This window comes from Oratosquilla oratoria, chromosome 31, assembly GCF_046742065.1.
Source record: "Oratosquilla oratoria isolate Oo_2021 chromosome 31, ASM4674206v1, whole genome shotgun sequence".
NCBI classification, from domain to species: domain Eukaryota; kingdom Metazoa; phylum Arthropoda; class Malacostraca; order Stomatopoda; family Squillidae; genus Oratosquilla; species Oratosquilla oratoria.
Genome location: NC_134807.1, coordinates 19,658,951 through 19,773,950, shown reverse-complemented (window position 1 = coordinate 19,773,950; position 115,000 = coordinate 19,658,951). Strand labels below are relative to the sequence as shown.

At 39.2% G+C, this 115,000-nt stretch overlaps 3 protein-coding genes across 5 annotated transcripts; 1 reads left to right on the top strand and 2 right to left on the bottom strand.

Annotated features, from left to right (window-relative positions):
* Positions 1-13,514: 13,514 nt before the first annotated feature.
* On the top strand, positions 13,515-25,310 carry LOC143041562 (glandular kallikrein-3, submandibular-like). Its single transcript, XM_076213573.1, has 4 exons — positions 13,515-13,666; positions 20,479-20,666; positions 22,529-22,642; positions 23,495-25,310. The coding sequence occupies exons 1-4, from the start codon at positions 13,515-13,517 to the stop codon at positions 23,929-23,931; spliced, it is 891 nt and encodes a 296-aa protein (XP_076069688.1). The 3' UTR covers positions 23,932-25,310.
* Positions 25,311-30,624: 5,314 nt separating this feature from the next.
* On the bottom strand, positions 30,625-86,362 carry SPARC (secreted protein, acidic, cysteine-rich). 3 transcript variants are annotated; one of them, XM_076213389.1, is made up of 10 exons: positions 86,222-86,362; positions 85,941-86,026; positions 46,856-46,923; positions 45,909-46,004; positions 44,388-44,544; positions 43,693-43,808; positions 41,547-41,693; positions 38,072-38,274; positions 35,021-35,168; positions 30,625-32,469 (listed from the first exon to the last, which is right to left on the bottom strand). In XM_076213389.1, the coding sequence occupies exons 3-10, from the start codon at positions 46,919-46,921 to the stop codon at positions 32,419-32,421; spliced, it is 984 nt and encodes a 327-aa protein (XP_076069504.1). In that variant the 5' UTR covers positions 46,922-46,923; positions 85,941-86,026; positions 86,222-86,362; the 3' UTR covers positions 30,625-32,418. The 3 variants fall into 3 exon arrangements, with proteins under 3 accessions (XP_076069504.1, XP_076069503.1, XP_076069505.1); XM_076213388.1 differs by lacking the exon at positions 86,222-86,362 and having other exon boundaries at positions 85,945-86,026; XM_076213390.1 differs by lacking the exons at positions 85,941-86,026; positions 86,222-86,362 and adding an exon at positions 85,345-85,515.
* A 13,702-nt stretch (positions 86,363-100,064) lies between these two features.
* SmF (small ribonucleoprotein particle protein SmF) lies at positions 100,065-110,138 on the bottom strand. The gene is made up of 3 exons (XM_076213387.1): positions 110,046-110,138; positions 102,253-102,393; positions 100,065-100,510 (listed from the first exon to the last, which is right to left on the bottom strand). The coding sequence occupies exons 1-3, from the start codon at positions 110,046-110,048 to the stop codon at positions 100,376-100,378; spliced, it is 279 nt and encodes a 92-aa protein (XP_076069502.1). The 5' UTR covers positions 110,049-110,138; the 3' UTR covers positions 100,065-100,375.
* Positions 110,139-115,000: the final 4,862 nt, after the last annotated feature.

Sequence of the window (115,000 nt, the reverse complement as noted above, 5' to 3'; positions counted from 1 at the left end):
ATTTTGTATATTTTGTTCTATATATTTTGTATATTTTATTCTACATATTTTGTATATTTTGTTCTATATATTTTGTATATTTTGTTCTATATATTTTGTATATTTTGTTCTATATATTTTATATATTTTGTTCTATATATTTTGTATATTTGTTCTATGTATTTTGTATATTTTTTCTATATATTTTGTATATTTTTCTATATATTTTGTTCTATATATTTTGTATATTTTGTTCTATATATTTTGTATATTTTGTTCTAAATATTTTGTATATTTTGATCTATATATTTTGTATATTTTATTCTATATGTTTTGTATATCTTGTTCTGCGTATTTTGTATCTTTTCTATATCTTTTGTATATTTTTTTCTACATATATTTTTTCTTTATATTTTGTATATTTTGTTCTATATATTTTGTATATTTTGTTCTGGCAAGCGAAAGACTATTTCAGTGAGGGCAAGACCTCGTGCTGCAAGGTTGTCTCATTCAAATCACTTGCCACGAAGACCCGGCTCTGTCGTCAGGATTGGTTGATGGCTCGACGGCGCAGTGGTACCGTTCGCGAAAGATAACCCAGCGATCAGAGTTCGATTCCTATCCAGTGGTGAAATAAATTCTGTATCACTGCACTGCAAGCTGGCACTCCAACTCTCGTGACCAAGGAGTTGTGTGTGTGTGTGTGTTTATTCACCTTGGTCTTTGGATCACGTGTTGGACTCGTGATCGACAGCTATTTACAAAGGATTACAAAGGCGGAGCATGCCGACAGGAGACCTTTTGATCCATATCTCCCGGAAGAGAGCTCAGAGCTCGTATGACCGATCTATGGATAATGCTATGACCTTTCACACACACACACACCCAACTCCCCGCCCACGAGAGTCCTGGGCAGGATTCGAAATGGGTACTGAGAGCACTATCGTACTTCCCAGCCCAGCGCTCTACCAACTGCGCCACCAAGTCGTGTGTGTGTGTGTGTGTGTGTGTGTGTGTGTGTGTGTGTTTGTGTGCGTATGCGTGTGTGTGTGTTTGTGTGCGTATGCGTGCGTGTGTGTGTGTGTGTGTGTGTGTGCGTGTGTGTGTGTGTGTGTGTGTGTGTGTGTGTGTGTGTGTGTGTGTGTGTGTGTGTTTGAGATTCACCATGGTCTTGGATCACGTGCTGGACTCGTGATCGATAGCTATTTCCCTCCCGGAATAGAGCTCAGAGCTCATATATGACCGATCTATAGGTAATGGTGTGACCTTACACGCACACGAGAGTTGGAGTAACGACTCGCAGTGCAGCGATACTGAAATAATTTCAGCCATGGGCGGGATTCGAACCCGGACCTCCGTAGTGTGTGTGAAAGGTCACAATTTTACCTATAGATCGGCCTGTATATATGAGATCTGAACTCTCATCAGGAAGGGTAACAGCTGTCGATCACTAGTCCAACACGTGGCCCAAGACCATGGTCAATCATATGACTGAGGGGCACAACTGAGTGTTCTGTTGCACCTGGCAGACGCCGTTGATCAATTGATTTTCGATTTATGGCGTCGCAATATCTAGAATCTAGATCATATGCAGGCGCCATCGAGACCAAACCTCATAGAACAGTGTCGATCCCCAACTCTTCAGACACGGGTCTTCCCCCTCACCTACATAATAAAATCGCCTGGGGCCTGTCACACTGGTAGACCAGTGGATACCGTGTCCAACTCATAAGCAGGTGGTCCTGAGTTCGATTCCCAGGACCCGATGCGGGCTATGACGCGTTGGTTCCCGACATCGGCCTTAAAAAAAATATATATATATATATATATATATATATATATATATATATATATATATATATATATATATATATATATATTCTGCGACGGCCAGGGCTTTGCTCCTCCAGGGGTTTCTCACTTCCCACTACTAGATAGTGGGATTTTGAGCTTGTCATAATATAATCTATACTCTGAGCCACGGCACGAAGGAAATCAAGCACCCATGACGGAGAACCTCTTCTTCTGAACCTACCCTATCATTTCACAAACCCTCAAATCATTATAGACAACCTTTCGCCTCTTTGCCCTTCCTCCTGCCTTCCCATGTTTTGGCCCTTCTCGCTCCACTCCCCCACAGGTTTCCTCTCCCCCTCCTCTGTCCTCCCCTCCTCCCCTTCTCCCTCCGCCCTCGCTCCCATACCTTAAGTTCTTTGACCTCAGTCCGTACCCACACTTGTACATGAACTCTATTTCTCATCGCCCAACGTCGACCTGTATACGTATAGATATATATATATATGTATATATATATATATATATATATATATATATATATATATATATATATATATATATATATATATATGCTAATAAGAACACGGGTACGTGTGTTCACTTGATGTAAAGTAGACCACTTAAAAAAATTAACTAACGAAGCAGAGCGCTTTCTTATACTTTTGCACTGAAGATGTAATATACGAAAGCGCTCTGCTTCGTTAGTTTCTTTTTCCAAGTGGTCTACTTTGCATATATACATCTATATACATATATATATATATATATATATATATATATATATATATATATATATATATATATATATATATATATATATATATATATTGGAAGTAGGCCATTGGTAATGCATGCGTTTTAAAATCAACAGCTGAGATAGCATTATCCTGTTTATAGAATTTCTTTTCTATGTTACGCACCAACGTGCGGTCGTCTGGATGCAGATTTCTGAGTAGAGTACTGAAGCCCATGGTATTTTCCTCTAGACGTCTTTCGGCCTTAAGTGGCCATCTTCAGGTGTTGACTGGTCAAATTGTTGACAAAGAATTCTGGAATTCTGGAATTCAAGAAAAGACCACCTCGCTTGCGCGGGATCGGGTTTTGTGGGAGGGGAAGAACGTCTGTTAGAAAATGAAAAGATAGTAGTGTATAAAAGAGGGCTATTGCCACCGGGCGAATCGCGAGCAATTAGGGGCTAGATTGTTGTCATGGCATAGGAGGACTTGACCAGGAGCTTGGAGGGAAGCGCCTGACGCCGGAGGTTAGGAGGTTGGGATTACCAACGGGGTTACCAGCGGGGTTAGGATCACCAACGAAAGTTTAGAAAATGGTAGGAGGCGTAGTAGTAGAGAAAGGGGGAAAAACGGAAAAATCTTTAGTGGGAGGTAAACTGAAATGAGAAGATGTAGTATAAGAGAAAGTGAGAAAGGAAGCGAATTTTAGTCGAAGAAAAAGGAAGTGTATATGTTTGTGCGTGGGATGCGGCTATGTTCGTGAGAGGTGTATGTGTGTAATTTACGGTTAGTGAGTAGATTTCACTTCCCGCGTGTAGAGGGCGTTCCTGATTAGCCCCAGGTAAGGCATGAGGATTCCTGTTTTACCCCAGGTCGGGTTTGAGTAACGATATTATTATTATTATTATTATCATTATTATTACCATTACTATTATTATTATTACATTATTGCGGTTATCACCAGTCAAGCTGGTGAAGGGGTGTGTTACTTGTTGGTGCGGTTATACACGTTTTATCGTGTACACCGCACGTGGGACGGGCGCAGCTGACAGATAGTCTGTACGGTGTGGTCTAGGTGTAATATGTTGTATCAGATGTTTGTGTTTGGCGTGCAGTTTTTCTAGGTGTCTTGAGTGAAGTTTGTGTTTGTGTTGGTTGAGTGGACGGATGTTGGAAATTTGGTGTAGAGACTCAGTGGTTCTGAAGTCGCTCCAAGACAAAGAATGATGCGGTTTGGTCGTGTGATGGTATATATCGGCGGAGAGTGGACAGCTGATACGTCCACCCGCCAATCAGAGCGCGGGATGCATCACATAAGAACATAAGAATAAAGGAGACTGCAAGAGATCATAAGGCCTACACTAGGCAGCTCCGTATCCATCACCACCTGTCATCCCCATCCATAAAGTTGTCTAATCGTTTTTTAAAACAACTGATAGTTTCAGCGCTTACTACATGGTTACTAAGTTTATTCCATTCGTCGACCACCCTATTAGTAAACCAATTCTTACCTATTTCATTCTTAAATCTAAATTTGTCCAGTTTATACCCATTACTGCGAGTCCTGCCCTGTTGTTTTATTATGATGACCTTGTTTGCATCACCCTTGTTATAGCCTTTGATCCACTTGAACACTTCTATTAGATCACCCCGCACTCTGCGTCTTTCCAGAGAGTGTAAGTTTAGGTGCCCAAGCCTCTCTTCGTAAGGCAAATTTCCGAGTCCATGTATCATTTTGGTCATTCTTCTCTGTGCTGATTCTAGTGAATTGATGTCCATTCTGTAGGACGGAGACCAAAACTGTACCGCATAGTCAAGGATGGGTCTAACTATCGCTAGATAGAGTTTAATAATTACCTCTGCACTTCTATTCGTTACCGTCCTAGCAATGAAACCTAATGCGCTGTTAGCTTTATTTCTGGCGCTAATGCACTGCTTCCTGGTTTTAAGGTCCGGACTCACTAGAACTCCCAAGTCCCTCTCGCACTCAGATTTTTCTAAAAACGTGTTATCTAAGTTGTATCTATTTTCGGGGTTATGTAGCCCTACGTTTAACACGCTACACTTAGAAATATTGAAGTTCATTTGCCATTTCACCGACCATGTTAACAATTTATTAAGGTCATCCTGCAGAATCTCTGCTTCGTCTCCTGACCTAATTAGGCGTCCTATTCTAATGGTCGTCCGCAAACTTACTAACATCACTATTTATCCCATCGTCTAAGTCGTTTATGTACATAATGAACAACAAGGGACCCAAAACCGAGCCCTGGGGGACCCCGCTAGTAAATTGCCCCACCTAGATTTTATTCCATTTATGGTGACCCGCTGTTTTCTGTTACTAATCCAAGCTCTAATCCATTCTAACACTTTTCCTCCTATGCCATGGGCTTTGATTCTATGCAGTAGTCTCTGGTGTGGCACCTTGTCCAACGCTTTGCTAAAGTCAAGGTAAATAACATCGTAATTTTCATTGTTATCTGACGCCTTCTATACTTTAGTGTAAAAGGATAGAAGATTAATTACACATGACTTACCTTTGGAGAAACCATGCTGTGAATCACGAATTAAATTATGCCCTTCAATGTGTTCTCTGAGTCTATTTACTATTATTGATTCAAGCATTTTTCCTATAACCGATGTCAAACTGATTGGCCTGTAGTTGCATATAGACGATCTATCTCCCTTCTAAAAAACAGGAACAACGTTTGCCTGCCTCCAAGCAATTGGCACAAAACCAGTGTCTACCGATTTATTGAATATTTCAGTTAACTGGTCGCAGATTTCAAATTTACACTCTTTAAGCATTCTTGGAAAAATTTCGTCTGGACCCGGAGATTTTGTAGCTTTAAGTCTTTCAATCTGCTTGACTACTTCTTCTTTACTAATGCTGACATTAAATAGACTATCTCAGCTGTTGACTTTAATAACGCATATATATATATATATATATATATATATATATATATATATATATATATATATATATATATATATACATGATAAGTATTTTAGACAAATTATTTGGATGATGGAGAACATAAACACAGGGGAAGGGTTCCGAGCCTTCCCCTGTGTTTATGTTCTCCATCATCCAAATAATATATATACATATATATATATATATATATATATATATATATATATATATAAATATATGTACATGTGTACATATACGCATACATATGTTATCACCTCCACAATATATTTCACTCCAGTCTGCTCTCTCACCCAACTTACCCTCTTCCTGTCTTTCAGCATAACTGACGGCATTAATTTCTTTACTCATCTCTGTGCACTCTATCACATTCAGTTTTAAGTCTCACATCTGTACATCGTAGCTGGGATTATACACCGATTGTAAACTCTCGTGTTATTCTTATATCTAACAAAACATTTCCCGGCCAAATGTGACACGCATTTTTATTCCATTTCCCCTTATATGAGAGGTAGTCAGCTAAGGACTGCATCCACCCTTAATCCACCCCACACTCATCCAACATCCATTTGTTTTCCACTCGAATCATATCTCCTTATGGATGAAGGGCAACTTTTAGTCGTTATTTCAACCTGTGTTTATGTCTCTTCATAAACTTTAACACCTCAACTTAGAAACCACTTCATGTGTCTCAGTTTCTATTCTTATACATACCAAGGCTTCTTCCCCCTTATAAGGGAGGTAAGTTAGAAGCAAGCACCCACTCCCACGCATTCCACTCCCAGCCACCACACTATCCCCCCTCCTCATCTTAGCTCCACGTGGATGAAGGGTCATTGCTGTCTCCTGCCCACTGCTATGGTTAAATGATATGCAGCAAGACATAGTCTCATTTTACCGGTGACAAACCTGTAGAACAGTTTTGACTTACCTTTGCAATGAGTAACTTCTTTAGCAGAGTTCTTCTTTCCTTCTTGATTCTCGTGTAATAATTTCTGGTCCTTCTGTACTCTTCCATACTCTCCTCGTTGCCTCTCCTCTTCTATCTTTTCCATAACAATCCTTTGGCTTTCGTTACCGTTTTTCCTTTACCAAACCAGTCATTTAATCAATTTGCTGTCCATTAGTCTTTGACACATATTTGTCCACACACAAGTTGTAGGTGATTTTGAAAAGAAATCATTCCATCCTAGTTTTGTTAGCATTTGCAAATTGCTTCCATTTGGCCACTTAAAAAGGAAAACAATTCGTCGAACCGGAGGAATGTCCCCCTAAAATTGCATCTGCCTTGTCCGTATGATTCGTTTCTTGGCTCCAGTCAACCCAACTGCAATTCTCTTTAGACTTAACACAACCACATGGTGTGTGCGTGTGTGTGTGTGTGTGTGTGTGTGTGTGTGTGTGTGTGTGTGTGTGTGTTTGAAGAGGAGTTTAGCTGGAACAGAAGTCATCATCACCTTTTCCCTACCTACTTGGATGTGACAGAAGCAACAACCACAATCGCTGTCGGATGCAAACCAGAGTGACCGGAATAAGACAAATTATGCCAAATCTAATATGTTTGTCCCTCAAAATAATACTATATTAATAAAATAACAGAAATGGAACGCATTTAGAGGAACAAGATCTAGCATTAATTTGCCAACCTAACACAATTCCAACGGCTGTCTAGTATATTCCTAATTGAGAAATCTAGCAGTCGTACGAAGTCTACTTCAAGCTGGATTCCAGATCACCCTCTTCCAATGGCATGAAAATTACCTCCCACTCAACCAGACCAAAATCCTTGGATTACAGTTGGATTATAAAGTTCGCCGACGAGCTTGTCATATCTCTGTCCTTTCATTAATGAAGCCATAACCACATTTGATAAATCATCAGTATTGTATTGAGATATTGCGGAAATGAAAAATCATATCTCTTGCTGTCGTTCATCATTTCAGATAAATACACAATGTCGTCTGTGAACAGTGGAATTCGTTGTCATTGTATTGAAAGGAGAAAAAGGCGTGTCTAATGCGTGTGTCTCAATAAAATAAAAATAAAAATAAAAGAATCCAGTTGTTTCAAGCGCGATTGTCAATTCTTTGGATTCCGCAGAAACGCCTCGGGCGATCAACGGTTCCTTAATGGCTTCCATCTGACAGACGTCATCACGCTCGAAAAAAGAAAAAAAAATCTCTTTCTGCGGATTCCAACTTGTTGCCACGTTAGCGCCCAAGAAAAAAAAAAAAAATCTGAGGAACGCCTGCCTTGTTAAGTACCAAAAGAATATTCAATTTGTAATTTTGATTTGAAAAGCAGGACCTTTGGGCCGAATTTGAGACACGAAAGGATATCAGTTCCATACGATTTTATACAGTTTCGGTTAGTATTTGGTTAACCCAGCTATTTTTTCAACTTTTTATAAAAAGAAAGTCTATAATACAATACAACTCTCAAGCTGTGTGAGCAATTCAGTATGTGTGTGTGTGCACACCGCGTCAGTAAGGGCCAGGGGCCGTTGGCAAACAGAAAGTGTGCGTTCGAGTGTGTTCAAATGTCTCTTGTCACGCTCACCTGCGCACCAAAGAAGAAAGCTCTCCTTCCTTTGCGCATCCATTGGCCGGAAACATTTTCCTATTTATTTACGATCAAGTGTACATTTCAGACGCGAATGGTGGCTGGTGGACAATGCGGCGTGCGTCTCCTGCAGGACAAAATTGCTGGCGGAAGGGACGCCGGTCTTGGAAGCCAGCCTTGGACGGCCCTCCTGAATGGCCGGAGTGAGTTGCAATTTTCCTTCGTCGCCCGGGCGTTATATGCTTGGTCATTCCCCGAGTCCCCTTCTTCCTTGTTGCCAGGTCTTCTCTTCTGCTGTAGCATGGGCTCCCTTCCCCTTACGGTGGGGAGGGTTGTGCGTTCTGTCCTTGGACGCAAAGGGGAAGGCTAAGATTGCCATAGATCGACTCCCCTCCCACTTGTAAACAGAATTCACCACACATGCTCACGATCTATACAATCCCTTTTTTTATATTTTATCTTAGATAATATAATGATCTCTTGGCTGCAGTTTTCCTTTTTCTATTTGGTGCTTGTGGAACCCTTTTTTAGGGGATGTAGGGTATATGTGGATTTTATTTAATTTAATTCTATTCTAGCTTTATTTTTGTGGGAAGGAAGGTAACGGTGACACCCGACCCCCCACATTGATCTTTGTACGACTGCCCTTGAGCTGTATATCTGGAGAAAAGAGCGATCGACGTGGGCCTTGAATGCTCGAGTATTTGCAACCTCACGCTCAAACTTGACCCTTTTGCTCTTTCCGGCTGATAAACTGAAGTTCCAGACAAGCCCTCCACTGCTGAAGCCGTACATACAGCCCTGAAAGAGGACGATCAAGACATTTACCGCAATTCCCATTCTTTACATCAGTGATCCCCAAACTAGCTCGCGGGCGAAACTTGGAACTATCATGGCGTCCGCGAGGGCTCACCAGAGATTTTTATAATATAACTTGTGTTTATCTGAAAAAAAAATCCTTTGTGCATTAACGTATTTTATTTATTTATTCATTTATTTATCCTTATGATGATGATGATGATGGTGATTATTATTATTATTATTATTACATACATATACCAAGGCTTTTTTCCCCCTTCCAAGGGAGGTAGCCAAAAAGGGAAAGGCATAAAAACACTCCCACCCATTTCATCCCTAAATACACTCCACACCCCTCCCACCCTTCCTCTCATCTGAGCACCTCCTGGATGACGGGTCATCCCTGCACCCTGCCCACCGCCCAGGGTCAGAAGCAGTGTCGCAGGACACAGCACATCCACAGCAAGGCCGCGTCATTTAATCGGCGACCCCCCTTGCATATAAGGAGAGGACGGGGAGAAATCCCTTCGGGCTGCGTCAAAACTCACTCACACACACTACCCCCACCCCACCCCCCCCCCCCCGCCCATTTCTCCCCATGCAGTCACAACATCATCCATATACAACCTTTCTCCACTCACCTCTGTCTTCCGTCCTCTCCCTTCCTTCCTCAACAGACATTCCCCTCTTCCCCAAAGCCCCCTTCACCCCATCCATCCACCTCATCCTAGGACGTCCCCTCATGTTCACTCCCTCCACATCTGCCTTCCATACCTCTTTTACTAGTCTTTCTTCACTCATTCTTTCCATGTGTCCAAACCATCCTAATATTCTTTCATCAACCCTCTCTCCCAAATCCTTTTTCACCCCTGTTCTCCTCCTCACCTCCTCATTTCTCACTCTGTCTAGCCTAGTAACCCCCACCATACTTCTCAGACACCTCATCTCAAACACATTCAAACTCCTTCTCTCTTCTTCTCTTATGTTCCACGTTTCTGCCCCATACAGTTCTGTTGGCACAATCACTCCTTCATACAGTCTCCTCTTCGCATCCATTTACCAAATGTCTGTTTCTCATTACACTCTTTAAACCACCAAGGCATTTTACTCGCTTCTCTCAATCTACATTCTACCTCCACCTTCACTCCACCTTTTCCTGCTACACTTGCACCCAAGTATCTAAAACTATCCACTTCCTCCAGTCGCTCTCCCTTAATGTTCACTTCCAGTCTACTGCCACTTTCACCCCTTGTACATCTCATCACCTTACTTTTACCCACATTTATCTTTAGCTTTCTTCTATCACATACTCTCCCAAAACTCTGCCACCAGCTTCCTCAATCCCTCCTCTGACCCTGCCACAAGCGCAGTGTCGTCCGCAAACAACAGCTGGCTCACCTCCCACTTTTCTCCATTTTCTTTAACCATCTCCAATCCCTGACTCACTACCCAAGCATTCACCTCTCGCAACACCCCATCCATGTATAGTTTTAACAGCCAGTGCGACAAAACGCAACCTTAACGAAGTCCCACCTTTACTTCAAAACCACTCGCTCTCTCCATTTCCAATCCTAACACATGCTCTACTACTCACATAAAAACTCTTGACAGCTCCCAAAAGCTTTCCTCCTATCCCATAAATCTGCATAACCTCCCACAGTGCCTTTCTGTCTACCCTATCATAAGCCTTTTCCAGATCCATAAAAAGCCCAAAAAACATCCTTCCCCTTTCCTATAGCTTTCTCACATATCTGTCTTACCACAAAGATCTGATCTACACAACCTCTACCCGTCCTAAATCCACACTGTTCCTCACCAATTACTCCTTCTGTTCCTCTCCCTAATCCTCTCAATTAAGATTCTCCCCATAAGCCTTCCCTACTACACTCAACAGGCTAATCCCTCTGAAACTACTACATTCACACTTGTCCCCTTTTCCCTTGTAAAGAGGAACTATACAGGCACTACTCCAGTCCTCGGTACTCTACCCTCTCTCCAGCAAACATTAAATAATCTCAACCAACCAGTCCACCATCACTGAACCTCCCTTTTTCAGACATTCTGCATGACATCCATCCAGACCAGGTGCCTTACCTGCTTTCATCATCTTTTACAACTGCCTTCACCTCATCCTTCCTTATTTCTCCTCCATTCTCCTCACTCATCACTCTCATTTTCTTCGTATTTCCCACTGCAGCTATCTTTCCTTCCCTATCCTCCTTCACATTCAGCAACTCCCTAAAATATTCTGCCCATCTTCCCCTCACTGCCATCTCTTCCATTATCAACTCTCCATCTGTACCTTTTACCTTTTCTTCCCTACTTGATTCGCCTCCTCTTCCTCTCTTAATTTCTTTCCAAAAAATCTTTTTATTACTTTCAAAATTTTCTGTCATACTCCTACCCCATTTCACATCTGCTCTCCTCTTTGCCTCCTTTACCTTTTGCTTTACTTCTCTTTTTCCGTAGACTTTATGAACCAAGGGTGCTTAACCTCAACATGGTGACGTACTTTGTACACCTAGCTGCAATGGGCAGTCCTTGGGCTGAAAAGGGATGTCTGTCGACCGAGATCCCCTTAAGGACGGAGTTCGTCTCCTCAGCTGCTTAGAATCGCCTGCCCTTAGCAACAACAAAATCCATGAAGACAGTCACTGTACTAAAGAGGATTTACGCAGGTATCATACCACACCGGACCTGCCAAATTCCCTCTAGTGCTCTGCTTACTGAGTACCTGTGCTTGCTTTCCCTGCTCACAGTTCTCCACTTCAATCAGTGGCGTACTTTGTGTATTTTCTTCTCCTAAAGTTTAAAGGATTTTCTTTTTTTCCGTTAAAGAAGTGGAATAAGACGGAGGAGGGTGGGGTCTTTTTCGTTCGAGCTGCCTTTCGGAGCAGTATTTGTCCCCTAGACTGGATTAAACCGTCAGCACCTAGCTTGATTTATACCCTAATTTTCTTTTATTTGCTGATTCATTGCAGTCTTCAGATACACATGGCATGTCAAATGTCAACTTCTTTCTTCTCTAGTCTCTCCATAGTTAGTAAAGGTAGTCTTGCCAATTAAGAATTTCTAACTACTTGTCTGCTGTTTGTCATCTGGAAGAAGAAATGAATAAAACAATATCCAGTTTATTAGTGCTTTGCCTGGGTATAATCCAGGTGGAAAACTTGATCATGCACCCCTCAGCAATATAATATAACCACCAATAATATGGCGACATTCCATCTATACAATATATATGTATTCCTTCCCAGACTTGAGAATCGTTTTTTCTTTCTTTTTTATAATATGTGAAGTTATGCTTCTATATCTCTCTTAAAATTTCAGTTTTGTTACATTTTCTCGATATGAACGTTATCAAAACTTTCTTCTTTCTCAATATTATACATTCATTTTTAACTGTGAGCAGAAGTTGACAATCTTTGTGTTGCAGGTCAAAGCGGTAGCACCCATTGGTACTGCGGAGGAATACTTATCCATCCAAGCTTCGTCCTCACGGCTGCGCACTGCTTTGATCCGCGGACTGAAATCACGTTGTAAGTTACATCAAGTCATGTGATTTATTTGTGAAATTTTGTGTGAAACAGAGGGAAAGTAGATCGTAATCTGATAGTGATGATGTTTACAAATGTTTTCTTTGTGATTCTTATTCAATTGTACTTCATTGCAGTTGTTATGACTTTTGGTAGCATCAAACTCTTGTATACTACCCGTGTTCATTGAAATGGCATTTCATACTCCGTGTACTGTTACATGTACATAGTTGCACCAGTGTGATTGGATAGTTCTTTTATTCATACACGAGACTTCATTCGCTCTTCCTTTCCCAAAATTCGTTACAAGGTCCCCTCTAAAAAACCCTTCTCAATAAACAAATATATCTAAAATTATTCTCTCTCCTTGCACATAATGAATAAAAATATTAAAGTGTGGATTGTTAGATATACTGTACTAAGATAACATTTATTTCTTTGCATCATGAAAAAATTGTGCGTTTCAAACTCCTTGCCATATCGGAGACGGGTGATGAAGAAAAAAGTCGAGAAATCTCAGGGCTTCGATACCGCTAGGGTCAAGGGCAAAACAGCATACTGAATTAACAGAATATAGAGCAGAACAATCAATAGGTTTAAGATTGCGGTTAAGGTAAAGCCAATATGGAAATAAATGGAAGATATAATAGGAACAGCGGCATTATCTGAACTGGAACAGAAAGAAAGGCGAAGCATTAAACATGGAACTGCATAGAGGTTGCTGACAGAAAAAGATTGACAAACTTTGAAACAAAAACAAAGAAACGCTAAGTTGTTTGCTTCCGCATAAAGTCTGGCCAAGAATAAATGAGATATAGATACCAACAAAAAATCTTGTCACTACAAACAGTAAAGACAAACAAATCCAGGGTGTACATATAGAGTGTAGCACGAGCTAATAAAGTTGCTCCCGATCGACCAAATGAAATGCAAACTCACGGAACAAAAACACTTGTGCAGTTTCCATTGACTTCTCTCTTCATCCATACACGTTACACGGGACCAGTGTCCGTTATTGAGGTTATGTAAATTAACCCCAATAGCACAACACGACGTACATTGTCTCTCTATGTGACAAATGCAAGACAGTTTTATTCAAATGAGGGCCTGAACGTAGTTTCAGTCGGTCGTACTGTAGGTGAAAATTATGCAGGGAATTAGGTGAATATTATGTCTTCTGCTAAACTCAGCAGCCCAGGCCGGGCAATGATGAATCAAGAAAATGAGAGAAAGACAAGTGTGGATATGATGAATTCGTCGAGAGCAGCTGTGATTATTTATGGAAATTTAGATTATCAACTGAGGTTTACATTGAAGCGTTCGTATGCAAATAATATTTGGCGTGAAAATAAGTATTCAGCGTACGCGAAGGGATGAAAAAATAAACTTATCTCATCAGTTATAATATAATGATCATAAATCTATGATAATTTTATAATGTATAATGATCATGAGCTATGGGTAGAAGCGAGAATATTACTAAAATTGTATAATTTGTAGTCACATCCTTAAAAGGAACGCGCGGCAGTTCAGTGGATACCATGGGGATCTAGTGTGTTAGTAGTCGAATGTTCGACTCTCAGAATCCGATACGGGCTCTGTCGCTTTAGTTATCGACATACTTGGTCAGGCGGGGATGCGACCCGACCTCCACCCTAATATATATATATATATATATATATATATATATATATATATATATATATATATATATATATATATATATATATATATATATATATATATATATATATATATATTGTGTGTGTGTGTGTGTAAAGTGTAGAAGGCGATAAATAAACCAAAAAGGTCTTATCAACAACAGATATTTCTTGTTACCTTACGTTCCCTGTCAAGCCACTGGCGCTCTCTGTACATACAACTGAGCTGCATGTCCTTCGAAGAACCATATTCTAAACACATTCACTTTCCCATGAAACGCTTCGGTGACGTGACGTTATGTGTTTTGGTCTGGGTAAGGACAGACGGATTCATGTAACTGAGGGACCACACATCGGCCATTCTCATCTTCATAAAATTCGCCTGTTTATGTTTACTGCAAGAACGAAAATCATAAAACACGTCACCTTGGTGGCAGAGAGTAGGTGTTCATATGGTGGGATTCACGCTCCAGTGGACCTGCGATCGAAGCTCGCGACGGTCGGGTTTATATATATATATATATATACATACATATATATATATACAAATATATATATATATGTATATATATGTACATATATATGCTGAGACATTCTGACAGGTTGACGTCAGTGGAGTAGGAAACACAGGAGTCTTAGTCTGAGTTTATTCCTGGCTAGTTTTGCAGGTATGCTTTCCTTTGAAAAATCATACATGCGAAACTAGTCAGGAATAAACTCAAGACTAAGACTCCTGTTTCCTACTCCGCTTACGTCATATATATATATATATATATATATATATATATATATATATATATATATATATATATGTGTGTGTGTGTGTGTGTGTGTGTGTGTGTGTGTGTGTGTGTGTGTGTGTGTGTACCTACGGCTTCTTTCCCCTTACAAGGGAGCTAGCCAAAGTCAAAGGCATAAATCCACTCCCATCCACTCCACCCCCATTCACCAACCCCTCCTTCCTCAAATAAATGGAGGCTTGATTCCTTGTATCATTTTCTTTTGACCGTCCTTAATAGTGATACAACATAAGTTCAACAACCAAGTTCCTTATTCATACAAGATTTTGACTTGCCTCGTTTTTAACCTTTAATTCTCCTCTCTTAGGTGCATACGAAAGACAAGATTCCCTTGCATTCTCTCCCATTAAGTCTATATTATCAACATAATTAGATTATTCTAGGTTGAGTTTAGTGATAAAAACTTCTTTGTTGAGTAGTCTTCACAGGAAATCTTGGTTTGCGTGTATTTTGCCTGTTTTATTTGTGGATTTTGTGTGTGTGCGTGTATATATATGTTTAGCCTGTGCGCGTGTGTATTTACATAATTGTAATATACAGGAAAGGGACAACGCTCCTCGGGTCCCGTCTCCTACTCTCCAATTGATTATACCTGGCCTCATGCTCGTGGTCCCCCGTTTTTGTATCTCGCAAGATCAAGTTTGTTCTTAAATACTTGTATTGTGTTTCCTCACACCATTTCTTCGTCCAATTTGTTCCAGATATCTTTCACTCTGTGTGGGAAGCTGTTCTTTTTCAGGTCTCTTCTGTAGCTGACCTTGTCCTCTTGTGCGCGTGAGTGTGTACGTGTACGAGTGTGTGTTTGTGTACACCCAAGCATAATTATGTACTACAACTATTACTTCGGCAAAGAAGTTCTTAGATGTAAGGTGTATGGGTGTTGGTGGGGAGGAGAGGGGGAATGGCAGATAGATATTAGTTCACCTGCCACATCCCCCCCTCATCCTCCCCCTTCCCTCCTTCCCTCCCTCGATGTTCTGTTGAGTCAGGTAGAATGGGGATTCGCCCACCCTGTTCAAATAACTAATCGGGTTGCTTTTCTACCTGCGGGAGCCCCGGCCGACCTACATCCCTCCCAATCCAGTCCCAGGTAAAATGAAACCTAATACAATGTAGGCGACAGCGGAGCAGAAATACTCGACGGCGTAATGGTACCGTCCGCAACCGCAAATCCAGCGGTCAGAGTTCGATTTCCACCCAAAGTTGAATTGATGACAACTTCGTTACACTGCGAGCCGGCACTCCAATTCTCGTGAGCAAGGAGTTTCGTGTGTGTGTGTGTGTGTGTGTGTGTGATTCACCATGGTATTGGATCACGTGTTAGACTCGTGATCGACACCTATTTCCCGCCCGGAAAAGAGCTCAGAGCTCGTATATGATCGATCTATAGGTAATGCTGTGACTTTACACGCACACACACACCCAACTCCCCGCCCACGAGAGTTGGAGTAACAACTCGCAGCGCAGTGATACTGAAATAATTCTACTCCTGGGCGGGATTCGAACCCGGACCTCCGTAGTGGCAGCCGGGAACTCTACTAACTACGCCACGAGTTTTGTGCGTGTGTGTATGTGTGTGTGTGTGTGTGTGTGTGTGTGTGTGTGTGTGTGTAAGTGCGTAAGGTCCTATTACCCATAGATCGGGCCTTATATGAGCTCCAAGCTCTCATCCGGGAAGGTAACAACTGTCGATCACGTGATCCAAGACCAAGGTGAATCACAGGACAAGAGATTGAGCTATATCATAAAACCTTCCGACTGGACGCTATGAGAGTGTAAGCGCAGCAGTAACGGGAGGTTGAGAGACTAGAAAAGACTTAGAAAAGAAAAGAAAGCAACAGACAGATAAAGAAAAAATAGTAAAAAAATTTCATAAATCTCAAAACTGATCATCGAGTGAAGTTTATAGTCAGGAGAGGGTAGTAGTTCAGATAGATGATATTGCAACGTGACCCCAATTTTCAGGCCATTGGGTAAATCAGAAACGTAGCAACGGGTACTATAAAACAATACATAATGCACCGTTATGTTGCTCAACGCAACCAAAGGGAGAGGAAGCTTTTGTACTTTTAGTGTTGCTGGGAGGATACAGTGTTTAGGTCAGTGAATCCTCGGCTCCCTCATCCTTTTGTACACTAAACAATAGAACTGTAATCATCTCCGGTCTGCGACTTTTTTACATAATCAGTGAACGCCTCATCCTAGATACACAAAACTTTCCATGTCGAACGATTCGTCCTGAAGTATAGATAACCTGCAGTGCCTCTTTAGCAAATCAGCTGTGTATAGAGGAGAATGGAGAAATCGTTGGTGGGAATAACGCTGAAAGACAGAAATAGAGCAAGTTGATTGAGAGAGCATACTGGAGTGAAAGATATTGTGGAAGCGGTAAAAGAGAGGAAGTGGAATTGGGTAGGTAAGTAAGAGCGAACGAATAACAAGCGATGGAGCAAGTGTGTTACTGAATGGACGCCGCAAGATGGGAAACGTGTAAGAGGGAGACCAGACAGGTGGAGAGACGAGATAGAGAAGTTTGCAGGAGTGACGTGGTAGAGGTTGGCGCAGTCGTGCGAGTCATGGACTGGTATGAAAGAGGCCTTTGTTCAGCAGTGGACTAAGGATGGTTGATTGATTGATTGATTGAAATTAGCATAGGGCCCTGGGTAAAGTTATTTTCACCGTTCCATCAGCATCTTGCTGGAGTGTATTGTAACGAGTGCTCAGATGTGATAGAAAAAAAAATGCTATTTCTTTTAAAGATGGAAATCTTTCACGTTACCACATTAGAGATCATTTAAATGTGATTTGAATCTCGCAATTGTTTGCAGGTTTTGTTTTTGAAGTTTTGTAGCTTTGTAGATATGGACGGGAATTCCTCAAGTTAAAATCAAATTACATGACAGGAAATTAATTTGAAAATTACCACATTTTTTCAATCGCTGAACACTTCACAAACAGACCAAAAATTTCAGTTTTCTTCGTTATGCAATACTCTTTGCAAGGATGTAATAGTATCATATAACTTCCACTTCTTCAAATGTTATCCAAATATGGAACTGTCCAACCCCATAATTTGTAATGTCCATAACGTAATACTAAATAATTAAAACGGGTGATTGACGACCGGCATATTTTCACAAGATCTCAACAGTTTGATAAATGACTTTCTCAAATCATCTTTTTGTATCAAGGCACATGTATTATGGGCTAGAACAACCCCCCTAAGGTTACTTAAAAATTCGACCATTATTTATCATATAGTATATATATATATATATATATATGTATATATATATATATATATATATATATATATGTAATATGTTTGTGTCATTTTGACATTTGGAAATAAACTCTTCTGGCGAGGGTTCGAATCCCAGCAGAAGAGTTTATTTCCATATGTATATATATATATATATATATATATATATGTATATATACATACATATATATATGTATGTATATATATTATATATATATATATATATATATATATGAATATATATACACATATATTGATAAGTTTTTTAGACAAATTATTTGGATGATGGAGAACATATATACAGGGGAAGGCTCGGAACCCTATACACTCTAACGTTTCGTTCGCGTAGAACTTCTTCAGAGAGTGTATGTAGAAATGCAATTGGAGTTTATGTACTAAATCTAATTATCTTTTCGGACACTTGGGAAAGGTCGTTTTTCTGGCGTGTTTTAGAATTAAAATACTAGTTTCTTTAGCTAAATTGATAAACCCTCCTCGATGATTCGATGAATTATTAGTAGAAATATATGCTGATTCAACAATTCTTCTAGTGAATTTATCAAAGCCTTTATGTAGCACTTCAGCTTCTCTCCATTTTGGTAAATGATCGAATTTTTCCGCATGAACTACTAAAGAATTAGATGTCCTATGTGCTTTTATGTCGTTTTTATGTTCATAAATTCTTTTTTCTAATCCTCTTGACGATTCGCCATAATAAGCCATTGAGCAACTATTGCACGGGATTTTGTATACGACGCTGTTTTCGGAATTGGTTCTCTTTTCAGAAGTCTTTATTAAATCACCTATCCTCTTGTTAGTTATTTTAGCTAAGAGAGAAATGATAAAAATAAAAATAATACAAATTTTATATCAGTACCTGGCTCAGAAACGTCACCAATAATAGACAAATATTTAACAAAATCGGGTATAAACATAGCTAAAATAACTAACAAGAGGATAGGTGATTTAATAAAGACTTCTGAAAAGAGAACCAATTCCGAAAACAGCGTCGTATACAAAATCCCGTGCAATAGTTGCTCAATGGCTTATTATGGCGAATCGTCAAGAGGATTAGAAAAAAGAATTTATGAACATAAAAACGACATAAAAGCACATAGGACATCTAATTCTTTAGTAGTTCATGCGGAAAAATTCGATCATTTACCAAAATGGAGAGAAGCTGAAGTGCTACATAAAGGCTTTGATAAATTCACTAGAAGAATTGTTGAATCAGCATATATTTCTACTAATAATTCATCGAATCATCGAGGAGGGTTTATCAATTTAGCTAAAGAAACTAGTATTTTAATTCTAAAACACGCCAGAAAAACGACCTTTCCCAAGTGTCCGAAAAGATAATTAGATTTAGTACATAAACTCCAATTGCATTTCTACATACACTCTCTGAAGAAGTTCTACGCGAACGAAACGTTAGAGTGTATAGGGTTCCGAGCCTTCCCCTGTATATATGTTCTCCATCATCCATATATATATATATATTGTGTGTATGTGTGTGTGTGTGTGTGTGTGTGTGTGTGTGTGTGTGTGTGTGTGAGAGAGAGAGAGAGAGAGAGAGAGAGAGAGAGAGAGAGAGAGAATCTACCGTTTTCTTATTGGGAACTATTCCACCGTTTAAATTTTACTCTTTAGCGTCTATATTTGACTCTCATGTTTGTTCGTAATGCCGTCAGGCGATTTTATTCAGTTGAATGCAATCCCTGTGGACGTCAAAACATTCATCATCTGCCTGTGCCTTTGTACATTATATGATTTAGCCATTAAAAAACAGATTTTGAGACTGTTATACAATCAGCAAGCGATTCAGGTGGCAGCACACCAAGCATTTCTCACTAGCATGCTACTTGCTTTTGTTACTTCGTTTGAGTAGCAACGACTTCGATAACGACCTTTTGTTTTTTCAAATTTCCAAATGTCAAAGTCCTCCTGCATCATATAGTGAGAAACTGGATGACGAAATAAGAGAGGTTATACGAAGTTATACTATACGAATGTTAGACACATTGTTCTGGTGTTCTTACGTAAGCCTAGAATATTGCAACCGAAGTCGTTTCTACTCAAACGAAATATCAAAATCAAGTAGCATGTAACCCTAGTGTGTCGCCACCTTTATTTGTGCGACTGCCAAACCTGCTTGCCGGTGTTTATGTCTAGTTCATTTTCGTGCCACGATTTCATGATCGTGTCTGTGGGCACCAACCACTTTGTCAGTGCCGCTTGTCAGCCTTCGTTTTAGCTGAACTCTAACCGAACAGATTTGTCTTACGTTTAATCAAGGTGAAGCCTTCCATACATTCTCTTTGGCCTCACAGAGATCCCTCCCGATTGATATCAGTCCCTGGCTAATATAACCACAGATCTACAGACCATCTTATCCTTGGTAACCATTGCAGACAGTTCGTGCGATTGGGAGAACACACTTTGTCCTCGAATCCGGACTGCAATAGTTTACGGTGCGCGCCACAGCCGCAAGATTTAGATGCGGAGTCGGTCATCTCTCACGAAGCCTATAGGAACCCCTGTCGATATTGCAACGACATCGCTCTCATTAAACTGGCCCAACCAGCACAGCTACACACAAGTGAGTCGTTAATCATAGCACAAGATCTATTGAAACACCTGTCTCTTCCCTCACAGAATAAGTCCAAATTAACATTTTTTTTATATATAATCAACCGGCACAGCTTCGCACAAATAAATAGGTAATCATGACCCTTATAAACACCTGCCTCTTCCCTTACTGATTTTTTTTATTTTTTATTTATCGCTTACGTCTTTCAGATATAATCATGAGCAGGTGTGTATGTATTTACCTAATTATAGTATATAGAAAAGGAGCTACACAGGTAGGGCCCTAATATTCTATTCTATAATCATCATACCTTGTTTTGAATTTATAGAAATGTTATATACAGTACAGATGTATATATATAAATCACATTACCCAGCAGATTTGTCTTACAAAACCGCGTGCTTAGCATAGACTCGGCAAATCCAGCATATGTTTTATTGCATCAGTACGTTCTGTCTATATACCAAAAAGGCTTCTTCCTTAGACTGTCAGTACGGCGATGTCGGCGGTACCTGGTTCGAATCTTGGCCAGGGCTGAAGTTATTTCAGTATCTCTGCGCTTCGAGTCGTTACTCCAACTCTCGTGGGCGGGGAGTTGGGTACGTGTGTGTGCGTGTAAGGTCATAGCATTACCCATAGATCGGTCATACGAGCTCTGAGCTCTCTTCCGGGAGGGAAATAGCTGTCGATCACGAGTCCAACACGTGATCCAAAGACCAAGGTGAATCACACAGACCCATTCTACTCCTATCCGTCACTCACTTGTATCCTTTTGATCAGCTTCTTGTGCATGAAGGGTGCCTACTCGGGACAGGAGGAATGCAGTAAGACCAAGCACATCTACAGCTTCATTTACATGTCAACCCTTCCTCCTCGTTCCCTCATGCGAAAATAGAGAAGACGAGGAGAAATCACTTCGGGTTGCGTACATTCCGACCATCCGTCTGTAAGGTTTCTTGGTTCGTACAGGATGTTTCCGTTCTTATCGTCGTCCAACGTTGCTGCGTTTCTTTGTATCTCTGCTGTTCTCCACATCCTTTCGTAAGGCAATCCGCACGTCATCTCTCGCCTATCTCTTCACATTCTCTCATTTTTCTCCTTCATCCACATAGGTTTCTCTGCCCTCCGGATGTCTAGTCTCCATCCACTTTCCCGTGATTGATAATTCGTTGGTTTAATGTCGCCAACTCCCCCTATCAGGAGGCTAGGACGGTGCCCCTTACAGAGGACTTTGTAGCGTGGGGTTTAAGGAACCATGCCCTTGGTCCAACTCGCTGGCGGCAGGATTCGAACTGCCGTCACTTCGACCTCCGGCGAAAGTGCCATCGGTGGGAACTACCAGGTTTTGTTTTAGGTCTACTCCGCTTGTATGGTCAAACGTGGATTGATGGTATCGTCCTTGCTATGGAATAAACAGTCGCTCATGCAAGGGTTCAAGTCCCATTGGCGGAGCTTATTGATCCATGTGTAATAATGACACAAAACTTATTGGATGGCTCGCCTGAATAAAGACTCATTGAAACAGAATTCATATTGCGCCACGCAAGTGGCATCGGTGAAAGTAGCAAGTCGTGTTTTCAGTCACATTGTACGGTCAGACGTGGCGTAATGTTATCGTCCTGGCTTTGTCATAAGCAGTCACACATGCATATATATATATATATACATATATATATATATACATATATATATATATATATATATATATATATATATATATATATATACATATATATATTGGAGAACTTAAGAACATGTTTTCTTGAATATATATTTCATTGAATAACACAGCAACACAATTCCTCTTATCGTCCCGAAAAGCCACACAATAGGTGAATTGTTGTTAAATGTGTATCTTTGGTCCACACTAGTATCTGTGATGCCCGCGTGTCTGCCCCTCAACCCCGAACAAGACATGGGGTTCTCCGTCGAAGAGTTCGAAGGCAAGGTGGCGGTGGCAGCTGGCTGGGGATCGACGTCACGAGGTAGGTATCGACCGTGAAAAAAATCTTAAGAATCCAAACATTATGTATATAATATATACACATAAACCATAAGAATGGAGGAAACTGCAAGAGACCATAAGGTCTACACTAGGCAGTTCCATGTCCCTTACCACCTGTCATCCCTCTCCATAAAGTTAGTTAGTCTTCTCTTAGAATAACCAATTATTTCAGCGTTCACTATATAGTTATAAACTATTCCATTCGTTTACCGCTCTGTTGGTAAGTCAGGTTTAGCCTATTTCCTTCCAGTGAAACCACATCAGTTGGTAAATCAGTTCTTGCTTATTTCCTTCCAGTGAAACCAACAAGGGTGATGCAAGCAAGGCCATCATATTAAAACAACAGGGCAGGACTCGCAGTAATGGATTTAAACATAAATCCATTACTGCGAGTCCTGCCCAGGTTGTCTGAATATGATGACCTTGCTTGCATCACCCTTGTTAACAATAATCAAGTCCTTCTTCCAGATCCGTTGACGTTTGACCTCCAGTGAAACCAACAAGGGTGATGCAAGCAAGGTCATCATATTAAAACAACAGGTCAGGATTCGCAGTAATGGATTTAAACTGGACAAATTTATATTTAAGAAGGAAATAGACAAGAATTGGTTTACTAATAGGGTGGTCAACGAATGGAATAAACTTAGTAACCATGTAGTGAGCGCTGAAACTATCAATTGTTTTAAGAAACGGTTAGACAACTTTATGGATGGGGATGACAGATGGTGATGGATATGGAGCTGCCGAGTGTAGGCCTTATGGTCTCTTGCAGTCTCCTTCATTCTTATGTTCTTGTGTTCTTATGTTAACAATAATTAAGTCCTTCTTCCAGATCCGCTGACGTTTGACCTCCCCGACACACTCCAGGAAGTGAACCTCCCGATCCAGAAACTCCCCTATTGTTCCAACCTCCTGGTGAAGTACGCCGAGCCCACCATGATCGTATGCGCGGGAGGTTCCGGACACCGCGACACCTGCAAGGGCGACTCCGGGGGTCCTCTCACCCTCACCAACGTCTTCGGTACGGTCACCTTCGCCGTCGGGATCACCAGCGTGGGACCTTTGGCCTGTGGGTCGAACAACACCCAGGGGCTCTACACCAGTGTTCACCACTACATACCGTGGATACTTCAGACCATGCACGGGAGGAAGAAGGACCAGGTGTCCGGGTCTTCTGTCTTTACGGCATCGAATGTGAAGCGTAACTCCTTCATTAATCATATTGCAACAAATGCCAGGCTAGGCACCATCTCTGCAGTCGGCACTTGACCTGTGATGTAAATGGGGGTTGGGGGGGGTACATAGTTTGGTATGGCGTACTTTTCTTTTTAAAGTCCAATCTTTGTATCGATGAAGGAGTTTATTACGATCCCTGGCCATAAATTCCGTTTCCCGAGTTTCCAAAACCGATCTCTGCACTTGATCCTTGATTTTGGTAACCTCTTCGTTTTGTTTTATCCTCCGGGATCCTCTGCGAGCGTTATATTTTGTGTATTTTTACCCATCAACAATTCTTTAAGATATGCAGATGAAAAATGTATTTGATAGTCTAACCCCGGACGCCTCAAGAGTGGGTCTGAATCGTCTGACATTCACGGGACTAACGGAGATATCACACTGGGCTTCCACGGGCTTCACCAGCGCCGACAGTTGAGAGTTCGTTTGATTAAACACGACTTCGGTTACAATAGTCTATTTCTCAAAATTCCAAATATCAAATCATCTTCCCATTAGATACGGCAAAGTTGAATGATGAACTAAGAGAAACTTACACGAATGTGAGACGTACTTTTGAAATGTTCTTAGAAAAGTCTAGATTTCTGCAAACGAAGTCATATTCTAGTTATTCAAATGGAGGTTGGAGGTAGGACGTGTGACGAAAATAGCCCAGTGTGATAACCCCTTAATTAAGCTCCCTTCCTCTATGTCTCGGGTCGTACCATATTCACCAGTTGCTTCGTTCGTCGAAATCACGATCAGACCCAAAAGAGGGGAAATTGTTCTCGACCTAATCGCTCCCATAAACTGGTAGATTTATTCTGGCTGCTACAAGGTGATCTCCTCCAGGCCCTTGAGAAAGACTTAATCCTATTTAGTTTCATTCTTTCACTGTTTAAAAGTACGTTTCACTCACTCAGCCTATGGCGGGGTGACGCGCATCATATCTGGGTAAACACGTTGGTTGTAGGTTCAGTTAAAACAGCGATTCCCAAATTATGGGTCGCGAAGCGTTCAAGAATGGGTCGCGAGACCTTGTTAGAAGAAAAAAAATTAAATCAAAAGCTTCCCTACACTTGTGTTTTCAATAAAAGAAGACTTTCGAAATTGCTTTTTGATGCTTGGGTCGCCACATTTTCACCAGATCTGGATTTGAGTCGCGGCCAAAAAAAGTTTGGGAACCACTGAGTTAAAATCCTCCTCCTCCTCGTACTTTGCAGCTCGAAGCAAAACAACCCCATTTAAAAACAAAGAATTATCGCTCTAGACAACCGTTTGGCAATCATCATTAAGTCATTAACAATCGTTGCGTGATAATCTCAACGAGCGAAATGTACCTAAATAACGACTTATGCATTTGTCCCGACAGACGATTTTACTGAGGGTCTGAGATGGGAGAGGTAACGATTGAGTATCGATGTGGAAGCAATGGCTGTCTAGGTAACACCCGGTGCAAAGAAGAAAGAGCCTTTACTCTTTAGTGTTTTTTTTTCTTTCTTTTTTTACCTAATTGTAGTATACGGGAAAGGAACAACACTCGTTGGGTCCCGTCTCCTATTCTAATTTTCTAACATACCTAGACTCAGATGCATGTACGGTTCCAGCTTAATGTGTGCGTGCGTGCGTGCGTGTATTCGTGAAGAGCTAGAATCCAGGAACAATTGTTGGATATAATGTAAACATCGGACTCGTCGTTAGAAATTCATACCTTAGTTTCGAGGCCCTTCTGTGGTTCGTCCCTAGGGATGGATGTACGCATGAATGTATGTATGTATGTATGTGTGAGTGGCTGGACGGATGGTCGACGACTAATTTGATCGACGGGCAACTGGGCGATGTACATTTGATCCAGCGGACATTTGACTGAATGTATATTTCACTGAACGGAAATTTAACTGAATTAAAATTTCAATTGTTTATATTTAATCCTCTTGTAGTTGGTATTATTTTCATTAGCTTTAATATATATATATATATCTGGTGAAAAATGTAGTAACATTTGTAAATCACAACTAACACCACAGTCGGACGAAAGAGAGAGTTGAGTAAGGGAAACTATATATTTCGATTGCTAACTGCAGATTGCAATCGAAATATATAGTTTCGCTTACTCAACTCTTTCTTTCGTCTGACTGTGGTGTTAGTTGTCATATATATATGTATATATATTTACCTTAGGCAACACCACTATCACAAAAGAATTTTCAGGTCGCATAGGTAATCACACATATATCACAAAACAAACTGAAATATACACTATAATGGAAAATAAGTAAATAGATGTAAAACACACGCACTTCACAACACAACTAATGAATAGCGACTGAATGTACCAGCGCGAATTGGGTAAACGTTGGTTTGTTTTAGATATCTAACTACTAATTTATGTTAGAATGAGGAAATTGCATCCTTCAGACATGTTTACATTCGTTTCATTTGCACACGTAACACGCAGACACTAACATCGAAACAATATTAAACAATTTAATTAAAATTTATACTCTCATCCTTCAGAAAACTTGATTATATATATATATATATATATATATATATATATATATATATATATATATATATATACTGTATATATATATATATACATATATATATATATATGCAATGGTCTTATCTTTTTTCAGATTAGAAACAGAGATATTGAAAAAATAAATAAATAAAGATCATCAATCAATCAAATCAGCCATCCTGAGTCCACTGCTGAACAAAGGCCTCCTTCATAGCATTCCATGATTTACACGACCGCGCCATCCTCTGCCACGTCATTCCTGCAAACTTCTCGATCTCGTCTCTCCACCTGTCTGGTCTCCCTTTTCCACGCTTCCCATCTTGCAGCATCCACTCAGTAACACACTTGCTCCATCGCTCATCAGTCGTTCGCACCAACTTACCTGCCCAATTCCACTTCCTCTATTTTACCACCTCCACAATATCTTTCACTCTAGTTTGCTCTCTCACCCAACTTGCTCTCTTTCGATCTCTCAGCGTTATTCCCATCATTGATCTCTCCATTCTCCTCTGTGCTGTCCTTAGTTTTGTTTCCATTGCCTTCGTTAGTTTCCAAGTCTCACACCCGTAGATTATTGCTCGTAGAATGCAATGATTTTAAACTTCGTTTCAAACATAAAAGTAGAGAGCCTCTCAGGATTTTATTATACCAAACACTTTCTAACCAATTGTAATGCATTGTATTTCATTATCATGATCTTTCGTCACTTTCACCATCTGCCCTAAATAATTATACTCTTCAACTTCTTCAAGACTCTTACCATCAATTACAATCTCTTTACTTTGAAGTTCCTTGTTGAACATTACTTTGGTTTTACTTTTATTCATTTCTTAACCTACTTTGATACTTTCCTTATTTAGATCACTCAGCATATCTTGCAAGTCTTATGCTCTTTCTGAAATAAGAATATTGTCATCTGCAAATCTTAGGTGGTTCAAATATTCGCCATTAATCTTTAAACCTTTTCTCCAGCTCAATCTTTTGAAAATATCTTCCAAGCAAGTTGTAAATAGTTTGGGTGAAATTGTATCGCCTTGCTGTACTCCTTTCTCGATCTTCATCTTTTCTGTATCTTTATGTAGTAGAATTATAGTGGTACCTTTTGCATAAATCTTTTCTAAAACTTTTACAATTTGTTCATTTGTACAATGTCATAGCGAGTTTAGTATTGCTATTTGTTCTACCGAGTCAAAGGCCTTCTCATAATCTTAAGTGGCACACTGCCCATAAACACATGAGGCAATGTGGTTGGACCTTTAGGAGACGATGATCCAACAGGAACACCTGGCTTTGTTTTTGTTGTGCTGTTCATATTGGCTATGAAGGGGGGTTGGCAGTAATCTCACCTATGGGCCAACTGGTTTCTGGTGAGATATTTCTCTGGTGTCTCCTTATTCACTATATTCGGTGAAGCCCTATATCTATAGGATGTCCAATGGTCCACGCCATCATTGTGATGGTACTCCATATATCTGAGGAATTTCCCTGTTTGCCATCAGGGACGGGCCATTTTGCAGTGGGTCCTGCTACTGTGCATGTGAGCTGCTCTTTGTCTGATCTTTCTTACAAAACCTGTTTGATATGAGTGACCCTGCAGAGATTTTCTCTCTATTGACATAGCTTTTGTAATCGTTAAGATCCTCAACCCTATCCACCACGTCAAGGTGTTAACTCTCGGATAGGAAAATTTTATACTGTATACATATATATTATATGTATATATATATATATATATATATACACACATATACATATATATTGAAGAAGTTCCAAGTTTATGCCTGACCAATTTTGCTACAAGTCTTCTGAGGAATGATACTCTGGTTTGATGCTGATAGTATACCTTGATGATTTGTCTCCACAGTCCCACCATGTAGGCAGGGGACACGGAAGGTTGGACAGAGACATATGATAAATTGATAAAATAAAAACTAATACAATATAAATCTCACTGAACTGATCTTGTGTGTTGTCTGATAATGTGGAGATGTAGAGTGACATTGCTGCCATAAGTGTAAGACATAAGGGCAGTGTAGAAAGTTGGGAGTGTGAAACTTACCAGACAATAGATCACCAGACATATCCCCACTGAGCTAGGTTGGCACCATCCGATGAATTTTGACCATTTTACATCTACTCTCTGATTTATGACCTCAGTTGCTCAAAAAGTAGATAAAGAATTGTAAAAATTCACAGCAAAATACGGAGCTATTAGGAGCTACCTAGAATGGCACTGATCTAGCTCAGTGGTGAAATGTCTGGTGATCTATTCTTCAGCAAGTTTCACATTCACAAATTTCTACACTCTGCCCTTACATCTTACACTTATGGCAGCATTCTCATTCTACATTTCCACATTATCATACAACACATAAAATTTGTTTATTGAGATTTAAATTGTATTAATTTTTAATTAATTTATTGTATGTCTCTGCCCAACCTGCCTACATGGTGTGACCATGGAATTCAGTCATCAATGTATACCATCAGCTTCACACCAGCGTAATTCCTCCAAAGAAACTCAAAGATAAACCAATCAGTAATAAGCTTGGAACTAGACCTGAGTCTTCTTGTTCCACCTTCCTCAACCTGTCACAATGTCTCAATATATATGTGTATTTATATATATATATATATATCATTGGGATGGTTTGGATATATGGAAAGAATGAGTGATGAAAGATTAGTAAAAGAAGTGTGGAAGGCAGAGGTGGGGGAAGTGAACTTGAGGGGAAGACCAAGGATGAGATGGATGGCTGGGGTGAAGGGGGCATTGAGCAAAAGGGGAATGTCTGTTGAGCAAGGATGGGAGAGGGTAGGAGATAAGGATGAGTGGAAAATGACCATGTATGGATGATACTATTATGCAAGAGAGGGATGTGGTGTATGGGGTGCTTATGTGTGAATAATATTTTGACGCCGTCTTCTCTTTTTCTGCACGAAAGGATTGGAGAGGGGGTGGTCACTGATTGAGTAAAGCGGCCTTGCTGTAGATGTACTGTGTCCTGCTGCATTCCTGTCGACCCAGGGTAGTTGGTGGGTGCAGGGATGACCCATCATCTACAAAGAGCTGAGGTGGGAGGGATGGTGGAGGGGAGTGAAATGGGTGGGACTTGGTGTGTGCCTCTGACTTGGCTACTTCCCTTATAAAGGGAAAAAAGCTCATAATGTATATAAATATATATATTATAGATATATATGTATGTACACATCCTTGCATTCAGTGCAAATCAGCCTATACAGTTTTACGTTATCAGGGATAATGCAAACCAGAACACTTCATTTATTGTTCATTCTATATAGTGCCTGTTGTCTACCAAGGGTATGGTAATGACATTCTAGATGAGGCTGTATCTCTCCCATGGGGTAGGCCAGTCATCCTGTGGTGGGCCATTAACTCTTTCCCATTTTTAATTTCAACCTGAAGGTGGACCTTGGCACCTCTTGGAGGTGCAAGATTGATTTACTCATGGTGCCAGAATCTACATTTTTAGTTGTTTGATGTATGAGAACAAGTTTCCTAATTACCAGCAATGCATTTTTGGTTAAGAACTTCACTGTAGTTACCAGGTTTTTTGTGTTTGTCATTAAAAACAATTTATTATAGATATGAGTTCTTATTCCCCTTGGCAATTTTTTCTTTCTTTTTTAAGTCAAAGCTATGGATATATTGGTTTGACAATTCAAAAATGGTCTGAACATAAAAAATAAAATAAATAAATATATGAATAAAAATAGCTGCTTTGGTTTGTAAAAAAAATTCTAAATTTGTACAGTTTATGGTTTCCTTATCTCAATATACTGTAACTTTTGACTATCTTACTATTCTTTCCTTTATTCTTCTTTGTAGTTTCATGGTGGAATGTGAAATACCCCCTTATTGATGTTAAATGTTTTAAGTGGTGCTGTTTGGACTCGGGTGTTTGCCTGAATTGTTGAGACCAACTTTTGTTATATTGAGCTTTTAATTCTAGTTTTGTTTGGGTTTCTCCTTGGTGCAATGTATCACCCCTCTCATCTTACTATCTTGTGGATGAAGGGTCATTTCTGTCCACTAACACACCATTCATATTTTTCCTCCATAACATATTACGTAACTGCTTGATCCTTTATTCATTTTGAGCATTTCTGTGACCCAAGTAACTTTAAGGGTCAATGAAAGTAAATAAGGCAAGGAAGCTACACAAACCTTGTGTTAAATCTCAAACAATAAAACAACGTTATATGCCAACCAATTCATTAGGGAGATTATTCAGTAATGTACAAATGAATAACATAAATGTTCACAACAGATATCCTACAGTAAAAGACGAATTTATGCACCAAGATGGTTGGTTATCCAAAATAAAAATCATGCACCTTTGCAGATGTAACATACGGGGTACTCCTGCATGTCTTACAATGGCAGTGAATTCCTGGCTGCTGCCCTGTTAACATTTTCTTCATTATTACCTCACTCTACTTTATATTCCCCTCTTATTTGCCTCCCATCTTTCACTTTATCTTTACAATGATATGCTGAATATAAATGTTCTCCCTATCTCTTTCTTACCAAAATGTATAAAAGAACCCTAAAAAACTAAAGCACTTCACCAATGATAATGATAAAAAATTAGGGCCTTAACAGTTACAGAGAAATGTTTCAGTGAATACAATGTCTACGTGAAATATTAAGTGAAAAGCACCATCAAACATCATACTTCACTCTGAAAAGTTATGAGGATAATATCATAACATCCAGAATGAGTATGTTCATTTAAAAACTAGGATTTTTCAGCAAACAAACTCAATAGCTGCTCATCACACACTGAACAAATTTTCATCAACTGCTGTTAAGCAATGTCTAGAAAGGAAAAAATTACAACATTAAGACTTTTTTAACAATATCTTATAAAGAAACTGCAGTGCCTTAATTTTCATTAATTTATTATTTAGCTCCTAAATACAAGATATCAAACCAATGTATGTGGCATAAGGATGATATGGAAAGCAAAATACTTCTGTTGCCATGATCCAAGGGTAGTGCCTATGGTACCAGATAATGATGAAGAAGGAACTGCTTCAGTATAGATGGGGGAGGAGGTATGGGTGAAACTGCATGATAGTAAATGTACTTCACAGTGGACAAGAGGTGTTGTGACATAAGTTCTCGTAACAATATTTCTGTCAATGGAGATCAACAACATATCTTGGACCTCTGTCTGGTAGAGGGTGGCAGAGAAAGTGAAGAAGAGAGCTGTGATGCAGCAGTAGATGGGAGAATGACACCATGGCAATCGAAGCAGAACAGAAGTCCTACAGAATAGTTGAAGGACTATGAAGTAGAAGATGAAGAACAGTTTGATCTTGAGACCAAGTGGGGGGGATGTGTATAAAGTTGGCACCCCCAGCATGGGGGAAACATCACCCGTAGAACAACATGAGTGACAACTGAGCGGGGCTGTAGTCAGTGCCTGGTGTAAGAGTGGATTGAAAGGTGTGAGAGAGAGAAGCAAAGAAGATGAAAAGATAGAGGGTAGCTAAGGAAAGGGTACTACAACAATGATAAGAGTTGACGCACAGACTAGAAATACAATTAGATAAGTAGTTGTTTCTAGACAAATCCACATCAGCTGATGAAAACTCATCAGGCATGACATAATCTTTTGTGAGAAAAGTTTTACAAGAGGACATAGGTAGTCTTTCTGTATGTAGTAGGAACAAGAACAATAAGATAATTAGAATTATTCTCAATGATGTACACAAGTACTATACACCATGTAACAGCAAAGTTTTATATTTATCTGTTCCACATCATTGGATCTCTAAGGATTTTATGCACTAATGGTCTCTATAATTTGCTGTTGCTAAACATTTCAGAGTAAAAACAATGACCCTATAATTCTAAGTGACTTCAAGTGAGATTCTTCATTCTATCAGCAGTTAGTTAACTGGATTAATTGAATTTCCTTGTGATCTATTACATTAATTACTTCAGTCACCACATTGCAGCTACTGAGTTCATCCACCACAATCTAATCATCATGGAGATCCTCACAGAATTCCTCAATGTGTTCCAGCTTTTCCTGTAAAGAAAAATGGATGTAAGAAGCTTGACCATTTTAAAACCACTGAGATTTTAATAATATCCAAGCACAGCAACTACAGAATAGCTGCAAAGAACACCTAAACATAATTAGACAAACTAGAATAGGGACTATGACAAAACAGATCAGAGGTCTCTCTTCAGAAATCGTGTGACTTTGTTCACCCCAGATATCCATTAAAAAAAAAAATAATAATAATAAAATAAATACATACATATACCAAAAGCTTTTTTCCCCCTTATAATGGAAGTAGCCAAAAACCATAGGCATAAAAACCCCTCCCACCCATTCCATCCCTATCACACTCCACTCCCCTCCACCCTCTTATCTTGGCACATTCTGAATGACGGGTCATCCCTGCATCTCAGCCATTGACCTGGGTCAGAAGCAGTATCACAAGACGCAACAGCACATCCACAGCAAGTCCACTTCATTAAATCGGTGACTCCCCTCTCTGTCCCCTCATAATAATAATACATACATATACCAAAGGCTTTTTCCCCCTTACAAGGGAGGTAGCCAAAAAAGAAAAAGGCATAAAAAACACTCTCACCCATTCCATTTCCTATATAACTAGAGCACTATGGCAGCATACTACTCAAAGATCAGCAACAACCTTCCACAAACACTATAGAAAAACATACATACACTCATAGTACAAAACAAATACCACATAATTGACCACCAAACTCCCTACTCCGTCAAGCTCCCCCAGACATCAGGCCACCATCCCGCTTTAAAATAATACCAAAACAGAAAAGGCCTAGCCACCGATGCATAATGCCTGAGATGAAATCACCACACACAAGACACCAGACTCCTCATTTTACATTGCCTTACTCTTGCCTTTCCCAGACAACAAAGCAAAATCTCTTTCATAAATGACTTGGCCCAAGCCAGTGGTTTTTACAAGTTACTTGAGAGCCATGGGTCTTCTGCATTCTATCTAAACTAGATGGAAATATGTCAACACAAAACACTGTAACTTTCATGTTTGCAGTTATTTCTGAATACTTTATATCTAACAAGAATAACTTTCACATATACAAAACAAGATATACATATATGTATCAAAATGCTTCTTCCTTCTTACTAGGGAGGTGGCTAGCCAAGACATGAGAACATAAGAATGAAGGAGACTGCAAGACACTATAAGGCCTACACTAGGCAGTTCCATGTCCATTACCATCTGTCATCCCCATCCATAAAGTTGTCTAACCATTTCTTATAACCAATAATTTTAGCACTCATTACATGGTTACTAAGTCTATTCTATTTGTTGACTACCCTATTAGTAAACCAGTTCTTGCCTAATTCCTTCTTAAATCTAAATTTGTCAAATTTAAATCCATTACTGTGATTCCTGTTCCATTTGTGTTACCCTTGTTAAAGCCTTTGATCCACTTGAAGCCTTCTATTAGATCACCCCCAACTCTGCATCTTTCCAGAGTGTAAGTTAAGGTGCCTAAGCCTCTCCTCGTATGGTAAATTCCTGAGCCAATGTATCATTTTGGCCATTCTCCTATGTACTGATTCTAGTGAACTGATGTCCATTCTATAGGATGTCAACCAAAACTGTACCTCACAGTCAAGGATGGGTCTAACACTTGATAGAGTTTGATAATAACCTCTGCATTTCTATTCATAATCATCATAGCAATGAAACCTAATGCTCTGTTAGTTATATTCCTGGCACTAATGCACTGTTTCCTGGATTTAAGGTCAGGACTCACTAGAACCCCCCAAGTCTCTCTTGCACTCAATTTTCTCTAAAATTGTGTTATCTAAGCTACTTCTGCTTTTGGGGTTGTGTAGCCCTACATTTAGCATGCTGCACTTTGAGATATTTAAGTCTATTTGCCATTTCACTGACTATGTGAACAATTTGTTAAGATCTTCCTGCAGAATCTCGGCATTGTCTCCTGACCTAATTAGGCGTCCTATTTTAGTGTTTTCTACAAACTTACTAAAATAACTATTAATCCTATTGTCCAAATTGTTTATGTACATAATGAACAATAAGAGACCCAAAACCGAGCCCTGGGGAACTCCACTAGAAACACTCTCCCCTTTTAGATTTTACACCATTTATGGTGACACACTGTTTTCTGTCACTGATCCAAACTCTAATCCACTCTAACACTTTTCCTCCTATGCCATGGGTTTTGATTTTATTCAGCATACCATTCTTGGTCTTACCCTCAAGTCCAGTCTATCCACCTCTGCCTACCATACTATTTTTGTTTGTCTTCTCTCATTTTCCATATGCCCAAACCATCCTAGTACTCTTTAATCAACCCTATTTTCCTACTCCCTCACCTTCTCGTTTCTGATTCTATTCATCGTCATAAACCCCACCATACTTCTTCAACACTTCATCTCAAACACATTTAAGTTCCTTCATTAAACAGTTAATTACTTCTTTAGAGTAGAATAAACAATTATTGTCACAAGCCTCTTGATATTCCTCTATCTACCTGTTCTTGTTTAGGGATGTATTAAGGTAAAATAAATAAGTAAAACCACTTACATCAGACAAGTTAAGACACTTGCCCCACTCTTTGAGGGTGATCACGTGATCATCATCAGCGTCACAGCTGTCCAGGAAGGGTGCAATACAATGTTCAAGGGTGTAGAGAGGAGCACGAAGTGGGAACAGCTCATGACGTGACACAGCCCTGTGGAGCACAAATTCATATGAAAATATATAAACACACTATTTATCATCCAACTGAGCAAATTTACATTTAAGATGAATAAGTATGTGCACGTAGAAAAGGATATTGACTGTAAGTACTTACATGTACCAAGGGCTTTACCCTTCTTACAAGGGAGGTTGCCAAAGTCAAAAGGCATAATTCTACTCCCACCCATTTCATCCCCCCCCCCCAAAAAAAATAAAAATAAATAAATAAATAAATAAATAAAATAATAATATCATCCCTATGGTACTTCACATGAAACAGCTATGGATATTGGAAAATAAAGGTAGTATCAAAGGCACAAGTACATACATACATACATACCAAGGCTTTTTCCCCCTTACAAGGGAGGTAGCCAAAAACGAAAAGGCATAAAATCATTCCCACCCATTCCATCCCTGAATACACTCCACACCCCTCCACCCTCCCTCTTATCTTAGCACCTCCTGGATGATGGGTCATCCCTGCACCCTGTCCACTGCCCTGGGTCACAAGCAGTGTCACAAGACACAGCACATCCACAGCAAGGCCACTTCATTAAATCGGCGACCCCCCCTCTCCGTCCCCCCGTGCATAAAAGGAGATGGGGAGAAATCCCTTCGGGCTGCGTCAAATTTTGCTCACACATACTACCTCACCCCCCATCCCCCCGCCCATTCCACCACATGCATCACAACATCATCCATATACAACCATTCTCCATTCACCCCTGTCTTCTGTCCTCTCCCGTCCTTCCTCAACAGACATTCCCCTCTTCCCCAAAGCCCCCTTCACCCCATCCATTCACCTCATCCTAGGACGTCCCCTCATGTTCACTCCCTCCACATCTGCCTTCCATACCTCTTTTACTAGTCTTTCTTCACTCATTCTTTCCATGTGTCCAAACCATCCTAATACTCTTTCATCAACCCTATCTCCCAACTCCCTTTCCAACCCCGTTCTTCTCCTCACCTCCTCATTTCTCACTCTATCTAGCCTAGTAACCCCCATCATACTTCTCAGACACCTCATCTCAAACACACTCAAACTCCTTCTCTCTTCCTATCTTATGTTCCATGTTTCTGCCCCATACAGTGCTGTTGGCACAATCACTCCTTCATACAGTCTCCTCTTAGCATCCATTCCCAAATGTCTATTCCTCATTACACTCTTCAATCCTCCAAGGCATTTACTCGCTTCTCTCAATCTACATTCTACCTCCACCTTCACTCCACCTTTTCCTGCCACATTTGCACCCAAGTATTTAAAACTATCCACTTCCTCCAGTCGCTCTCCCTTAATGCTCACTTCCAGTCTACTGCCACTTTCACCCCTTGCACATCTCATCAACTTACTTTTACCCACATTTATCTTTAGCTTTCTTCTATCACATACTCTCCCAAACTCTGTCACCAACTTCCTCAGTCCCTCCTCCGATCCTGCCACAAGTGCAGTGTTGTCAGCAAACAACAGCTGGCTCACCTCCCACTTTTCTCCATTTTCTTTAACCATCTCCAATCCCTGACCCACTACCCTTGCATTTACCTCTCGCACTACCCCATCCATGTATAAGTTCAACAGCCAGGGCAACATAACGCATCCCCTCTCCATTTCTAATCCTGACACAAGCTCTACTACTCTCATAAAAACTCTTGACAGCTCCTAGAAGCTTTCCTCCTATCCCATATATCTGCATAACCTCCCACAGTGCCTTTCTGTCTACCCTATCATAAGCCTTTTCCAGATCCATAAAAGCCCAAAAAACATCCTTCCCCTTTCCTATAGCTTTCTCACATATTTGTTTTACCACAAAGATCTGATCTACACAACCTCTACCCGTCCTAAATCCACACTGTTCCTCACCAATTACTCCCTCTGTTCCTCTCCTAATCCTCTCAATCAAGATCCTCCCATAAGCCTTCCCAACTACACTTAACAAGCTAATCCCTCTGAAACTACTACAATCACACTTGTCCCCTTTTCTCTTGTAAAGTGGAACTATTCAGGCACTCCTCCAGTCCTCCGGCACTCTACCCTCTCTCCAGCAAACATTAAATAACCTCACCAGCCAGTCCACCATCACTGTACCTCCTTTTTTTTAGACATTATGCATGGCATCCATCCAGACCAGGTGCCTTACCTGCTTTCATCATCTTAACAACTGCCTTTACTTCATCCTTCCTTATTTTTCCTCTATTTTCCTCACTCATCACTCTCATTTTCTTAGCATTTCCCACTGCAACTATCTTTCCCTCCCTATCCTCCTTCACATTTAGCAACTCCCTAAAATATTCTGCCCATCTTCCCCTTACTGCCTTCTCTTCCATTATCATCTCTCCATCTGCACCTTTTACCTTTTCTTCTCTACTTGATTCGCCTCCTCTTCCTCTGTCATACTCTTCTTTCTGTCATACTCTTACCCCATTTCACATCTGCTCTCCTCTTTGCCTCCTTTACCTTTTGCTTTACTTCTCTTTTCTTTTCTTTGTAACTCTCATATGACTCCCTCGTCCTATTTTGTAACCAATCTGTGAAAGCTCGCTTCTTCTCTTCTACAACCTTCTTTGTTTCCTCATCCCACCATTCACTACCCTTCCTTCTATTTCCTCCTGTCCTTCTTGTTCCAAGTGGTTGGAAAAATTTCAGTTGAGAAACCAAATAAGAACAATAATGAGAGAGATAGATAGAGAAAGAGAGAGATAGAGGGGGGAGAGGGAGAGGGAGAGAAAGAAAATGAAGTGGAAGGTGTCAATAAAATGATGTATGGCTCAATTCATATACATCAAACTCAATTGAGAAGCCACAATTTTGTTTCCCATAAATACAGTAAAAAGAAAATGCTAACAATCTAAACAAGCTGGGAAACTTACTTGCCAACTTGCAAGAGAAGTAAAACCCACCTGTCTCTTGGATGTCCATCTAATTCACAGAACTTCCAGATGACAGCATTTGTCCACTTCTTGGTGTCATCATTCTCAGCTTCCTCCTCAAGTTTCATGTAGTAGTCGCTCAAGGCATGTCTATCAGCCATGTCCCTCATGATGTTGAAGAGCCATTCACGCATGCGTCGTGGGAAGTCTTTCATTTCATCTTCAGTGCATTCCTAAACAGTAAATAAAAGGAATACAAAATATAAGAGGAATATTAATTGATAAAACAGCTATAAAGGGAAAAAAATGGAGACATGGATGATGAAAGATACAGGAAAGGAGCTACACTTATATGGGCCCCTTCACTTTTCTCCAGAAATCAAAGTAAGTAAAGAAAGTGTCCAGCCTTGAGAGTCCACTGCAGAACTACTGACTGATCCCCTGGAGGGTGACACATCATTTATTGTTGACCATGGTAAGGTGCCAAGTGCACATGGAGTAATGAATATAGAAGGGCTGTAGTTGTGAATGAAATCTGAAATAAATATATGCAGTTTTACCATACACGTGAGGTGCTAGAACTAATATGCAGAACTGGACGACTTCTGCACCTCTAGGTTGAGAAGCCATTATCCTCTTACTGATATGATGACACCTACGTAGGTGTCATGAGACACAAGTGGGTATATGAGAATGCCGGTGTCTGTGTCTTGATTATATTTATTTTGTAGTTGTAGCTGAAGGACCCCCATATTCTGTGAACTGGTTTGATCACTTTTTTTTTTATTATTATTACTCAAAGTGGAAGAGAATGAGTAATACAGCAGAATAAATATTTTATAACACAAGTAGTGTGATGCATCATACATTAGGCATCCAATGCTGCACGTGAGAATTTGACTTGTATTGAAGAGGTTAAAGTGCAACTTGAACAATTGTCTAGCACTTCCTGGGGATCAAACACGGGGAGCTCCTCCATTTGAGGAAGGAATGACACTCACTGTTCCACACAAGCTCCTACATCAAACTTTGCTTTAAATTAATTGGTTTTCGATTGGACTAAGTTCTCTTTTAGGCTATGCCATGTATTTACACATCTATACAGAAAACTATTTCTTGATATTATTCAGACAGTTATCTTTTATATTTTCATTCTACTTATTATTTTTTATTTCATTTTACTCGTATTAATTTCATTTTTTTTTTCTTTTTTACATGACTTCTCTCGTAGTAAATCAAGAAAACTTCTCAGTTAGTTTGATCCTCTCCTTTCATTGACCTAGCCTGGGGACCATTTTGGTAGTTGGCCTTGTGTTTTTTGAAGCCCTTTGATCTTACCTGTATATATTTTTTTTTTGAGTGGGATCAACACTAATGCTGCATAATTTTATTTTGGGGTGGCTCAGGTTATTTTAATCAACTTTCCATTCATGTGGTAAAATACCACTCTTGTGTTTGTCAAAAGGTAATATTTATTACTGATAATGTTAATGTGCTTATCAGGTGACAAATTACCCACTGCTGGTTCCTTCTCTTCCTTTGCTTTTCTTAATGTTTCATTTCCCACTGAATAAATAACTGATGGCTTCTCTGTAATTTGCCTCTTGTCATATACTGTCTACATATTTTTGTAACAATTTATATATTTTTTTCATCTATTATCCTCAAGATCTTCGTGTCATTTGTACACATATATGCAAAGGCTTTTTCCCCCTTACAAGGGAGGAAACTAAAGTCAAAGGCATAAATCCGCTCTCACCCATTTCATCCCCACCCACTTCACTCCCATTCAACACCCCTCCCTCCCTCTTTTCTTGGCTCCTCGCCCAATGCCCTGGGTCAGAAGCTATGTGACAAGACACAGCACTTGTAAACAGATTAAATGTAGTTTTTCACTCTTTCCATAATGTTGTTTATGTAAATCAAAATCATTACTAATGCCAGAGCTCTGACAGACTATACTAGTTACTCTCTTCCATCCTGACATGATGTTCCTTACTACTGCTGTAATTTTTTTTTATTTTCCCAGTCACTCATCAATCGAGATGGCTCCTTTTAAGCCTTACAATATGATCCAGTTTCCATATTAATCTTTTGGAAAGTATTCTGTCAAAAGCTTTCTCCAGATCTAAATACACACATTCCACCCAGTCAACTCTTCAAGCATACTGACTGCCCTTGAGTACAAGTTTAACATATTTGAGACGTATGCTCTTTTATTTCTAAATCTAAATTGGTTGTCTGCTGATATATCCATCTCCTCTAGACATTTAATCAATCTGGCTTTCACAATTCACACACAGCTATCATGCTGGCCAGAGACTTTGGTCTGTAATTCAGGGATACTTCTTTATTTCCTCCCTTACAAATTTGTACTATACTGGCCACCTTCTAATTCTGAGGCACTATCTAGTCTTCAAATGAACATCTGTTATTCACTCTCCACCTGTTGTTCATTGCACTCACTTAAGCCTCCACTTTGAGATTCTGTGAGGCCCAAGGGGTTTCCTTACTTCCAATGTGTGTGAGTATTTACCTAGTTGTATTTTGTGGGAGGGGGAGCTACACTCGTGGTGTCCTGCCTTTGTATCTCACAGTGTCTAGTTTGCTCTTGAATTCATGAATGGTTTTTGCACACATTATTTTTTGTCCAGTTTGTTCCAAGCGTCCTCCACTCTACGTGGGAAACTGTTTTTCTTCAGATCTCTTCTGTAGCTTTGTTTTTTTATTTTCTTTCCATGTCCTCTTGTGTTTCTCTTGTCCCAGTTTAACAAGTCCTCTCTATCGAGTATTTCTGTGCCCTTCATGATTCTGTAGATGGTCAGTAACCTCTCTCTCTTCTTTGCTCCAGAGTCGGTAACTCCAGTTTAGCCAATCTCTCCTCATATGACAAGTTTGCAAGTGCAGGTGCCATTTTTGTGGCTGCTCTCTGGATTCTTTCTATTTTCTTTATATTCTTTTTGGTACTGGGTGACCACAATGTCGCCGCATATTCTAGTCTAGGCCTTATCAGTGTGACCAATATTTTTTCTAATAATTTCTTCGTCCAAATATGTAAATGCCAAGTTTATTGATCTTAGCAAGTTGTAGGATTCTCAGACAATTTTGTTTATCTGTTTATCATAGGACAAGTAGTTTGAGATAATTACACCCAAATCTTTTTCGGATCTCTCCTTCTTTACCTCCTTGGTTCCAATTTTATATTGTCCTGATATTCTATTTTTGCTTTTTCCTCTAACCTTATATACAACTGGGTAAATACACACAGAGACACATATTTGTATATACATGCACTGAAGCACAATGGTTAAATATGCTGACATGAGATCTTTTGATTCATATTGAAATCAGATGAAGAACACATCAGCTATTAGTAGATAAACCAATAACAATAATAATTGTTGTGTGTATGCATATCTGTTCATATGCATCTGTAAAAAGGTAACCATTGTTTTCAGTATCACATTCTGTAAACACAAAAAATAAATAAATATGTATTAATTACAGGCATTTCCTGGCAGGAACCATAGTAGTCAATGTGGACATGTGCATACTTCTCCTTGGTACATGTCTCAGCTTCCTCCACACAAAGACAACGCATGCGATGCAACTGACAATCAGAGTTCCAGGTCTCATTGTGGTTGCTACACACCTATGTGAAAAGAAAAATGAGTAGAATTTAGTGAATGTGGACCACTGTTCAGTTTGTGAAATCATGCATGATCATATATATAAATGATATGGATGAGGGAGTAAACTGTTATATGAACTTTGCTGATGATGCCAAATTACTCAAGAGAGTAAGAACAGAAGAAGATTGCATATCACTACAAGAAGACCTAGACAAAATATGGGAATGGAGTCAGAAAAGTAAGATGAACTTCAACATTTAAAAATGTAGCATAATGGAATTTGGAAAAAGTAAAAATAGAGTATCGGGACAGTATAAAATTGGAAACAAAGAAGTCAAAATAGTCGATTCAGAAAAGGACCTGGGAGTAATCATCTCAGGTGACTTGACACCTGATAAACATGTCAATAAATTATTTGGAGAGACTAATAACTTACTGAGGTCAATGAAAGTGGCCTTTTACTACATAGATGAGGAGATGGTTAAAAAAATAGTTGTTACACTGATAAGACCTAAACTATATGCTGCAACACTATGGTCACCTAGCACAAAGAAGAACATAAGAAAGTTAGAAAGAATACAAAGAGCAGCGACAAAGATGGCACCTACACTGACAAACCTGACATACAAACAAAGATTGGAAAAATTACATCTGTCATCACTGGAACAGAGACAAGAAAGAGGTGATTTGTTGACCATTTACAGAATTATGAAAGGGATGGAAATTCTCAACAGAGACAATCTATTCAATTAGAACAGAAGAGAAACAAGAGGACACGAAAAGAAACTTAAGAAAGATAGCTACAGAAGAGACCTGAAAAAGAATAGCTTCCCACATAAAGTGATTGATGTCTGGAACAAAATGAATGGAGTAACAGTGAATGCCAAAAATATACATGATTTTAAGAATAAACTGGATGTGGAGAGATACGAAAACGGGTCACTTCGAGCATAGCTCTCGTCCAGTATAATACAACTAGGTAAATACATGCACATCACCCCCTACACACACAAAGATTATTAAAAGTGTGAGTTGTCCCAGACTGGAATATTCAGAAGAAAGATATAAGGAAAATAGAAAGAATACAAGGGCAGGCAACCAAGATGATCCCAAGAGTAAATGACAAAACATATGAGGAAAGATTGCAAAACTGTGACTTCCCACATTAGAAAAGCAAAAAGTGAGAGGTAACATGATAATTATATTGAGATCAGAGAAAGGTTATTGAAAAAACAGCCAGAGAGGATTTGCTGGTATGGGATGAAAGATCAACAAAGGTCATGGTAAAAAATTGAAAACACACACTTGTATGAATGGCATTAGGAAGTACAGCTTTCCAAACAGATGTGTAGATTTATGGAACAAATTAGATGTGAATATATACCAGGCCAACAATATTAAAAAATTTAAGGGAAAGTTTGATAAGTACAGGTAAAGAGACAAGACCCAATCAGCACACCTCTAACCTCAAATACAACTGGGTAAATACACACAGACACATACTTGTATATACACGCATTGAAGCACAATGGTTAAATATGCTGACATGAGATCTTTTGATCCATATTGAAATCAGATGAAGAAAACATCAGCTATAAGTAGATAAACCAATAACAATAATAATTGTTGTCTTGAGTTTCACATAGTGGAAACCCTAAAATATTACCTGCTTTCTCTGAGGCAAAATTACAATTATCAAACAAGATTGAAAATAATGATTTCATCATGATATATTTTGTTCCCCAGTTTAGCTTATTCTTCTGTCTAATGTGGTAATACTTGATGTTATCTTTACTTCTGTGAATTATTTTCATGAGGCTCTTTTCAGCTCATTGCACTAGTTTGTCCTACATGCATGCAACACGTGCATACATTCACGCACAAAGTGATGTTTTAACCCAATATAACCACTATCAAGTTATCTCTTATTGGTAATCACACACCACTTCCATTTCAACAATTACTAATGGCATTGCACCCATCATTACCATATGCCAACACCTCAGGAGTCATACTTACTCTTCTGCGATCATCAGGCTCAAAGTCACACTCCTGCATGCATTGGCACTCTGCTTCACCCTGCAGGTTGACGACACACTCTCGCCCTGCTCCACAGTATTTCTCCAAGCAAAGATCTGAGGGCAGAGGGTACATGTGAAAGGATGAAAGAAAGAAAAGAAAAAAAAAAAAATATATATATATATATATATATATATATATATTATCAACCACAATGCACTTTAATTCTAAGCATTGTATATATATATACACACACACACACGTCACTTGAAGTGACAACGAAGTTTGGACTCCGGAAAAATCTACAATTTTTGTGGATCTCAATGACGAGGGAGTACATGTGTTGTATTAATAGGGAAGGGGAAAGCTCGTGGTGTAGTGGGAAGGGGAAGAAAAAGGAGAAGGGACACCATGAGCATAGTTCCCCTTCCCGTAAAATACAACTAGGTAAAATGCACATACTTCCTCAAGGGAGCAGTAATGGTTTACAATAGCACTATATGGTCATCCCATGAAAAATTGTGTGAAACTAAACAAGACCAATAAGGAAAAAGAGATAGATGAGTGGACTGGTGGTTGTACACCTGTTAGAAATGAATTAGAACAACAGTGACCTTTATATCAGATTATGTACGAGTAAAGAAAGACTGGGCCATAACTAGCGGGTGATCATGGAAAAAAGAGAGAGGTCTTACCTATCAGAGGACCCTCATCGTCTTCATCATAAGCAGCTTGAACTTCATCTTCCTCCTCTTCTTCTCTTTGATCTTCCTCTTCCATATCTTCTTCATCTTCTTCCTCAGCTACATCATCCTCGTATTCCTCATTCTCCTCATTTAGTTCTTCCTCCAACTGTAAATACAACCAGAAGTCAAAACAAACTGACAAATAAATGAATATTTTGTTTGGAATTAATATGGCAGAGGATTGCGACCTTGGAAAAAAAGTTTACTTAATTGTAATATCAAGGGTAGGAATTATACACATGTGATCCCATCCCATTTTCTGCCATCTATCATATCTAGCTTTGAAATCATTTATGGATTCAGTTTGGATAATATCAGCTTCTAAGCTATTTGTTACATGACCCTGTGTCTCTTTTCTCAGACCATGACACTCTTTCTGTCAGTTTTATCAATTCTCCTTAATGTCATGAACAGTGGGTACATGCACTCCTATGCACATTTGTGTGGTTCACCATAGTCTTGGTTCACATGTTGAACTCATGATTGACAGATATTATCCTCCTGGATAAGGGCTCATATATGACTGATCTATAAGTAATGCTGTGTCCTCACACACACATGCATACCTAACTCCCCACCCATGAGAGTTATTGTAGCAGCTTGCAGCATAGGATACTTAATATATTTCAGCCCTGGACGTAAATCAAACTGGAGAAGTGGTTGCAAATACTACCATTGTGCCATCGAGCCATATCATATCTCCATATACATCCATGTCACTACTAACAATACACAGTACCCTTGCACTCATAATTTTCAGAATAAAGGAATCCAGACAAATAGTTTAACAAAACTGCAGGAATCAATTACTGATGAAACACAAATTTGTGTCAATTAGAATTTAATCAATTGCCGCATTGCATTCCACTGCCAGGAAACCCATGGGACTACACCACAGGAGCCTTATCCAGCATCAATGGTGGGTTCACCAATAGATCCTTCTGAGAAGAAATTTTGTACTACATTCTGTAATGTGCTGGTTTGTGCCTGCTTCTATATTACCAGCTAGTAGGAAGAATGAATAGGGGAACAGTCGCTTACTGACACCTCTCCATATATGAAAAAAATGTGGAGAAAGAGTGAAAGATCGGCCAGTCCAAAGAAATCAATGTGCCATTGACTTGGCAGGAGATGGGATGGTGGTGCAGGGGGGGATACTTCTAGAAGGAAGTGAGACGGATTGATGGGGAAGATGGGTTACTGAGAAAAAGATTCTTTGACATTCATCCTGTAGGACCACCACATGTAGATTTGTCACTGATCCCACGAAAATTGAAAACTTTGCAGATTTAGCTAATAGAAAACTGACACATGTAAAACAAAACAAAGTTGATAGTCATCTTAGGTCATGATAATGATCCAACATATCACGAGATCCTATTGCATAAATGAAATACTTTTTATAATGAAAACTCTTGACATAAGAAATATACTAATATATAACCATGCCAGAAATATCGTTCCACTTACCGCTTCCTCTTCTGCCAGAAGACGTTCAATCTTCTCCTCAATCTCCACCAAATGCTTCTTCTGGCTGAGGGAAGCCTTCTTATGGTTTGGGCGGTGCTGCAGTAGACAAGGAGCATTATAAATATATAATTTGTATATGTGTGATAAAACTGCTTTTGGGAACTGGGTATACACTGTATCCAGGATTTAGAATAATAACAGAAAAAAAGGCATATTTCCATTTGTACTGATTGAAAATAAAAGGGAGAGAACTGGGTACATAATTACATTCCTTCCTTCCCCCAAATGCCAAATGAGCTCCTTCCCAGATTCTCATTTAAGACTTATTAGCAAGTAAAGAATGCACACACAGGTCACAAGGAAAAGATTAGTATCAATTTATATCCATTACTGTGTTGTGAGTGCAAATGCATGAATGCATACATTAAAACACTGTAAGTAAACACTGACTTATATAATGAAATTTCAAAATGGGCACTCAACTTGAAAAAATATAACTGCATGCATAACAGAACAGGAGTTAATCACATATACAGTGAAATATAACAAAACATCTGTTTAAACAAAAGGAAAGGAAGAACAGGGAAGAAGAAGAAAGAAGGAAAAAAAAAAGTATCTGTTGGTTATATCCAGTGCTTTAGTCTTTGGGGACATCACACCAAAGTGGTGGAGTTATAGATAATAAAGGAGAGATGACATGAGAGCATGATATGAGAAACTAAAAGAGATCATCATTCTTTGCTGAGTGGAGATTAGTCTCAAATCATAAAGAATGTTGTATGGAGGAATATATGGGGGAGCTTGGAGACAGGGAGAAATAGATATTAAAAATATGGAGATGCAAAAATTGAAACGAAACAAAGAATGGGATATCTTAATATATACAAATACATATATTAGTGGGTGTATACATAAAACACGCCAATGAGGCTGGCGTTCTTACGTACCTTGCTTGCCGCCTCTGCGATGACAAATGCACAGAGCAGCAACAGGACTGCTACGTGGAACTTCATACCTGAGGAAGAACAAAAACTAAAATTACTCTTATTACACCATGTAACAAAACACAAAAAAGACATCATAGAAAAATGTATATAGATCAACCCAAACTATTCTATGTGAATGGTAAACTTAAAAATAGTCAGGAAATGGTGAAACTATGTCATGGAAATACAGAATACTCAGAAGATCTAGAAATGGTTATGAACAATTACTATAAGTTGGTTTTCACTAGAGAAAAAATTACAATATTGGGATGAACGAAGTGAAGTGCAATCTACCCCCATGAGGGAAATAACAATAACACAAAAAGAAATAATGGATCAATTAACAAACCTTGATGTTAGGAAATCGCACAGCCTGGATGGAACTGCAAATTGGATACTAAAAGAATCCAAAGAACTAATGGACAAAATATACAATATAATAAGTTGCTCACTCGAAGAAGGAAAAATAACAAAAGACTAGAAAAATGCCAACATTGTACTAATATGCAAAGGAGGAAACAAAGAACCAACTAATTACAGACTGGTCTCCCTTACAAGCACTGTAGCCAAAATTTGTGGAAAAAAAAAAAAAAAAAAAAAAAAAAAAAAAAAAAAAATAAAGAATAGATGGGTAAAACACCTGGAAGAAAGCAATTTAACAAACTCAAGACAATTTGGATTCAGACAGAGAAGATCATGTGCTAAAAATTTAATCTGTTTCTACTCAAGACAAAAAAGGGATTCAAGGCAACCTAAACTGGATGGAGGATTCCCTGCATGGTCGAAAATTGTGAGTAGTACTCAGAGAAAAGTGTTCTGGTTGGGAGGAGGTGATTAGGAGTTCCATAGGGATCAGTACTGGCTCCAATAATGTTCGCTATTTATGTGAATGACATGGATGAAGATGTGGAATGTTACATGAGCTTCTTTGCAGATGATTCTAAATTGTTGAGGAAAGTGACAACCGAAATAGATTGTGAATCACTATAGACCTAAACAAGATTTGGAAATGGGGTCAGAAGTAGGAAGTAGACTTCAACATTAAGAAATGTAGCATAATGGAGTACAGAAGCAGTAAAAAAATAATATCAGGACAATATACAATTGGAACAAAGGAAATTAAGAAAGTGAGATATGAAAAAGACCTGGTAGTAATTATCTCAAATGACTTGTCCCCTGATGAACAAATAAACAAAATTGTTGGAGAATCCTACAAACTGTTAAGTTCAATAAAAGTGGCTTTTACCTATTAAGTCAAAGAAATGGTTAAAAAATATTATTCACACTAATAAGGCCTTGACTGGAGTATGCTGCGTCATTATAATCACCCAGTACCAGAAACAATGTAAAGAAAATTGAAGGAACCCAGAAAGCAACCACGAAAATGGCCCAGCACTTTCAAACCTGTCATATAAGAAGAGAGGCGACCAACTGATCATCTACAGCAGCGTTTCTCAATCAGGGTTCCCCGGAACCCTAAAATTCCGCAAAAGGTCCTTAAGGGTTCCGCGAGAACAAGTGATTTTTTATTTAATTTCACATGCGTAATATAATTAAACACGCCACGACATATTCTTGGTTACTGTAATAATGTAATATAGATGTTATCCTATCTAACCTATTATTACAATGAAAATAAAATAAGAATGATACGGTATTTATTTATTTATTTATTTATTTTTTTGCTCAGGGGTTCCTTGAGACATGCAATTTATTTTAAAGGTGACGCAAGGGTAAAAAGGTTGAGAAACGCTGATCTATAAAATCATGAAAGGCACGGAAGTCCTTGATAGAGAGGACTTAAACTAGGACAAGAGAAACAAGAGGACATGAAAAAAAAAAATCAAAAAGGATAGTTATAGAAAAGACCTGAAAAAAGTTTTCTACAGAGTGCACATCTGGAACAAACTGGACAAAATAATTGTGTGTGTAAAAACCATACACGAATTTAACAGGAAACTGGACACTGAAATATAAAGACGGGATACTACGAGCATACCCTTCCCGTAAGACACAACTAGGCAAATACATACATATATACACATGCATGCATACATTATATATATATATATATATATATATATATATATATATATATATATATATATATATATATATATATATATATATATATATATATATATATATATATATATATATATATACAGTAATGGAATACATATCAGGAAATGACAGAACCGGGGAACAGAAAAATATGTTACATGGTGTTACATCGGCGTTCTATTTACGTGACGACACCACCCCACATCGATCACCTGCCATGTAACTATTTTTTTCCAATAATATTTGGTTATGTATGTAATTTTTCGTTGCCCGAAGCTAAATTTCCTGGATCAGCTTCTATTTCGTTTCGACTCGTTCATCTGTACGAATTACGGGCATTTCATTTCCTTGTTTATCAGAATTATTTTGATTTAAGGCAGATTCTGTTCCGGCCTCGTGAGTACAAGGACTGACTTCATTCAAAATGGCTGCCCAATCTTATGAGGCCAAGCTTGATTTGCACGCAGTAAGATGTGACGTCAACACTGTATTATGGAATTCCCGGCAACCCTGGTGCCCCTTCCGACAACATCGAACAGTATCGTATCATTATTTCACGTTTTAAATGGAGAATACTACATGGATGAAAACAATAAATATATAAACAGATGAATATATAAACAAACAAATGTATAAATGATAAATAAAAAGTCACATTCGTAACAAATAACTATACAGTAATTTACATGTGTAACCTTCAAAGGAATTGTAGTGACTGACAGCATTCTATAGAAAAGGTCAAATGTTTAGTGCTTCCAGAGATCAGTCAACATATCAAACCAGGTTGAGTGACTGGTTCGAGATCTCTTGGGGTTTCAAAGCGTCCCTTCTTCTACGCACATAAACAACTGCTCTGGCGATTTGCTCCCCAACAAAGGCGCTGTTGTCGAGGGGAATCCACTTCGGTGGTCCCTGCTCACCGTGTCTACTTGCAGTAGAAGCACAACGAAGAGGTATTGGAGACTACTACTAAGTAGATTATAGATTGAGAGAAGCTAGTCTTAGGTGATTGAAAAGTGTAATGAGAGATAGACATTTGGGAATGTATGCTAATAGGAGATTGTATGAAGGGGTGACTGTGCCGGTAGCACTGCATGGGGCAGAGACATGGAACAAAGAAAGGAGTTTAAGCGTGTTTGAGATGAAATGTCTGAGAAGTATGGTAGGGGTTACAGGGTTGGATAGTATAAGAAACGAGATGAGGAGAGCGGGTGTGGAAAAGGAAATGGAAGATAGATTTGATGAAAGAGTACTGGTTGGGATGGCTTGGACACATGGAAAGAATGAGTGAAGAAAGATTAGTATAAAAATGTGGAAAGCAGCGGTGGATGGAGTGAACATGAGGGCGCGACCGAGGATAAGATGGATGGACGGGGTGAATGGGGCACTGAACAAGAGGGGGATGTCTGTTGAGCAAGGAGGGGAGAAGGCAGAAGATAAGGGTGAGTGGAGAATGTCTGTACGGCTGATACTGTGATGCATGGGAGTAGATGGGGGGTTAGGGAGTAATTATGTGTGAATAATATTTTGACGCACGCCGAAGGGATTTCTCCCCATCTTCAATGAATATGAATGTGTGTGTGTGAGTCGCCGATTAAATGAAGCGGCTTTGCTGTGGGTGTGCTGTGTCTTGCTGCATTGCTTCTGGCCCAGGGCGATGAGCGAGATGCAGGGATGACCCATCATCCATGAGGAACCAAGATGAGAGGGAGGGAGGGGTAATGGGAGCGAAATGGGTGGGGATGAAATAGGTCCGAGTGAAATTATGACTTTTGATTTTGGCTATCTCCCTGGTAAGGGAAAAAATGGTATACGTGTGTATTTTTATCATTATCGTTATTATTATTATTATCATCATCATTATTATCATTTTAGTACTAGGGATTCGATAAATTCTCTTTTTCTATTCTTTAATACACCGAATGTAATAAATTTGAAAATTCAATATATACGGTAAAAAAAAGCTATCGTACAGGCAACGAATTATATATATATATATATATATATATATATATATATATATATATATATATATATATATATATATACATTCGTACTTCCCGCGCGATCGCATATACAGTTTGAGGTTCCGAAATTCAACTGGACAGACACTGACATTGTTCCAATCTTTCTGACATTTTTATTGACCAAAAGATCTGGTGGTTTGCATTTCCTCGACTTTCCAGTTTTTCTCCTCGTTTTCTCTAATTTCGCACGAGGGGACCAAGAAGGAGGGTCACCGTGTAAATGTGCTGCGTCTTGCTGCATTGCCTCTGACCTGGGCAATGTGCACACGAGCTAAGATGAAAAGGAAAATGGGAGAGTGGGATGGGTAAATTAGCTGGTTACCTCCCTTCTACAAGGGTAGAAGCCATTTGATAGATATTGATAGATGGATAGACTTTCCTCTCTGAGGGTACCTGACGCAAATCTTTGTCAACTATTTTGGGCTTGATCAAAAACGAACTCTGTGACAATACCCTGCTTCCTCTATCGTCCGAACGTTACAAGACACCTGTGTATATGGCGGTCTTGTAAGATGTACGTCGGAGAGGATCACCTCCCTAATGCCCGTCTTCATAACTCGACAAGTCCCACGCCTCCATCTGGAGGTGCAGCCCCGTGGGGCTGGCACTCGTTCTCCGGGCTAGACCCAAGATCTCTCTCTATCAACTTAAAGACTGTCTTTCCTTTGCCTTTTTACGCAAAGGGAGCTGATAACCGGCGACTACTCACCTCACTTCTGCTACTATAAGCCCATAAAGTCACCCTCACACACAAAGATAACAATCCAAAGTTTCTTTCAAGATCTACTAGAAGTCAAGTGACCCGTTGCCGATCGTTGTGAGGCTGCGGGTTTCCAATCAGTGAAACTCGACACAATAGTTATCATCCTTCCAAAAATACAATGAACTAAATTCGTGCACAAGCGGCCCGAAGTCGATTCCCTACGTCTAATAGACATTAAAAAAAAAAAAAAAAAAAAAAAAAAATCAACAACCAATGTTCTTTTTTTTCAACAAGATATGATGTTAGATTGTAGACAAAATTTACCCCAATGCCAGGTAACAGAAAAGAGTAATTGATAGGATGTTCGCTGGTCGAGCAGCTTAGAGCGTCGTTACTTGCGACTGGAGTTCGAGGGCTACTTCCAACGCATGGGCAACGTTAAACTGAATCGAATGTATCGATCGATCAATCAATACCTATTTATTATTATAATATTATTACTATTATAATTATCATCATTATTATCGTTATTATAATTATCATAAGGTGCTGAGAAATACAAAGGAGAGGATGGCAGCAAATTAGAAGTGAGTATTAAGGAAGAGAGACTGGAAGAAGTGGATAGTTTTAGATACTTGGGTGCGAATGTAGCGGAAAAAGGAGGAGCGGAGGTGGAGGTAGAATGCAGATTGAGAGAATAAAAAAAATGCCTTGGAGGATTAAAAAGTGTAATGACAAATAGACATTTGGGAATGGATGCTAAGGAGATTGTATGAAGGAGTGATTGTACCGACAACACTGTATGGTGCAGAAACATGGAACATAAGAGAGGAAGAAAGTGTTTAAAAGTGTTTGAGATGAAATGCTTGAGAAGTATGGTAGGAGTTACTAGGCTGGATAGAATGAGAAACGAGAAGATGAGGAGAGCGGGGATGGAAAGGGAGATGGGAGACAGGGTTGATGAAAGAATATTGGGAAGTTTTGGGTACACGGAAAGAATGAATGAAGAAAGATTAGGAAAAGAGGAGCGGGAGACAGAGGTGGAAGAAGTGAACATGAGGGGGCGACCAAGGATGAGATGGATGGATGGGGTAAAAGGGGCATTGGGAAAGAGGGGAATGTCTGTAGGGGAAGGACGGGAGAAGACAGAAGATAGGGGTGAATGGAGAATGGCTGTGTATGAATGATGCTGTGATGCATGGAAGAGAGTGGGTGGGGGATGGGGGGTGAGGGAGTATGTGTGAATAATATTTTGACTCAGCTCGAAGAGTTTTCTCCCCGTCTTCTCTTTTTCTGCATCAGGGGACAGAGAGGGGAGGGGGGTCCGCCGATTAAGTGAAGCTGCTGTGGATGTACTGTGTCTTGCTGCATTGCTTCTGCCCCAGGGCAGTGGGAGAGATGCAGGGACGACCCGTCATACAGGAGGAGGCAAGAAAAGAGGAAGGAAGGGAGGGAGGGGTGGTGAGTGGGAGTGGAGTATGTGGAGATGAAAAATGGGAGTGGATTTATGCCTTTGACTTTGGCTATCTCCCTTGTAAGGAGGAACGCCGTTGGTATACGAGTATGTACCATTATCATTATTATTACTATTATATTATTATCATCATTATAAGCATTATTGTTATTATCACCAGTGTAACCGTTACATTTATGCGATATTGATATGCATGATGCAAAAAACTGCAAAGGACATAGTGACTAAGTGACTTCACATATATCTTTACATGTTTTCCAACGTACCATCATTTAATAAACCCGCGACGTAGCTTGCTAGCTAGCCAACGAGCCACCTAGCTTGCAAGTTGCTCACCCCTAAGCGCGCGCATTCAACAAAGTAGTAGTAAATTTACACAACAAGACGCTTGTTCGCTTCCAAGAAACCCTGGACCTGAGTTATTACAGAAAACATTCTGTTGAATATCTATTCTTGCCACTTATCCCCTACCGAGAGAATTTTTGTTTTCTGTGTTGCAAAGGTACAATACCAATTATTTAAACGAAGGACATGACTTTCCCCGCTATACGTCAACAACTGATGTCAAGGTGGCGATACACTAAACATTTCTCACTAGCATGCAACTTGCTTTTGTTACTTTGGGTAGACACTGCTTTGATTGATCTTTCATTTTCCAATTTGTGTCATATAACGAGAAACTGAATTACGAACTAAGAGAAGTTAAACCTATAAGAATGTTAGACACATCGTTGAGATGTTCTTACGGAAGACTAGAAATTGTAACCGAAGTCGCTTCTACTCAAAACGAAGTAGCAAAAGCAAGTAGCATGCTAGCTTAGTGTGCCGCCATCTTCATTTTTTCCTCTAACGAGTTTCTTGGTTGAGGGAATAAGCTCCAACAAGGTAGACTCATTAAGAATAATAAAATAAAAATAAATCGGGGAGGCATTGTAGGAAATGAATAAGAAGATCGACATCTTCCAAAAATACGCTGATATGCCGATTCATACATAAATGGAGAACAGGAATAGTTACTACTGTCATGGCCAAATTCAATCCCAACACAAACATGGACACCTAAATTTCTTTAAAATATAAATACGATATTACTTTTATCCTTTCCGGATACGAGTACAGGCACCCTTCTGAAAATCAAACGACTAGCATATCACAGAATTACTAGTACGATGGTGTTTTGTTACATTAAATTTACTACTACCCATTTCACCAAATCATAATTCGTAAATGCCTCTCTCTCTTATTTACCATATATGTGCTATTTTATTTATCTTTTTTATCCTGTACATGGCAAAGGAACCTGTATAGTACAATGTGTATCACGTCTTAGGATTATAACGATATGAATATAATTATGAAGCGTGGCAACAGCGCTTGATCCCCATGTTAACGGGTTAATCGTTATTATAACCCTAAACAGTGTTACGTTATACTATATAGCTTCCTTTACTATATATAAAATATGTAAAAAAAAATTCTAAATAGCACACAGATGGAAAATTAGAGGTTGATTTGGCGGAATGATTAGAGGTTGATTTGGCAGAATGGTTCATGACGCATAACCCTGAACTCCTTGGCAGACGTAGCTGCCGCTTGCTCTAGCATCGTTCGAGTTAACAAGTTTCTTGCTGTCTAAGGACTTGTCACCTGCTGTCATGGCTAGTTCGTGTGTCCTGAATGATTACACAGTATAAATGTATGCTCATAACTCCAACCCTCCCATTGTTGAAAATGACTTAGGCCCCTTTCACACGTATAGACTTTTCGTCATGCGCAGTCCATGACACGACGTCGTGCTCTCAAATAATCATAGGTGGCCGTAACGTGCGAAAGCGTCCATAGACACTCATGGTTACCTAACAGCACGACGTTATGTCGTGGACGGCGCACGGCGAAAAGTCGATACATGTAAAACCTCCCGCGTAGAGGTAATGCACTCAATGCAGGTACAAATACACGCACGCACACGTGAATACGCCTAAATGCACACGATAACGCACACGAAAACGCACAAGCATACGCACATGCACACATGCATAGATAATTCAATATTTTTACTTTGCTGCCCTACATAGCCTTGTTATTTCATCACGTAATTTTTCCTTGGACAAATATAGATTTAAAATGGAAATAGACAAAAATTGGTTTACCTACTGCATGTGAGAACGAAGTCTTAAAGGTACAACATTTCGCTCATTCGAACTTTATCAAGTATATACACTGAAATGCACAAACTATAAATACATCAAGTCTCGGGGGAATGGGGGGGGGAAGTCTGCTGATCACGGATTTTGTACGTGGGGCGTTACCTTTCTTTCAAACTTTCTGATGTCATTGACGGTTATCAGAAACTAGACACTTCAAAAAAACATTTGTGTAGACACGTCTACAGAGACACACGCTAAGGTCTTCTCGTCTTTAAACATAGTAATAGTAAGCAGTGGGATCTAAGGTGTCATAACATTCATCAGGGACACCGAGAAAATATTGGCGGTAAGAAGCGAATAGTTTAGACTTTCGCTACCAGCTGCTACATGAAATTTCGAGGGCCCGGTAAAGCACAACTTATTAGTGGCTGTACAGTTTGAAGAAATTGAGTTATTACAGTGGAATAAGATGACAAATTAGACAGGAGGTTGTTCAGTTGGCATCGTAGTCGGATGCAGAAAGAATAAGGTGGTTAACAAACGCACATACAGGTAAATACAAAAAAACGACATAACCTACTAAATACGACGCGATAATCACGTGGATGGATCTGGGACTGTTTACAACCATGACCACGATTCTCACTTGTGAACTACGAAAGTCGGAAAAAATTACAAACTACGTCTTCCACTAAGTAAAAAATAAATAAATAAAGCAGAGATGACTAATATCAGGCGCTGACGTGTTTAGCCTTTGACCGTTGCACCCTCAGCTTCCATCCCCTTCCTCCTCCACCCCCACACCCTCCTCCTTGCCAACGTGATGAGCTTCGTGGCACGGGATTGGTCGGTAGGGGACGAACCATTCCAGAATGTTCCGTGCTCATGCAACAGTCAAGGCGTTGTCAACCGTACCTCAACACAAACAGAAGCGTCTTTCACAAACCACCGAAGAGGCGAGCTTCAGTTTTTAAGAGATGCAGCACGTAGCGTAGAATATTGAGTTCTAAGCATCATAGCAGGATCCTTGAGGCAATGCAAATGAATTCCTTAGTGAATTTAGAATTTTAAAGGCGGATAATAGGTCTGCAGGTTCGAAAAAAAAGGATACTCTCCTTAATAAAAAATTCGGCTTAGTTTGACTAAGTTTGACAAGGCTAAATTAAACTAGGCCAGGTTATGTCAAGTTACATAAGGTTTGGTCAACATATGCTAGGCTGAGACGACCAAGCTTAGATTGTTCATGGGTAGTAGGGGATCACATGAAGAATCGTCGCCCCAAACTTCGATAGTGTGACAATTCTTCATGTGGGCTATCCTAGGATAACAATTCTTCATGTGGGCTATCCTAGGATAACAATTCTTCATGTGGGCCATCCTGGGTTTACGAATCTTTGCTTGTATAAGTTTATGACAATAAACATAACCCTCATTCAACCTAACAAAACCTAATATTTCCATTCTTGATATTCGGCGTACTGGGGTGACAATTCTTCACGTGGGCCGAGGTTACCTTTAGACCGATCGTGTGTGACCATTGCACGTGTCAGTGAATACACGAGTGTTAATCGTACCGTAGACCTCCCTTGCACCTGGTGGCAAGAATCCATAGGAGGGTGAGTGTTCAGCGTTGTGGGAAGGAATTCGCTTATTTGCACTTCCTAAAGTACAATAAGTAGAGTACTGTGAAACTTATCGGAGCGTGAAGTTCACGCTTTTTATTACGGACTCGTACACCTACCTAAGACGTTAAGTGTTGGCTCGAGTTTCACTCGATAGAAAACCCGCAGCCCCACAGTGGATGGCAACGGTACTTTGACCCTACAACCTCTCATAGAAGAGAATTTTGGATTATTCTGTTGTATTCATGCGAAACAGTTTCTATACTATAGTTTAAAGGCGTTGTCACATTGGGCTATTTTTCCTCTTACTATTTGAGCAGATTTGCAAACCCGCAACTTTCAGGAAGAAGTCAGAAATGTTGGAGGGAAATAATTTTCCTCCGGCATATAAAATGACATTATATTTATTTCTCTTGAAAAAAAAATAAAAATAATTTTACGGCGGAAAAAAAAATATGGAGGTGGACGGTACCGCTGATTAATCGGAGGTGGGGGGGGGGGAATAATAGGTGTGGGATAGTCGGTAGTTGTTAACATGATGACCAGATTTCTTAAGCCGGAATATGCTAGACAACAGCTGAAATTATGCTAGATTAACATAAACAATGCTGAATACTTTGTTCCTCTTATTACCTACGGTTATGTTTTTCCATTAATATAGCATTGTTTCTACGGAAGATATGCTACATTTAACATAATCATGCTAAATCTGGTCACTCTGGTAGTTCTACAAATGTGAAGATCGAGTGTCAGCCCCTCGGGGCAGCACCTCCGGATGGAGAGGATGGTGTTGAGTTTTGAAGACAGGTGGCAACTGGCAAGATGATTCACTCTGACGTCCGTCTTGCAGGGTCGTTACTTAAAGGAACTCACTACAGATTCCTTCCATGATGCATCAGCTCTTTGAAAATGCGACGACAGTTCATGATCAATGTTGGTGACAATAAATAGACAATAATGAAATAAATTGACAATAAATAAATCAATAAAACAATCTCTTTCAATAAAAAAAAAATGACTACTGAAATGCAATGACAAGAACGAGATATATATTTGTAAAGTTTTAGAAAACATGGGCTAGGTGTTGTCTACAACGTAATGTAACGTAACGGCCATACACTAAACACATAACCCAAGTGTAACATAAATGTATCGGAAGTAGCGAAATGAACATGATTATTCAGGTATTTACATGGTAATTCATTTTAATCTATCGTAGGCATACACATAATGCAAATAAACACACAAGGAAGTCGCTTAGATGCGACAGATAAGACTAATGAAGTTGATATCACTTCACTCGGGTCTGAAATAGACGTTCTCGTTATGAGGGAGGGGTTGATGCGAGACACAAATGAGTTCTGCAAAAAAAAACGTTAAGTATTGTAGCGCTGTAGAACAGAAACTGGGATGTGATGCAAGGAAGTAGAAAATATAATACAGTGAGCGATTTTGTAGGAAAACCTGAAGTCATTGAGATGCACAACCAAAAAACATTTTTTTCTGAGGGGAAGCAGCAAGTCTGTCGTTTGCTAAAACGTGACGCTGCTGATGGAAATAGTAAAGTTGGGTAGGGAAGCAGACACAGAAACTCTAAGAGGCGGAGAAGCTGGGGGGGGGGAGGTTGGATGAAATGAGGATAAAGTAATGTGGGTGCAAAGAGAACCAGGAGGAGAGAGGAGTTAGTACGAATGTGGGTGTCAAAGGCGAGAGAAGGTGGAAGTGGGAGTAGGAGGTGGATGAGGCACAGAGAGGTGGAGGATGAGAGAGAGAGGATGAGAGGAGTGAGGTGGGAGGAGGTTGAGAAGGAAAGGCTGGGGGGAAGGGGGAGGAGGAAGGGGGGTAAAGGGGGGAGGGAATGAAGACGTGGAAGTGGGTGGGGCCAGACGATGCCAACGTGGCACCCAAGACTTCACAGTGCCTCCAAGTCGTGGCACTCGAGTTACCAGCAACCTCCCACCCCTTACCCCCACCCTTGCCAACAAGAAACTCGCCCCTCAACCCCCAAGGCTCCTGCGAAGACTATCATGGCTTCCGTACACCCCTGGCTACCCCATAACCTCATACCTTAAGTCTTACAAAACCAACAGCAACTCATAACATACGCCTTCTTCCGCTCCAATGCCACTCCTCTTCCGTAGCTCAGGTGCCCCTACCTTCCCCTCTGTACAATATAATGTAACGTAACGCAACAGGTTTAGCCATACACTGAGCCTATAACTGTTACGGGAATGTAACGGAAGTAACGTATTTACAGGATTATTCATTTCAAATCATCGAACGCATTTACATAATAAATGAAAAACCACGCGAAGACGTCACGGATGCGCCTTTCGACAAAAAGCCCTCTACAAACAAACCCAACCTCCTCGCTACAAATTACTTTCTTCCACCCACATTGTCTAGGCTAATCTGAACTTCCATTCCATCGAAGGGTTTGCTTGTATCTGAATAAAATAACCAGGCCGTTGCTACAATATATATTGATGTCTATATTCGTAAACGGGTTTAAAATGTGAATACGCGAACACATATCTATGTGTACACTCACCCCGAAGACTCCATTACATCCTCGCAGCTTCCCATACTGACATACGAGTAAAACACAAACTCACATGCTATCATGCATAAGCAAATATCCAAGCATCCTACAGCATGCTCTCCCATCAACTAATGTATAAAAGTGGGTTATATAAGTGAGCTTGCGTGTACTGTACTCTAAATGTGGGAAAATATACAGACTTTTTTAACACAAACACGCGCGTGAACGAACGAAACGAAAAAAAAAAACATAATTTGACAAAAATAACTAACCTCTTTCGTACCAAATGACCCTTTACATTTCTCTCTGCTTCCAGACCACTTTCTTCAGCTGTACGTGACCCCTTCGATAGAAAAAGGGCTAAATATATCGTGATTAGTGATTCATTTAGATAAACTATGCAATATGCTATAACATCTGCCAATTATTTGGTTTTCTTTTTCATGCATTTCTTCGTTTAACTATTCTTATTTTCCGAACTAGTTATGGACCAAGAGGTCTCCTATATGTATGCTCTTCCTTTCTAATTATTTGTACGAGGAATAAGCGATGGAAAAAGGAAACAAGCGCATGCGCAGTGCTGATGCCGATCGGGCAGGACCAAGCAGCTACAGGAAAAAAAAAATAATAATGATAATAATAATAAAGTTGAAGGATGTTGAATTCCCATTGTGGTATATAAAGACTATATTGTGTGATCCTAAAAAAGCATAGGGTTAAAAATATGAAAAAATCGTTATAATAAGAAAATTCAAAATGAAAATGTGAAAGACAGGTACGGGAGGGTTGTAATGTAAACATGGCGAGAGTGGTCGAGAGAGACGATAAATTTATCACCCCCAAAAAGTTATTTTCCTCGTTTCGCACTTGAAACTATCGTATAAGTTAATTAAATATCAAAATCAGAAATAGATAAGCTGATCAAGTTAACTAAAGAGGAGAGACATTATGTCTTCAGAAAGGGGTGGACATCATCTCCCATGATGATTTCTCGTTGTGGGACGGAAAAAGAAACAGAAAACATGGAAAGAAATAAGAAAGAGTAAAATGAAATCTTCCGAACAAAGGCAGAGATTTGCGGAGCAACATCGAAGGAAATTGTGTACAATCAGACAATGAATGCAAATTTAAACCAAAGTTTGAGCTTTGGAATAAAGCCACTTCCCCACGAGTTGGCTGGAGCCCCCAACATACTTCCGCTCTTTGAGCGTGGTGGTAGAACTGCAAGCCTAATTTCTCAGAAATAGAATAACGACACCGATATTCCGAAGATATTCCTATCCAGTGTGATTGGCCATATAACCAAGGAAATTTCAAATCCCCCTCCTACCTAGTCGCTGTGTTCTGTCATAAGTTTTCATTTCTACGTTTGGTTCCTTTTCGCGTTTTTTTTTTCAAACCTCTTATCCCACACCATCTTGTTGCTGCGACTAACTGCTTTGTTCGTCAAACTCGCATTTTTTTTCTGTCTATTCTACCTCTACCAAGTAAAATGCTATTTGTCTTTTCTGTATATTTATATCATCCTTCCACCTTGTCTAATCTCCCTCTTCCACGCTTTCTACCTCGTGGCGTCCAGTCAGTAACACGATCTTCCGTCATCCCTTCCCTTACATTCCCTATCCTAGTTTATCTCTGCTCATTTTTCGCCTCCGCAGTAATTTTCATTCGTCTGCTATCATACTCTTTCTGTCTTTCAGCACAACATAGACAGACCACTCTCTGTCTCGATCTTGTTTCAGCACTGATCACTACATTCTCCCCTGTGTACCCCTTGGCTTTGCCTTCATAGCTTTCGTCATTTTCCAAATTTCACATCCGTAGATCATATCTGGGATTATGCAACCCGGTATATTTTATTTTTATCTCGCGTTCTTTTGTTGCAAGAAATGCCTGTAAATTGTCATTGATTCATTCTATACTAGCGTGCACACACGCACGCATTAGCTACATGACGCCATATCTGGTGGTATCAACAAACTTCAACGGACCACTCCATTGTCTGACCTGATCCGCGGTCAGTTTGGCTTGACCTTAGATTCAGCCGCCAAGCCATCTGCATCCCGACTGGGGAGTCGGCCATACAATATTACCACACGACAAATTATTCATTACGTCCATAGGATAATGTTACTGTATATATTTTCTTCCTTATGTATGTATCTATATATTATATTGGGTGCTCACACTCAGCTCTATACTGTGCATAAATTTAGTTATAAGGAATATAGTGTATTTATGTAATTATATTTGTGTTGACAACCGACACTCATTTTCTTCGTCGCGCCCTACGTGGCGAGAGTGAGACGAGACTTGACTATGCTACTGTCAAGACTTACCAAATAAAGAAAACCCAAGCGACGCCTTTATCTCAACGCCCCCAAACTAATGTAGAACAACACAAGTCTATAGTTTAAGCCTTTGTGTATGGCTGAGTGTATAGTTCGCTAACCATTACTCACGATTTTTCGTTTTTTGTTTTGTTTTGTTTTTTTACTGCAATACATATTTTCATTATTTCTACGTTTACTTCATAAGAACTTGACATTTCTTCTCGGCTATGAATCGTAACTCTTCTATTCATTATTTTCTCTATCTGTTCTCCACATGTGATGCCACTTCATATTTACTACAGTCTTTTCCATTTCATCTTATGTACTCGCCTCTGTAGCACATGATTTTTCATTTGTTCGCTCGTTTTTACCTTTAACAAGACATGAACAATGCTTGAGGGAGATCGTCTCCGCTTTTCCACTGTTCAAGTATTTTCCTAATTGCACTATACTGGAAAGGCGCAACACTCGTTGGGCCCCGTCCTCTATTCTCTAATTTTCTAACATACTTAGACTCAAAATAATGTGCGTGCGTGTGTGTATGTGTGTTGTATGTGTGTGTGTGAACAGTATACACGTCGGACTTCAGTTTTCACTTGATATGCGTACAAGGATTGTAATGTACACATATGGAAACCGGGAGAGGCGCCCGTCCGTAACTAGATATGCAAGGTCATGTGTATGCACATGTATGTCTGTGTGTGCGTGTGTGTGCACGTATACATTTGAACATGTATGTGCGTGCATGTATGTGTATGCATGTGTACGTGCGTGTAGTGCGTCCGTGTGCTCGCTCGCGTATGTCTGTGTGTCTATGCGTGTGCATTTACCTAATTGCATTAAAGGAGCAACATTCGTAGGGTCCCATCTCCTATACTCTAATTTTCTAACATGCCTAGACTCAAATTCATGTACAGTTCCAACTTAATCTATATCCTTGAGTTCCAATTATCATGTTTAGATTTGAACTCGTGTATTGTTTGAGCTTGGGGTATATAACCTTCTTGGTTATTCCACATATTTATGAATCTATATGGAAAAATTTATTTCTCCACATCCCTTAGACATGTGATCTTTCTTAATACATATTCTCCCATGACCTCTTAAAGCCGTTCCCATCTTGAATCAGATCTATTTTGACAATGCAATGATTCACCATGGTCTTGGATCACGTGTTGGACTCGTGATCGACAGCTATTTCCCTCCCGGATGAGAGCGCAGAGCTCATATATGACCGGTCTATGGGTAATGTTGTGATCTTACACGCACACACACACACAACTCCCCGCCCACTAGTTGGAGTAACGACTCACAGCGCAAACGATACTGAAATTATTTCAGCCCTGGGTGGGATTCGAACCCGGATCGCCGTAGTGGCAGCCGGGAACTCTACTACTGCGCCACCGTGGGTGGGTGTATACATTCATCTTGCTGTGTTACAGGACCGAGTCGACTCCGTAACAATCCATAATATTCCACCTCATTTTTTCCTATTCATTTAAATTTTCTTAGTTCAATTTCACCTGCACATCGTTCAAGTTCATCTTCTAATATTGTGCATATGGATATTTTTTTTCACTACTGTCATAATTAACCTTCGATTATATCAAAGGCTGTGGTACATATATCTATTTTTTAATTTTTCTTTTACATGTGGACCACCATCAACCGCGGTGGAAAGATGCTCCAATCACAACACGTTTATCCACTTGTACGATGCTGAGTTACATGTTGGTATGCATACTTGTGGGTGTGGAGTGATATAAGCTTTTCCTGAACACATGTATATATACAAATGCAGTGCAGATATTACACACGCATGCGTGCACACCCACGCACAGTCCTCTTGCTCAAGGGAAAGAGTAACGGTCTGTAATATCTGCATTTTTTTTAGGTTGGGAGCGCCACACACATTGCGTATCTTCAAAATATTTATTCTAATGCTCTGCTTGGAAAATATCTTTTTCTTTTCAATACATTAAACCCCAGATTACTTTCCAGTTTTGTAACATGTCCTCTCTCGCGTTTCGTGTCGTGGCATTTTGACACAGTCAAACAACCCAGTAAATTTTCGGGAGGACTGATGCAGGGTGTTCATTTTTCTTCTTTTCTTCCCCACCGAGTGTCCATCGCTTTCCTTCGCCAGCGCCGATCCTATTTTGTTTCTGCTCTTTGTATTTCCTCCATTTTCATCGTGCGTTTCTTTCTAAGTGGGCTTCACTGTAGCACGTCATACTCTAAATCTGATCCGAGGGACTGGGCCATCGGTGTTCACCACTTCATCAGCATCTATATAATTAAAAAATAAACTGACCCTTCGCGTTTGGTGGTAAATCGGTTACACCGCCAACTACGGTGAAGAAGAACTCGAAGAAGAAGAACTCGAAGAAATCGAAGAAGAAGAAGAGGAAGAACTCGAAGAAGAAGAAGAAGAAGAAGAACTCGAAGAAGAAGAAGAAGAACTCGAAGAAGAAGAAGTAGAACTCGAAGAAGAAATCGAAAAACTCGAAGAAGAAATCGAAAAACTCGAAGAAGAAGAACTCGAAGAACTCGAAAAAGAAGAACTCGAAAGAGAAGAACTCGAAGAAGAAGAACTCGAAGAAGAACTCGAAGAAGAACTCGAAGAACTCGAAGAAGAAGAACTCGAAGAAGAAGAAGAACTCGAAGAAGAAGAAGAAGAAGAACTCGAAGAAGAAGAAGAAGAAGAAGAACTCAAAGAAGAAAAAGAAGAACTCGAAGAAGAAGAAGAACTAGAAGAAGAGGAAGAAGAATTCGAAGAACTCAAAGAAGAAGAAGTAGAACTCGAAGAACTCGAAAAACTCGAAGAACTCGAAAAAGAAGAACTCGAAGAACTCGAAAAAGAAGAACTCGAAAAAGAAGAACTCGAAGAACTCGAAAAAGAAGAACTCGAAGAACTCGAAAGAGAAGAACTCGAAGAACTTGAAGAAGAACTCGAAGAAGAACTCGAAGAAGAAGAACTCGAGGAATTCGAAGAAGAAGAAGAACTCGAAGAACTCGAAGAAGAATTCGAAGAACTCGAAGAAGAACTCGAAGAACTCGAAGAAGAAGAACTCGAAGAAGAACTCGAAGAAGAAGAAGAACTCGAAGAAGAACTCGAAGAAGAAGAAGAACTCGAAGAACTCGAAGAAGAACTCGAAGAAGAAGAAGAAGAACAACAACAACAACAACTCGAAGGACTCGAAGAAGTTCTCAAAGAAGAACTCGAAGAAGAATTCGAAGAACAACAACTCGAAGAAGAACTTGAAGAAGAACTCGAAGAAGAAGAAGAACTTGAAGAAGAAGAAGAACTCAAAGAAGAAGAAGAAGAAGAACTCGAAGAAGAAGAACACGAAGAGGAAGAAGAACGAATGAAGAAGGAGGCTAGAAAGGAACGGAGAGAGGCCAATGCAAAAGATTTAACAATTCGCAAAGTTTTGAAACAAGAAAAGCAAGTAAAAAAAAGTTATTACTTAAAGGAAAAAAAGAATTTAAAAAATATAAAAAGGGTATTTTGAACGGAAATTTAACACCAGCACAAATCGCCTATATAGATGACTTGCGAGAACAGCTAGATGTTGACAAGAAATAAAAAGCAATATGATTTTGATATTTTATTTTCCAAAAAAGGGGCGTAGCCCAGGGCGCGCAGCGCCGCAGGCCAAGGCCCCCGGCGTAGCCGGGCCGGCGCAGCCGGTGGGCTTGTAGCAAAATAAAAATAAATAAAATATTATAATAATGATAATAATAATGAAACAGTGTTTGTCCACGACGCAGGCATTGTTTATCTATTTATTTTTACTACTTTGTCGATGTGGTCTTAATCATGATTTCATATCTAGGTCACCCCAAGGGCTTCGATATTTCTTACTTATGCAATCCTGAACAAAGATGCAGACTGCATGTATCCAATTCTGACAAGCCCTTGTAAAACACTGCATTTTATTATGTTTAAATCCACTAGCCATGTTGATTCTATGGACAGTGTTGGACTTGTTTTTTTTCTGGTATTACGACATCATCTGGAAACATGTTTCTACTGCTGTCTATTCAATTTCATTGACAATTGATATAAAATAAGAACCTAATAGGTGACGTCACTAACTGACGTGTCACATTATCATTGGTGATGTCCCCATCGTGACCGTTTTCTTTGATCGCTTCCTCTTCTCTATACCTGGAATCTTTGCACACCGTTAAACATAGGTGTTCGTTCACTAACTGAAATGGGTTTTGCGAACTTTTAATATAGTAAGGCTGCACCCCGGACTTGAGTTTGTAAACCATGGTACATGTATCCACCAGGAAAGGGATCGAAAATACAAACACCAGAAAAAAGAAGAAAAATAAATGGGTTGTCACGCCTCATACCCTCACGAGACCGTAGCCATCTTGGTCTCCCAGTTTTCACGCCTGTCTCTTGACCATCGTTGCCAGATGATTTAATGGAGAGTTTTAATCTGTGTCTTTATTGCAGGGAAACTCACTTTGTCACGGAATTTCGAGGTTTTGTATTCAATATTTGGCAGGTCCTTTTATGCCTGTTAATTTCTGTGGTCCATTCATCTGTCTGACTATGTCTTTCCTTTCGTACCCGTGTGCAACTATAATGCAATGTTCAATTTATCCTATCTCATTCTAATAAGAACTTAACTTTGTAAGTTTCCAATTAAGGGGACTCCACCCTAATTTCGAAGAATTTGTCGTTCATTTGTTGTTCGCAGCTTCGTGTCGTCTGTAAACATTCACTTCTAACCACTTCTACTGTAAACTGAGTTTTTTTTTCTGAGATCAAACCGACTCAAACCGCTTGTGAATACACACACACACACACACACATATATATATATATATATATATATATATATATATATATATATATATATATACAGTATATATATATATGAGACATTCTGACAGGTTGACGTAAGCGGAGTAGGAAACACAGGAGTCTTAGTCTTGAGTTTATTCCTGACTAGTTTCGCAGGTATGTATGCCTGATTCCTTTGAAAAAGCATACAAAGGATTACAAAGGCAAAGCATGCCGACAGGAGACCTTTTGATCCATATCTAGGTCGGATGCAAAAAAAAAAAAAAAAATCATATTAAAACTATAACAATGTAAATAACAATTAAAATACATAAATAAATGCATTGGTATAGTTGAATAACAAACAAACAGGTAAATAGTAAATGATAATAAATTGACATATAACTAATAATAAATGAAAATCAGACAGACAAATTATAACAAAACAAAAACAAATAATATAACATAAATTATAATAATTACAGCATCTTACTTAGGTATTTATCTAAATGATTCTTAAAGCTTCGAACTGAACTACATTGCACTACCTGTGCAGGAAGTTTATTCCATTCATTAACTACACGGTTGGCAAAGTTGTTTCTACCTACTTCCAAATTGAATCTATTTCCGGACAGTTTGAGACCATTGTTTCTTGTCTGATTCTCATTCAATGTGAAAATTTGGTCACTTTTGATGTTGTCAATTCCCTTTAAAATCTTAAAGACCTGTATCAAGTCACCTCTGAGTCTACGCTTTTTTAGGGAAAACAGATTCATGTGCTTAAGTCGATTTTCGTATGATTTATTTTTGATATTTGGAATCAGTTTTGTGGCTCGCCGTTGTACTTTTTCCAGTCTGTCAATGTCTTTAATGAGATTCGGTGACCATACGGAAACAGCATATTCCAAATGTGGACGAACTAACGATTTATATAGCTTGTTAATGAGTGATGGACTTTTGAAATCAAAAGATCGCGCAATCAATCCCAGAATCTTATTTGCTTTCTCAGAGGCTGAAATACACTGCTTGGATGATTTGAGGTCGTTACTGATAATTACGCCGAGATCTTTTTCACTATCCACTTTTGTTAACGAATTTCCAAATAACTTGTAATCGTACTTGCTGTTATTTTTACCTATGTGCATTACCTTGCATTTACTTGTGTTAAATTTCATTAGCCACTTTTCAGACCATTGCTGTAATTTATCTAAATCTTCTTGAATATCTAATTGGTTTGAGTGATCATTTGCCACTCCGCACAGTTTTGTATCATCAGCAAATTTGGAAACAGTAGATTTTAGTCCATGGTCTATATCATTTATATATACTATGAATAGAAGTGGCCCAAGAACGGAACCCTGAGGAACTCCACTTGCAACACTTTTCCATCCAGAAGTTTTTCCATTTAAAACAACTCTCTGTTTTCGACCTTTCAACCAATTACTAGTCCAACCTAATAGGCTACCACTTATTCCATGCAAAGCTAATTTAGTAAGTAGTCTTTCGTGTGGGACGGTATCAAAAGCTTTTGCAAAGTCTAGATATATTAAATCTATATTGTTTCTTTTGTCATAATTCGAGACAACTGTGTTGTAGAATTCGAGTAAGTTAGTCACGCAAGAACGTTTCCGTCTGAAACCATGTTGGCTATCATTTATCAAACGGTTACTTTCTAAATGATGTTCGATAGCATCTCTGATGATAGTTTCCATTATTTTTCCTACGATCGAAGTCAAACTAATAGGCATATAGTTATTTGGTTTCTTTTTGTCACCTTTTTTGAATATGGGAGTAACGTTAGCTAGCTTCCATTCTCTTGGGACATCTCCGGATATGATGGATTTCTTGAAAATAATTTCTAATGGAACAACAATCTCATTTTTCATTTCCTTTAAGATTCTTGGATGCCAATCGTCAGGCCCTGGTGTTTTATTAACTTTGAGTTTGTCTATACACCTTTTAATTGTTTCTTTTGTTATATTTACCGTAGTGAGTAAGTTTACCCCAGACTTTTCACAGGTTTCAGTTTGGAATTCACTTTGAGGTGTTTCGTTTACGAATACCGAGCTAAAATAATTGTTTAAGAGATTACACATTCCTTCATTTGAATATTCAAGTTGACCGTCAGCAGATAATAGTGGACCAATGTGATTCCTATCAACCTTTTTATCTCTAATGTAACTATAGAATTCTTTGGGATTCTCTTTGGATTTCTCAGCGATGTTCATTTCGTATTGTCGTTTTCTTTTTCTTATTGTCTTTTTTAAATCTCTCTGTATTGATACATAACTTTCATAGTCATTAGATGCACCCGAGCACTTATATTTCTTATAAGCCTGTCTCTTTTTAGCAATACTTTTTTCAGTTTCTTTGTCGAGCCACTTTGGGCGAGCCTGATTTGGGGACGTCTGTCCTTAAAAGGAATGTAAGTTTGAATCATCTTAGTGAGCGTATTTTGAAATATTTCCCACATCTGATCTACAGGCCTTTCGTTTAATTTTTCCTCCCAATCTGTAAGCTGAAGCTCCTGACGTAGTTCTATGAACTGAGCTTTACTGAAATCGGGTATTTTAGAAGCACAAGTATCTATTCTAAAATTGTTTAGGAGTTTGAATCTGACTAAGTTGTGATCGCTATTTGCAACAGATTCACCGACTTCTACATCAGTTGCCATGCTTTCGCGGCTAGTGATCAATAAATCGAGTAAGTTTCCATATCTTGTGGGCTCTTTTACATGCTGAATTAAGTAATTGTCACCAAGAAAATCAATCAAGCGACTACCTATATGGCCATGTTCAAGGGTCATCCAATCAATGTCAGTAAAATTGAAATCACCCATTATCAATAAATCCCGGTTGCAGAAACTAGACAGTTCTTGAAATAACAGTTTGTCGTCTGCTAATGATAATGTCTTTGGCCTATATATTACACCTATATTAATTTTTTGTCCATTTGTTTGGGTTAACTCAACCCACAAACTGTCATATGCATCCTGTTTCACTTTCTCTAAAACACAAGAATGAACATTGTTTTTAACGTACAATAGAACACCCCCACCTTTCTTGTGGTTTCTATCCTGATGAAAGTGTTTAAATCCCGCAATATTAAATTCAGCTTCGAACTCTGTACCATTTAACCATGTCTCAGTTATTCCTATCATATCGAGATTTTCGCTTTTGACATACGCCTGTATTTCTTGAAATTTGTTCCTAATACTACGAGCATTAAAGTACATAGTTTTAAGAAACTCCTGATTATTTCTTTTTGACACATTTTGAGTTTCAATATCATGTCTTATATTATCATTTTGTTTTTTTATTTATGCCTTGCTCTATATTATTATTATTTGGTCCTTCATTGACATTCAATGCCTCATTAACATTTCTCCTATCAAAATTAACATTTCCCCCATCACGGACATCTGGTCGATTACGGTCATCCGATCTATTTTGTACATTTTGTCCCCCTACGTCACCGTGATTCACGCCGGCCTCCCGTCGTTCAGTGACATTATGTCCGGCATCCCTTTCTAAAATTATATTTTGTCCTCCAGTGACATTATATCCTACCGTGATATTTTTTCCTCCACTATAATTACATCCCATCGTGATCTTTTGTCTTCCACTGTCATTACATCCTATCTTGATATTTTGGCCTTCATTGACATTCTGTCCGGTATCTCTTCCTAAAATTATATTTTGTTCTTCACTGACATTATATCCTACCGTGATATTTTCTCCTCCATTATCATTACATCCTATCGTGATATTTTGTTCTCCACTATCATTATTTCCCATCGTGATCTTTTGTCCTCCACTGTCATTACATCCCATTGTGACATTTTGTCCTAAGACATTACATCCTAATGTGTCATTTCGTCCTCTAGCGATATTACATCCTATCATGATATTTTGGCCTTCATTGACATTCTGTCCGGTATCCCTTCCTAAAATTACATTTTGGCCTTCAATGACATTATATCCTACCGTGATATTTTCTCCTCCATTATCATTACATCCTATCGTGATATTTTGTTCTCCTTTATCATTACTTCCCATCGTGATCTTTTGTCCTCCACTGTCATTATATCCCATTGCGACATTTTGTCCTATGACATTATATCCTAATGTGACATTTCGTCCTCTAGCGACATTATATCCTAAAATTATATTTTGTCCTATACTGGTACATTGTTCTACATTAATGCTATACTCTACACTGTTTCCCAAGTACATTCTATTTCCCCTTCCCTTTGGCCTTCTACCCTTCTACCCTTCTACCTGCGAAACTAGTCAGGAATAAACTCAAGACTAAGACTCCTGTGTTTCCTACTCCGCTTACGTCATATATATATATATATATATATATATATATATATATATATATATATATATATATATTCCTTTTAGCTCGTTTCCAGACATGCCCATGTAGCAATTTCTTCAGATGAACAGAATTATTCATTTTCTAAAGAACCAAGACTTATCCCAGAACTGATCTTTGAGGAAATTTCGTCATTTTACTCTTCTTCAACAATATAACTATTTAAAATTGCCATTACGATCTTTTCCATTCCTTCCTTCCCCGTTTTCCTCCGTAAGAAAATTTTCAATAAAAATAACCCCTTCATCGGATTTTTGGTCAACAATTCCGTCACCATTTTCTCTGTCGTTGTACCCCTCTATCCCATTTTCTATTGCTGTTAATGTACCTTATATCAAAACATAAATATTTTACCCTTTGCCATTTCTTATACTCTCTCATCATGCCGTTCATTTTCTTTTATACTTTTCCGTTTTCTGGTACCACACAACTCTTCTACATACCTTATTTCTTAACTAATCCTATTTTATTTTTAGTATTCCTAAAACGTCCATGAAAACGAACGACAGAGAGGTAAATTGAAGTAGCACAACGTTTGGATTAGGCAGCGAATGTGTGCAAATAACAATGAGAAAGCCAGAGCCGGATAAGGAATGTTTTGTGGGCCAAAGAGCAGAGGGCACATGGTGAGGGCAAGTGGGGCGCACAGGGTCGGCGATGCGATACAAGCAAGATCGAGAGACCGAGTGAGACGCTGGGGTTGCAAGGGCTTCACCAACGAAGACAGTCAAGAGTTCGTTTGAGTAAACACGACTTCGGTTACAACATATTATTTTCAAATACCAAATTATCTTTCAGTCATATTGTTGAAATGTTCTTAGAGAAGTTTAGGTTTCTGTAAGCGAATATTCTAGTTATACAAATAGAGCTATGGTGTAGGATGAAAAATAACCCTTTATGGCGTGTGATTAAGGGATGACTTTAATTGTTGGATTTTCGCTGTCTGGTGTACGGGCGATACCCCCCAGGCGGTCAAAGAAACGGGACGGGAAGGAGGTGGGTGGGAAGGAGGTGGGAGGGAGGGAGGGAGGGAGAGGGTGAGAGAGGGAGGAAGAGGATGAAGAGGAAGAGGAGGGGCACTCACGGAGGGAATGTAGGGACAAGGGCGAGTCTGAATCCTGAGCTGGTGGGGTGGAGATGAAAAACATTAATCTCGAGCTCGCTTGATAACATACGAAGTCTACACTCTGCAGAACTTGACTATCTCTTCACGATCTCTTACCATAGTCGTTAGTCCTGAAACAACATTCTTCTCATCTTTCAAAGCCATGGTAATACTAATTCACAGTAGAAATAACGACGGTAATAATAAAATTATTATAATAATAACAATAATAATAGTAATAGTAACGAAGGTAAAAAGTGAACGACTTCTATTGGCAAACTATTTCTAAATCTCAAAGATTTTTTCTCCAAGTTTACGTTACCGAATCAGGCTGAGAAAGCCTCGACACTAGTAGACGGGGAGATGACGTGAGAAGATCAGAAAAGGTGAAACAAAGAAAAGAAATATAAGAAGGAGAAGGCTACGGAAGAGAGGGAGAAGATCGGAGGAACGAAATGAGTAATTGAAATGGGACGGGGTGGGTAAAGCGGAAGAGGAAGGAGAGGAGGAGGAGGAGGAGGAGGAGGAGGAGGAGGACAGGAAGAGGGAGGAGGGAAAGAAAATATAAGTGCTTGGAGAGTTAGGGGAAGCTAGAGACGGATATCGTTTATTTACATCCGATGTAAACACTTGCCGCTCTGCTGTCGCACACTGGCTCTGCTCCAGAAGAAGATTTTTTTTTTCTTTTCTTTTTTTTTTCTGAAACAAAAGCTCATAAAGCGTGATAGGACCAGATGTGGGGTGGGAAGGCAGCGCGGGAGTCAGTATATGGGCATAGGGGAAGAGGATGTATGTTTTCAAAGCCAGGGAGAAGCCGGGGCCGATAGGAGAGATAGAGGTGTAAAGGCTGTTTCCTGTCACCGTTTCGCGCTCTTTATACGGCAGGAGAATATTTGGATCTTCTGATTTCGCGTTTGCCTGAGACGTTCTCCTTCCGAAGTTGAGTTCGGGTTAGGACTTCGTCGGATTCTGTAGGACTATTCTGGGTCGACTCTCACCACGATCGAGTTACACAACAAGAATCAGTTTCCGAGCGTTCACGAGTACCGTTCTGCCCTTTCTACGAATGTCTTAAACATCACCCTCATTGCGAAAACAACATGAAAATACCTTAACAGAAAACCAACTCTTGAAAATAGTGTCCATTGCTCCGATGCCTTCAAGACCTTGACTAAACAAACTGATTTATCTAAAGTAAACAAATAAAGAGACGGCGAGTGGTATATGGGGGTTGCCATATTTGCCAGGGTTGCCATGTCCTCCTTCCCTCCAGAGCCCCTTGAAGGGGGACCTGAGTACTCGGGGAAGGAAAGCGTAAAGTCTCAATGGTCCTCTTGTACTACGCCGTATGCCACGCACAATCCCGTTGCTAGGCAACTAGGGGACCAGCATTTTTCTGTGGTTGTGCACGTGTCTGGTAACCGCATGGGGATTTCGGTCATGTTCGAATCCTGACCACGGTGCAGAGGTTAGGAAGGGGACCTATTCTGAGTAATGACCCCCTACCGTTGCTCACCTAGGACCTGAGGTGACCTCGGTTTCCTCCGCCGGGTATCGTCAGTGCTAATAGTGGTAAACTATGGGCAAAGTCTCCCCTGTGTTCATGCATGGATTGTTTCGGACTACTTGCAAGGTCGAGGAAAAAAAAAAAAAAAAAAGCCAACTCGTGTATATTACAAAAGTCCAAAGGAGGAGCAAGCCGACTGGAGACCTTTTGGTCCAAAATAACTAGGTCGAATGCGGAAAAATATAAATAAATAAATAAATTAATTAAAATAAATAATAAACAAAATAAAGTCAAATGATAAAAAAGTAAATGGTAAATAATAAATGGATAAATAATCAAATAAATATTAATACACAGACAAACAATAAACAAATAATAACAAACAAACAAATTACAGCATCTTGCTTAGGTGTTTATCTAAATGAATCTTAAAGCTTCGAACTTAACTACATTGCACTGCCTCAGCAGGAAGTTTATTCCATTCATTAACTACACGGTTGGCGAAGTTGTTCCTACCCACTTCCAAATTAAATATCCTTCCTGACAGTTTGAGACCATTGTTTCTTGCTTCTAGCACTCTATCCAGTTGCGACTTACAAGGAAAATGCTGAGCTCGTGGGGTCCTGTTTCCGTAAAAAGAAAAAGAAAATCTAAAACATGTGACAAACAGAACGAAATGAAAGATCAGATTTCGGATATTAAAGTACAACAGTACTGGACTTCCTGTTTATCGCACGCTGGCTGGCAACTACTACGGACGCACCCTACGCTTTGATAAACAAACAAAAAGATAAGTGTACGAATAAGTAGATACATAACAAAATGAACGACAAAGCGCACGCACGCACACACAACATTGAGCTCTCATACGAAGGGTAATAGTTGTCGATCACGAGTCCAACACGTGATTCAAGACCATGGTTTATCACACACGCGTGTGCGCGCGCACACACACACAGTGATAAACAAATTGGCCTATTTGCAATTAATAGGCCTTCCCTTATCGGCTGATACCAATTGACGGAGCGGAGACTGTTCATAATACAATTATGCACTGTAGTATGAGAATACGTATTGTAATTAATCATAGGTATTTTAATGTAGTATTTCATAACTAACGACAATTATGGAGCTACTCTTTGAGACCATACGAAGAAAGTTATGGAACATATAACTCGTTTCAGTTGTCTTTCAAATACAGTAATCAAAATCCGGCCGTTGCTAAAAATGATAAAACGGATTTTACCGTATTTTCTTCTTCCTATTTTTCCATGTTAAAATAACGGGGTTGCGTAGATCAGCACGTTCTAGCAAAGGGAACGAGATTAGACTAAACTCGTGGGGTTCTAACAGTGGTTCCCAAACTAGGGGCGCCACCCCCCCCCCCCGAAAGGCGTGAGAAGGATCCAAAGGGGGCATGAAATCTGCCAAAAATATTGTGTTTAATATGAATATTGGTCATTCCAAGATTCTACCGTTACATACGTGCAAAGTATAATTCTATAAATCACCCCAACCCGTTTTCTAATATAGATAAATAGAAAAATAGAAATAGTTATAAGATAGTTTGTGATCCACTGAAATAGACCGTTTCCTATATGTATATATATATATATATATATATATATATATATATATATATATATATATATATATATATATACATATATAATCTTTAATGTATTTCTACATGTTGAATCCGATAAGTCTTCCGAATTTCTGTCACGGCTTTCTTGGTCCAGTATACGTGTCCATTAATAATAACATAAAAGGAAAAATACAATAATGGCCGATTACCAAACCGATTAATTGGCCAAAAAGCCGATACCGATTAATCGGTAAAATAGCCGATTTGGCAGATTAACTGCCGATTAATCGATGCAGCTCTACTCGACACAAAATTGAATTTCGACGAGCAAAGACGGCGAGCAAACGAATAAAACAGTCCGGCGTCAGACAGAAGAAAAAATACGAGGTACATCACTATAGGAGAGTTAAAAGTGAATGTGCAGAGCACAAAGGGCAGCTGCACAACTGGAGAGAAGGAACACATGAATGAAGTGACACACACACACACACACCACGTGGCGCTTCTGTGAAGCCTAATCCGTTTCCTCTGACTTATGGCTGTGCCTGGTAACCATTAAAGATCGAACTCGTATCAGTAACGGCTTTTAAAAAGTTAAAATCGCTTGCCATCTTCCATAAAATAATCTATAAAAAGTTCAGTGGGAAAGGGAAGAGGGAAGGGGAAAGGTTAGAGGGAGGGGAAATGGAAGGGGAAGGGGATGGGGATGGGGGAGGGAAAGGGGAAGGAGAAGAGGGTAGAGGAAGGGGAAGGAGAAGGGGGAAGGAGAAGGGGGAAGGGGAAGGAGAAGGGGGAAGGGGAAGGAGAGGAGGAAGAAGGGGAAGGAAAAGGGGGCGTTCAATGTACCTTTGAGGGGAAGAGACCCTTCTCATGGGTCAAGAGGCCAACTCTATATTTTCAGATTCCTTCCTGTTTTCTTGCAAAACAAGACCGCGTGTTCATGTTCAAGGTCTCGAAGATCGAAGGCTCTGTCGGGGCCTTGACCCGAGGGGCACATTCCAGCTGACTAAAATAGTTCGTGAGAACTACACCAGGATCCAGTACTCGCCCCTCGGCTGAATAAAATCGCCCGGAGATAACCGGGACATTTTTATCGAGTTTCCCATCGTGACGAACGTGTCCAGTGTCGATCCTTTCATGACAGTGGCAATGATCACGCGTCTAGTCATCATATCGAAGGTCAGTGTTTAGTACATGTAAGATATGGAGAAAAGGGTGGAGGAAGAGAGAAATTACTGGTGCACGGAGGTAAAGTCACGCACTTAAAGGATGGCACTTATTTGTAACGTTCAAAGTTATTTGATGAATTAAATAGTGACGTCGAAGCAGACTTGGCTTTGTGGGTGTACAAGGAACCCAAATGGGAGTCCCTTGGTGTAGCTTAAATAACCAAGTGTAATTAATTGGAAGAAAAGAAGAAAAACTATATCTCCGTTTTAATTCATCCCATCAAGAAACTTTACTAACTTGTTACAGGAGATTTGGTGGAAACATACTTAAGAGAAGGAAGTGGCATGGGGCCTACAGATGAATAACGTGACTGAGGAATAACTGAAAGTGTTAGTGGCAGTGGACCTAACAGCGACGATGTGACCTCTCACGAATAAGGCATCCAGGCCTCTTCTTATCGTAGTTACAACTCGAGAAATGACCTCGCAACAACCTCCCTTCCCCCACCCAGAATAATTAGCTTAGTGTTGTTGCACTGGGGTGGGACTCAGAGTAAGTGAAGCGGCCCTGCTGTGGATGTGCTGTGCCTTGCTGCATTGCTTCCGACGCGTGGGCAGGAGGCAGGGATGAACGAGGAGCTGAGAGAGAGAGAGAGAGAGAGAGGCAGAAGGTGACGAGACGGGGAGAAGAGTGGAAAGATGACAGAGTTGGTGCAGAGTCGAGGAACAGGGAGATAAGACAACCGAGCGAAACTAATATAAAAAAAAAAAAAAAAGGAACAGGGAGATAAGACAACCGAGCGAAACTGAAAAAAAGAGGAATAAGGTAGACTCTGGGAAGCACATTTCTACCATCCCTTCTCTCTGGAACTGTCCTTGTTCACAACCGACTCTTCGGCTAGTGTCCCAAAGGATGGTGACGCTGAGTATCACTTACGAAACGCAATTATATCCTGGCTAATCACAACCTCTTTGCAACTGAGGGCAGACTCTCTTCATCCAATGCGCGTCATTCGAAAACGATTGTGATTGGCCAGGGAAGAAAGGGGGCGTAGCCAATTTCGCCTCAGAAAACTACGATGACCTCAGTGAAATAGTACAATATTATTTCATCAATTTATGAAAGTTTCAAACGTCTTTTCCTTCGGAAATTGAAGCTAGCGCGTTGAGTAAAAAGAAAAAAGTAAAATCTATCCACGAGTTTTGTTTTTCTATCGCTAACGATTAATTCGCTTTCAGTCTAATCCCATGTCGATCCCGTGAAATTCTTTACGAATTTTGTTCTGGCTGCCGTCAGACGATTTTATTCGTCGTTTGGTCCCTCCCTTCCATGTCTACTGAAACGAATTCCACGTTAAATATCTTATGACTAAAGCAATACATATTTCGTTTTAATAAATCACCAGTTTTTATTGTTCATTATCATCATTAGTTTTAATAAATCATCTCAGTTTTATTGTTTCCACTGGATCGAACGGTGAACCTTGAAGAATTCTGATCTAGCTAAGGCCAAGCGAATTAATTCAACTCAGGGGAAAATGTCTGAGCACTGAAGGGTCACTCGAATCGACTGTTGTCAAGGTCGACCGACATCTCTAAGAGGTCCTCGATCAATCTCTATCTCCATTTATCTTTATTTATTCATTTATTTATTTGTTTATTTATTTATTTTTACGTTTGCGAGGAGTGCGTGGAGAACGCGTATCCTCATATGGTAGGAGTATTTGATCAATCTATGCAATGGCGGGCTGAGACAAGGCTTGGTTGTGAAAGCATTCTATCTGCTTTAGAGGACAGATCTCGGTTAAATGGAAAAATATTTCATACATCAATGACCTCATTCGACTTGGATGTCTACTTTGTCTGTCGCCAGGCGATTTAATTCAGTTCTGTGGAATGCCCTGCCTGGACTTCGGTTACGATCTTTTGCTTATCAAATTTTCAAATGTTAAATTGCTCTTCCGTCATAGAGTAAGAAGCTGATTGATAAAACTAAGAGAAGTTAGACCTAAAATACGAATGTTATACACATTGTTGAGATGTTCTTACGAAAGCCTTGAATATTGTAACCGAAGTCGTTTCTAAAGCGAAATAGCAAAAGCAAATAGCATGCTAGCGAAAAATGTCTAGTGTGCCGCCACCTACTTCAGGAAAAAACGCAAGAGTAACAAATCGTGATACAAATGTAGCTTTCACTTGAGTCGTTCCTATCTAACATTGCAAAAGGAAATTATTAAAACAATAGAGAGAGAGAGAGAGAGAGAGAGAGAGAAAAGAAATTGTAGTCACACATTACAACGCATCAGCTTCGCAATGTTTCGTCATTTATATTTATGTAGCCACCCACGCTGCGCATCCCTCAAGGATCCTCCGACAGTTTTTATGGTCTTTAAACTTTCCACCTCACAATATTTTCTAGCAAAAGGCACACTATTTTATTCAGCTGAAGGAAGACTGAACCCACACCTCTGTTTAAATAAAATTGCCCGACTTTAGCCTGAAATAATAGTTAAATAAGTTATTATGAGGACAATAGGCAAACCCGCGTGTGTTGACACAGTTTTCCGTTGGAATTGAAGCGACATGACGTCACGCCCGAAAATGCAAAATAGAATGTCTTTGCTAATATGCAAGTTTTCTTTGTGTTTATCTCCATGGAACATGGTAGCTCATAGATTTTTCAGGCTACGACCAAATAATTTAGCCTTTGCCCATAATATACATTAAATACCTAATAATAGTTAAAGTCATCTCTTCAAAATCCGTCAACACCCTTTCCTCTATCTCGAAGAGCTAACAATTGGCAAATGCTACCTTCCCACTTCCTACAAGTCCTAAGTACACTATTGACACTAATGACAGACCGCAACCTAACCTTACTTTCCTGGGAAATCTACGAGATGCCCGTTCATTTTATAATAATAACTATCAATTATTATTATTTTGTCCACCCACAACAGCTAACCAAGTGATCTCCCAGCTGTGCCCCAGCCTAAGCTGTGACACGAGATACCACAGAGCCAGCTGTGAAAAGGTCACGGCAGCATCAGCTGTAACTGTGACATCATCACACGGCCAACCAGCGATATCAAACTGATTTTTTTTCGCATTTGTCGAAGGCAACTTAAATTATGACAATATGTTTCGATTTAACGTCGCAAACTCACCCTATCAATAAGCTGGAGCACTACCCCTTATAGTGGACTTTGAAGCGTGAAATCCGATGAAACATGCCATTGGTCCAACTCGCTGGCGGCATAGTTCGAACAGCCATCCCCTCGACCTCTGTCACAAGTAGCGACACTAACTCGCTCGACCAGCGAGCACCCAAGAAAATAATAATGTTTTAGATTTTTTTTAATAGCGACAAAAGGTTTTATTCAGCCGAGGGAAACCTCCAGCAGTATAAGGCTTAAGTAAGCCATCATTATCATACCATCTGAAGACAACATTGGACCAGCTGCTGAGGTCACCATCTGTTTACGAGGCACGATATCATGCAAAATGCACCAATGTGACGGCTGCACCAGCTTTGCATTGAAACATCACATAATCTTTACTGCCGTCACTATAATAAAAATAATATGCAGTCGTGGCAATAATTAATCAAAATAAATACATAATTATACAAATAAATAACTAGTATGAGAAAACCAAACAAATAAACTAAATGTAATGCATGCAGTCGACTGGATGTATAAACCTTCGCCAAGTTAGGCGCTGCCATCGAGCCAGCTGCACAGAGGCAGCTGTTCTACTTCTGTCAATTCTACTCTTGCATCACGGTAACCAACTCCTCTGCCTTTTCCATTCTCTCCCTTCTTAATTCCCGTTCATTTTTTTCATGCATCACCCTTTCCATTGTAACCAAGTGTGTTTGTCACTCCGTTTGTGTTTGTCTGTTTATCCCTTCACGCTGGGACCGGCCAGTTCAATGTCTAAAGATGGCGTCGCACTGTATTTGTTTACCGAATAGAATTCGAATAGTTACAAAAATTTGTTTCACAACATTCCAAACTTCCTTATTTTATTTGTCCTAAACTCAAAATTAAGTTTATCAATAAGAAATATAGTCACCCAATATTGTGACTGAAATAGCTTATCGTCATAAGGATCCAAGGGTAAACAAAAACTTCTAAGTGTGACGCTCTTGGTGTTCGCTTTCTCACTCGCCTCTTCGCCCACGGTCTCGCTGGTAGTGGGCGGGCAAACGGACGCGCAGACTAGCAGTTCAGATGCATGCTCTCTTTCGCCTTTAGATTTTTTTCTACATACTTTTTCAAATCCCCGCCAACCTGGACAGTTTATTTTATTCGTTTATTCATTTTTTTTTCAAGACAAAGCTAAAGGTTTATAGGTTCTCATCTCTAACAAAGATCTGAGAGACAGAGAAGGAAAGTCTTCCGGTTCACATGAAGAACTGTCACTCCCAGAACATCGACATGAAGAATCATCACCCCATGAGACCCCGCTTGAAGAATTGTCACCCCAGTACGCCGAACATCAACAGTGGAATAAAGATTAAGTTAGGTTAGGCTGGATGAGAGTTATGCTTATTGTCATCAACTTGTACAACCGAAGAATCGTAAACCCAGGATGGCCCACATGAAAAATTGTCACCCTGTTGACGTCTGAGGTGACGATTCATCATGTGATCCAGACTTCCTAAGTAAGCACGCTGACTACTGACCATGCAGACGACGCTAGAGCTCGCTGTAAGACGGTGTGATCCATCCTTCCTATCATTCAAGCACGATTTTTTTTTATGTTACTGTTGCAAAGTGATTGCTTCATCACAATTTCAAGGATGCATAATTCAATAACTAATCGTGAATACATTAGTCAGGACATGGAGAATTTGATTGCTCTTATTTTTCGTGTGGCATATATTTTCGCTCCTTTTCACTATCCTTTCTTCTCTTATAACGTCACACCTAGGTAATACATTAGATGGTTTCATATTTTTTGTCTGAATGAAGGAGGAAGAAACTGATGGAGGACAATCTCGTCCATCTGGTAAATAGATCCTACATACATACATATACCAAGGCTTTTTCCCCCTTACAAGGGAGGTAGCCAAAAAGGAAAAGGCATAAAATCATCCCCACTCATTCTATCCCTGAATACACTCCACACACCCACCCTCCCTCTCATCTTAGCACCTCCTGGATGACGGGTCATCCCTGCACCTTGTCCACTGCCTGGGTCAGAAGCAGTGTCGCAAGACACAGCACATCCACAGCAAGGCCGCTTCATTAAATCGGGGATCCCCCCCCCCTCTCCGTCTCCCCATGCATGAAGAAGACGGGGGAGAAATCCCTTCGGGCTCTGTCAAAATTTGCTCACACATACTACCTCACCCCCCATCCCCCCGCCCATTCCACCTCTTGCATCACATCATCCATATACAACCATTCTCCATTCACCCCTGTCTTCTGTCCTCTCCCGTCCTTCCTCAACAGACATTCCCCTCTTCCCCAAAGCCCCCTTCACCCCATCCATCCACCTCATCCTAGGACGTCCCCTCATGTTCACTCCCTCCACATCTGCCTTCCATACCTCTTTTACTAGTCTTTCTTCACTCATTCTTTCCATGTGTCCAAACCATCCTAATACTCTTTTACTCTTTCATCAACCCTATCTCCCAACTCCCTTTCCACCCCTGTTCTCCTCCTCACCTCCTCATTTCTCACTCTATCTAGCCTAGTAACCCCCATCATACTTCTCAGACACCTCATCTCAAACACATTCAAACTCCTTCTCTCTTCCTCTCTTATATTCCATGTTTCTGCCCCATACAGTGCTGTTGGCACAATCACTCCTTCATACAGTCTCCTCTTAGCATCCATTCCCAAATGTCTATTCCTCATTACACTTTTTAATCCACCAAGGCATTTACTCGCTTCTCTCAATCTACATTCTACCTCCACCTTTTCCTGCCACATTTGCACCCAAGTATCTAAAACTATCCACTTCCTCCAGTCGCTCTCCCTTAATGCTCACTTCCAGTCTACTGGCAATTAGTAAATATATCATAGTTATATGTGATTTATTCTTTACCGTGGGCTTATGCAGGATTACAAAAGAGAAGCATGCCAACAGGAGACCCATTGGTCCATGTTGGGTCAGATGAGAAAAAAATTAATAATGATAAATTAATAAGTAAATATAACAGCACAAATAATAAAATAAATATATGCATAGGTATAATTAATTAATTAATAAACAGGAAAATACTAAATAATAAAAAATTTACAAATAATAAATGAAAATCAAGCCAATAATAATAAACAGACAAATAATAACAAATAATTCCATCCTTTTTCACTGCTGTCACCGAACCAATCTGGTGTTATATCTGTACTGATGGGTAAAAATGCTGGAAACAAAGATAAATCGCATAAGAACTCGAGACTCGGGAAGGGAGGGGGGGCAAGGTTATTTTTTTTCTACTTAACTAGTCATAGCAATACCTCTGCTTTACTCTATACCAATGTCTCTCAACTTTTTTTTGCCCTTGCACCATTTTCACAGCAAGTCCCGAATGATCCCTCCTCTTCACCGTTACAAATCTGCCTCAATGAATGAAATACAGTATCTATATTTACTGTCAGTAACATCAATGACATTCAAAAACGTGTCTTGTAGTTTGCGTAGATTGTAGCATATGTCGATTACCTTCAGAAAGATCAATATTTCAATTGGGGTCCAATCCCCTCCACCCCAAGGAGAAAGTCCCTGCTCTCTCTCTCTCTCTCTCTCTCTCACGGGATTCAAACCCCCCTTCCCCGACTCCAGCCTTGCGCTGTGTTCCATATCGGCTGATCCTATTGCTCTTAAGATAAAATAAACACTTTTGGAAGAGTACATACAAGGACAAGTGCCCCCGGGCAGAATAAGGATCAACCGAGGTAGGTCATCGTCCTTTGATACCCAGGGTGCCATGGAGATGAATAACAGGGTTTGGTAAAAGTTACATTTCAATAAAGAATAGCACCCGGTATGGACTGGATTCAGGTACTCAGACACATGTCAATATCTAACCTTTTACGTACGTTAAATATCTTATTTTGGCCAAACATAAGCAATTTTATTCAGGTCTGGAGCGCCATTGTAGGTATGGGGTTCACACTATATAGTCGACTTTTCCCACGTTTTAAGAGATGCCGTTGACAACACCCATGTGTGGGCGAAACAGCTCAAGGGGACGGTTTGGGCTTAGCAAGCGTCGACAGTTTGTTCGTTCGAGTGAAAACGATTTCAGTTAAAACATCTCTTTTTTTCAAATCTCCAATTAATTATCAAATAATATTTCCGTCATCCATTGCAAAGCTGAACTGTAAAGAGTTTTTTTTAACCTATACGAATGTTAGACATATTGTTGAAATGTTCTAAGGGAAGTCTAGGTTTCTTAGCGAAGTCATATTCAAGTTATTCGAATGGGGACTGGACGTAGAATGTTGGAGGAAAAATAACCCAGTGTGATAATTCATTCAAGGGTGGAGTCACAACTAGCTGCAACCCACGTACTCACACTACTAAGATTATATCTAGTCAATGTTTCAACCAAATACTTTGCCAAATGATTATATATAACTGCTAAAGACACTGCGAGAAGAGATTGCCTTCGACATAGTAAGGTGGGTAAACCTTTGTTTTATAGGTAGAAAAAAACACATGCAATCCATTTGTAAGATTTGTCATGGTTATTTTTTATGCATAGAACTATTATAAGTACATGTAAACATATACTACGCTCACACTATGATACACATAAAATACTGAAAACAAAAAATATACAAGATGCCAGGTATCAAAATTTGATTCTATTTTATTTTCAAAGTTTCCAAAACATATTTATCTTCAAAAATTATACGACACACTTGCTTTGTATTTTTTTTTAATATTACATACATACTATAGGCCCTATCCCTATTATAACGGGGGTGGCCCAGCCCAGCCACTCAACCCACATCCACTTGTCCCTTTTATCTTAGTTCCTTGAGAATGTATAGGCTACCCCTGCTCCCCACCCACTGCCTGGGTCAGAAGCAATGCAGCAAGACACAGCACCTCCACAGAGGGCCCGACAGCTGAAGCTTGTTTACCCCCAATGCTTCATTACATGGTGACCCTCCCCACTCATCTACTCAAAAATTTGCAGAGCAGGCTAGCCTTCGGGCCGCGTCAATCTATCATCTATTCACAACCAGTCACCACTCACATTTCTCTCTTGCCCTGATAGTGCTAAACAAATGTCTTCATGTACAAATTACTTTTATACGAGCTGTCAGGCACTGAAAGTTTATTCTTTAAATTGTTTTATTTTTACGAATCACATGCTTTCCATTCGTAAATCACGCAACACAAAATACGTATTTACTTTTTAAGAAATTATATTGCTGTAAATCAACCTCATATTGCTAATAAAAGAAATCTACCCATCATCCGTAGTTATTATTATTATTTTTTTTTTTTTGTAGGTTTCAAATTTCTATTCTTTCCATACGCTACAATTATTTTGTAACATTCTAAAATGTTATACAAATACAATACATATGATTATTTTCTCGACTTTTGAGTAGTATTTAACGAGTGCGTTCAAATGCGCATCAAGTATACTTTTTATTATCATAATGAATAAGACAAAAATTCCGACAGTCTAGAAAAAAAATCATATCTTATGGAAAGCACCATGTCAAATTTATTGCGTACTTGATAGTTCCAACGATCGAGAATACATTCAATAAAAGCTTCGGCCTCAAGTGGGTTTTAACTGTCATAACTGCCATCAGTAACTTCAAATACAAAATATAGATGCTTCAGACCAAATGAATCTAACACGAGTTGAATTCCAGCTTTAAACCCCTCCCTCACTGTCACCCTACTATGACCTAATTCTCTTATCCTATGCATGCCCTTCAAAACATAACGAAGGGCACGCCTTGTTCTTACTGACCAAGCCTACCCGCTCCTTACCTTCCTCCCAACGCGAGCAGACAGGTGGATATGGTAATATGGGGTCAGGTTGTTGTTCGTGTTCGGGGTGGTGGTGTTGGTGCAGTTGTTTTTGTTGCTGTTGTTGATGTTGAATAGCTCTAAGATCAGAACAAACAAACCCTATCCCACCAGCCTCTGGTCTAACTCCCAGGTCTTAATCCCCGAGCCCCTGAGAATTAGTAGGAGACTCTGGCGGGGTCCAACAACAAGCCCGCTTCTCACCGACTTCCCCTAGACGCACCCTCCTTCCGTCTCATAAATTCCACTCCCATTGACACTCCCTCCTGGACAACATCCTCCACCAAGGGCTCCGCATATCAAGCCCAAGACACTACCATCTCCACTCATCATCTTCATCCACTTTCGTATTGCGTTCGTGTTGTTTGTTTTTCTTGTTCGTCTTCCAACACGAAAAAGCGAGGTTGTTATTTCAACAATCCCTCCTTCCCCTTCACCTCAAAGATTCATTTGGAGACTCTAAAGCAGGCAGCGAAATAGTGAGCCACCTCATGCATACATTTGACGCCACTGCCAAATAATGCTAACCTAAGAACTGAACATTAAAAAAGGTTCACCTACTGGAGACGCCTGGTTACTGGACACGTCCTCCACAACCGGTGAGCGTGAACTGCAGACATATGGCGAAGTCGCCCCTGTCGGGCTGTGGGCACGGGCAGAGCTCATTGCGAGAATTCACCATATAAATATTGTTTCATTATTTCACTGAATACCTCTCTCAGTATGCAACATATTGATGGATATTAACTGTTATAATTATATAAATGAAACAAAATGTGGCTTGAAGGAAAAGTAAATGTTTCGGGGATAATGCCAAGGAAAATAGATGAAGACGTACGCGTGATGGCAACATCGCCCGTAGTCACAGTAAGAAGGGAGGTCAAAGTCTTCAAAAGTTTCTCTTGAAAACAACGTTAACAGACACGGTGATATATCCAGCACGGCAGACAGATCGTCTGCAAGTGCTGGAGCCGGGCAATCGAAGAGCTCGCAGAGTTACATAAGAAGAGGGCAAAACACGACATCTTGGTGCATCGTGAGTTGGAGACCTCTCCTCATCGATGCTAGGAGGGAGGATTCCTAGAAGACGTGTATGCAGCTGTTCCACAAACAGGGGTGGTTGACGAAGGGTAGGTCCAGATTCCACTTTCTCCACACGCATCATGCCGATGTCGTCAGTAGCAAGCGACAAATGAGAGTAGGCCCGTGACAACGTAAACAAACAAGATCTTTGAATAGTAAGGTCATTTCTGGTGTTCGCCTTTGTCCGAAGTTCCCCCAACCCCTGGTCTCCACTGAAATATGCACTAGAATACGTTAAGACCTGCCAGTTCTCGTGGAATGAAAGAAAATGATGGATAGTAAATGTAAGCAAAGAAACAACGCGTAGTGGCTTCATTTCCAAGCGAAGACGTGACGTCACAACGCGGCGCCCACCTAATGTCACATCTTCAGGCGCGGAGACGTCGCCGCGCGCAACCTTCGCATCTCAAGCAATCATGACATCATTACATTAACGAACTGGACGGGGCAAACAATGTATATACGACACATGCTTTCGCTTCGCACACCATGCAACAGAGCAATTGTCCACGAGCGTATAGAACCCCTAACACGAATAAAATTACTCTGAAATATGCAAATGTAACCTCAGAAGCAATTGCGCGCGCACACATAGTGGCTTTATTCAACTAATAAGAATTGATACCTCGAGTTTCATTGAGTGGAAAACCCGCAGCCCCATAGAGATTGGCAACAGATAAACTTTTATGTCATCTACTAAAAGTATTCGTCGGAGATGAGTACCCCGTGCGTGATAAGATGCAAGAAATGCAATTCTAAAGATGTCCGAAGACAGAGTACCAGCCTTGCATCTCCTGATGGATGTGAAGGCGTTGGCAGGTTTTCAATATATAGACAGACTTATTGATTGTAAACATTACTTGCATATAAACATTCTTTTTTCCAGTGATCGATATCAACCCTTCTAAGATGGGTCTTAGAAGGGCACTTATAAGTTGAACAGAATCACCAGGCTTTAACAAAAGAATTTTTTTTTATAATAATTCTATTAATAGTAATACTATTATGCTGCTATTACTACTACTAGTACTACTACGACTACTACTACTACCACCACTAATAATAATAATAATAATAATAATAATAATGATAATAATAATAATTACAATACATGTACCAACGGTTTTTCCCCCTTACAAGGGAGGTAGCCAAAGTCAAAGGCATAAATCAATTCCCACACATTTCATCCCCACATACTCCACTCCCATTCACCACCCCTCCCTCCCTCTTTTTTTTTTTTTTTTTTTTTTTTCCTGGGTCATCCTTGCATCTTGCCCACTGGGCACTGAATATCTATGAACAACTTCGGAAAATAATTAATGAGGTCCCATATGTATCTTATCTATTCATTTATTTTATTGTTAATGTCAATTGGGTAAGTGACAATAATAATAATACAAATAATTTAATAAAAATAAACATAGGGTCTCGTGAATTATTTTACAAGTTGTTCATCAACATTCAGCGCCCAGGGAAAATACTTCTAAAATTAGAAGAAAAATCGTTCGGTTTTAGCCAGCTATATCTAGCTGGTTATATCTATCTATATATGTAGCTATATCTAGCTATATCTATCCATATATTTAGCTATATCTCCAAAGGAAGCACTGAATAACACCTTGGAAATTAATAAAATCGCCCGGCATCAACCGACACAAAATTATGAATACAATAGTTTAGCGTTCATCAGAATGAAATATTTAAAGTGTACTGAAGTGTCGTGGGCTAGTTGAGAACTTTAGAATGGTTAACGAATGGAATAGACTTAATAAACATATAGTGAGTGCTGAAATTATCGTTATTTTTCAGAGAAGGTTAGATAACTTTGCAGATGGAGATGATAGGTGGTAATGAACATGGAAGTGCCTGGTGTTGGCCTTATGGTCTCGCAGCCTCCTCCATTCAGCCATTCAGAGCCGAAATAGATTGCCTGACGTGAACCAAAACAAAGCGCTAGCCAAAAATAAATCAAACAAATAAATGCATATGTAAATAAATGAAAATTAAATAAGTAAATAAAAATAAGAAATAAATAAGTAAATTAAAAAATACAAATTAAATAAGTTAATAAAAAATTAACAAATTAGATAGATAAGTAAAATAATAGATAATAAAATAAATAGATAAGTCCACGAATAGGTCAAGATAAATAAACATGTAAATAAACAGATAATTAAATAAATAGGTAAACAGAATTGATGGATAGATAAATAGATAGATTAATAGATAAATAGATAAATAGATAAATAGATAAATAGATAAATAGATAAATAAATAAATAGATAAATAGATAAATGAAGAAATAAAGATAAATAAACAAATACATTCATAGATTAATCAGTTAAAGGTATACTATAATAGGCTTTCATGGCTCAAATAAAAATATATGAAACAAATGGCGAATACAAGTAACAAAATATGGAAAAAGAAATCCATATAATGATATTATATGCGTGAAGACGTGACAACAATTGCTCGTTCTTGGTTATGAGCATGCCTGTCCCTTTGAGGAGGGACCCGGGCGGCCCTGCGGGGCACAGCACAGGACCCAGTGACCTCCCTTGGGCGCATTGCCCGTGGGCTGCTGGTTACTGACTTGAACATGAATATGTCTTATGCCACTATCACAATCGTGCGTATTTGGTGGAAGTCTCTACTAATGAAGGTTCGTGAAAAATTATACCTGAATTGTTCTTTTAAATCGACTTTGTGTTTCCATTATCATCAATTGGGGGCATCATACGCCAGGAAGAGAGATCAACTTGCCCCAGTCATGAATTCTGTAGACGTTCCCTTCGTTTACTCCAACGAAGATTGACTCTTGGTGAAGACATTCCTGAGATATGACACTGTATAGTGTAGAACTGAAAACTGTCAAAAGTGAATACAAACTATGAAACAAGGCAGTGAATATGCGACTAAGACGTCAACAAAATGAAAACAAGTCCCGCCTGAGAAGGTTTACATTCTCGAAGGAGGGCGACAAGCAAATCCAAACAACACGTAATATTAAGAAACATGACCAGTTATATATGAGAACCAGGCAAATATTAATTTAATTGTTATTGTATTAGCATAGTTTTGCTGACAACATAATCAACTTTACTGTAAGAAAACGACTACATGTGGAAATATATCAAATCATCAACGACAAAAGTCTTGGCAAATTATGGGCCAGATTTATGTGCAAATTCAATAAGTTCGTTCAAGGTATGGCATACGTCATGATTTACTATTGGCCATTGTGCCAAATCAACTTAAGTACATGCCTCCCTCTCTTGTTTCCCATCTATGTTGTAATTGATTTATTTTTACATCATGTACATGATAAAGGAAGTTGTATTGTACAATGTGCACCACTTTTTAGGATAATAACAAAGATTTTAGTAAATTTTTTAACACGTGGCACGCTTTTACCCCGTGACGCCGAGTTGTCACAGATGACATGAGATGGGTAATCGTTGTTGTTATCCTAAAGGGAAATACTCGTTGTACTATACAGATTCCTTTACTATACACAGACTAAAAAATAAATAAAATAGCACATAGATAGGAAATAAGAGATAGAGAGTCATGTACCAAGGATGATTTGGCAGAATGGTTAGTAGAATAATGACGTATGCAACACCATGAACGGAATCCATGGATCGCACAGAATATAAATTGTTGTGCATTTGTTAACTTCTATTAATTTCACCATATTACTCAATTCCATTTGTAAAATGGAAGAGGTTTTAAAATGACTCTTTTCATCTACGAGTATGAACACCTTTACCCACTTCGACGACGTCCCCAAAACTGATTGGAGACGCCCACGGGCGTAGAGAATTCTCTCTGAAGTAGCGGGAGAGGGGAGGTGGGATACCACAAATGACGAATTAATACTCTTTAATTCACACTGTTACTTCTACCGCCTAATTCCACAGATTAATCGTCTAAATTATAACACTGCACGCTTACAAATATCTCACACTGAAGTGTGTGGGTGACACAGTCGTTTGTTTCATAGAGCGTAAATTCAAATGTTTACACTATTACAAGACAATCGATATAATCTAGAAGGTTGATGTCACTTTTCAAAAGAACACAACGCTATGGAAAGAAATTTTGAAGTGTTGACTATCCGAAACTTGGGTTATTCCTATCATATCCATATTTCCTCTTTTAGATATACGCCTGGATTTCTTGAAGTTTTATTCTAAATGTCACGAGCATTGATATACGTGACTTCTAGAGCCTCGAACTTCTCAGTCGTTTCACTTACCACCATTGCAAAATTATCAACAAGAGAAAATTGATACTCTAAGTGATACCTATTCATTGAGTACTGACCAAGTGAAGAAGCTATGGTTTTAGTTTTACTTTCACTATAGACTCGCACGCTCTGTGCTAAGATTTATATACATCGGTACACACACACACACACGCACACACACACACACACACACACATATATATATATATATATGTATATATATATATATACACACAGGGTACGGCAAAATTATCTGACATTTGTAGGTTCAATAAAAGCCAGAGTAAAAAAGTTTTTCTAAATTAACATATAAAAACACATTTTTGTTATTTAATCTGTTACGCTGTAGGATTAAGAAGAACTTATATATGTACAGGGTGCGGCAAAACAATCTGACACATTTGTGAGTTTAACAAAAGGCAAATAGAGTAAAGAATCATTTTTTTCTAAATATACATATAAATGTACGTATGAAAACACATTTTTGTTTTTTACTCTATTTGGCTTTCATTAAACCTACAAATGTGTCAGATCATTTTGCCGCACCCTGCACATACTGTATACAAATGCTCCTAAATCTTACAGCGCTTCCTTGAAGATGTGAGACTCGATTCTTCATTATAATTTCGTTGATGAACTTATATTGTTCTTAAACTGAGCAAGGTCTTGAATGGGCAATGGCTGACCACTGAGAGAGGCTCGCCGTTCTTGGAGCTGTGGAAAAATTTCATCTTTCTCAGAGCACAACTGGGAATGTGTATCTTCCCACATCACAACCGTTATAAGCTATTTTGTCAGCCCCACCCAAAGTGGTTGACGAGGTTAGGTTAGGTTAGCCGAAGTTCCGACAAGAAAACAAGGAAAACAAAAATGACACTGGATCATGTTTGTTTTCTCTGACACCATTTTCTTTTATCGTTTCTTTATTCTTTTCAGAACTTAGATAGCCTTACCTAGTAGACGGAACCTATCGTCCCATATTTCTCTAGTCGTCGCCAGGCGATTTCATTCACCCGAAGAGAATCTCTGTGGAGATAAAGCCTACATTCATTGACCCACAAACGCAATCGTTCGCGTTTATTTTTCAGCCAGCCGACCACCACTTTTAATCACCTGAGTGAAGCCCAGCCGAGTATGTGTGAAGTAATTTTAATTCGGATGCTGTTAATTTAACAAAATTTGGACCACATGAAGAATCGTTACCCTAGACCTCGACAGGATGACAATTCTTTGTGTGGGCTATTCTAGGGTGACAATTCTTTGTGTGGGCTATTCTAGGGTGACAATTCTTTGTGTGGGCTATTCTAGGGTGACAATTCTTTGTGTGGGCTATTCTAGGGTGACAATTCTTCATGTGGGCCATCCTGGGTTTACGATTCTTCGGTTGTATAAGTTGATGACAATAAGCATAACCCTCATCTAACCTAACCTAATCTTTATTCCACTGTTGATATTCGGCGTACTGGGGTGACAATTCTTCAGGTGGGAATCATGGGGTGACGAATCTTCATGTGGGCGTTCTAGGGCGACAATTCTTCGTGTGACCCTACAATTTTAATTAATTAGGTTTAAATGATATTAACTAATGTTTATTTTGGATTCTCGCTGCCTGAGCAGGTTAGAGTGTCGTTATTTGCGGAGGTTGAGGAGATGGTGTTTCGAACCCTACCAACGGCGAGTTGAACTAAGGGTTCATTAAATTCAACGCTACAAATTCCTCTATTAGGGTCGCCGTCCTAGCCTCCTGATAAGAGAGTTCTTTCAATTTCAATAATAATAATTCACCATTCATAATAATTCTAATAACAATAGATTTAATTGTGTAAGGCATTAGAAACTAATGACGTCACACAGGAAATGGGAGATGTTGAATCGGCTTTTTCACAATATTGGCTATTATTCCTTTCAACTTCTAACCAATCACAATGGTAAACTATTTTGTTTTCTCAAAAACACGTAGAAAGTCATTTAATATACTGGAGGAAAATTATTTTCCTCCAGGATACCAGATTCCTTCTCGAAAGCTGCGGGTTGCAAATCCGTTCCAACAGTCGAAGGAAAAATAGCTCAGTGCGATAACACCCAGGGAACTGTGGAGGATGTTGCTAGGCGGGAGACGGAGGTGGAGGAGGAGAGCTGGTTTGTTCATCACATGGCAAGCCTCTGGACCTACAACCGCCGAGATGGCAGTTCCTGCTCTACCATCCACCCAAGGAGTCGACACGGGTGTGACTCATAAGAGCCAGCAGGAAATATCGTCGTCCTGATCCCTCACGCCTTCAAATCTTAATCTCATCTTCACTCTCACTTTCCCTAGACGTGCCAGCGTCTTGCCTTTCTCGACCATAACCTCTCCTTGTTGCATTTGCATCACCGAATGAGAAATGGTCAAAAAATAAATTGCAGTTTCAGATAAGAATGGTTTGATTACGTAAGGTCGTCACGTTGGGTAAAGGTATATTAGATTGGTTAGAACATCACATAAGAATGGAGGAGACTGCAAGAAACCGTAAGATAGTTCAGTGTCCCTTACCAACTTTCATCCCTATCCATGAATTTATCTCTTACAACAATCGTTTCAGCGTTCACTTCATTGTTACCAAGTATATTACATTTGTTAACCAGTTAGTAAACCAGTTCTTGCGTATTTCCATCATGAACCAGGGCGTTTTTATTTATTTATTTATCATTATGGCATATCTCTCCGTTTTCTTTGCATCTGACCACTCTTCACCACTCCAACAGAACCTCACTCGTTTTATGCCAGTCTCATCCCCACGGTGGCTGGTGAGGGCATTCAACGTCTGCATCTTCCCCGTATATGGTGGCACAATCTCTCACGTTCAAAACACACACATGATCACACAGGGTACTGAAATAAAAATACTCCCAAACAGAATATAATTATCCTATACATTCGGTTATCGTACACCAGGCTGCTCACTGAAAGGAGGGTTTGTATCCACAGTATTTAAAAATAAATAAAAAGTAAAATAAGAATAGATAAAAAAAAAATCACTGGCTGAAAGTGAACGGAAGGGGAATAATCACCAGCTGTTAGCTGTACATGTGTGAAGAACTCTAAGAAAAACAATTGAAGTTAACACATGTGTTGGGCCAGTTCGGACACCCCTCAGAGATGCACCTCGCGATGGAAGGTCTATATACATATTTTTAATGGACATTTTTGCTGTCCATATTTCAGGAATACTATATGTAGGTATACCCATCATTGGCGCCTGAAGACCCAAGCCCTGTCACATTGCACTGCGTGGACACAAAATATGAAATGGAGTAGAACCCATGATTAACCAACAGATTGTTGATAACGTAGTGAAACTCGACAGTGTGAGATAGTGTATTCTGGACAGTGACTAAACTGTCGAAGATACACTCATGTGTTTTAGGTTACAGGAGACGCTTGTTAACTTGGCAAATATATATATATATTGCTACTATAGCGTGAGATCTACCGCCATATGTCGCCTACCCAGATGCAGCCCGAGGACTATCACGTGATCAGCGTTCCTCCGTGACGCTCCCCTCACCTGTCTATAAACATGTGTCCTGCCCAAATACGTAAAAAACGTGACCTGTCCTAACCTATTTGTGTCATTCTTAGAAGATGTACGAAGTGTGTATCGCTAGAATAAACGTATGGAAATGTATGATGACATGTTTATCTTTACATTTCTTCCTTTAATATGAATGTAATTAGAAATCAAATTATCTAAGTCATTCCTCAGATATGTACAAAATGTGTGTTTATCGCTAAAATAAATGTATGGAAATGGTAGCCCTCACGCTATAGTGCTAACCATATATATATATATAAACACATATAATATTTTCTTCCACACGTGTGGGATTTAGCTATAGGCACAAACTAACCTGGGCATTTACAATTTGCAGATCATGTAAACCTAACGTAACCAGTCCTAAAATCCCCAACCCCCCTAACCTAACCAGCCTGATCCGCAAATTATAAATCATAACCCCCGCCCAAGAGCTGCACTCTGCAATTCCTACTAAGTAAACATACATACACCAAGGACTTTTTCCCTTTTACAAGGGAGGTAGCCAAAATCAAAAGGCATAAATCTACCCCCACCCAGTCCTTCCTCTTTATCAATTTGCCATCCCTTACCATATCATGGGTGGTGACTTCAATGCCAAATCATCAGCATGATATATCAACAACCCTGACACAGACTGAGGACTTGATATGTTAACACAACTTGACTCACTGTCATGAACAACAGACATAACTATACACATATCCCCCCATCAAACCCTCTACTCCTGTTAACACCTGCTCCCTCTGCCTAACCCCAACAACTTAATGGAAAATGGATGGAGCCCTCGGTTCTGATCACCTTCCAATCATCATCACCACCACCAAAACACGAAGCACCCCAGTTGGCCAAACACACATACATCAATTACAAGAGAGCAAACTGGGAAGCTTTTACTGAAGAGACAGAACATTTTGAGACACAAAACAGTACACCAGTCAAACATAAACACTGTTGTGTACATTCTCAATACAATTATACAAAACGCAGACAAGAAATACATCTCCAGAGGAAACAGAAAATCACACAACCTCAACTTCACACCAGAAATCCAAGGTCCCATTAGACAACTTGATACACTTAAAACACAATATCCCCACACATATCCCTAAAAACATACCAGATCAAATACAAACACTTAACACAGATATTAATATATTAATTGATTAAAAAAAAGTAAATGAATAAAAAATACATAATCTGAAAACACAAAATTGGCAAAATTTTGTCAACTTAATCCTGAATCAAACACCAGTACACTATACAAAACACTAAACAGCATAACACTATCCAAGAGTAACATGACACACTCTCATGCAGCAATCACAAGTCTGTTTACCTTCAAACAGACAACAAGCAAACACACTCATAGATCATTTTGCAGACAAGCCATCTCACCCCGTGGCACTGTGGTTAGAGTTCTCTCCTGCCAGTCCGGGTTCAACCCCTGCCCAGGGCTGAAATAATTTCAGTATTGCTTTGCTGCGGGGTGTTATTCCAACTCTCTTGGGCGGGGAGTTGGATGTGTGTGTGTAAAGTCACAGTATTACCCATACCTTGGTCATACGAGCTCTGACCTCTCATCCGGGAGGTTAATAGCCGTCGATCACGAGTCCAACATGTGATCCAAGACCATAGTGAATCACCCCTCACCCTGACAACTGACACACCATTCAACATAAAAAAAGCCTTCGACAGAGACCCAGACTAGACACCCTTCATAGACAGCCAGATGAAACATATAATCCATAACCTCAAGCACTTATCCACCTGTGGTCCTGATAATGTAAGCAGCATCCACCTAAAACACAGTGGACCACATGGCATACATACATTCATCAACAATGCAAACTACAGCTATTTGCACAACATCCGGAAGCATGGGAAAATCATCATCATCCCCAAACCCAGCAAAGACCTGACAGTTATAAAATCACACTTCTCTGCACCCCCTCCAATCATAGAATGCCTCATACAACTCATCACACCACCTACCCTCCTTGCTGAATCGCAACACAGTTTTAGATCACTACACTCCACAAACACTCTTCTGATAAACCTCACACAAAGAGTTTTTGGTGGCATCAATTCAGAAAGGCTCCATCACAGAACACTTCTCATAACACTAGACATAAGTAAAGTTTCCAATGCCATCTCCCATCACAACTTTACAGACAAAATATATAACACAAACATGCACAATAATAACAAAAGATGGCAGGCCACTTATCTGGCACATAGAAGTGCCTATGTGTCATGTGTACACCAGAAGTATTAAGAACAGAGTACCACAGGGCTCAGTTCTATCCCCCACAATTGAAATTATACATGCATGACGTACCCACACCCAAAACCCCAGATATACAAATTTCTTCTTACACAAACAACATAACAATTACATTCACATATCGTGATGCAGACAAAGCTGCAGAAATACTACAACCGTACCTAAACACACTCAACACCTTGTTCACTACAAATACTCAAAATAGCTTCAACCAATTCTCACCAACTGGACAACAGAACACAAATACATACCTTGCCTTGATATTAACAACTCTCATACCACACACACACCCAAGATTCTTGGTGTAACATATGATACATTCATGTCATTCATCAAGCACTGAAATCAATTATAGGTACAACATTTGGACATACCAAATACTACAATATACAAACAATGCATACTCTCAGTGATGAATTATGTGAGCCCTTCATGGGCTCCCAATCTCAGATCATACAAAACAAAGCACTTAAGACAAAGAATGCACAAATACAATACCTACAGACCATGTACAGTATGAAACTAAAGTCCTCCGAGTCAAGGATTACCTTGACACGAGGTGTGCCCAAACACTAGCCACAGCCTCCATACAGCACGCCAACTACACTACATAGCAGAACACCCACACACCAAGAAACATTAAAACAACACCCAAATACTCTCTTCTCTTCCTCTACAACTACCAGACACCAGCCTCAGGAAACGTATCCATAATTATATCACTCACTGCTCCATCAGCAGACTGAAAGACAACACGTTGATGCATGCCTGACCCCCTGATATCCATTCCTATGAATCCTCTATTCCCAGTAAGGACAGAGTCCATCTGGGCAGACCGTGATGTGGCAACCATCCAGTTCTTCTAAGCTACCAAAAGAGACAGTATGACCATGTTGCAGATAACTGTCCAGGATGCAACACTTCACCCATACAACACATTATGGAAGACTGCATTGTACACAATCATGTATGCCAACAACACAATATACATTGTATACAGGATTTGTGGGAAAACTCAATTTCAGCTGTGGTGTTCCTTAGGGAGATAGTTCTGCATGGCTGGAGTCTAGAGAACAACAAACTGATCCCTATAAATCCACTATATTCACGTTTCCTTTGTAAAGCATGACTATACAAGCCCTCCTTCAACACATTACCTTCATTGACACACATCAAACCTCACTAGCCAACCCATTTAACTGTTCCTCCCTTTGTCTGACACCTCACTTGACATTCAACATATTATAATTGCCTTATGCCTTTACTTTTAAAGATGAAAGGGAGGGAGGAGGGTGGAGGGGAGTGGAATATGTAGGGGATGGAATGGGTGGGAGTGGTTTCTATGCCCTTTTCTTTTTGGCTATCCCTGTGTAAGGGGGAAAAAAGCCTTTGGTATATATATGTATAATTGCCATACCAGCTTTAGTCAGTTTCAGTGCTCTTAGTACTCAATATTCTCCTATACCCATCATTTTCTTCTCACATTAGTCACTTTATTAGATCCTCCCATTGTCACAATCAATTCCTCCTTTAACCTCCTCCACATTCAACAATTCTGAATACTCCACAACTTTTACTCCCATTATTATCTGTCTACCTGAACCTTTACCTTTTCCTCTCCACTACTTCAACCTCTCGCTCTTCACTTCATTCCAAAGTGCAATTTTTCTTCTTCTCCCTTCTCTGGTGTTTATATCTGCCACAGCTACCCTGTGGCGGCTCCTCGCACTTGTGTGGTATAGGTGGTAGGTTGTTATAGACATTTGAATATATAGCGAGACCTCTCATTAGCGGACGTTAATTAGCTGGGTTTGCGGTGTTTTTGGTGTTGTTGTTTAGTGCGTGCAATCACTATGCCACCCAAAAACCACTCCAAATCAATGGATTATTCACACCAACAGACACTGTTACCCCCCTTTTAGTCCGTTAATGAGAGGTAGTACTGTACTGCTGGTGTAATGTTTTTGTTGCACTCTGTTGGTGATGCTTATGAATTGTAGTAAAGGGTGGGAGGTATTTAACAAATTCGGTACGAGTCAAATTCTCACGTGCAACATCAGCTGCCATGTAGGATTCATCACACTTCTTGTATTTTAAAATATAATGTCACTGCTGTATTACTTGTTCTCTTTTACATACATACATATACCAAGGCTTTTTCCCCCTTACAAGGGAGGTAGCCAAAAAGGGAAAGGCATAAAAACACTCCCACCCATTTCATCCCTACATACACTCCACACCCCTCCCACCCTCCCTCTCATCTCTTTTACTCTGAGTAATAATAATCACAGAAAATGTGATCAAACCAGTTCACAGACTCTGGGGGATAACATGTACAACTACAAAAAAATACAATAAAGACACCAATGCCGGCATCATTGTGTACCCACCTGCACCTCATGACACCTATGTAGGCACCATCATACTGAAGTGGTTAAGGTTCTGGGTTCAAATTGTATTCCCATCATTTTCGTGTGGTGTTCTATAGATAAGATTCTGGTTTCCATGCAGGTGTCCAAATGGAGTGGTTTTGGAACATCCTTTTATTCCTCTCAGCACTCCACTTTATTTGTAAACTGCAGTCATCTTGCCAATTGTAATGAACCATGCTGTCGAGGCATAGTCATGGGTACTTCTTTATGAATTGTTTTCATGTTGATTTTTGATGTTAGGTCTTGCGTTTGAGATGAGGTGTCTGAGAAGTATGATAGGGGTTACTAGGCTAGATAGAGTGAGAAATGAGGAGGTGAGGAGGAGAACAGGGGTGGAAAGGGAGTTGGGAGATAGGGTTGATGAAAGAGTATTAGGGTGGTTTGGACACATGGAAAGAATGAGTGAAGAAAGACTAGTAAAAGAGGTATGGAAGGCAGATGTGGAGGTAGTGAACATGAGGGGATGTCCTAGGATGAGGTGGATAGATGGGGTGAAGGGGGCTTTGGGGAAGAGGGGAATGTGTGTTGAGGAAGGACAGGAGAGGACAGAAGACGGGTGAATGGAGAATGGTTGTATATGGATGATGTTGTGGAATGGGTGGGGGGATGGGGGGTGAGGTAGTATGTGTGAGCAAAATTTGACGCAGCCCAAAGGGATTTCTCCCTGTCTCCTCCTTTTGTGCATGGGGGGATTTAATGAAGCGGCCTTGCTGTGGATGTGCTGTGTCTTGTGACACTGCTTCTGACCCAGGGCAGTGGACAGGGTGCAGGGATGACCCGTCATCCAGGAGGTGCTAAGATAAGAGGGAGGGTGGAGGGGTGTGGAGTGTATTCAGGGATGGAATGGGTGGGAATGATTTTATGCCTTTTCCTTTTTGGCTACCTCCCTTGTAAGGGGGAAAAAGCCTTGCTATATGTATGTATGTAGGTCTTGATATAGAGGCTGAAAGTCATAAGAGTATCAAATAGCCTAGTAATTTGAAGCTGTTTTTCAATGCAAGAATTTTGCAAATAAATTTATTATATTACCCTTAGGACAAAACAAACAATTATGAAATCATTCACACTTTATTGGAATTGTTTGCAACTTGAGGATAGTAAACTTCACTGAGGCTGAGGATGAAAATTTTAAAATCACTGTGTAGAAAAATACAACACAACACACCTTATGCAAACCATCAAAGGTACAAACAAGACAGAACTTTCACAACAAATATGAACATGTTCTTTGTACCATCCAGCAAATATATGCTATCCTTAAGTGCCTAGGGAAGAATGGTGAAAGAAATATAACACTTTCATTACATCTATGCAAGTTAACATACAATACACACAAGTCCTCTTTCATCATTTGATTCCTTCACTCTTTCATTTGTCCTTCTTCTTCATCTTCATCTTCTGCTCCTCTTATGTATAGAACATTATTACATCGAACAAGAACTTCTCCCAGACTTCCTGTCGGAAGTCCATCAACGTATTCTTCTGTGTTGGCCAACTGCAAACAAAAATTATGATTAATTATAGTAGAGAAAACTCTCTTATTTGGAAAATAAGTTTGAGAGAAAATCAGGAGGCTACTATACAGCAAAACAAGGTTGAGAAAAGTAGATGCATTGTGCATGTAAATTTACACACACCCATATACTCTGGCAAAAATAATGAATAAAAGTTTCCATCTGTTTTCACAAAGGAAGGGAACATGAGGAAATATTTGGGTTTTGAAAATATAAAGACAAAAGTGAGTAAAGTGTTCAATATTCTAAGACTGTTGGAAGAATGAAACACCTTATAACATGACAGGATCTAAAACCAAAGGATTGGAAAGACAAATGTGGTACTAATTCACAAAAGATGATATACAGTAAATTGACACCACTAAACTATAGGCCAGTATCATTGACCAACACAATGATGAGAGTATCAGAAAGGATTGTGAAAGATTGATGGGCCAAATACATTTAAGAGATGAACATCCTGGCAGACTCAGTTTGGCTTTAGATCTGGAAGACGTGTCAAACTTTTTTAAGCTGTTACTAGAATGTCCCTGATGTCCTGTAAGAGATGAATAGACTGTTTGTACCTCAATTTAGATAAGGCTACTGCTAAAGTTCCACACTGTTGCCTTAGGTGGATACTGGAATATATCATGGGGCTAAGAGTTGAAGTACTCACATGGCTGGAATTTTTTTTTAAAGGAAAAGTAAATGAAGACAGTAGTAAAAGGATAAGATGACAGGATGTAGAACAATGATCAGTGTGATATTATGAGGGAAACTTTACTTTTGCAAAGGGAAGGATTATTTCCTGTCATAAGGCAGAATGTGTGGAACAGAAATGTCCTGTTCTTGGGCATACTAGTGCTATTTCAATGTGTCAGTGTTGTTGTGATGATGGCACTAGCTGTATATGGATTTGTTAAGTCATCGCTTAGGTGAAAAGAATGCTGAAGAACAGTTCCTTGGGACACTCCTTGTTAGGTATGTGGTGAGGACAAGGTTCATCATATGGTTATTTAGAATGTTTTCTGGGTTAAGAATTGGGATACAAAGGTAAAGCTCCTTAAAATCATAGAATAAGTTTACAAAGAAAGTTTGTTGGCAAATGCAGTAAGAATTATTGTCTATGTTTAACATTATGTCTGTAGTGCTGTACCCAGTTTGGAATCTGGTTTGAAGGGATGATACGAGATATAAGAAAATTGCCTTCCAACTGACAGGGAGTCTGAATGAGGCCATTTCTTTTGAGGAGTTAACAGACAGTAAAGTATGATTGGGTGATAGTTCTTTGGAGAAGTTTCATCTTTCCTAGTTTGGTGAAGGGAATGATAATGTTTTTTCCCCCAAACAGTTGTGAGGGTATCTTCAGTCCATACTCTGTTGAGAATGGATCAATTATAGAGACCCCCCCCCCATCCACCCCCACTGATCAACAAAGGTCTGTTACTGAAGAAGTTACCATGACCTGAACAACACTGTGTGCCATGATGGCAGAGCACTCTGGACCTTTACTGAACTGTATGTGGAGGAAATTCTACAATTGATCCAAGAGATTTAATGTAAATAGTGTTGCTGGTGGGTTTAAGTGTCCTATAATATTATAGTGTATGGTATCTGGGACTTGAGAAGTCATCTAACAGTTGGAGTGGAAAATGAGTGATCTGTAATGTGGTTCTAGAATCCAGATGAAGAAGAATGGGGGGAATAACACTATATACATAAACACTGAATAATATCTTACCTGAAGATTCATGTAGCCGTCTACAGAAACTAAAATACCCTTGTATTCATGGCCCCATTTCAATTTCACTACGACGGCCTGCCCCGTCAACTGGTTAAGGAAGGGCTTGGGGTTGATTGGGGTTGGTGGTGCAACTGACGTCTGAAGAAAAATAATACTATTTAGCAAAATTGTCATTAATACATGAGGAAAATATATGCATTAATAGATAAACTTTGTGATGCACAAATGCAAAATTATATCTATCTATATACCAAGGGCTTTTTCCTTTTATTATGGAGATAGCCAAATACCAACTCTCCCCACCACCCCTTCCTCCCTCTCATCTTAGCTCCTCATAGATGACAGGTCATCCCTGTATCCGCTCACTACCCTGGGTCAGAAGTAATACAGCAAGACAACACATCTATATCAAGGCTATTTCACTTAAGCAGCAACTTCCCCTATCCGTCCCCTCACGACAGGGAAAATTCCCTTAAGACTGCATCAAAATATAATTCATACATATCCATTCCCTTCCTTGCATCACTATCATTTATACACAACCATTCTCCACTCACCCCTATCTCCTGCCTTCTTTCTATACTCAATAAAATAATCAACATGTGAAAACTGCAACATGATTCTTCCCAGCACAACTTCCAGTTCATCCCTGGTGCAACAAATTCATGGAACAGGTACCTTCCTCCCTGTACCCACCCATTGCTAAGTCACAGGCAACACAAGGCACAACACCTCTAAAACAGGAGCCAACAGCCATTGCTGGTTTACTCCAACTTCTTCCATTACATGGCAACCTTTCTCTCTCTTCATCCACTCAAGAATTTAAGAGTTGACAAGAAATACCTTTGGGCTTTGTCAGTCTCATTCAGTAACCCATTCGATATGATGACGCCTATGTAGGTGTCATGAGGAGCAAGTGGGTACGCGAGGATTCCGATGTCGGCGTCTTGATTATATATATTGTAGTTGTAGTTATCAAAATTCACAGGTGAAAGAGAATGAGCAATACAGCGGTAAATTTATTTTTTATAATGTGAGTATTATGACGCAACATCACACGCCTGGCAGCTAATGCTGCCCGCGAGATTTTGGCCTGTAGTGAAGGGGTTAACAGCCCCTCACTCACACCTATCTCTTGCCCTCTCCTTCCCTATAAACTAGTACTTGACTAAAGTTTGGTTTACTTTTCCTAGTGGTTACTTATGCATTTGTGAACACATGTTCCTAGTGTTTTTTATTGCATGTATGTATATGTATGTACTTACCAAGGATTACACCTACTGAACTATAAGGAAAGACTTGTCGACTTCACTTCAAAAGAAAATGGGAAAAATTTTAGACGTACACTCCTATGTGATACAGCAATAGGAATTAGTCCAATTGTGCAAAACTACACAACATAGCATTACAAAATTAAATTTATGAAGCGGCCTTGCTGTGGATGTCTGTGTCTTGTGACACTGCTTCTGACCCAGGGCAGTGGACAGCATGTAGGGATGACCCCTCATCCAGGAGGTGCCAAGATAGGAGGGAGGGCGGGAGGAGGGTGGAGGGGAGTGGAATATATGGGAAATGAAATGGGTGGGAGTAATTTCTATCCCTTTTTCTTTTTGGCTACCCCCCATGTAAGGGGGGAAAAAGCCTTTGGTATATGTATGATGTATGTATGTATTTCTGCCAAGAAATTTGCATATTACGTTTATATTATAATTTACAAAATTAATAATTAATTTTCTAATGCTATATCACGTAATGTGTGCACAACTGGACATTTACCCAGCAATAGAAAATTAATTGTGAATTATAATACATCAATGTAATATGGATTTTTCTTGATGGAAATTAACAAAAATGTTGCTAAAACCAATTTACTAATGAATGAAGCCACAGTGGGTGAATTATACGCCATGTGTTTTGATAGATGCCGAGGTCAAAGAAATGAATGGTAAATTTGTCTATAATTATTCTAACTATAACCTAAGCAGTATTGCAATAACCATAACCTAAGCTGTATTGCAGTACCTGTAATTCTAAAGATCATCTCAGTACGGGCACAAAATTTTCATTTTTTTTTTAATCCTTAAATTGTTGTTGCATATGAAAGGCAATTTTATTAGAAACAAAATGCCTTTTAAATTTTTTAAATAGCTTGAAAAATAAGGGATACTATTTTTTAAATATTTTTTTAATTATGCATTTTTGGCTAGACTTTACCATAACATAATGTTAGAATTAAGGTATTTGTAAAGATTTTGGTAAAGAAATACACACAAACTCCAAACCACTGGTCCAATTTTATTGAAATTTGGAATACTTGGGTTTTATGGATCAACAAATCACATGAGCATGTCAAAAACATTGTGTGACATCTCCATCATACCATACTTGCCTTTTCATGGCAACTATTGTCAATTTTCAGATTATTACCAATAAAATCCAAACTATTGGCCCAATTGACATGCAACTTGACATGTGGAGGTTTTATGGATCAACAAATCACCTGAGCATGTGATTAACATTGCAGGACTTTCTTCTTATACCATTCTTACTAACATCTATCATGTTGCCATGGCAACTGCTGTCAATTTAGAAATAATCAATAAAATCCAAACCACTGGCACAACTGACATGCAACTTGACATGTGAAGGTTTTAAGGGTCAACAAATCACCTGAGCATGTCATTAACATTGCAGGACCTTCTTCTTATACCATTCTTACTAACACCTATCATATTGCCATGGCAACTGTTGTCAATTTAGAAATAATCAATAAAATCCAAACCCCTGGCACAACTGACATGCAACTTGACATGTGAAGGTTTTATGGGTCAACAAATCTCCTACGCATGTCAAAAACAATCCAGGACCTTCCTTTTATACTATTCTTACTAACATCTATCATGTTGCCATGGCAACTGTTGTCAATTTAGAAATAATAAAATCCAAACCGCTGGCCCAACTGACATGCAACTTGGCACATGAAGGTTTTATGGGTCAACAAATCACCTGAGCATGTCAATAACATTGCAGGACCTTCCTCTCATACTATTCTTACTAACATCTATCATGTTCCCATAGCAACTGTTGTCAATTTAGAAATAATCAATAAAATCTAAACCGTTAGCCCAACTGACATGCAACTTGACATATAAAGGTTTTACGGGTCAACAAATCTCCTGAGCATGTCAAAAACAATGCAGGACCTTCCTTTTATACTGTTCTTACTAACATCTATCATGTTGCCATGGCAACTGTTGTCAATTTAGAAATAATCAATAAAATCCAAACCCCTGGCACAACTGACATGCAACTTGGCATGTGCAGGTTTTATGGGTCAGAAAATCACCTGAGCATATAAAAAACAATGCAGGACCATCTTTTTATACTGTTCTTACTAACATCTATCATGTTGCCAATTTAGAAATAATCAATCAAATCCAAACCGCTGGCCCACCTGACATGCAACTTGGCATGTGAAGGTTATGGGTCAACAAATCATCTGAGCATGTCAACATTGCAGGACCTTCCTCTTACACCATTCTTACCAATGCCTTTCACGTTGCCATGACAATGATATGTTGAGTAGGCATCTAAGCTTCAAGATTCTTAGATTACAGCTGTGCTATTACCAATGATTTCAAAGTTGCTCATATCCAGTAGAATAGAGGCTAATAAACAACATTATTACATTAAATATTATATAATTTAGTTTCTTGTCTTTAGATTTTTACTCGGAAAACTAATTTGCCAAGGCTAATATCAAAAATTGCATTTAAATCGGTAAGAATTAGTAAAGTTTTGAAGAACTGGGCATACACTTATTTAACAAGATGATTTTAATAACCTGCGAATGTGCTGAATGCTCCAAGCATTAAAACTAAGCCAAACAGAAATAAAAATCCAATGGGGCACAAAAGATGGCGAGAGCGGCGACACGCATGGTTTTGTGCGTGACTATATGCCTACATGTATTGCAATGAAGCTCAAATGTCGATTAACCAATGATCTTAAGCTTCTCATTTCCGGGAGAAAATAGGTTAAAAAACATGGTTCTTTAATTTACAATATTGGTTATTGATGCCTTATCTTAATATTTTTACTCAGAAAACTATTTTGCTGAGGTTGATAACCAAATTTCCGTTTAACCACTTCCATACGGCGACGCCTACATAGGCGTCATGAGGAGCAAGTGGGGACGCGATGATGCCGACGTCGGCGTCTTGATTATATTTATTGTAGTTGTACCTATGTAACCTCCATTCTCTCTAAACTGGCTTCATCATGTTTTCTATGGTTATCAAAATTCACGGGTGAAAGAGAACATACGATTGAGCACTGACTTTATTTTTTATAATGCAATTATTATGACGCAACATTGCACGTCGGGCAGCTAATGCTGCCAGACGTGTGATGTGCCCCGGAGTGAAGTGGTTAAATCGGTGATTTTTTTTTTGTATTTCAAGAATTGGGCATACACTTGCACAACAACAAAATAATTTGAATTCCCTGTGCATGCGCTGAACGATGCAAGCATTCAAACTGATAAATACTTATTTAAATGGGCCTCAAAAGATTGCATTGTAAACAGTACATGTGCAATGGTGGCGCCACGAGCGGATGCGCCCGTATCTAGATTCATATATTATGTTGATATATTATAATTTACAAAATTAATAATTTTCTAATGCTATTTTATGTAGGTGTGCACTTCTAAAAAATACAAGGAAATTATATGCTATCATAGAATTCCATATAGTAAATACTGGAAGGCCACTTCTTCAACAGAACTTTTTTACCATCATCCCAGATGACTGCAGTCATCTTATATAAGAAGCCACTACCAAAAGATTAGGTAGGTCAAACACCACCAGAGGCGCCACCGTCAATGACGAGCACAATAGCGTGTCATTTTATGCGCATGCCATGCAAACAGCCAAATTTACATACCGCGGGAAATTTCATTCATAAAAATGTTATGCGAGTGTATTTACTACCATCGTAGTAAATTTCAAACAATTACATCATCAGTTCCATGTCGGTACATAAAAACATAAGATAAACATGGCGGCTTGCATTCAGCAGTAAATCGAAAATTGGTTTATGTTTCAGCATATAAAATGAGCTAAATAAATTCAGTGTATTGGCAACTGACCAAAATGAATGAAAACTACTAGTCTCGCGGATTATTCTAATACCAAAATAAAGGCAGCGTGTTACGGAAGAGCTGAGAAATCGGTGGTACTAATTAGTTTTTTCTATCGGGTCGGATTATCGGATAACAACAACGTCAACATCCATCCCGCCATCTTATCTATCACTGGTGGTATGGATCAAACTTCACTCTATTAAGTTTCTTACTATTATGTTATTAGTGTAATAGACTTATAGTTGAATTATTTGAACTATTTTCTTTAAAATGTGTGATTTTCATGTAATTTGATCAAAGAGAAGTTACGTTTTTATCCTCCGTAACATTACGGACAACAGCTACGATTCATCCTGCCCGCTATCTATGATCACTGGTGGTATGGATCAAACTACAATATTAAGTTTGTTACTATTGTGTTATTAGTGTAATAGATTGCATACAGTTGAATTATTCAAACTATTTTCTTTAAAATGTGGGATTTTCATGTAATTTGATAGCTAGGTCAACATGAAAATGAAATTCCTGATATTTGAGCTGAAGTAGTTCTCATGGGATGCAAAAAGTCGCTATGAGTATAATGCAATTTGAATTATCCATCTAGCTGTCCTAGTTCTTGAGACATTGCATTTTGAATGGAATTAAATTGGGCCTATTTTGTCCCAGTAAATCGGCCGAAACGTGCGGTCTGACTAATCGCCGATCAAATGTAAACAATGACGGTTCTTATCGACAGGCACAATTTTATATAAAAATTTAGCATATGGTTGCATTATTTGACCTATTTTCTATAAGATGTGTGATTTCCATGTAATTTGATCATAGAATTACGTTTCTATCCTTTGCAAAATCACCCACCACAGCTACGAATACCGTCAAATTACATTAAAATCATACATTCTAAAGAAAATAGTTTGAATAATTCAACTATATGCAAGCTATTACACTAATAGCACAATAGTAACAAACTTAATAGTGTAGTTTGATCCATACCACCAGTGATCATAGATAGCGGGCAGGACGAGTCGTAGCTGTGGTCCGTAATATTACGGAGGATAAAAACGTAACTTCTCTTTGATCATATTACATGAAAATCACACATTTTAAAGAAAATAGTTCAAATAATTCAACTATAAGTCTATTACACTAATAACATAATAGTAAGAAATTTAATAGAGTGAAGTTTGATAAGATGGCGGGATGAATGTTGATGTTGTTATCTGATAATCCGACCCGATAGAAAAAAAAACTAATTAGTACCACCGATTTCTCAGCTCTACCGTAACACGCCGCCTTTATTTTGGTATAAGAATAATCCGCGAGACTAGTAGTTTTCGTTATTTTTAGTTAGTTGTCCGCACTCTGAATTAATTTAGCTCATTTTTTACGCTGAAACATAAACCAATTTTCGATTTACTGCTGAATGCAAGCTGCCATGTTTATCTTATGTTTTTATGTACCGACATGTAACTGATGATGTAATTGTTTGAAATTTACTACGATGGTAGTAAATACACTCGCATAACATTTGTATGAATGAAATATCCGGCGGTATGTAAATTTGGCCGTTTGCATGGCGTGCGCATAAAATGACGCGCTCTTGTGCTCCTCATCGACGGTGGCGCCTCTGGTGGTGTTTGACCTACCTAAATTTGACGGTATTCGTAGCTGTGGTGGGTAATTTTGCAGAGGATAAAAACGTAATTCTTTGATCAAATTACATGGAAATCACACATCTTTAAGAAAATAGGTCAAATAATGCAACCATATGCTAAATTTTTATATAAAATTGTGCCTGACAGTAAAAACCATCATTGTTTACGTTTGATCGGCGATTAGTCAGACCGCACATTACGGCCCGATTTCCTGGGACAAAATAGGCCAGATTTAATTCCATTCAAAATGCAATATCTCAAGAACTAGGACAGCTAGATGGATAATTCAAATTGCATTGTACTCATAGCGACTTTTTGCATCCCATGAGAACTACTTCAGCTCAAATATCAGGAATTCCATTTTCATGTTGGCCTAGCTAAAAAGATTATTGACAACTGGTAATATCAGTGTTTCAATCAATGGGGTTAGGTTATTCACTCCTATCCTCTAATTTATAGGGGGAACATCAGAGGATTCATGAAATACATTCAAGTACCACCTAATTAAGTGACTAATCACTAAGGACATTCCCGGATGAACTACATAAATACACCAACGGATCCTTACACAACCTATGTAGAGGTGGGTTGCCTGGGAACCGCGAGATCATACAAAACATACAATTTGCTAACATCATACATGCTAATTCGTACATACATGTAAATACTACTATCATACCATGATCATCCCATTTGTTCGGTCTCCCTATGTGTCGGATGCATAGTTCCCTAATCCTAATCTATACACTCCTTTGCATCACAATACTATATCAAATTACGAGGTCCTATATTAACAATGTGGTTATTAAATCCATAAATAATACAGGTGAAAATTCCAAGTCCTTTCCCGCCACACACCCGGCATTCCTTCTCTTTCTACATTTCAGTTACTACCAACTGTAATTGGTAAACATTGGATTAAAAAACTAGTTCAACTACTTCCTAATGCACTCGTAAATTTATTTTAGAATGCCATAAATATTTCTTACCATTTTGATACTTAATGTTGCGTTTGACTAACAACGCCAAGCGTGGGCCTCCCAAACAAACGTACTGGTGAAAAGGTGTTCGATAGAAAAAATGAAACAAGAAAATATGTAATGAACCTATTTGGAAAAATCAAACTCATTCTCCATCAAACTTGAGCAATTAAAATAATAATAATATAATAGTATTTCATAAAGTTGAACAGTAAACTACATAATGGTTAATCGATCAAAGTGTATATATATGTGTACTTTGATATAATTCACTATAAAAATAATTAATTATGTGAGTTATTGGACCTTTCTTATGAATGCAGGCTATTTATTCATTTATCTGCTTATTTATTTATCTATAAATGCTTCCTTTGTTTACATCGAAACGATGGGCGCACATTCATGTAGTCAAGAAATATATCATTTACACTAATGATGGAGATGAACCATTAGACAAGGTGTGGAGTGTCAGGAAAAAGTCATAATGGAGAGATGAAGGTAGAGATGTGTCTAGAAAGAGAGTCGATGATAGCTAGCACAGTGTTTAGGAAGAAAGTCAAGTATATGTATACATGGGAGAGGGTAGTGGTTCCGGGAATAAATCCCGATAGAGGCTTTTTTAGAGTAAATAAGCTATTATTATAAATTAATATAGGCATCTGTGGTTACGGTCTCAGTTAATTTAGTGAATTGATAGCTGTAGAATTAGGATTAAGATTGAAATACAGCAATTAAGCATATCAAGCTGTATGAAATCTGTATTCTAGAATGCTTAGTATATGAAAGCATGCATAACAAATTATACAACTTTACTTTTTCCATTTAGATAGAGTGGCCTATAATTTTTGTTTATATATATACACAAACATTATAAAGTATTATGTAAGGGACTCGACGCCATAGGACCAGGCATGGCTGACTACCCTTTCAAGAAATGTCGAGTTACCGATATATAATTTTCATTATTGATATTTTCATTTACCACCTGGTGACTTCTCCGTCTTGAGTATTGGTTCTGGTGCATTACCCATCTCTAATTCCCATGTATGGGGATTATCTATTTTACGTATCGTGCAACATTTTCACTTCAGTTAAGGTGAAGTTGTACCTCCCATAGACCTTTGGCAACGAGAGGTCAAAGGTCACTAGGCGTTCGGCGCCAAGTCGGACCCCTGTTAGGCAGTCCAAGAGATGACACGAACTGAGGAAGTGTTAGTGATTCGTGACTGGGGAGTGATATGAAATTTATCCCCAATCACAGACCTCATATAAACCCAATAGTGTGAAGTGTAAGTACGACTAAGCGTGTGCGAAAGAAGGAAGTTGAAGATAAATGTGGGTAAACGTAAGGTGATGAGATTACAAGGAGAGAGGATGGCAGCAAATTGGGAGTGAGTATTAAGGGAAAGATACTGGAGGAAGTGGACAGCTTTAGATACTTGGGTGCGAATGTGATGGGAAAGGGAGGAGCGGAGGTGGAGGTAGAATGTAGATTGAGAGAAGCAAGTAAATGCCTTGAGTGATTAAAAAGTGTAATGAGAAATAGATATTTGGGAATGGATGGTAAGAGGAGATTGTATGAAGGAGTGATTGTACCGACAGCACTGTATGGGGCAGAACCAGGGAACATAAGAGAGGAAGAGTTTGAATGTGTTTGAGATGAGATACCTAAGAAGTATGGTAGGGGTTACTAGGCTGGATAGAGTGAGAAACGAGGAGATGAGCAGGAGAGCGGGGGTGGAAAAGGAGTTGGAAGATAGGGTATTGGGATGGTTTGGAGACATAGAAAAAATGAGTGAAGAAAGAATACTAAAATAAGTGTGGAAGGCAGATGTGGATGGAGTGAACATGAGGGATCGACCAAGGATGAGATGCATGGATGGAGTAAAGGGGGCATTAGGAAAGAGGGGTGTGTCTGTTGAGGAAGGAAGGGAGAAGGCAGAAGATAGAGGTGAGTGGAGAATGGTTGTGTATGGAAGATGCTGTGATGCATGGCATGGAGTACGTATGAGGGAGGTAAGGGAGAATGTGTGAATGATATTCTGATGCAGTCCGAAGGGATTTCTCCCTGTCTTCTCTTTTTTTACATCAGGGGACGGAGAGGGGAGAGGGTCGTCGATTAAATGAAGCGGCCTTGCTGTGGATGTGCTGTGTCTTGCTACATTGGATCTGACCCAGGGCAGTGGGAAAGATGCAGGGCTGACCCGTCATCTAGGAGGAGCCAAGAAAAGAGGGAGGGAGGGGTAGTGAATGGGAGTAGAGTATATGGGGATGAAATGGGTGGGGGTAGATTTATGGTTTTGACTTTGGCTACCTCCTTTGTAAGGGGGAAAAGCCCTTGGTGTGTGTATGTATGTATGTATGTATGTATGTATGTATGTATGTATGTATGTATGTATGTATGTATGTATGTATGTATGTATGTATGTATGTATGTATGTATGTATGTATGTATGTATGTATGTATGTATGTATGTATGTACATTGATTCCTTACATCTCGTGGGTATTTTCACAGCTCACACACCAGTGTTGAAGACTTATTTTCGCAAAATATACGGTACTGTTACTTCAAATATGCCTCGAGCGTGTTGCGCAGTTGTCTGCACGAATAGGAAAACTGGGGAAAAGAAGGAATTGCCATTTCATAAGATGCCGAAAGGATCAACGCCGCTCGAAAATGTAGACTCTCTCTCTCTCTCTCTCTCTCTCTCTGTGTGTGTCTGTTTTGCGTATTCCTTCTCATATTAAGACAACAGGATAGGACTCACAGTAATGGATTTAAATTGCACAAATTCATGTTGAAGAAGGAAATAGACAATAGCTGGTTTATCTACAAATTGATAATGGAATAGACATTAATAACCATGTAGTGAGCGCTGAAATAATTGCACAACACGTTTGAGGCATATTTGAAGCAACAGTACCGTATATTTAGCGAAAATAAGTCTTCAGCGCTGGTGTGTGAGGTGTATAAATAGCTTTGCGACGTAAACAATCAGTGTAAATAAGATTTCTTGACTACACGTTTCGATGTAAACAAAGGCAACGTCTATTCATTAATTTATTTATTTTCTATTTATTTTTATCCCTTGCTTTTTATTTATCTATTCATTTATATATTTACTTATTCATGTATTCATTCATCTATCATTTTATTCATTTATTTATCTATTTTGTGGAATAGAACAATCTTCAAATAGTTCAGTTGTTCAAGCATTGTCTTTCTTCAACGGCCTTCAACTTCTTCAAGATTTTCATAATCTATTGCAATAGCTTTACTGTGAACCTAATATCTGAACAATACATTGGTTCTCTGTCACATTAAAACTACCTTTGATATTTTATTTGTGCATTTTATTTATGTATTTCTTTATTATGATATTTTATTTATGTATTGCAAGCCAGTTTCTGAAATAAGAATATCATCCGCAAATCTCAATCAACTTCAAGCATTCAATGCGTCAGTCACTAATTAGACATTTGTAGATGAATTCTAAGCTTTAGGCGAATTCTAAATTGGTGCAAACTCGTGGTGGAAACTCAAAATTCGTAAACTCATCAGCTTAAATTCGTTGGACTGGTAAATAATATACTGACTTAATACTATATGAGGCTAGGTTTGATAAATTGGAAAATAGGAGACAGGAACCTAAGAGCATTGCCCCTTTCCTGTATCCAGCGATTAGATAAGTAAAATTACGTAATAAGAGAAAAATAACATTCTAGAACAAATACTAAGCAGGATTATGCCACTGTGGTGATACAGAGGCTGCACGTTCCTCAAGGGGGCTCAGTCACTCAATGGAGATCCATCACCAACTGTTTCAATAATGGACGGAATAACTTCAAACATTCAAGTTTAATAGAAAACTTAACTTAAGAAATCTGAGAAAACGTAAATAGGAGGGGTAACTTTAATAATTTTATAACATGTCCAAAACATATGGTCCCCTAAATGTTAAATCTAGGCAGGCCCGTGCAGAGGGGGGGGGAGGGGTCGCTGGGGGTGCCCGAGCACCTGCCCCTTTGCCCAGTGCCCCAAAAGTGCCCTTCACAAAAAATATATAAAAATTATTGAAAAATTATTTATCACAGGCTTTTTCCATTTTCTTACCATTCAGAAATTATAATATGAAAAATGGTGTTGCACAGAGTTTACACACACACACACGCGAGCGCGCGCACGCGAATAATACAAAAGAGTGAAGTGCCCAATTTCCAGCCCAAAGCACCTGCCCCTTGCAATGCCTGTGCACGTTACTGAATCTAGGCACTATTTACCGAACAAAGATTATGCGTTGATATGGGAATATCTTAAATTGTTCAACATAAATATCCACACAATGAATTCTTCCCCGAGCCATTCTAGTACACTGTAAATACAATTTAGTGATTGGTCATATGGACTAATTTGAATGACTTGATGTTATTTTTAGCTAAACCGTAAGTACTAGATTGTCTTCACCAAGGTCTAAATATACAGGTCAGACCGTTAGAATTCTTCTGCGCAGCTTCTGACGTCATTTGGCTGAGTCCATTTTCTCTTTGTGATACACTGAAGAAAACTGTGAAACGCCAAGGAAGACAGGAACTATAATATTTTATATATATATATATATATATATACATATTTATATATATATATATATATATATATTCATATATATATAGACAGGAACTATAATATTTTATATATATTTATATATATATATTTTATATAATATTTGTCAGAATATAACTAATTGCGTGGAGCGATGCGAGCGAAGGCAACGTCATTTTCCAACGACGGACCAGCTTCAACTGACAGCTATAGGACCCGCTAACCCCACTTTGAACAGCCAGGTGACGTTCACGGGCCCGCTGCGCCAACTCCCTCGAAATTCGGTCGGAAGTGGTTAGACCTTATATTCTTAGATCTTGGTCTTCACCTTTGATTACCTTTATCACACGAGCAAACTGACC

What these genes read in the sequence shown, in the direction of transcription:
- LOC143041562 (XM_076213573.1), top strand. Translation starts at nt 13,515, where the DNA reads ATGTCTTCTGCTAAACTCAGCAGCCCAGGCCGGGCAATGATGAATCAA. An exon ending in ACCAGCACAGCTACACACAA is followed by an intron (nt 20,667 to 22,528) that starts GTGAGTCGTTAA and finishes GGTCCACACTAG; the next exon opens with TATCTGTGATGCCCGCGTGT. An exon ending in CTGGGGATCGACGTCACGAG is followed by an intron (nt 22,643 to 23,494) that starts GTAGGTATCGAC and finishes TCCTTCTTCCAG; the next exon opens with ATCCGCTGACGTTTGACCTC.
- SmF (XM_076213387.1), bottom strand. An exon ending in ACGGCTACATGAATCTTCAG is followed by an intron (nt 100,511 to 102,252) that starts GTAAGATATTAT and finishes TTTTGTTTGCAG; the next exon opens with TTGGCCAACACAGAAGAATA.
- SPARC (XM_076213389.1), bottom strand. Translation starts at nt 46,921, where the DNA reads ATGAAGTTCCACGTAGCAGTCCTGTTGCTGCTCTGTGCATTTGTCATC. An exon ending in TTCTGGCAGAAGAGGAAGCG is followed by an intron (nt 44,545 to 45,908) that starts GTAAGTGGAACG and finishes TTGTATTTACAG; the next exon opens with TTGGAGGAAGAACTAAATGA. An exon ending in CGATGAGGGTCCTCTGATAG is followed by an intron (nt 43,809 to 44,387) that starts GTAAGACCTCTC and finishes CTCTGCCCTCAG; the next exon opens with ATCTTTGCTTGGAGAAATAC.